The 144,179-nt window shown below is 41.9% G+C and overlaps 4 protein-coding genes across 8 annotated transcripts in view; 3 read left to right on the top strand and 1 right to left on the bottom strand.

The window, feature by feature from the left end:
- slc25a27 (solute carrier family 25 member 27) overlaps positions 1-12,839 on the bottom strand; it is a 20,483-nt gene extending 7,644 nt beyond the window's left edge. The window contains exons 1-6 of one of the 3 annotated variants that reach the window (XM_060930768.1): positions 11,979-12,839; positions 11,802-11,898; positions 11,487-11,678; positions 5,055-5,139; positions 3,079-3,201; positions 2,886-2,998 (exon numbers count right to left, since the gene is read on the bottom strand). In XM_060930768.1, the coding sequence (XP_060786751.1) occupies positions 2,886-2,998; positions 3,079-3,201; positions 5,055-5,139; positions 11,487-11,678; positions 11,802-11,886 (598 nt within the window). In that variant the 5' untranslated portion in view covers positions 11,887-11,898; positions 11,979-12,839. Of the gene's footprint in view, positions 1-2,885; positions 2,999-3,078; positions 3,202-5,054; positions 5,140-8,015; positions 9,260-11,486; positions 11,679-11,801 lie in introns of those variants that run through there. The other 2 variants (XM_060930769.1, XM_060930770.1) reach the window with 2 other exon arrangements.
- A 15,522-nt stretch (positions 12,840-28,361) lies between these two features.
- On the top strand, positions 28,362-43,880 carry LOC132892479 (costars family protein ABRACL-like). Of its 2 annotated transcripts, none has more exons than XM_060930766.1 (3): positions 28,362-28,561; positions 38,448-38,518; positions 43,640-43,880. In XM_060930766.1, exons 2-3 carry the CDS (start codon positions 38,458-38,460, stop codon positions 43,822-43,824), a joined length of 246 nt encoding a protein of 81 aa, XP_060786749.1. In that variant the 5' UTR covers positions 28,362-28,561; positions 38,448-38,457; the 3' UTR covers positions 43,825-43,880. The 2 variants fall into 2 exon arrangements, with proteins under 2 accessions (XP_060786749.1, XP_060786748.1); XM_060930765.1 differs by having other exon boundaries at positions 28,371-28,503.
- Positions 43,881-50,365: 6,485 nt separating this feature from the next.
- apeh (acylaminoacyl-peptide hydrolase) lies at positions 50,366-133,451 on the top strand. Of its 2 annotated transcripts, XM_060931693.1 has the most exons (23): positions 50,366-50,595; positions 68,650-68,779; positions 72,164-72,290; positions 72,384-72,471; positions 72,747-72,822; positions 73,164-73,255; positions 73,366-73,437; positions 80,746-80,883; positions 80,984-81,075; positions 93,952-93,992; positions 96,541-96,659; positions 96,745-96,805; positions 96,941-97,038; positions 99,910-99,961; positions 100,056-100,144; positions 103,502-103,640; positions 113,588-113,671; positions 114,011-114,091; positions 115,990-116,078; positions 117,513-117,703; positions 118,184-118,286; positions 122,862-122,968; positions 132,916-133,451. In XM_060931693.1, exons 1-23 carry the CDS (start codon positions 50,584-50,586, stop codon positions 133,019-133,021), a joined length of 2,187 nt encoding a protein of 728 aa, XP_060787676.1. In that variant the 5' UTR covers positions 50,366-50,583; the 3' UTR covers positions 133,022-133,451. The 2 variants fall into 2 exon arrangements, with proteins under 2 accessions (XP_060787676.1, XP_060787677.1); XM_060931694.1 differs by lacking the exons at positions 122,862-122,968; positions 132,916-133,451 and adding an exon at positions 122,361-122,631.
- Positions 133,452-133,539: 88 nt separating this feature from the next.
- On the top strand, positions 133,540-142,633 carry tlr9 (toll-like receptor 9). The gene is made up of 2 exons (XM_060931680.1): positions 133,540-133,960; positions 138,246-142,633. The coding sequence occupies exons 1-2, from the start codon at positions 133,946-133,948 to the stop codon at positions 141,426-141,428; spliced, it is 3,198 nt and encodes a 1,065-aa protein (XP_060787663.1). The 5' UTR covers positions 133,540-133,945; the 3' UTR covers positions 141,429-142,633.
- Positions 142,634-144,179: the final 1,546 nt, after the last annotated feature.

Raw genomic sequence — 144,179 nt, 5'->3', positions numbered from 1 at the left:
GGACAGTGGCAACAAAAGACTGGAAAAGTTGTATAATGCTTTAAAAAAAACACACACACACACACACACACCTGGTGGAACATCTCACAACTAATTAGGTTAATTGTCAATGGGTCAGTAAAATGACTGGTATAAAAAGAGCATCCCACAAAGGCTGAATCTCTCAGAAATAAAGATGGGGAAGGTTCACCACTCTGTGAAAGACAAGAATAAAATTACTCAATGTAAAATTGCAAAGGATTTGAGAATAACATCATCTACAGTATACAATATCATTAAAAGATTCAGAGAATCCAGAAAAATCTCTGTACACAAGGGACAAGGCCAAAAACCAATTTTGGATTCCCGTGATCTTTGGACCCTCATGTGATACTGCACTAAAAACAGACACAATTATGTAGTAGAAATCACTGCCTAGTCTTAGGAACATTTGACTGTGAACATAATTCGTCGCTGCATCCACAAATGCAAGTTAAAATTCTACCATGCAAAGAACAAACCATATGATGTGACAACCCATGGCTGCAGTGAGTGAACACAGACACAGAACCCAAGAATAAGGAAAACAAAGTGCTATTTTATTTAGAGTTCCTTGAGCTGCCGCAAGGGATAAGGCTTTGTCTGGTATATCCAGCAATGAAACTCAGCAGCAGTCTGACAGGAGTTGAACCTGCACTGGGCCAGGATCTGCCCTTCTAGAAGTGGATACTCCTCTGCAGAAGCTGGTGGGAGTGCAAAGTATACAAGCTGCACCTCTCAAGAGAGAAGTGGGGTGAGGGCTTGGGCCCACTCTTTTTCAGGTCAGCCCACCCATATGGCCATCTGCTTAAAGGTATACAGGAAGGCACTGATGCTGTCTGCTGGTGTAAGTTTGGGGAGTACACAGAGAGCCTCCTGTCGAGTGTCTGGAAGTCAGCTGGGGAAAGGAGGAGCTCTGGTCCTCTGTTCCAGCAGTCATTGTGTTGCAGCTTGTAGTCCCTGCGCCAGCTCCTGGGTTACTTGCTGCTGCTGGAGGCTGGACTCAAGGAGGTGCTGCAATTGGAGTTTCATGTGGAGGGTGGGTGTGGGTCCTGTGTTCATGCCTGCATTCTCCACCACTGTGGCAACTCACAGCTGTGGCGGGTGAACACAGACAAGGATAAGGAAAACAAAGTGCCCTTTTATTTAGGGTTTGTTGAGAGTGTGGGAAAAGGGGGGAGTGAAGGAATCTTGAGGTACAGTCGGTGAGGGGCAGAAGTCCCAAGCTTGGAGCTTGTGCCAGGAGTTGAATGCTGAGGGGAGACGGCTGAATGCTGGATCGCAGGCAGAGTCTGATATGAGTACGTAATTTTTCCAGGGATTCATAGGCTGTAACTGGAGCAGGGGAGTCAAGCCACAAGAGCTCTCGCAGGCAGCAGAATTCCCTCTTTGTTGTACTCATTGTCAACACTGTTACCTGGGGAAAGAGGAATCAGCCAGCATGCCTTGCTCAGTGTGAACTGACCTGTATTGTTGGTGGTGTCCATTACTGTAATACTCCCTTAGCTGCTTGAGGAAGGCAAAGAGCAGCACCACTTCAGTGGTGACAGGTGTGTTTATTTGGCTGGCTCTGCCCTGTGGCCATGCTTGTTATTGCAGTCCAAAACAGAGGTGCTGAAGTGGCACTGTCCCATCAGCACCTTCGGAACAGTGGCGTGAGGAGCAATACACAGATATGGCAAGGGTTTTCATGAACCTCTGCCACAATATAAACAATATCCAGGAACAGTACCACCTTCTCTGGGCCGGAGTTCATTTATGATGGACTGAGGCAAAATAGAAAACTGTCCTGTGGTCTGACAGGATTACTTACGGAGATACATACAAAAATGCCAGTTAAAACTTTACTGTGCAAAAAGTAAGCCCTATGTTATCTGTATCCAGAAGTGCTGTCTACTTGTCTGGGCTTGGAGGCATCTGGGATGAACCATCATACAACAGAAACATGTATTGTGGTCAAATGAATCAGTGTTCCTGGTCTTTTTGGTAAGATATGGACACCATGTGCTCTGGACCAAAGATGAAAAGGACCATCCAGATTGTTACCAGTCCAAAAGCCAGGGTCTGTCATGGTATGGGGGTGTGTCAATGCCCTTGGCAAAGGTAACTTACACTTCTGTAATGGCACCATTAATTCAGAAAAATACACTGAGATCTTGAAGCAACAAAAACTGCCTTCAAGAAGACATTTTTCCAGGGATATTTCAATAAGACAATGCAAAACCACATTCTACACACATTACAAAGGCATGGCTGTGGAATAAGAGGGTGCCTGTCCCCTCTATCCCCAGTAGAGCACATGTGGCAAATTTTGAAAACAAAAAATATGACAATGGCGACCCCATTTTGTTGTACACCTGAAGACTTGTTTGCAGGAAGAACAGGACAAAACAACACCTGAAATCCTTTATCAATTGGTGTCTTCAGTCCCTAAACATCCTTTAAGTGTTGTGAGAAGAAATGGCAACATTATAAAGTGGTAAATGCTTTACCGGCCCAACTTTTTTGAATGTGTGTTGCAAGAATCAAAACTGAAATAATATTTATCTTGAAAAAGCAATAAAATTCATGAGGTAAAACATCAAATGTACTGTTGTATAGTTTTGAGTGCAATACAGGTCAAAGATTATTTACAAATCATTGTTTTCAGTTTTAACTTCAATTTCAACATACTGTCTGAACTTTCTGATTTAAGGTTGTACTATTTTCAATGAAATATAGGGTTTCTATGATTTGCAAATCATTACATTGTGTTTTTAGTTATATTTTACACTGTGTCCCAACTTTTTTGGAAATGGGGCTGTATATCATATCAAGTCACTTTACTTTGGTTGCTGAAATAATATGAACTATTTGCACTGCACTACCTCCAAGATTGACCAAAGCGGCTCTCTGTACATTGGGCACCCAACCAGCCCAGAGGCCCCGGGTCCCTCCTTCCTTTGCGATCTTCACAAAGGCATGAATAACCCCATGTACTCTGGTCAACAAAATAGACCTCATAAGGCACATATATCCCTAGAATGAATTTTGACCATAACCACAACTAGGATTGCCTACCGTGGTGGCTTGCCTTCCAGCCTTCTTTTCCCTTCCATTTGCATCTGTACCTTAACTAAATCAGTGGGGCTGGCCAAGAATTGGCCCAGAGCACCAGATACCATGCCACCAACTGCAGCCTTCCTGTACCCGATAAGAGTATCATGTCACAAAGTAACATACAGTTAGGTCCATAAATATTTGGACAGAGGCAACATTTTTCTAATTTTGGTTCTGTACATTACCACAATTAATTTTGAACAAAACAATTCAGATGCAGTTGAAGTTCAGACTTTCAGCTTTAATTCAGTGGGTTGAACAAAATGATTGCATAAAAATGTGAGGAACTAAAGCATTTTTTTAAACACAATCCCTTCATTTCAGGGGCTCAAAAGTAATTGGACAAATTAAATAATTGTAAATAAAATGTTCATTTCTAATACTTGGTTGAAAACCCTTTGTTGGAAATGACTGCCTGAAGTCTTGAACTCATGGACATCACCAGACGCTGTGTTTCCTCCTTTTTAATGCTCTGCCAGGCCTTTACTGCAGCGGTTTTCAGTTGCTGTTTGTTTGTGGGCCTTTCTGTCTGAAGTTAAGTCTTTAACAAGTGAAATGCATGCTCAATTGGGTTGAGATCAGGTGACTGACTTGGCCATTCAAGAATATTCCACTTCTTTGCTTTAATAAACTCCTGGGTTGCTTTGGCTTTATGTTTTGGGTCATTGTCCATCTGTATTATGAAACACCGACCAATCAGTTTGGCTGGATTTGAGCACACAGTATGTCTCTGAATACCTCAGAATTCATCCGGCTGCTTCTGTCCTGTGTCACATCATCAATAAACACTAGTGACCCAGTGCCACTGGCAGCCATGCATGCCCAAGCCATCACACTGCCTCCACTGTGTTTTACAGATGATGTGGTATGCTTTGGATCATGAGCTGTACCACGCCTTCGCCATACTTTTTTCTTTCCATCATTCTGGTAGAAGTTGATCTTGGTTTCATCTGTCCACAGAATGTTCTTCCAGAACTGTACTGGCTTTTTTAGATGCTTTTTAGCAAAGTCCAATCTAGCCTTTTTATTCTTGAGGCTTATGAGTGGCTTGCACCGTGCAGTGAACCCTCTGTATTTACTTTCATGCAGTCTTCTCTTTATGGTAGATTTGGATATTGATACGCCTACCTCCTGGAGAGTGTTGTTCACTTGGATGGCTGTTGTGAATGGGGTTTCTCTTCACCATGGAAATTATTCTGCGATCATCCACTACTGTTGTCTTCTGTGAGTGTCCAGGTCTTTTTGCATTGATGAGTTCACCAGTGCTTTCTTTCTTTCTCAGGATGTACCAAACTGTAGATTTTGCCACTCCTAATATTGTAGCAATTTCTCGGATGTTTTTTTTGTGTTTTCGCAGCTTAAGGATGGCTTATTTCACCTGCATGGAGAGCTCCTTTGACCGCATGTTTTCTTCACAGCAAAATCTTCCAAATGCAAGCACCACACCTCAAATCAACTCCAGGCCTTTTATCTGCTTAATTGAGAATGACATAACGAAGGAATTGCCCACACCTGCCCATGAAATAGCCTTTGAGTCAATTGTTCAATTACTTTTGGTCCCTTTAAAAACAGGGCGGCACATGTTAAGGAGCTGAAACTCCTAAATCCTTCATCCAATTTTAATGCGGATACCCTCAAATGAAAGCTGAAAGTCTGGACTTTATGTCCATTATATAACTTGAATATGTTTCAGTAAACAGGTAAAAAAAAAAACAAAATTTGTGTCAGTGTCCAAATATATATGGACCTAACTGTATTTGATTTGGTAATCAGTTTTGACCATGGCCATAACCAGCTATGCAGCAATAGAGGACTGACCTCAGTAGTTTTGGAAGGTTTTGTGTTTTTTACCTCCTATGTAGCATGAAATTTTTGATCCTGGTTTTTGTTAAGACTTTATGACAACAGACAAAATTAAACAGTAAGTCTCAACTTACCAAAGGGGAAAGCTTCCATCTTCTGATTTTCCCAACACAAAATCCCGGAGTTGTTCATAGGCTAGCATCCTGCCCCCTGAATAAACTAATTTTAAAAAAAATAAAAAGGGGTTGATGACATGGATGCATTTCTTTCGCTTTTAGAAAATAACAAAAATATTTTACAACCATGCATGGTGTTCATCACTTTATGTGACCACTTACCATGTGACGTAACCACTAATACAGTAGCAATGACTATATTCAAATTAAAATAAAAACAAATAACTTCTGTGGCTGAAATATGAGTCACTGATAAACTATGATAAATTAAATTATGTGGATATTAGTCTTGTACATTTTATAAGTGTATGTTATAAAAACAAACCTGCAATGTGTAAGAAAAGGGAGGCAGTGTAGTTCCAGGATATAAATGCACACTGGATATAAAAAGTCTACACACCCCTGCTAAAATGGCAAGTTTTTGTGATGTAGAGGAAAAAAAAGAAACCAAGTTAAACCATGTTAGAACCTTTTCCACCTTTATTGTGAAATTGCAACACAGAAAAATGAAGTGACAAACAACCATAAATGTTTTAGGGGAGAGAGAAGGGGAAATTTATTTTTAAAAAAGAAAGAAGGAAAGAAAAAGAGTTTGTCTTTGCGTCAGCCCTGCGATAACCTGGCGACTTGTCCAGGGTGTACCCCACCTCTCGCCCATAGTCAGCTGGGATAGGCTCCAGCTTGCCTGCGACCCTGTAGAACAGGATAAGCAGCTACAGAGAATGGATGGATGGATGGATGGATGGATGGATGGATGGACAGAAAAGGAATCCCACCTTACATGTTCATACCCTTCTAAAATTGGGAAAGTGGCATTGTTCAGAATCAACCAATCACATTCAAACTCATGCTAAATACAAATTAGCATACACCTGCCATCAATTAAAGTGACTGACCCCCCCAAAAAATAAAAAATAAAAATAAATAAATAAATAAAAGTGCAGCTGTTCTGATAGTACTTTCCTGACATCTTCTTGGTAACATCCAACTGGAAACATCCATGAGCCAAAAACAGCTTTCAAAGTAGGTATGGGATCTCACTGTTGAAAAACATCAATCAGGAGACGGTCACAAAACCATTTCCATGGCATCAGATATACAATGGAACCATGACAACAACCAGAAGCACACTTCCAAATCAACAAAGGAATGGCTTCACTAAAACAAAACCAAGGTTTTGAAATGGTTCAGCCAGAGTCCAGATCTAAAGCCAACTGAAAATCTGTTGGGTGCCCAGAAGATGCCCATGCACACAAGATGCCCAGCCAATTTGACAGAGTTAGAATGCTTTTACAAGGAAGAATGGCAAAATATTGCGAAGTCAGAATGTGCCAAACTGATTGACTTTTACCCAAAAAGAGACTGAATGCCAAGAAAAAATTTAAATGTGCTTCAACTAAGTATTAATTTACATGTGTGCGCACTTATACAACCAAGCTATGGTACACTCCCCCCCCCCCCCTTTCTCTTTGTTTCCTTTTTTACCTTAAAATGATTGTTTTTCTCTTTAGTTTATAGGTTGCAATTTCGCCAACTGTAGAAAAGGTTCTGGCATGATTTATCTTGGTTTCAAGATAGTGAAAAGTGCTAAACTGACATAACTGCATGTTTTCTATACAATTAGGTCCATAAACATTTCATTATCTCTCTAGCTGCTTTATCCTTCTACAGGGTTGCAGGCAAGCTGGAGCCTATCCCAGCTGACTACGGGCGAAAGACGGGGTACACCCTGGACAAGTCGCCAGGTCATCACAGGGCCGACACATAGACACAGACAACCATTCACACTCACATTCACACCTACGGTCAATTTAGAGTCACCAGTTAACCTAACCTGCATGTCTTTGGACTGTGGGGGAAACCGGAGCACCCGGAGGAAACCCACGCGGACACGGGGAGAACATGCAAACTCCACACAGAAAGGCCCTCGCCGGCCCCGGGGCTCGAACCCAGGACCTTCTTGCTGTGAGGCGACAGCGCCTTCTTGCAGGGGGCGCCACTACACCACCGTGCCGCCCCCATAAACATTTGGACATTAGCAATAACTGTTATTTTAGTTGTCTACCACAGGACATTGGAGGTGAAAACAAAGAATGAATATGAGCTCAAAGTGCATACTTTCAGCTTTAGTTTGAGTGCATTTACATCCAAACTGAGTAGAGTGCAAATTAAAAATTACAGCATTTTTAATTTGCTTACATTTAATTAGGAACCTAGAAATAATGCAGAATCATGAATAAATAAAATTAAACAAGATCAACTGTGAGCTACTGCTCACTTACGTATACCCCAGCTCTTGCTTATATCAGAATGCAAGCAATCGAAGGAATTGGACACTTATTATGAATGTTGACTTCAACAAATAATTAACCCTGAAACAAGTAAGTAAAGAGCAGTGTTCTCCCCAGGGATTTCAAATAGCATCCTGGTAAACTTTCATTTTGAAATAGCATTTTGCTTCTTGAAATAGCATCAAAATCCACCCTATATGTTTCGTAAATACATTCAGTCGGTAAACAGGAAGTCAATGTGCGACAGACCTGAAAACGGTATACACGGTATAGAACCCCAAGCTGAAGCTCAGTACCAAATGTCAAGCAGTTGTGATTTATAGTTGCTGAGAAAAATGTTATGAAAATTTTGTAAATCCATGCGATATGTTTTGTTAATACATTCAGTAAGTAAACAGGAAGTTGATGTGAGACAGACCTGAAAACACGGTATAGAACCCCAAGCTGAAGTTTGGTACCAAGTGACTATGGTTTGTGGCTGCTGAGAAAAAGGGTGTTGTGGACAGATGGACGGACAGACAGAAGTAAAAAAATAAATAAATAAATAAAACAGTATCCCCCCCCCCCGCAGAGCAGGGGTATAATAAAAATTGTTAAAAATAAATATAAAATTAAAAAATGAACATACACACGGAGCAGCATGGTGGTGTAGTGGTTAGCACTGTTGCCTCACAGCAAGAAGGTCCTGGGTTCGAGCCCAGTGGCTGGCAAGGGCCTTTCTGTGTGGAGTTTGCATGCTCTCCCCATGTCTGCGTGGGTTTCCTCTGGGTGCTCCGGTTTGCCCCACAGTCCAAAGGCATGCAGGTTAGGCTACTTGATGGCTCTAAATTGACCGTAGGTGTGAATGTGAATGGTTGTTTGTCTATGTGTCAGCCCTGTGATGGCCTGGCAACTTGTCCAGAGTGTACCCCGCCTCTCACTCACAGTCAGCTGGAACAGGCTCCAGCTTGCCTGCGACCCTGTAGAACAGGATAAAGCGGCTACAGATAATGGATGGATGGAATATACACACATACATTTATCACCGGCGGCATGGTAGTGTAGTGGTTAGCGCTGTCGCCTCACAGCAAGGAGGTCCGGGTTCGAGCCCTGTGCCGAGCGAGGGCCTTTCTGTGCGGAGTTTGCATGTTCTCCCCGTGTCCACGTGGGTTTCCTCCGGGTGCTCCGGTTTCCCCCACAGTCCAAAGACATGCAGGTTAGGTTAACTGGTGACTCTAAATTGACCGTAGGTGTGAATGTGAGTGTGAATGGTTGTCTGTGTCTATGGCTACGTTTACATTAGACCGTATCTGTCTCGTTTTCTTCGCGGATGCACTGTCTGTTTACATTAAACCACCTGGAAAAGCCGGGAAACGGGAACCCGCCAGCGTCCATGTATTCAATCTAGATCGTATCTGGTCCGGTGCTGTGTAAACATTGAGATACGCGAATACGCTGTGCTGAGCTCGAGCTGGCGTCGTCATTGGACAACGTCCCTGTGACATCCACCTTCCTGATTCGCTGGCGTTGGTCATGTGACGCGACTGCTGAAAAACGGCGCGGACTTCCGCCTTGTATCACCTTTCATTAAAGAGTATAAAAGTATGAAAATACTGCAAATACTGATGCAAATACTGCCCACTGTGTAGTTATGACTGTCTTTAGGCTTGCCATCCTTCCACTTGCAAGTGGTAAGTGATATGCGCTGGGATCACACACACAGCGGCTCAGTCCCGAATCGTGGCTTGTGCACTTCACTCGCGCACTGTGTGAGCTGCGCAGGGCCGGAGTGCGCACCCTCCAGAGGGCACTCGCTGTTCAGGGCGGAGTGATTTGGAGCGCAGGATGCCTGCGGAGCCGAGCGTATCCGTGTATTGGTGTTGCTGTGTGCACGGCTAACGGTTTTAGTGTAAACGCGAATCGTTTTAAGAACGTTAATCTGATGATCCGCTGATTCGACATAATGTAAACGTAGCCTATGTGTCAGCCCTGTGATGACCTGGCGACTTGTCCAGGGTGTACCCCGCCTTTCGCCTGTAGTCAGCTGGGATAGACTCCAGCTTGCCTGCAACCCTGTAAAACAGGATAAAGCGGCTAGAGATAATGAGATGAGACACTTATCACCAAGAAGGAAAAGAACAGTTGATCCAATGGTAAACAATATAAAACTCCTCATGTGTGCATCTGGTAAGCAGATTTTGCTAAGTCTATGTGACGGTTCGTTCACATACAACCCCGATTCCAAAAAAGTTGGGACAAAGTACAAATTGTAAATAAAAATGGAATGCAATAATTTACAAATCTCAAAAACTGATACTGTATTCACAATAGAACATAGACAACATATCAAATGTCGAAAGTGAGACACTTTGAAATTTCATGCCAAATATTGGCTCATTTGAAATTTCATGACAGCAACACATCTCAAAAAAAGTTGGGACAGGGGCAATAAGAGGCTGGAAAAGTTAAAGGTACAAAAAAGGAACAGCTGAAGGACCAAATTGCAACTCATTAGGTCAATTGGCAATAGGTCATTAACATGACTGGGTATAAAAAGAGCATCTTGGAGTGGCAGCGGCTCTCAGAAGTAAAGATGGGAAGAGGATCACCAATCCCCCTAATTCTGCGCCGACAAATAGTGGAGCAATATCAGAAAGGAGTTCGATAGTGTAAAATTGCAAAGAGTTTGAACATATCATCATCTACAGTGCATAATATCATCAAAAGATTCAGAGAATCTGGAAGAATCTCTGTGCGTAAGGGTCAAGGCTGGAAAACCATACTGGGTGCCCGTGATCTTCGGGCCCTTAGATGGCACTGCATCACATACAGGCATGCTTCTGTATTGGAAATCACAAAATGGGCTCAGGAATATTTCCAGAGAACATTATCTGTGAACACAATTCACCGTGCCATCTGCCGTTGCCAGCTAAAACTCTATAGTTCAAAGAAGAAGCCGTATCTAAACATGATCCAGAAGCGCAGACGTCTTCTCTGGGCCAAGGCTCATTTAAAATGGACTGTGGCAAAGTGGAAAACTGTTCTGTGGTCAGACGAATCAAAATTTGAAGTTCTTTATGGAAATCAGGGACGCCGTGTCATTCGGACTAAAGAAGAGAAGGACGACCCAAGTTGTTATCAGCGCTCAGTTCAGAAGCCTGCATCTCTGATGGTATGGGGTTGCATTAGTGCGTGTGGCATGGGCAGCTTATACATCTGGAAAGACACCATCAATGCTGAAAGGTATATCCAGGTTCTAGAGCAACATATGCTCCCATCCAGACGATGTCTCTTTCAGGGAAGACCTTGCATTTTCCAACATGACAATGCCAAACGACATACTGCATCAATTACAGCATCATGGCTGCGTAGAAGAAGGGTCCGGGTACTGAACTGGCCAGCCTGCAGTCCAGATCTTTCACCCGTAGAAAACATTTGGCGCATCATAAAACGGAAGATACGACAAAAAAGAACTAAGATGGTTGAGCAACTAGAATCCTACATTAGACAAGAATGGGTTAACATTCCTATCCCTAAACTTGAGCAACTTGTCTCCTCAGTCCCCAGATGCTTACAGACTGTTGTAAAGAGAAAAGGGGATGTCTCACAGTGGTAAACATGGCCTTGTCCCAACTTTTTTGAGATGTGTTGTTGTCATGAAATTTAAAATCACCTAATTTTTCTCTTTAAATGGTACATTTTCTCAGTTTAAACATTTGATATGTCATCTATGTTCTATTCTGAATAAAATATGGAATTTTGAAACTTCCACATCATTGCATTCCGTTTTTATTTACAATTTGTACTTTGTCCCAACTTTTTTGGAATCGGGGTTGTATTTTAGTTCATTCCAACCAATTTATGCACACTCAAATGCTCTAAAAAAATCCTCATTACATACAGCATCCATCATCGCTTACAAACAACCATTCACACTTACATTCACACCTACGGTCAATTTAGTGCCACCAATTAGCCTTACCTGTTTTTATTTACAATTTGTACTTTGTCCCAACTTTTTTGGAATTGGGGTTGTAGCTTTTAGATTAAATTCAAGTGACAGTAAACGTCTAACGTTCACTGGTCAACCAATTCCCAGTTATAAGGTGCTGAAGGTTACCAATATGTCTGTAGATTGCAGGTGTTGCCCCTTGCCATAATTTTAGTGGTCCTTCTTCTCGCACTATTCCCACAGCTGTGCTCAGCATTCCCCTGTACACAGTGTTGACAGTTCCTCTCTTGCTGAGTTTCTCAGGAGCATGTTCACCTTGGATTTGAAGCCTTGTTTTTGTCAGATCAAGGGGGAATGTGACTATATTGGGGTTGACAACAAAATAGAAACAGAGTGAATAATCAGAAATGAATCAACAACTATGTGCAGAGCAACATAAAAAAAGAAAAAGACATTATTTTCCATTGTGAGGAATTTTGTTACCCAGTTCTGCAACAGTGGCAGCGCATGCAGACACCGTGAACTTTGATACTTTGGGCCACTTCGAAATTTCTTGCACTGGGTCCATAGTATGTGTGAGCTGTTAAACGGCATATTATGGCTAGAATGAAATATACTGAGCATTAAACAGGTCTACACGGGAGTAACGTTCACACAAACCTGTAAACGTTGTTCCAATATCTCCGCGGCTCACATGAGAACAGAGGATTTGATTAAACACCGGAAGACTGCAGTTCAAAGACCTTTTACGGACGATTTTCTGAACGTAATCATGAACTATAGTAAACTACATTTCCCAGTTTGCAGCGCGGCAGAAACAACGACGCCGGGTATCTGACTGGATGGTCCGTTTTATCGTGTGGAATCAATTTTGTGCTAAAATGTTCATACAATACTTTTGAAATATCAAACAAAAACGATAAATCAAAATTAAAAAAAAACTTTAAAAAAGTATTTTTTTTTTGGACTGGCAAACAAATTATTCGTGTAATCGTGCAAAATATCAGTCTATTACTCTTCAGAAACCTTTTATTTTTACTCCGCGTCTTTCTCAGTTTTGTTTGACGTAATTTATTTTGGTTGCGATTCCAGTTTTCTCGTTTGCGCTCCCTGACTTTTTGCTTGCAGTTTTGGCACAAACTTCACGTGTGGGTGGGCTGTCCAGGAATGCATTCCCATTGGCTAACTTGTGTTTGACTGACAGCTACGCTCAGCGATTCCCCCGGAAGCTGTTGCAGCCATTTCCTACTCGGAGTTTGGCGGACTGTTTGACGAGTGACTGATCCATTGACGGTAAACAAGGATCGAGTGGACTTCAGTGGCGACTATGATACTGAATTAATTCAACAAAGTGTAAGTACGGGACAAATGTGTTGTAGTAGTACACATTATGCAGGTGTGTTTAACGTTAGCAAGACAGCTATTATATTGGGTAGTGGAGCTAAGTCTAACATTTGACTTGCCACGAAACACCTGCATAATGTGTACTACTGCAACACATACAACACATTTGTCCCGTACTTACACTTTGTTGAATTAATTCAGTATCATAGTCGCCACTGAAGTCCACTCGATCCTTGTTTACCGTCAATGGATCAGTCACTCGTCAAACAGTCCGCCAGAATCCGAGTAGGGAATGGTTGAGCGTAGCTGTCAGTCAAACACAAGTTAGCCAATGGGAATGCATTCCTGGACAGCCCACCCACACGTGAAGTTTGTGCCAAAACTGCAAGCAAAAAGTCAGGGAGCGCAAACGAGAAAACTGGAATCGCAACCAAAATAAATTACGTCAAATAAAACTGAGAAAGACGCGGAGCAAAAAAAAAGGTTTCTGAAGAGCAATAGACTGATATTTTGCACGATTACACGAATAATTTGTTTGCCAGTCTAAAAAAATTGACTTAAAATTTTTTTTTTTAAATTTTGATTTATCGTTTTTGTTTGATATTTCAAAAGTATTGTATGAACATTTTGGCACCGTTTCAAATATAATGTGTTTAAACAAATATCATTATACAGGTACGACCACAGAAATGTGCTTATGTATGTAATGTACCTGTGTAAAGTTGGCACAGTGTTTATTATTTCTGAGAACATTGCGGATGTAAATACATGACTGTTTTACAGCACAAGCCCGTAAGCGGTTCTGCGGCTTAAAGACATTTCAAAATAAAAGTCACCTACGTCGAAACGGCACGACACTAGAATCGAGAGTTTATTGATTGTCGTTGTAATTGAATTACACCTTCCTTGTTGGATGCTGTTGTACCACGGGCGATTGCTCTAAGACAACGAGGGAGGCTCAGCCTCCTCTAAAAATGACGAACATCGTGTAGGATGAATTGCGCTAGGCTTATGTTATAGCCGACCTTATAACATTGCTATTTCAGATCCAGAATCATAGAAATATATGTGCTCAACCCAACTACAGTGCGAAATCATTCCGTTATAACTTTCCCCAGTTCACCTAATGTGTGCGTGAGTTTTTCCCCCTCGTGACATGCAGCCCAGCCTCAGTGCACTTCAATGGCATTTGGGAGCTATGCGCTTTTCAATATCAAAATGCAAGACGATTATTGGACAAATACTGCGAAAACACCCGCCTATGGACTCCCAGCCTCACAGTGGGAGGGACATGGCAAAGCTTTCCGCGAGGAGACTGGTGATTGGTGAAAACGGACGGATATTTTCTTTGATTGACAGCTCATTTCAAATATAGACAGGCAGCGGTGAATTTCAGTTCAGTCCCATGCTAGTCCGGGAGCCAAAGGCCCAAATTTGGCTGAACCTGGCTTCGTCGGTTAAAGTTTTTTTTTTTTTTTTGCTGTTTGTTGTTGTCCAAGGTCTACTCATTAAGATAAGAGAGGGTGCCCGGTGATATCCCTTGGGCAATTCCGGATATTGGCCCTTTATTGTTGGATGTGCTGCAGTCATAGCCTAAATTCTGACATTTTGACATTCTTCACTTTATGTTCACCAAAGTCTATATATCATACTTATTTTTGTGTTTGTTAACATAGTAGGATGAGTTTAAGGCCTGGGGGTGGGGTTCCAGCCATGGTTGGGGGTGTGGCCATGCAATTGGGGGCGGGGCTTATACCAAAAAGCCCTTTATTACTCTATTACTTTGGTTGTTAATGCGAGCCTTAAATTATTAGGCATACACTCCATTGTCATCCTTGTGTTTACTTCTGCAGGGGCATATGAGGGACACAGTTAGCTAATTCAAGCCAACTTGTGTAGCTATCTTGCTAACTCTGTCAATCACACTGCCCCCAAAAGATCACAGCACGCATAAGCTAAGCAGAGAAACTATTTGACTGTAATCATGAAAGAGCAGTGACATGTACTCACTGCTCACCAGTAAACTAGACCCATAGTTTCACAACACTGGCTAGCACACCCAACTCTCACCTAGTAAATGCTAGTCACTGATTTTTTAAGCTAATACATTAAGCTAATAGATTGCTTATTTTAACGATATTGACTGTTGAAATAGTAATGTCCCTGGTTCCCTAGTAAAATTCAGGGCATTGTCCCCGATTATCATCTCAAAAGTCTGTTAACCTTACCCTCACCCCCACTCCAAACCACACTGCTTGTGGACTGAGAGTCATGTGCACTAGCCAGTCCACTGACTAGCACGACTTTTAAAACGTTGGGCAGTAAGGTTTCCTTAAGCTAATACATTAAGCTAATAGATTGCTTATTTTTACGATATTGACTGTTGAAATAGTAATGTTCCTGGTTCCCTAGTAAAATTCAGGGCATTGTCCCCGATTCACCCCCACTCCAAACCACACTGCTCTTCCACTGACTAGCACGACTTTTAAAACGTTGGGGAGTAAGGTTTACTTAACATTCTCCTCTGTACTAGCTGGCATCCAGTACATAAGCATATTTTTACAGGCATAAGCAATGGCAAAGGGTTTAGAGGGTTTTTTTTTTCATCTGAACTCTTAGTTCTTTCCTTAAATAGTTTTTGTGTTTTGTGTGTGTGTTTGCATACTGTATGTAATTATTTTACATAATTATTGCTCATTAGTGTGTGTGCATGTGTATGTGTGTGCGTATGCATGCACGTACATGCTTTATGTACTGTAGTTCTTGTATCAAAATTGTTAATTTTGCAAATTTATGAAAGGGTCAATTACACGTTTGACTAATTTGAATGACAGTAAAGCGTGAATACTGTACAGCCAATTTGGTTAATTGAAAATCAGTATCTTTTGCTATTCTTGTGTGTGTGTGTGTGCGCATGCTGTATATGCCATTTTGCATGCTTGATATATTGCATACTGTAGTTTTACATAGTGGATCACTGGTGTGAGTGTATATGCATGCTGTATATAGTTATATTGCATGCTGTATATAGTTCTTTTACATAGTGGATCACTGGTGTGAATGTATATGCATGCTGTATATATTTCTATTTCATGCTGTATATACAGTAGTTCTTTTACATAGTGGATCACTGGTGTGAGTGTATGCATGCTGTATATAGTTCTATTGCATGCTGTAGTTCTTTTACATAGTGGATCACTGGTGTGAGTGTATACATGCTGTATATAGTTCATTTACATAGTGGATCATTGGTGTGTGTATGCATGCTGTATATAGTTCTTTTACATAGTTATTGGTCATTAGTGTGTGTGTGTGTGCATGCTGTATATAGTTCTTTTGCATGCTGTATAGTTCTTACATAGATATTGATCATTATTTTGTATTAACTGTAGAGTTTATGTAATACTTGTATAAAAATCGCTAATTTGGAAAAGTTATGAAAGGGTTAATTAATCCACATTTGATGTATTTGAATGACAAATATAGAGAAAAATGTGAATACCTATCAGATACAGCCAACTTGGTGCATTTAATATCAGTATTTACACTGATATTATTTTTTTTGTATTTTCTTCCATTATTTGGGCATATAGGGCATTAAAGGGTTAATATATTAAATTGCCCAAGGGATATCACCGGGCACCCTCTTAAATCTTGAAGAGCTACCTCAAATCTATAAGATAAAGCAAAAAAAAAAACTTTAACCAAAAGTTCCGGGTCCGACCCCATGGCTCCCGGACTATGCGGATTCGCAAGTGGTGTGGTATATTGTACCTGCCCGTGTCATGGTACGGGGTTGCATTAGTGCATGTGGCATGGGCAGCTTACACATCTGGAAAGACACCATCAATGCTGAAAGGTATATCCAGGTTCTAGAGCAACATATGCTCCCATCCAGCTGTTGAGATTTTAACATTTAAAGATGCTATAGAACACATATTTTTACATAGATTTAACATAGAAAAGCAACAGAATTTAACAATAATGTGTATCTATTTGATGCCATATTTTGTAATCTATGACATAAGTGGCAAAAAAAAATCATTTATAAAAATTAGACGAAAATGTAGCTTTGAAGAATATACTTGCCTAAATATTCCACTGATTTTGTTATACCAATAGTATCCATAGTTCATCTCATTTGTTTATTTTTTTTGTTTTGAGTTAATGTCAATACTAGTCTAGTATAAGCCACATTCATTTTTCAAAAATCATGAATATGAGCAGAAATCAATGATTCAGTAATATTAGATATATACATATGTACAGCAAATATTGGAGATATTTGATTTAAATCTTTCTCTTTTTGAAAGGTTTCACTGCAGAGGAATTTAATGCTCTTTTCTGGGGTGCATTCTGCGATCTTTCCTCCAGTTTTCTCTGCTTTTGTTTCTCTGATCTTTCCTTCTGCTTTTTCTGATGTTCCTGCAGTGCTCTTTTGGATAGTTTCTTGGCTACTCTGTTCGCATGAGCTTTTGTTTCAAGTTCTGTATTCACCACATTCATTAATCTCTTCTTGGGTTCAACTTCCTCTCTGGCTAAGTGCAACTACGCTTTCCATGACATATTGAATTAAGTTCAACGCATTAGAAACAAAAGCACGAACAGAGTTAAAACACGTTTTCTAGCAAATGGGTACAGCCATATTGTTTTCTCGTTCTATTGCATACAGTCTCGCGGTATTTACATCAATTTAACTTCCGAGTGTTCCCGAATGTCAACGAGAACAAACGAAGCCGACGAAAACATCGCTAAACAAGCAAACCAAATCAGAACGTATTCTGCTGGTCATTTTACTTAAACAAACATTTTTAACGGATATACAAGAGATTTAAAAAAAAAACAACACTTTGGCTAGAAAAATAGCAGAATTCCACTAAATAGCAGATGTCTGGGATCCATGTTAAGCATGAGCTGAGCGGAGGCTGCGTTAGCCGCTGCCACGAAGTATAAAAAAGAGGGGGGTCCGGGGGTCGTCCCCCGGAAAATTTTGAAAATGTAGATGTTAAATGGTGAATTCTGAGTGATCCTGAATACAAAATTTTATTTTTATGAAGTATAAATTATGAAGTAAAAACTTATGAATTTCAATTCTTTGAAAAACCACTGTTAGTAGGCGGCAATGGAGCGTTTGTCTCGTCTCGTCTTCTTCCGCTTTATCCGGGACCGGGTCGCGGAGGCAGCAGTCTAAGCAGGGAAGCCCAAACTTCCCTTTCCCCAGACACCTCGGCCAGCTCCTCGGGAAGAACACCGAGGCGTTCCCAGGCCAGCCGAGAGACATAGTCCCTCCAGCGTGTCCTGGGTCTTCCCCGGGGCCTCCTCCCGGGGGGACATGCCTGGAACACCTCCCCAGGGAGGCGTCCAGGAGGCATCCGAAAAAGATGCCCGAGCCACCTCAGCTGATTCCTCTCGATGTGGAGCAGCAGCGGCTCTACTCCGAGCTCCTCCCGAGTGACTGTGCTTCTCACCCTATCTCTAAGGGAGCGCCCAGCCACCCTGCGAAGGAAACTCATTTCGGCCGCTTGTATCCGCGATCTTGTCCTTTCGGTCATTACCCAAAGCTCATGACCATAGGTGAGAGTCGGAACGTAGATCGACCGGTAAATTGAGAGCTTCGCCTTTTGGCTCAGCTCCTTCTTCACCACAACGGACCGGTAAAGCGACCGCATCACTGCGGAGGCTGCACCGATCCGCCTGTCGATCTCACGCTCCATCCTTCCCTCACTCATGAACAAGATCCCGAGATACTTAAACTCCTCCACTTGAGGCAGAACTTCTCCACCAACCTGGAGAGGGCAAGCCACCCTTTTCCGGTCGAGAACCATGGCCTCGGACTTGGAGGTGCTGATTCTCATCCCAGCCGCTTCACACTCGACTGCAAACCGCCCCAGTGCATGCTGAAGGTCCTGGTTTGAAGAAGCCAACAGGACAACATCATCCGCAAAAAGCAGAGATGAAATCCTGTGGTTCCCAAACAGGATTCCTTCTGGCCCCTGGCTGCGCCTAGAAATTCTGTCCATAAAAATTATGAACAGAACCGCTGACAAAGGGCAGCCCTGCCGGAGTCCAACATGCACTGGGAACAGGTCTGACTTACTGCCGGCAATGCGAACCAGACTCCTGCTCCGTTCGTACAGGGACCGGACAGCCCTTAGCAAAGAGCCCCGAACCCCATACTCCCGAAGCACCCCCCACAGAATACTACGGGGGACACGGTCGAATGCCTTCTCCAGATCCACAAAGCACATGTGGACTGGTTGGGCAAACTCCCATGAACCCTCGAGCACCCTATGAAGGGTATAGAGCTGGTCCAGTGTTCCGCGACCAGGACGAAAACCGCATTGTTCCTCCTGGATCCGAGGTTCGACTATTGGTCGAATTCTCCTCTCCAGTACCCTGGAGTAAACCTTCCCTGGGAGGCTGAGATGTGTGATTCCCCTATAATTGGGGCACGCTCTCCGGTCCCCTTTCTTAAAAAGAGGGACCACCACCCCAGTCTGCCACTCCAGAGGCACTGTCCCTGACCGCCACGCGATGTTGCAGAGGCGTGTCAACCAAGACAGCCCCACAACATCCAGAGACTTGAGATACTCAGGGCGGATCTCATCCACCCCCGGTGCCTTGCCACCGAGGAGCTTGCAAACCACCTCAGTGACTTCGGCTTGGGTAATGGACGAGTCCACCTCTGAGTCATCAGCCTCAGTCTCCTCAGTGGAAGACATGACGGTGGGATTGAGGAGATCCTCAAAGTATTCCTTCCACCGCCCGACAATGTCCCCAGTCGAGGTCAACAGCTCCCCACCCGCACTGTAAACAGTGTTGGCAGAGTACTGCTTCCCCCTCCTGAGGCGCCGGACGGTTTGCCAGAATTTCTTCGAGGCCGACCGATAGTCCTTCTCCATGGCCTCCCCGAACTCCTCCCAGTTCCGAGTTTTTGCCTCCGCAACTGCCCGAGCTGCAGCACGCCTGGCCTGCCGATACCCGTCAGCTGCCTCGGGAGTCCTGGAGGTTAACATGGCCCGATAGGACTCCTTCTTCAGCTTGACGGCATCCCTTACTTCTGGTGTCCACCACCGGGTTCGGGGATTGCCGCCACGACAGGCACCGGAGACCTTGCGGCCACAGCTCTGAACAGCTGCGTCCACAATGGAGGTAGAGAACATGGTCCACTCAGACTCAATGTCCCCCGCCTCCCTCGGAAGCTGGGAAAAGCTCTCCCGGAGGTGGGAGTTGAAGACCTCCCCGACAGAGTGCTCGGCCAGACGTTCCCAGCAGACCCTCACCATACGTTTGGGCCTGCCAGGTCTGTCCAGCTTCCTCCTCCGCCAGCGGATCCAACTCACCACCAGGTGGTGATCAGTTGACAGCTCAGCCCCTCTCTTCACCCGAGTGTCCAAGACATAGGGCCGGAGATCAGATGAAACGACTACAAAGTCGATCATCGACCTCCGACCTAAGGTGTCCTGGTGCCACGTGCACTTATGGACACCCCTATGCTCGAACATGGTGTTCGTTATGGACAAACCGTGACTAGCACAGAAGTCCAATAACAAAACACCACTCGGGTTCAGATCGGGGAGGCCGTTCCTCCCAACCACGCCCCTCCAGGTGTCACTGTCATCTCCCACGTGAGCATTGAAGTCCCCCAGTAACACAATGGAGTCCCCAGTCTGAGCACTCCTCAGTACCTCTCCCAGGGACTCCAAGAAGGCCGGATACTCTATACTGCTATTTGGGCCATAGGCACAAACAACAGCAAGAGCCCTCTCCCCAATCCGAAGGTGCAGCGAGGCGACCCTCTCGTTCACTGGGGTAAACTCCAACACATGGCGGCTGAGCTGTGGAGCTATAAGCAAGCCCACACCAGCCCGCCGCCGCTCACCACGGGCGACTCCAGAGAAGTGGAGAGTCCAGCCCCTCTCGAGGAGCTGGGTTCCAGAGCCCAAGCTGTGCGTGGAGGTGAGCCCGACTATCTCTAGCCGGTACCTCTCAACCTCCCGCACAAGCTCAGGCTCTTTCCCCCCCAGCGAAGTGACATTCCATGTCCCAACAGCCAGCCGCTGTGTCCGGGGATCAGGTCGTCGAGGCCCCTGCCTTCGACTGCCACCCAATCCACATTGCACCAGTCCCCTACTGCTACCTCTGTGGGTGGTGAACCCACAGGAGGTCGGGCCCACGTCAGCTCTTCGGGCTGAGCCCGGCCGGGCCCCTGGAGCGTTTGTAGGTGGCAAAATCGCTGGTTGCCGGCAGTTATTGAGAGGACTGTTATATACCAGATGAGACATTTAAATTTCAATTTTTCTCATGTGAGAAGACAATAACTGAACTCTGATAGACATTTTAAAAATCAGAAAGTAATGTACATACAGTGGTGCTTGAAAGTTTGTGAACCCTTTAGAATTTTCTATATTTCTGCATAAATATGACCCAAAACATCATCAGATTTTCAAGTCCTAAAAGTAGATAAAGAGAACCCAGTTAAACAAATGAGACAAAATATTATACTTGGTCATTTATTTATTTAGGAAAATGATCCAATATTACATATCTGTGCATGGCAAAAGTATGTGAACCTTTGCTTTCAGTATCTGGTGTGACCCCCTTGTGCAGCAATTACTGCAATTAAATGTTTCTGGTAACTGTTGATCAGTCCTGCACACTGGCTTGGAGAAATTTTAGCCCATTCCTCCATACAGAACAGCTTAAACTCTGGGATGTTGGTGGGTTTCCTCACATGAACTGCTCACTTCAGGCCCTTCCACAACATTTCGATTGGATTAAGGTCAGGACTTTGACTTGGCCATTCCAAAACATTAACTTTATTCTTCTTTAACCATTCTTTGGTAGAACGACTTGTGTGCTTAGGGTCGTTGTCTTGCTGCATGACCCACCTTCTCTTGAGATTCAGTTCATGGACAGATGTCCTGACATTTTCCTTTAGAATTTGCTGGTATAATTCAGAATTCATTGTTCCATCAATGATGGCAAGCCATCCTGGCCCAAATGCAGCAAAACAGGCCCAAAACATGATACTACCACCAACATGTTTCACAGATGGGATAAGGTTCTTATTCTGGAATGCAATGTTTTCCTTTCTCCAAACATAACACTTCTCATTTAAACCAAAAAGTTCTACTTGGTCTCATCCATCCACAAAACATTTTTCCAATAGCTTTCTGGCTTGTGCACTTGATCTTTAGCAAACTGTAAATGAGCAGCAATGTTCTTTTTGGAGAGCAGTGGCTTTCTCCTTGCAACCCTGCCATGCACACCATTGTTGTTCAATGTTCTCCTGATGGTGGACTCATGAACATTAACATTAGCCAGTGTGAGAGAGGCCTTCAGTTGCTTAGAAGTTACCCTGGGGTCCTTTGTGACCTCGCCGACTATTACACGCCTTGCTCTTGGAGTGATCTTTGTTGGTCGACCACTCCTGGGGAGGGTAACAATGGTCTTGAATTTCCTCCATTTGTACACAATCTGTCTAACTGTGGATTGGTGGAGTCCAAACTCTTTAGAGATGTTTTTGTAACCTTTTCCAGCCTGATGAGCATCAACAATGCTTTTTCTGAGATCCTCAGAAATTTCCTTTGTTCGTGCCATGATACACTTCTACAAACATCTCATCTCATCTCATTATCTGTAGCCGCTTTATCCTTCTACAGGGTCGCAGGCAAGCTGGAGCCTATCCCAGCTGACTACGGGCGAAAGGCGGGGTACACCCTGGACAAGTCGCCAGGTCATCACAGGGCTGACACATAGACACAGACAACCATTCACACTCACATTCACACCTACGGTCAATTTAGAGTCACCATTTAACCTAACCTGCATGTCTTTGGACTGTGGGGGAAACCGGAGCACCCGGAGGAAACCCACGCGGACACGGGGAGAACATGCAAACTCCACACAGAAAGGCCCTCGCCGGCCCCGGGGCTCGAACCCAGGACCTTCTTGCTGTGAGGCGACAGCGCTAACCACTACACCACCGTGCCGCCTTCTACAAACATGTGTTGTGAAGATCAGAATTTGATAGATCCCTGTTCTTTAAATAAAACAGGGTGCCCACTCACACCTGATTGTCATCCCATTGATTGAAAACACCTGACTCTAATTTCACCTTCAAATTAACTGCTAATCCTAGAGGTTCACATACTTTTGCCACTCACAGATATGTAATATTGGATCATTTTCCTCAAAAAATAAATGACCAAGTATAATATTTTTGTCTCATTTGTTTAACTGGGTTTGCTTTATCTACTTTTAGGACTTGTGTGAAAATCTGATGATGTTTTTGGTCATATTTATGCAGAAATGTAGAAAAAGGATTTACAAACTTTCAAGCACCACTGTATCAAGTGTACAATAGGAAAAGAGACAAATTTGTAGCTGAGGGGTCATTACTGTAAACTTTTGTGTCATAAGCATTGTGACTGCATTAAACCCTGTTACCCTTATAACAGTCCTGTTATTTGGTAATAATAAAACACAAATTAGGCTGAAATTAAGATTATAATTGAGCTCCCATTTCTGTACAACCATACTGTAAAACAGTAAAGAAACACATGGATAATGTATCCCACGTGTGTGTGCGTGCGCACTAAAATGTCCTTCGCATGTGGAACTCAACTAAGCATATAAAATCCACAAATTAACCATAACATTAAAACTACTGACAGGTGAAGCGGATTACATTGATTATCTCATTACAGTGACACCTGTCAAGGAGTGGAATATATTAGGCAGCAAGAGAACAGTCAGTTCTCGAAGTTGATATGTTGGAAGCAAGAAAAATGGCCCAAACTGTGATGACTACATGACTGGATCAGCGCACCTCCAAAACAGCAGGTGTTGTGGGGTGTTCGCAGTATGCAATGTTTATTACCTACCAAAAATGGTTGAAAGAACAACCAAAACAGTATTCAGCATAATGACCCAACAGTAAATGTGTACTTTGGGATACATTACCCATGTGGGGAAGCCAACCCTTGAAAATCAATTGTGCATGTTTTTTATTCGATTTGTTTTATTAGATTATTTTTTAAATTAATATCAGACTCAGCCAAAATGTATTTGTAGATATAGAATAATACAGGGTGTTTCAAAAAATTTGATATTATTTGAGATGTAAATATCCCAGAAACTACATAGTCTAGGGAAATGAAACTGAACAGGCTTAATGTTGAGCAATATAAGCTTTCTTCCTCCGAATCTGAATGAGAAATTCAAAAGGTATGTGGATTCCATGAACGAGTTCACAAATTTTCAATATGCGCACCACCTGAGACACGGCACACGTCAAGTCGGTAGTCCAGCTCCTGCCAACCACGCTACAGCATGTCTTTGGTAACAGTCTTTTCTGGTAACAGTGCATTTTTAGAGAATTCTCTCATAAATGCACGCTGCACAGTCTTGTTCAACAGTGTTTGAACATACTCTAACACACAAAACACCTTTTCTTTTCCAGTGAATGGCATTTCTATTCCTAAAAAGATAAAAACAAAAAAACATTAAAGGAAAACGGAAGGCAAATTTTTTTAATCAAAATTCTATATCTCATTTTATTAAATATAGGAATGCATTTTTGATAGCTATTTTGTCACTGCTATAGCAAGTTATGAGTGTTTGAAATATGTCATGTAATATATCAGTCCATACGTCAAAGCAATGGTCGTAAACGAGATTTGTTGAGACCTGTGCGAGACATCGTAGGATGGAAGGAAAACATACAGCGGAAATCAAAGTGACCAACATCTGCCAACGTTGTCAAAAGACGTGCATGCCCTCTTTCAAATGCTGATGTAATCAAGCCTGGTTTTGTTTGTTTTGATAGCAATCAGGAAAGTTTGAAAAAAGTAGGCAGTAATCATCATTTAAAATTGTTTTTGTGCAATATTTCATTTGGAAAACAGTTTTCAAAATGGTGGCACTGACACCACTTCACGTTTCAAAGTCTCGCACAAGTCTCATGAAGATCCTGCAGATAAGTTACGTCTGCCATGGACCAAATGAACTAAATTCAACATTTCTAAAAAACAAATAGGCTGATAAGTATAATATTTAATTGCAATTAGTTGCCAATATGGGTGGCACGGTGGTGCAGTGGTTAGCACTGTCACCTCACAGCAAGAAGGTCCTGGGTTCGAGCCCAGCAGCCAGCAAGGGCCTTTCTGTGTGTAGTTTGCATGTTCTCCCCGTGTCTGCGTGGGTTTCCTTCAGGTGCTCTGGTTTCTCCCACAGTCCAAAGACATGCAGGTTAGGCTAATTGGTGGCTCTAAATTGACTGTAGGTGTGAATGTGAGTGTGAATGGTTGTTTGTCTCTGTGTCAGCCCTGCGATGACCTGGCGACTTGTCCAGGGTGTACCCCGCCTCTCCCCCATAGTCAGCTGGGATAGGCTCCAGCTTGCCTGCGACCCTGTAGAACAGGATAAGCGGCTACAGATAATGGATGGATGGATGGAGTTGCCAATACGAGTCATGATATAAGGTTACTGAAACTGAAAACGTAATTGAATAACACGTTAATTAAGAAATAAAGCAAGTTTAAAAATGAGTTCAGTTCTCCTTTAGGCCCCGTTACACTTATTCGGAATTAGTAGGAATCAAGCAGAACCAGCCAGAATGAAAAATTTTTCTAAATTCGTGCCATATTCGGGTGGGAATTTCAAACTGACCAACGTTCTTACAGCTTTGTAAAAATACCTTTCGAATACTTAGAATGCGCTTCAAACCCGCCTCTTCTTGCACATTCTGGGTGTATTAGCTTTCGAATGCAGTTCAGATGTAGTTGGAACACAATAGGAATACCTAGAATGCTGTTAGAATGCAGTAAGAATATTAAGAATGCACTTCGAATGCCGTACGAGTGCAGTTTAACTGCTGCCCAAATACCACCCAAAGTCTGGTCGGAAGGTGCCTCGAATGCTGTACGAATTCACCTCAAACGCAGTCAGAACGCTCCCGGAATAGCCACCGAATATGTTTCGAACGTCTAAGAATTCAAAGAGAATGCAGCTCGAATACTTCGAATACCCCGGAATATACAAAGAATTTTCATTCTGACGGCATTCCAGCTCATTCGAGGCACATTCGGGACATTCTGGCAGGATTTGAAGTGGCTTGCCATTTTGATTTTTCCCTCAAATGCGATCAGAATGTTTCGAATGCTGTTGGAATGCCGTAAGAATATTTAGAATGCAGTCAGAATGCAGTTAGAATACACTTCGAATGCCGTTCAATATTTCTCCTCTTCGAACGCACTTCGAATGTTTTGAGCATGAGCAAAACATTCGGGCCGGCCACAAGAATGGGCCCGAATGTTTGAAATGCACTCAGTATGCAGTCAGAATTTTTAGAATGCACTTCGAATATCCCGGAATATATGAAGAATTTTCATTCCGACGACATTCCGGTTCATTCTGCCTCTAGTGTGACTACCCTATTAAACATAAAATTTTTACCTGTTTCCACACATGCTGTTAAAATTTGAAGCCAATTGAATGAGAATTGACAAAATTATTAGATTGTGAAATGATATCAGTTGTTGTTTTTTTGGAAACACCCTGTATATACATAATTGTAATCTACACACTGTGTATTCGGAGTGTAGTGGGTTGAGGAATATTTTACTCTTTACATTGTAAAGTGGGGCAGCACGGCAGTGTAGTGGTTAGCGCTGTCGCCTCACAGCAAGAAGGTCCGGGTTCGAGCCCCATGGCCGACGAGGGCCTTTCTGTGCGGAGTTTGCATGTTCTCCCCGTGTCCGCATGGGTTTCCTCCGGGTGCTCCGGTTTCCCCCACAGTCCAAAGACATGCACAGTGGCGTGCACAGATAGACACGAGGTGGTGCTCAAGCACCTGCCCCTCTGTCCAAAAAAGTGCCCTTTTGAATTTTTTTTTTTTACAGTTTACTGAGGCCAATGTCGACATGATCTTTTAGAAAAGCCGTGGCATTAAAAGCGTGTGTGAAAATAATGTCCTGATGTGTGCCCCCTCCGCACACACACCGGACCTCTGTCTCTCTTGCTCTGTCACGTGAACAAGCGTGCAGTGCATTCAATGTGAGGTTGCAGCAGCATAGCGTCCTGGAAGCCACGGCCTTGTCGTAGCGCAGACAACACATCGGGCAGTTAGTCAGCTCTTCCCCTGCCCCACCAGCCAGGTAACACATGAATCAAGTGAAAATGTATTGTTTGCCCTCTAAGCCCAAGCTGTAATTATTTTGTCGTGAAGTAGCCCGTCGCATACAGAAACAACTGCACATAAGTATTATATTTTTTGCTAGACCATTTTCAGATTTAGGAAAGCAAAAATTTATTTTTCTATTTTGTTCAACTAGAGGTTCCTGGCAAAGTCAAAAAGCCTTGATGTAATAAATTAACATTAAGTGGTTGTTTTACACCTTTAAAAACTAAAACGGGTCAGTGGCGACCCGAACACAAGAGGAGGGTTAAATCCCAGACTTTTATAATAAGGTGTTCCACATGCGCAAAAAAGTGCCCTCTTTTCCCCCCAGAGCACTTGCCCCCCAAAATGTCTGTGCACGCCACTGGACATGCAGGTTAGGTTAACTGGTGACTCTAAATTGACCGTAGGTGTAAGAGTGTGAATGGTTGTCTGTGTCTAATGCCGCTTTTCCACTACCAACGCGGCTGAGTTGGGCTGAGCCGTGCCGTGCTGAGTCGGGCTGAGTTGAGCTGAGTGGGGCTGTTGGAGTTGCATTTCGACTACAACCGCGCTGAACCGTGCTGGCTGGAAGTGGGTGGACACATTGGGTGGAGTCAGCAAAAGTGGGTGGACGTCACGTGATGTCGTTAGGCGGCGCAAACAGTGACATCAGTGGCCTTTTAAGTGGTAGTCTCACAACCCGGATAGTAAACAATAAACATGGAGGACATGGAGTCGTTAGTGTTGCTGGTCTTGGTGCTGTGGCTTGTTGTCACCGACAACGCCAACAGATACTGGCAAGAGCGTATAGATGAGGCGAGGTGCATAAGGCTTCAGAAATTCTCGTAATTTGTAATTCTCCTTCTTCCGGGTTTACGGTGTTTACAGATCCCAGCGTGCTCGCGGGGTGTGTGTGGGCATGTGAGGACATGCCTCCTCACCAATCAGTGCACAGGGGAGTGTCTCCTCACGCCCCTAGCCTCACTCGGCTCGGTTTGGCTCGCTTCAGCCCCACTCCAAAACCGTGCGAGTTTTGGGTGCTAAGCAGGGCTGAAGCGAGCTGAGTCGTGCTGCTCTGAGGTAGTCGAAACGCGAGCCGTGTCGGGCTGAAGTGAGCTGAAGCGAGCTGAAGTGATCTGAAAAAGGGTAGTGGAAAAGGGCCATATGTGTCAGCCCTGTGATGACCTGGCGACTTGTCCAGGGTGTACCCCGCCTTTCGCCCGTAGTCGGCTGGGATAGGCTCCAGCTTGCCTGTGACCCTGTAGGACAGGATAAAGCGGCTAGAGATAATGAGATGAGATGAGATGAGATGAGATGAGACATTGTAAAGTTTACACTTTGGACTCAAAAATGCCAATCTGGCAACCCTTGATAACAAGCTACACAGAATTGTACTATCGAGTGTAAAGTCAGACACAGCTTCCATCCACTGTACAGTATGGGGGAAGCTACAGACATGATGTGAAATAAACTGACAATACGTTGTTGTTTCACACACGATATCATGTCCGTCATTCACTGTCAGTCATTGCTATACAGTGTCTCAGCTGCCCTCAGCAGTATAGTAGCTGTATGATTAGGTTTATGCGTGACGTCACACAAGCTCCATTTATGGTATTTTTCACTTCAGAGTCACCGCTTCAGTTCCAGGCATTAAAAATCTCTATCTTGGAGGTAAGACAGTGGGTTACAAACTTCCCTGATTACACCAGTTTCATTGTGTGTAACAACTGTAAGTACACAACGAATTTTACACATTTGATGTCGGTAAACTCCACCCGGCATTTGCTTGGTGAGAGCTGTCGATAAACAGTGTGTTTGGATAGCGTGAATAAGCTCTTGGCAAAATATACGCAATATGACTGTGTTTATTCGTGAGATATAGTTTTGTTTGTTTGTTTGTTTTAAAATAATGTTTCTTTCTAATTCTGTAGGGTTTTTTTTTTTTCCTTTTCTAACCGGTGCAACTTCCGCGTTTGGGCTCAGAGCAGCTCAGTGAACATGTGCATCTGAACCTGGCACAATGGAGCAGCTGTGGCTTATAGCATTTACAACCAACTGAAAAATACACACACACACACATATGCTATTTCCATAAAGGACCCTGCAAATCGAATTTCATGTATTATATGTTTGTTCTTGATAGAGTCGCTACAGTTTTTTTAGGCTTGGGCGCCTCCCTGAAGAGAGAGAGAGAGAGAGAGAAATTGGAACACTGCAGAGTAGATTAGATCAGATTAACGCCTGTAGTTGGGTTGTTTTACAATCAGGGTACGCAAGCTAAAAATCACATTTAACACTTATTATCTTCAATATCAAAAGACTTGACTAAATAAACTTGGTTGTTTATTGTAGCCCTGTGATAGCTCTATTTACCATGCAAAAAAAAAAAAAAATAATTGGTGATAACGTTATTTTTGGTGAATGTATGGCAATATATGTCATATTTAGCAAAATTACTCGTGTCATTTAGAAAAAGTGCTTTTTTGACCACAGGTAGCTCCAAAAGGGATGCACTTACATCATTCTTTATACCATAAAACAAATATTTGGTTCCATATCATTGGGAACGTAGTTAAGTTTTGATGTTGAATGCTAGTAAGTTTTCAGACTATTTTGATCAAATTAGTATGTAATGGTGTCAAAAAATGTCCTCTCCGAGACAGCTAATTTTTCAATATAAAATAACATATCTAAAATGATTATTTTCATCCTAAAATGTGGTCAAGATATTGGGACATAAATATTAGAGACAACTAGCACAAAGCTTACAGCCTTATATTTAAAAGCACTATGGAAGTAGTGGATTCTGAATTGTCAAAAAAAAAAAATGTCCTCTCCGAGAATCACTTCATTTGTTTCTCCCATCTTATAGCAGATTACACAAAACTACACTACCGTTCAAAGGTTTGGGGTCACCCAGACAATTTTGTGTTTTCCATGAAAAGTCACACTTTTATTTACCACCATAAGTTGTAAAATGAATAGAAAATATAGTCAAGACATTTTTCTGGCCATTTTGAGCATTGATGCTGCGTTCATGTGCTATGGGAAGATGATATTTTCCAGTTGGGAAGTGGTATTTACCAGTGTGTTGTGTTCACATGCTTTTGTTGTTGTTGACAAATTAAAGATGGTGGACCAGATTCAGAATCAGGCCTGTTATTTGGCTAAAACAATTATAGATTGCCTTATTCATCAGCTGCAGCAGGAATATGAGTTATCAAAAGTCAAAAGGTAAATAATGCTGAATATTTCCTGATCATGACAAGTAGAGATTTTCTTAACACATTGAATGCCACGCAGTTTTTGGAAATTTGGCTGTAGCCACAATGAGAGTAGCCAGTATCTAGATCATTGTTGGCGTTCTTTGGACAGCCACAGAATATTTTGTATTAGGCTATAATATACATATTATAATATAATATCCATAACATGACTCATTTAAAAGGTGAGAGTCAGCTTTCCGTAGGTGAAAACCACTTCTTTCTTGGTTCATAAGCTAGTCTTGTACCGCTCGCCGCCATGTTGAAAAGGTTAAAGTTCATCTCATCTCGGCAACTCGTGTATCAAAATTTTCTACGAGTTGCCCAGTGGAAAATACCACAAGAGGGGGCGTTCATGTGTGCTTTCCATGTCGGTGTTTGGTATTTACCATAATTCCCATAGCACATGAACGCACCATGAATCGACCCCACAAATGTGATGCTCCAGAAACTCAATCTGCTCAAAGGAAGGTCAGTTTTATAGCTTCTCTAAAGAGCTCAACTGTTTTCAGCTGTGCTAACATGATTGTACAAGGGTTTTCTAATCATCCATTAGCCTTCTGAGGCAATGAGCAAACACATTGTACCATTAGAACACTGGAGTGATAGTTGCTGGAAATGGGCCTCTATACACCTATGGAGATATTGCACCAAAAACCAGACATTTAGTAGAATTTAGCTAGAATAGTCATTTACCACATTAGCAATGTATAGAGTGTATTTCTGATTGGTTTAAAGTGATCTTCATTGAAAAGAACAGTGCTTTTCTTTCAAAAATAAGGAAATTTCAAAGTGACCCCAAACTTTTGAACGGTAGTGTACCATACGCATATGTCAAAAAATTACCTGAAATCTGTTCTTTAACTTGTCCTTCACTTAAAAACTGGTACAAGAACCAGTTTGAATCAATTTGAATTTTGGACCCCTGTGACACAAACTTTGTACCCTGATTGTAAATCAACCCAGTTCAAAGAGAAAAGCAGTGCTTGAACTGCTTTTGCACGTGGTCTTTTCTGTAGGGGAGAGCGGGGCCGCTTGGGACATCCATCCATCCATCATCTGTAGCCGCTTTATCCTGTTCTTCAGGGTCGCAAGCAAGCTGGAGCCTATCCCAGCTGACTATGGGCGAGAGGCGGGGTACACCCTGGACAAGTCGCCAGGTTATTGCAGGGCTGACAAATAGAGACAAACAACCATTCACACTCACATTCACACCTACGGTCAATTTAGAGCCACTGATTAGCCTAAAGCCCAGCGCACACCTTCCCGATTTCATCAGGGGTTCGTGTGTCGGGCGATTGGGTTACGAGTATACAGGCCCAGTTTGATCGGTTCAAAATTCCCTGCACACATTTGCAAGACATCGTACTGTACCATGGGTGTCGCCACCATTGAATGTGAAGGGGACGTGTCCCCCTCACATTTCATAATTCTTCGTTTGGACCCCCGACACACACATTTAACATAAAATATTAGTTCACCCAGCGCTGTTTCTATTGCTTCATGAAATAATACATTCCACTTGATCGATAAGAGAATACACAGACTACTGAAAATCCACTCCGGGTTTTCCGGGCGTTACCTACAACAGCTCACCGCGCGCGAGTGAATCTCAGTGCGAGCAGAGACCATTTTGGTGCAGCTGCTCGAAAGTGGAGAACGTGCCGTCAGCCCCGTTTCCACCTCATAATAGCTAGCTTTTGCTAAAACTTTATTCTTTTGTTATATGCCCTCAAAATTAACCCTAGGCCACGTTAAATTAATGTTCAACTAAACAATGAAATAAGCTTAGCCTAATGGGGTATTCTTGGTTGATGAATTGTTTGCAGTATTTGCTCCCTCCCCAGACACAGTGGACATAAGGAAATTCTTTACAAAGAAGCGGAAAGTAAGACAAAATTTCCGCACAGGGCAGGGTTTTTTTTTGTCCCAATGGAAATGTTAGTGCAGTTAGCTGGCTAGTCAATGTTAGGAGATGTATCAGCTAGCTTAATGTTAGCTATCATTTACAGGGTTCCCGCGGGTCCTTAAAAAGTCTTAAATACAACTTTCGGTTTTCAAGGCCTAAAAATGTCTTAAATTGTTTGGAATGACTGGAATTTTCGAAAGGGAGGTATTAAATTTAATATTGGACTGAACGAGTGAAATGTCTCCTTCCGGTTTGGGGTATTTTTTTAACTGTAATTTTAAAAGTGACCAGCGCACCTTTTGGGGGCAGCATTGGTTCTGTGCGTCTTCTATGCATTCTGTAGATCAAGAACTAACGTTAGGAGGCTACTGGAGGCGGTGTGGTGTGGTGGTTGTGAAGCGTGAGAGATGCGCAGGTAGCTTACGTGGGCGCTAGAAAGCGTTGATAATTATGGGAAGATGTCTGTTTAACGACAAGTGGTTGGGGGATGACAAATACCCCCCAAATAAGGAGAAGAATCGTTTGCGATAAAAGCGCTGGATCACACAAATGTGTTTAAAGATGATAACGCAGCGCTGGGGACGCGGCGGACTGGGAAACTGTTTTGTCACAGACACGAGGCGCGCGCGCGTGTGTGTTAGAGGTCAAGCGCTCCGGAATGAAACGCAGGGGGGTTCGCGCATGCGCACAAGAGTCAGGTGGAAAATGGGACTTATAGGACATAATACTACTAATAATAATTAGCATCATTTTTTTACATGATTAACATTGTTTATTGTACTAAGTTAAATATAAATATATAAACAACCTTTATTTCAAAACTCAATTAAAAAGAACTCCAGAAAATACAATGATTCTAAATATAGTACAATTTAAATAATTTGTACAAAAAGTTTTTTAGTTGTATTACTTATCGTCTACAACAGTGTTTTTAATATAATAAGAATAATATTAACAACCACTAATAATAATTAGTAGTAATAGTAATTATTATTGATTATTAATCATTACTACTTATGAATTAGTGATGAATAAGTACTAGGGATTATTAAATGTTATAAAATTAAGTTATTAAAATTATTACAAATAATTATTAAAAAGTAGTAATTGGTAGAATACAAACAAATACTCATAGATTATAGATAATTTGTTTTTAAATAGTGAACATTGATATAAAATAACTGTACTACTAATAATAGTAAACAATAATACTACTAGTAATACTTCTTAATGTTATTATTATCAGTTCAATTGTTATATCAATGTTCACTATTAAAAACAAATTATCTATAATCCATGAATAATTGTTTGTATCACTACTACTACTACTACTACTACTAATAATAATAATAATAATTACTACTTTTTAATAATAATTTTAACTAATCTTATAACTCAATTTTATAGCATTTTAATAATCACTACTTATTATTTATTAGTATAATTTAGTAGTTGATAATAATAATTACTCCTTATTATTAAATTACATTTTGATAATCACTGCTTAAGTAGTAATTAATAATACTGAATTATAATAATTGCTACTCTATTAATTATTAATTAATATAGCTAATAAGTAGTGATTATTAAAATGTTATAAAATTGAGTTAATTTTTTAAAATTATTATTAAAAAAGTAGTTGTTTATTATTATTATTATTATTATTATTATTAATACAAACAATTATTCATGGATTATAGATAATAATTAATGATTATTTTTGAATAATGAACATTGATATAGCAATTGCACTGATGATAATTAGTTTACAGTTATTACAACACATTTATTAATATTGATAATGGTTATGAAAGGTGACAGTTGTTTTTCTGTGTTTAATGTAACGCTCTGATGATTGTATGACTGCATAAACAGGTTCATGCTGTTACCTGCTATAATGCAGAAGATACTCGAGAACTTCCTCAGCCAGCTGTATACTGTACGACACTCAGACTGATTTTGCTGTCAGACACAAAATCACACATCATCAAAGATAATCTTTGGGGATTGAAATAATGCCAGCTAAGATTGTTCAGCTGGTTCTACTTGCTGTTTATTGTTTTTGTTTTTGAAATGATTCATGGTGTTTTCTCCAGTAAACACCAGTCTTCTCCTTGCTGCTACAGTAGTTCTGCAGGCCCAAAACATACGACTTTGCTTCAGCTGTTTGCATGTCTAACAGTTGCCATTGATGCACTTTGTTGTTCACCACTTGTGTACATTCTTCTTAAAGTTAGTAAAAAAAAACTATTGCAGAAAACAGTTTTAAGTTGTCGTATTTATCACTTTCTTTGCCATGGTACAGTCTTAATTTTTCCATTTAGAGGTCTTGAAAAGGTCTTAAAAGTCTTTAAATTTGTACTTGAAAAATGTGTAGATACCCTGATTAATTCAAACCCAGTAGGCCTGCCTTATTGTAATGCCAAGAATGAGGTCAAGTCTGCTCTGATATTTATTTATTCCCTGTTGTGATTTGAAGAACTTGTTTTGTCTGGTCTTTGCCAGTTTTCTGGAAAGTAACATGGGAAATCAGTGTATGGGGAAGGAATAGTAGAAAGGAAAGCAATGGAGAGAGATGGATGTTATTCCAGGTGGATTGTGAAGGAAAGGGGGGTGAAAGTTATGAAGTGGTAGAAATTGCAGTGGCACCAGTGTAAGGAGTTCTCATCTCATCATCTATAGCCGCTTTATCCTGTTCTACAGGGTCGCAGGCAAGCTGGGGCCTATCCCAGCTGACTATGGGCGAAAGGCGAGGTACACCCTGGACAAGTCGCCAGGTCATCGCAGGGCTGACACATAGACACAGACAACCATTCACACTCACGGTCAATTTAGAGTCACCAGTTAACCTAACCTGCATGTCTTTGGACTGTGGGGGGAAACCGGAGCACCCGGAGGAAACCCACGCGGACACGGGGAGAACATGCAAACTCCGCACAGAAAGGCCCTCGCCGGCCACGGGGCTTGAACCCGGACCTTCTTGCTGTGAGGCGACAGCGCTAACCATTACACCACCGTGCCGCCGTAAGAAGGCGTTATATCTATAAATCTATTTGTTATACTAATCTGTAAATGTTACTGTGGTACCACCATTGCATGTAGGTTGACAAAACTGCACTTGTCCAGTGTGTCCCCCCCACATTAAAAATGCTTCTGACACCCCTGCATCGTACATGTTCAGCCCGAATAGATGGTCACGTGTTCAAGATATCACATGATAGTACAAAAAAATATAAAAAGTATACATACATACGAGAAGTATTAAATTTTGAATATTAGAATCAAAAAGGGATAATAATCCCAACTAGACAAATCAATAATCAGAATTGATTCTAATTTGTTCAGTCTTTCTTAAAATTCAACTTGTTCTGGGATTCTGGACAAGCGATTTCTGTACCACTGATAATGCTATAATACTTTACCAGGCATTTTCAAAGCTGACATGATTACAGTCATAGCCTCGTTCCTCTTTTCCCCTTTGCTGTAATCAGATGAATTAACGTCATAAAGACAGGTGGACACTTCCCAAAGTGACACAAGTTGTGCTTCCTGGTCTGCAGTCCACATGTGATCAATCCTGGCACTCCAGTTGGCTGTTTTAAAATTATCGTAACCAATGAGATCGTAGTAACAACGCACACACTACCGATTGTATTGCGTACGAGGAGATTGCGTCCGAAAATATCAAGACCAGTTTGATCTAAACCGAGCAACCGAGAACCGATGAAATTGGCTACGAGGTGCCCCCGCACACATTTACGATTCACAAGCGATTTAATTGGCCCGACAAAATCGTAAGCGAATTGGGAAGGTGTGCGGTGGGCTTAACCTGCATGCCTTTGGACTGTGGGGGAAACCGGAGCACCCGGAGGAAACCCACGCGGACACGGGGAGAGCATGCAAACTCCACACAGAAAGGCCCTTGTCGGCCACTGGGCTTGAACCCAGGACCTTCTTGCTGTGAGGCGACAGTGCTAATCACTACACCACTGTGCACTTGGGACACGGTTTCAGCTTTTGTAGCGTGCGTGAAATTCTTTGCAGGTAGTGTCACATTCATATTGCATTTGAGAGTATTTACCATACCCTGTGTCCACAATATTAGTTTCTCAGCTTGTCACATATACTGGCCTTCAGGCTTCACTGTTTCTGTCATTATTTTCTGTGGGGAGACATGATACATTGAGGGAACTATGAGACGTTGTGTTGGGAGACTTGGGATATAGTGAGGAGATCTCTTCTTCTTTAGTGTTCTGCCTGATGCCTCAGCCATCAAAGTTTCTAGGGAAGAATTACAGTAGTGGTTTCCTGTTGGATTATTACTACTGGATTATTATAGAGGTTTTCTCATCTCAACCACTCAGACACAGATTCACACCTATGGACAATTTAGAGTAGCTAGTTAACCTAACGGGGCAGCACAGTGGTGTAGTGGTTAGCACTGTTGCCTCACAGTAAGAAGGTCCTGGGTTTGAGCCCAGCGGCTGGCAAGGGCCTTTGTGTGGAGTTTGCGTGTTCTCCCCGTGTCTGCGTAGGTTTCCTCCAGGTGCACCGGTTTCTCCCACAGTCCAAAGACACGCAGGTTAGGCTAATTGGTGGCTTTAAATTGACCATAGGTGTGAATGTGAATGGTTGTTTGTCTCTGTGTCAGCCCTGCGATGACCTGGCGACTTGTCCAGGGTGTACCCCGCCTCTCGCCCATAGTCAGCTGGGATAGGCTCCAGCTTGCCTGCGACCCTGTAGAACAGGATAAGCGGCTACAGATGATGGATGGATAGTTAACCTAACCTGCATGTCTTTGGACTGTGGGGGAAACCGGAGCACCCGGAGGAAACCCATGCAGACACGGGGAGAACATGCAAACTCCACACAGAAAGGCCCCGTTGGCCACTGGGCTCGAGGCCAGAACCTTCTTGCTGTGAGGCAACAGTGTTAACCACTACACCACCGTGCCGCCAGTGGCGTGACATGGAACAAAAATGAAATACCTAGGCCTACATAATTAATTTTTATTTATTATCAAAACTTGTACCATATGAACTGTATGAACACACAATGCTGGTACAACTATAAAAAAAATGTCCGTTTACCCAAAACCTGATTAGACAAAATGGTTCCATTCTCAGGAAGGAATGAAATAAACTTCATACTCATGCAGGTACACGCCCACATTTTAACAAACATTTTTAAACAATTTTATATTTGTAAACCACAAGAAAAAACCTGTAACATGACCTGTCCCAACTCTCCCCATCTGGCCATTTTGAAAAAACCCCTTCTGAATTTAAGCTTGATAAATAATACTATAAATGGTAACTCTAGGCTACACACTTTAATTTCTAACAAATCACAAATTCACTAGCATAATACATTGCATCATAGAATGGAGGTGGATTGTGAAGTAGAAAATGTAAGTTTTGGTTGATAAAAATATTGATCTGCATAGACCTTATTGCAGTGTCCAGCTTCGTGGCTCTAAAGGAAGTAGGTTACTCTCAGGGGCAACACCATCTAACTTCTGATGTAATCTGAAATCTGATTGGTTGAAATTAATTTATGGGAATACAAACTGTCCCAGGTGTCCCCTATAGCTCCTCATGGGTCTGCAATGTTTTTCTCCTTCTCACCTGCACACTTTTATATCCATCCATCCGTTATCCATAACCACTTATCCTGTGCAGGGTCACGGGCAAGCTGGAATCTATCCCAGCTGACTATGGGCAAGAGGCAACTGGACAAGTTGCCAGGTCATTCACATAGAGACAAGCAACCATTCACACCTACAGTCAATTTAGAGCTACCAATTAGCCTAACCTGTATGTCTTTGGACTGCGGGGGAAACTGGAGCACCCAGAGGAAACCCACTCAGACACGGGGAGAACATGGAAACTCCACACAGAAAAGCCCCCACTGGCCGCTGGGCTCGAACCCAGAACCTTCTTGCTGTGAGGCAACAGTGCTAACCATTACACCACCGTGCTGCTACACCTTTATATGAGATTTTCAAATTGAAATTTGGTTCTGGTATTTTCTGTTATATTTCTATCTGCCAGTGGATATGGTAGGCTCTAAACTAGATATACTTTTTTACACACACACACACACACACACACACACACACACACGCACACACCGTCTGGTTGTCTGATCTTTTTCCAATCTACCCAGTTTTGGTGTCCTTCTGCCCACTGTAACTTTTGTGATTATAGTGAGAAGATGGCTGATATGCGGTCATGCTTTTCTGTTCAGTCCAGATGTAAAGAGTGGTTATCTGAGTTACCATAGACTTCCTGTCTGTTCAAATCAGTCTGGCCATTCTTTCCTGACCTCTCTCATTAACAAGGCATTTCCGCCTTAGCACTTTGTAAATGTGTGTACTAAATCATCTTTTAAAGAAATTCTGTGATTCTGACAAATCTACTAAAATGCATTTGTTCTTTCAGTGAAAAAAAAATGAATGTGGATCATGAAGTCACACTCCTTGTGAATGAGATTCATCGACTTGGCAGCAAAAGTAAGTAAATCCAGCTCCTTGATTATTATTATTAATCCTTGTTTTATCTGTGTGCATACTTCATTGTTTCAATTTTAGAGTTTTCCTTTTGGGGAAACCTGCAATTAAAGATGGAGTCTGTGAATCTGGAGAAAGATGATGTTTGAACAACCACCAAACACCCTTCAGTGTTCCTTCAGAAGCTGTGCCCCCAAATTTATGGACACACATTGCTAAGACAACAACACTAACAACTGGGCGAGTTGACCAAAAGAGAAATATGGTGGAATCCAGAGAGTCTGCAGATAGTGAGATTAAAGGAGTTACAAAAAGAGGAATCAAAAGGCAAATATCTATTCGGAACAGTTTTCAAGTCAAGTCAAGTCAACTTTATTGTCAAATATGCTATACATGCTCGACATACAGCACAGATGAAATTTCAGTCCTCTCTGACCCATGGTGCAAACAGGCAATGCAATAAATAAAAATAGAATAATTGAAAAAAAACAAACAACAATATAAACAGTATAAACACTCTAGATAGGAACTAGACATAGACTAAACACTCAGACAAACAATATAAACAGTATAAATAAACAGTATAAACACTAGATAAAAACAAGACATAGACTAAACACTCAGACAATATAAACAGTGTAAACACTAGATAAGAACTATACACAGACTAAACACTCAGACAATATAAACAGTATAAACACTCTAGATATGAACTAGACGTAGACTAGACACACACACACACACACACACATAAATTGGTTCAAATAACCAAACAGTCAAGGGCACTTGAGGTATAGCAGGTAAACATGAAACATGAAATAAGCAGTATAAACAAACTAGCAGCTGTTAAGATGAGGTAGTGCGGAATAGTGCAAATGAGCGAGGTAAAGTGAGATATGCGGTCCCTGAGTTCAGTGTGTTAATGAACGATGAGATGTATGTGTGTGTGTGTGTGTGTGTGTGTTGGGGGGGAACTGTGAGGATGACATGTCAGATGCTGAAGGGGGGTGTGCGAGCAGAATCTGTGGCAGGGGGCAGAGGGGGGAGGAGGGGCAGAACAGGGAGGGAGTTGAGCCTCCTGACTGCCTGGTGAAAGAAACTGTTCTTGAGCCTGCTGGTTTTGGCCTGGAGACTTTGCAGTCTCCTCCCCGACGGCAGCAGACTGAAGAGGCTGTGAGATGGGTGGGTGGGGTCACCTGCAATCCTGATGGCTTTGCGGGTGAGGCGGGAGTTATAAATATCCATTGGAGAAGGGAGAGAGACACCAATGATCCTCTCAGCTGCTCTCACGATGCGCTGCAGAGTCTTGCAGCAGGACACGGTGCAGGCGCCATACCACACGGTGATGCAGCTGGTCAGAATGTTCTCGATGGTGCCTCTGTAGAAAGTGTGCATGATGGGGGCCGGGGCTCTTGCTCTCCTCAGTTTGCGGAGGAAGTACAGACTCTGTTGGGCTTTTTGGCCAGTGATGCGATGTTGTTGCTCCAGGACAAGTCTTCAGAGATGTGCACACCCAGAAACTTGGTGCTGCTCACCCTCTCCACTGCAGCACCGTCGATAGATAGTGGAGCATGCTGGGTGTGCTCTCTCCTGAAGTCCACAACAATCTCCTTCGTCTTCTCCACGTTCAGACGGAGATTGTTGTCCTTGCACCACATGGTCAAGTGGCTCACCTCACTCCTGTAGATTGTCTCATCGCCATTGTTGATGAGACCCACCACAGTCGTGTCATCCGCAAACTTAATGAAGAGATTTGAGCTGGATGTTGGTGTGCAGTCATGGGTCAGCAGAGTGAAGAGGAGGGGGCTTAGCACACATCCTTGCTGGGCCCCCATGTTCAATGTGATGGTGCTGGAGGAGTTGCTGCTGACCCGTACAGTCTGTGGTCTCCCCGTCAGGAAGTCCAGCAGCCAGTTGCACAGGGAGGTGTTGAGTCCCAGCTGGTCCAGTTTATGAATGAGCTGCTGAGGAATGATTGTGTTGAATGCTGAGCTAAAGTCTATGAACAGTATTCTGACATACGAGTCTTTTGTCTCCAGGTGGGTGAGGGCTGAGTGGAGGGCAGTGGAGATGGCGTCATCGGTCGAACGGTTGGACTGATATGCAAACTGGAAAGGATCCAGGGCGGGGGGGGGGGGGGGGGGGAGGGCAGACTTGATATGCCTCATGACTAGTCGCTCGAAGCACTTCATGAGGATGGGAGTGAGTGCGACAGGGCGGTAGTCATTGAAGCAGGAGGGAGACGGCTTCTTCGGGACCGGGATGATGGTGGTGGTTTTGAGGCACGTGGGGACAACAGCCTGGCTCAACGAGATGTTGAATATGTCTGTAAAGACATCTGTGAGCTCCTCAGCACAGTCTCTCAGGACACGACCAGGAATGTTATCAGGACCCGGAGCTTTTCGTGCATTTGTCGTCCTGAGAGCTCTCCTCACACTGTCTGGGGACAGCGTCAACACCTGGTCGCCGGGAGGTGGTGGGGTCTTCTGTGCCGTGGTGCTGTTGTCTGCCTCAAAGCGAGCGAAGAAGTCGTTCAACTGATTCAACAGAGACGTGGAGTTGTCACAGGTCTGTGGCGAGGGCTTGTAGTCTGCGATGGTCTGAATCCCCCGCCACAGGTTCCTGGTGTCTCTGCTGTCATTGAAATGGTCAGCAATGTGCCTGGAATACTGTCTCTTGGCCACCCTGATGCCTCGTGACAGATTGGCCCTAGCTGTCCTCAGGCCCACCTTGTCCCCAGCTCTGAAGGCGGCGTTCCGAGCCCACAGGAGCCTATAGACTTCCTCTGTCAGCCATGGCTTCTTATTGGCCCAAATGGAGATGGTTCTGGTGACCGTAACGTCGTCCACGCACTTCCTCATGTAGGCAGTGACGGTCTCCGTGTACTCCTGGAGATCTGTGTTGTTGTTGTTGTAGGTGGCCGCCTGTCTGAACATGCTCCAGTCAGTGGTGGAAAAACAGTCCTGGAGTGCCTCTGAGGACCCCTCTGGCCACACACATATCTGTTTTGTAGCTGGTTTGGTGACTTTAACCAGCGGCCTGTATGCTGGCATTAGCATAACAGTGGAGTGATCTGAGGCCCCAACGTGGGGGAGGGGAAGGGCTTTGTAGGCATCTTTATGCATGGTGTAAACATTGTCCAGAGTATTGTTTCCACGTGTAGGAAAGTTGATATGTCCATAGAGTTTTGGAAACACACTTTTGGGGTTTGCATGGTTGAAATCCCCAGCCAGGATGAGGAAAGCATCTGGGTGGGCTGTCAGCTGCTCACTGATGTGCTGATAGAGTTCATTCAGTGCTTCACTCCTGTTGTTATTGGAGCCGGGAGGGATGTATAATGCTACCAGCAATATGGCTGTAAATTCCCTCGGCAGGTAGAATGGCCGGCACTTAATAATCATAAACTCCACCAGAGGTGAGCAGTGTTTGCAGACCACAACAGCATCACGGCACCAGGCATCACTGATGTAAACACAGAGTCCTCTGCCGCGAGTCTTCCCCCCCCTCGACTAGCGCTCTGTCTGACCGGTAGCATGTTAGCCGGGCTAGCTGAATGGCACAGTCCGGGACACTGTCATTAAGCCATGTTTCCACAAACACAAGGACACAGCACTCACTCACAGACTTAAAAGATGAGCGGAGCAGGCGGACATAATCCAGCTTGTTGTCCAGCGAGCGTACGTTGGCCAGAGTGATGGTAGGGATAGCCGGCCGGTGAGGGCTAGCCGCTAGCCTAGCTCGGATACCTCCACGTTTGCCTCTCTTCTGCTTCCGCATGTTCCGCCTGTGGCGCTTTACTTCACCTTTTGGACAAAGACTGAAAGGCAGTGCTTGACATGGGTGGTGGAGATGGTCTAGATGTTCCAGCCTTATACAGTGTGGAACGGAACTGGATGTCTGTGTCATAGCTGAAGCAAAACAGACATGATAATATAAAAGTCATCAAATAAACAATATGTAAGCACAAATAAACAACATGTAAGTCACTGAAGAGTGGACCATAGGTTTGTAGCTAAGGTAACAAGGAAGGTAACATTACATAGCATTTCAAATTATGCATCAATCCAGATAATCCCGCTGTACTAGCAAACTGATGTTTTTAGGTCTTTGTGGCTATAAAACCCTTCACAAAGTTTGTCCATGATATCAAGTGAACACCAACAAAGCAAGTAATGTAACTAACGTTAACTAGGTTGTGGGTTAGCAAACTGTCATTACAATTGCTGCTGTGAAGCTAACATGCAGAGAGGACGAGACAGTTTCCCAGAGCCAGGACACCAGCTCCAAACAGCGGTAGTCACAACTCTACTGCTATTATAGCTAACATCACAATAACTGCATACCTTGGCAAACTAGAAAGTAAGTTGAATGTCCGTGGGCAAGCAATTTAACGTTACTTGACACACAAATGTGACACGGGTACCTGCTTGCTAGCTAACCAGTTGAAATTAGTTATCACAAAACTAATGTTGCCCACCTGTCAAGAAGAGACAGAGCAACCTCCACATCCGTCATCATGCCTTTAAACTCTCAGAGAGCTCTCCAGTTGTAGTTAGTTGACATGGATCTTTGCCTTTGCCTGATCATAGCATTTCTTTTTCAATTTTTCTTTATCTCCACAAAGAAAACTAGAAGGGCATTCGGTAGAGGGCAATACCTCCGCCAAGCCACAGATTTGGATTTGCCTCAAAATCTAATCAATTGTTCCTTGGACCATGGCTCACCTTTCCTCAGAATTTCATCAAAATCTGTTCACTACTTTTTGAGTTATGTTGGAAACAGGCAAACAAACAAATGGAGGTGAAAACATAACCTCCTCCAACAAAGTTGGTGGAGGCAATTACTCTAAAGTGTTCCATTTAACAGAGTTTAATTACTCTAAAGTATTCCATTTAACAAAGTTGACCAGTTCTTGGTCAGAATCCACAACATACCAATACTGATTATTCCAAAATGAATTTGGACATTTATTAAGCTTTTAAGAATTTGTTTACTGCAGATTTTTCTGCTCCTGGAGCTTCTGATAAACACACAGTGGCTGGTTCAAAGTGATTATGATGAAAGCTTTGGTAAATTTAGCTTTATATCATTCTAAATACAATAACCACTCCTCCTCTTTTACAGATGCAGATGGTAAAATCAGTGTCAAATTCGGTGTCCTGTTCAATGATGACAAGTGTGCCAACCTCTTCGAGGCACTTGTTGGAACACTGAAAGCAGCCAAGCGAAAGAAGGTCATCACGTTTCAGGGCGAGCTCTTACTGCAAGGAGTTCATGACAATGTTGATGTTATACTACTGGAGGAATGAACTGATAAACTGTCCTGTATCTTCTTTGCATACTTTTATAAATGTGGTTTTGTTGAGGGGAATGAGTGTTTTTTGACCAGCGTCTTGGTTTTTAATGAGCAACACCACTGTCATATCACAAGTTATTTTTCAAATAGTCTAAGATAACCCTTTAGATGTGTGACTGCAAAACAAAATGCATATTGCTTTTTTTTTTTTTACATATCAATCTTGTATAGAATTTTGTTAACAGGGTTTGGCTTTTGGGACATCAATATAAATTCTTTCCTGACATTGTTTTGTAATGGGTAGTTTCAAAACACATAGCCAAAGATTTCCCAGTGCAATACTATTACTGTGAAACTGGCTATCAGATTTATTTATGCCAGATGATAAGTAGATTATTTGTGTTTTGGAGGTAACCTAGACAAAAATGTCAAATTGAATAATATTTGAGAAATTGATTTTTCAACAAAGAAATTTTTCTGAAGATACTTAAATGATTTATGACAAGATTAAGAGCACTTTTTAAAAAAAATATTACTATACTTGATAATCACAAGTATCTCAGGCATAACATTATTGTGGTGCGAGTTTAATTCATAATAAACTGTTTCGCTTGGCCGAATAGTTTGTGTTTTGTCTTAACAAATTGACTACACAGATGTTTCAAAAGAAGAAGTCCAAGTATTTACTCTGTTTGCATCAAACATTGCAGTTACTGCTCTTCATGTGCCAGTTATCAGACATTTGCAGCTATAAATTAGCTATTAAGCCATACTGTTTCTGTGTATGAATCTGGGGTAATGGAGTCTATAACGATTAATTTAGGTGTCCTTTCTTATAGCTCCACCACAGCCTTGTAGTACTCGAGTCCAACTCGTGCCCTAATTTTAAGGACTTGTGACTTGACTTGGACTTGAGCACTGTTGACTCATACTTGGACTCGGACTTGTGCATTAACTGCATTTGGACTCATAAATTGGAGACGAGGACTCAGATTTTTTCTTTATTTTTGTAACATGACAATAATTTGGCATAAGATATTTATATCTACATTAATTTTTATACTAATTTTGTGCAAGAGAATGCACATTCACCTGTTCATATGTCATGTTCAAGAACAAACTAATATTAATAGCACTAAAATGCCTGGAGAGATTGTCTGCTTTGCTTGTACAGACTTCTTGTGCAGTGGGAAAAAATGCACTGCTATATGTTCCATATGTAGAAGAACTATTGAGGAAACAACGGGGACAACCTTGAACTTCAAATCGTCATTTGGCAAGACTCCACCCAAAGAAGTAAGTGACACACTATGTTCATTGCCCTGATGATAGCAGGGCTTGTTTGCTGACTGATGAACTAGCTAGTGTTAACCCTCTCTCATGTTGTTTGCCCTGTTGATAGCAGGGCTTGTGTTGGACTCAACTTGGATCAATAGTGGACTTGAAATGTTCTTGAATGACTGGGATTTGACTTGGACTTGAACACTGGGGACTCAAGACTGGACTCGGACTTGAGGTTTAGTGACTCAACTACAACACTGCTCTACTGTATAACTGTAATATCCTTGTGTAACACTTTGAGCGGGTGGGTGGAGCACAGAAGTGCGGCAGGCCAGAACTGAGTTTTCAAAAACTCTTTATTAGCAGCTTTTCAGCATTCACACTCTCCCAGTTCACACAGACATGCACACACATCATCTGTCTGGCTGGGGAGAGAGCTCCCTTCCTCGGCTCTCTGTCTCCTTATACAGGGCGCAGTCACTGGGGAAGACACACAAACACAGATTAACAGACATCAGGTGCAGTGATTCTGCCACTTACCTTCCCTGACTCCGCCCTCCGGTCACAGACCGCCGCTTGACCACGCCCCCGCTGCCACATACCCCCACCGCCTGACTCAGGCTGGGCAGCCGTCTGGCCTGCAGCCGACTCCCCCCCCCGACGGGAGAGGAAGTCCGCCACGACCATCTGCGCCCCCGGCCTGTGGACCACCTTGAAATTAAAGGGCTGGAGTGCTAGATACCAACAGGTGATCTGCGCGTTGGCATCCTTCATACGGTGGAGCCACTGGAGGGGCGCGTGGTCTGAACAGAGGGTGAAAGGGTGCCCCAGGAGGTAGTAGCGGAGGGCGAGGACTGCCCGCTTGATGGCTAGGCACTCCTTCTCTATGGTGCTGTAGCGCCCCTCACGCATCGACAACTTTCTGCTGATGTACAGCACGGGGCGATCCTTCCCCTCCACCTCCTGGGACAAAACAGCCCCCAGCCCTCTGTCTGACGCGTCCGTCTGCAACATAAAGGGGAGAGAAAAAAGTCAGGGGAGTGTAACAGTGGCCCCCCACACAGTGCAGCCTTCACCTCAGAGAAAGCCCGCTGGCATTGCTTCGTCCACTGGACTGGATCTGGTGCCCCCTTTTTAGTGAGATCAGTCAGTGGGCTGGTGATGTCCGAATAATTAGGTATAAACCTACGATAGTAGCCAGCCAGCCCCAGGAACATGCCGTACACCACCTATGGACATTGCCGTGAATCCCTGGCCAATAGAACCGGGCCATTATTCAGGCTAGTGTCTTATCCTGCCCCAAGTGTCCAGCCATGGGATTAAAGTGAGCCGCCTGGAATACCAATTCCCGGCGGCTCTTTGGAATCAAAAGTTGTGAGATCATTTCCTTAGTCTGAGTGTCCTGCGTTACTCGGTATAATCTATCCCTCACAATGGAGAAATAGGGGAAGGACGGGGTGGCGTTTGGCTGGAGCGTTTGACCATCGATTACTCTCACTTGGTCAAACGCATGCCGCAGAGTCTCATCTCGTGACTGTTCTAATGGGAAATCCGCGAGGGATTCCCCGAGAAAAGGAGGAGGAGCCTGCGGCTCCTCACTCTGACGCGGTGATGATGTAGACGGCTCTGTGACAGCTGCTCCCACCAATGCCACACCGGGACCTCCCCCTGCTGAACTATGGCAGGACCCACTGAGTCATTAATTCCCGAAATCCTGTCCAATGCCTCGTCTTGCACCAGGCTTTGGTGGATTGAGGTCTGATTACAGCCGGAGTCCACCAAAGCCTGATACGTATCCCCTTGGACACTCACCGATATGCGATACGCTCTGGCCCGATCGAGGGCAGTTCCTGGCGCGTCGGGGATCCGGATCACTGCGCCCACCTCCATTGCCGAGCACTGATGCTGGAGGTGCCCCGGCTCCCTGCAGCACCAGCAAACTGGCCCGGGCTCTCTCTCTGCACCGGCGCTCTGGGGCTCACTCACCTGAGGGGGGTGGGGGGGGAGAGACAGACATGGAAGCGGGAACGGTAGGGCACCGCGGGTGCAGCGGGCTGGCTGGGGTGGAGCCAGCCCCCGCCTCTGCGGTGGGGGAATGGGGTGAGGACGAGACACAGAAGGGGACGGGGAGAGAGAGAGAGAGGAGAAGAGGAGATCTGCGATCCTGCCGCGGGAACAGCTGCCAAATGATCCTCTGCCAACTTGTTGGCCTGATCCAGCGACGCCGGGTGATGGCACTGGACCCACTCCGCGGTCCCTTCGGGAAGTTGTGTGATAAACTGCTCCAGTGCAACCAGATCGACGATTCCATCGGCGTCGCGGTTGTCAGCCCTCAGCCACTGCCAGCAGGCGTCCCGGAGTTGCTGGCCAAACGCGAACGGCCGGCCGACTTCCTCTAGGCGTAGAGCGCAGATGCGCCGATGTTGTTGTTCTGGGGTGCGCCCCACACACTGGAGGACGGCCCGACGCAGGTCCGCGAAGACTAGCCGGCTGTCGGTGGGGAGCTGTAGCGCGGCCAGCTGCGCCTCGCCCGTTAGCAGGGGGAGGAGGCGCGCCGCGCGGTGTTCCACCAGCCAGCCCCAGGCCTCGGCTGCTTGCTCGAAGAGCGCTAGGAAGGCCTCGGGGTCGTCGTGCGGGCCCATCTTCGTTAGGGTGAGGTGGGGAGGGCCCGCGGCAGTGGAGGTGGTGGACCCCGCCAACGCAAGGAGGTGCCGGAATGCCTGACGATCTCCTGTTTCGCCAGCATCAGGGCCTCGAACCTTTGCACTTGCTCCTTTCGGAGGGCGACCAGCGCCTGGTGCTGGCTCTGTTTGGCCGTGGCGAGGATCAGGTCCGTGAAGGGGGAGGACTCCATGGGGCTGTTCTCCTCTGTGCTCCGTCCTGGGTTTCGGCACCACTGTAACACTTTGAGCGGGTGGGTGGAGCACAGAAGTGCAGCAGGCCAGAACTGAGTTTTCAAAAACTCTTTATTAGCAGCTTTTCAGCATTCACACTCTCCCAGATTCACACAGAAACACACATACACACATATCATCCATCTGGCTGGGGAGAGAGCTCCCTTCCTCGGCTCTCTCTCTCCTTATATAGGGCGCAGTCACTGGGGAAGACACACAAACACAGATTAACAGACATCAGGTGCAGTGATTCTGCCAGTTACATTCCCTGACTCTGCCCTCCGGTCACAGACTGACGCTTGACCACACCCCAGCTGCCACACCCTGTAATATACAGCAGTGAGTTTCCCAAAATCTTCTTAACGCTAAGAGCATCTTAACCAGGTGAGAGGGTGTTCATTGTGATGCTTGCTCGACCATTTAACAATGATCTTTGTGCTACAATGCTTTTGGGAAACTCAGGCCTTATCAGTTAAATCAGTAGATAAGTCAGATGATATATACAATACATAAACACTAAGGCTGTAAATAAGCCTTTATTTGGTATAATGGAATAAATAACACTTTTGGCAACTATTTACAATCTTTGATTCTGACTGTAACCTGCCCAGGGGTATGCGAGATATACATCACATGTTACCAGGATGTACCATGGGTAAAAGGTGATCCAAAACATGAAACAGAAGATCAGGATTAGATTAGACTACAGATAACTAGATAATCAATAAAACCTGGTTTAAAAGCAAGGCCCTGGGGCCCATTCTTGGATTATTGTGATCATTTGACCAGATTCTGGATCTGTCTGTTCTTTGAAGCTATTGTCAGCACAAACTCCTTACTCAAGTGGAGGCTTATTCAATGTAAACAAGATTAGATAAACATTATATGTCAATAATAATAATAATATCCATTCATTGTCTATACCGCTTATCCATCAGAGTCACAGGTGAGCTGGAGCTAATCCTAGCTGACTTTGAGCAAGAGGTGGGATACACCCTGGGCAGGTCACAGGGCTAGCACAGAGACAAACAACCATTCACACCGATGGGCAATTTAAAGTAGCCAGTTGACCTAATCCGCATGTCTTTGGACTGTGGGAGGAAACCGGAGCGCCCAGCAGAAACCCACACAGGCACAAGGAAAACATGCAAACTCCAAACACAAAGGCGCCAGTTGATTGCAAGGTTCGAACCCAGGACCTTCTTGCTGAGAGGTGACAGTGCTAACAGCTGTACCACCATGCCACCCAATAATACTAACCCCATTTCCAGAAAAGTTGGGATATTTTCCGAAATACAATAAAAACAAAAATCTGTGATTTTTTAATTCACGTGAAACATGTTTTAACTGACCAAAGAACAAAGAAAATATTTTCAATCATTTTACTGACCAACTTAATTGCATTTTGTAAATATAAATAAAGTAATAAATACTGTTAAGACATGACTGTGAGAATGAAGTGAAAATGACAAATAGCATGAGAAAATAATCCTGTTTCAACAACTGTCCGAAACAGAAAGGAAGTATTGTACAGCCTGTGTGTTGGTATAATAAATAAATAAATAAATAAATAGCAAGCGAGAAAGGAAGGAAGGACTATACAAAAGAGAAAGATACACTGTATAAGAGAAAAAACTGAAATACTCTCCCTAAAAATAATTATAGCAGACAGTAAAAGAGCCATTCAAAAATTGATCAGACACTGGACTGGAAAAGAAAAAAAACAATAACAGTGAAAGGGAGCGCGATAAAGACATGTAGGGGTAATAGGGTAAATGTTGAGAAAATAAGAGGAGGTAATGAAAGGGGGAAAAGCCAGGAGATACTTTTCTTGGGGGCGGTGCGGTGGTGTAGTGGTTAGTGCTGTCGCCTCACAGCAAGAAGGTCGGGGTTCAAGCCCCATGGCCGACGAGGGCCTTTCTGTGTGGAGTTTGCATGTTCTCCCCGTGTCCGCGTGGGTTTCCTCCGGGTGCTCTGGTTTCCCCCACAGTCCAAAGACATGCAGGTTAGGTTAACTGGTGACTCTAAATTGACTGTAGGTGTGAATGTGAGTGTGAATGGTTGTCTGTGTCTATGTGTCAGCCCTGTGATGACCTGGCGACTTGTCCAGGGTGTACCCCGCCTTTCGCCCGTAGTCAGCTGGGATAGGCTCCAGCTTGCCTGCGACCCTGTAGAACAGGATAAAGCGGCTAGAGATAATGAGATGATGATGAGAACTTTGATTCGGATACGACGGTTTAACACATAAGCCAAATACACGCGATGCGAGTGGTAAGATGGCGGCCGGATGGCTTCATTCTAACGAGCTCTCCAGATTTTATATCGAGCTCAGTGGCCAAAACGCACAGCTTTATCCCTGGTTTCCGTACGTGACTTTTATTTTGACAGAATCGAAATTTACTCGGAAGTAACATCAGCTAATGTGGATATTGTTGCTGTTCAACCAAAGTGTTCTTTCAATCTGTTTGCTTAAATCATCGAGTCGACCAAAGATCTCTAATCTATTGTTTAGTACCAAGCACTGTCAAGAAATAAGATAAGTGTGTTAACAGAGGAAGCAGACATCGGTGAGAACAGAAACGAGTCTCAGCAGTGACATGGATTTGAAGGTACAGTAAATCAGGTCGGAGTGTGTGTCCAAAGTTCAGGTTGGCTTGATGGGTAACACTATTTTGTACACATGACCTTAATCTGCTAATTAAGCAGGAAAATAATTAAACATACCGGTCCTGTATTAAACAAACCAGATATTACTATGACTAATTACTGAATTAAAGTGCATTTTGTTTGATACCGAGATTGTACATCGCTAAAGTTCATCGTATACAATCAAAAATATCCTTATTAATATCTTCTGAAAGGCGGAAATCATGTCCTGCTGTGTTGCTACTTGCTGCTAAGTAGCTGTGGTTAATGCTAGGATATGGGATCAGTTCAGATAAGGGACATTCCACCTAATGGGTGCTATTTGCTTGTTGTACCACTTCCAAATTAAACTTAATTTGTTATATCTTTTCAACACTGGCTATAATAACACACACATTTAACTATTCAAAATGTGTATTGGTCAACCTCAGGCTACGTTACAAGGTTTGGAAGTCAAAGATGGCTGCATTTTTTTTTCAGTCCTATTACCAAAACTCTGAAAGTAACAGGACTGAGTTTTTAGCCTAGGATTAGCTAATACATGGAATTAAGCCACATGGTGTTATCGCTAATAGCATGACTACACTTAGCATATTCTAGTGATTTACCAAAAATCTGTATTTTTAAAATAAACAAATATCATCTAAGAAATAACTTAAGCAACAGGACAGTATGTTGACATTGACCTTATCAGTCAAAGTTAAAAAAAATCATCAAATATACAGAAAAGTAAATGAGAGAACTAACTTTTGGTCTTCCCATGGCCTTCAGAAGACACAACTCATGTTTCCTGTTGAGCATATGATTTATGGAATGTTCCAAATTTGTCAGATGGAGTAATATGTTTGGGTAACAGGACTGAGTGAAAACCCAGGGACACGACTAAAATGTGTGTTTTAACTAAGATATTGTGGATTTCTTATGAAAAAATATTTTTAAACCATGGATAGGATATGGAGTCACACAACAGTGCAAAAGAAATACTGTTTCTGAAGGATTTTAATCATATTTCATAGTTAAGTATAACGTTAGAGTTCGGGGACAGGTAACACGTGCTATTTTTCAGTGTTTTAGGTAGTTTTTATTAATCCTTACAATTATATATCTTAAATTTGAAATCAGATCAATGTGCAGGACATTCTGCATAATAAGGAAATGTATTTTAAAGTACATTTTTATGTGCATTTATACATATAATTTTCTAGGGACGGAAATGGCACCGATTTGGTGGAATGGCTCATATATTGATTAGATAGAACTTTATTGATCCCTTTGGGCGGGTTCCCTCAGGGAAATTAAAATTTCAGTAGCATCATTACAGGATAAACAGAGAATAGAAATAGAGAAAAACTTGTAGATAAATTAAATTAGGTATTTGCATATATATTGGTACAGTTTGTTTTTTTTAATTCCACATTGTCTTAAGTTTGCTTGCCATAAATAAAAACATGTAACCCAATACTGTCTGAAATCCTCAAGGTGATGACTATCTGTATCTGCACGGGAAGGAAAATGTTTATGTAATATTCTGAACAAACATGGCGAATTTTTATGTCAAACATGAATAAAAGCCATTTCTCATGACCTGTCTGGTCATTTGGGGGACACCATGACGTGTTTAAAACTTGATTTATTAGACTAGTTGCATGCTTATTCGTGGCGTCAGTAAATCAGATTTCGACAGCAGGACCTCTTCTCCAAATCAGTGTTGTTGTCGAGTCACTGAACCTCGACTCTGAGTCCAGTGTCGAGTCCCTCATGGTCAAGTCCAAGCCATTCAAGAAAATTTCGAGTCCAGTCCGACGTAAATTACACAGCTGTCACACCCGCACACTCTCTAAAACGGGTTCTCAACCTTTTATACTTTAAGGCCCACCTATTAAAAAAGATCCCGAATTATTTTGGCTCACTCCCTGTTCCAGTTGGGAGCCCAGGAATTAAATAAATACAATAAAAACAAATTGTTTTTAATTGTAGGTATTGTATTTAAAACTATGGATGTGCCAGAAGCCAAAGCATGCATGCAGGCCATTCTCAGTCAGAAGGGATTAATGATCCAAAAGTGGAGTCTGGTCGATTAACACAAGAACTTATTGCTGTGTTTGTGTCCAGCAAACAAGCAAGTTATTAAAACCCAGAAGTGGATATAGGAACCAGGGCTGAACAATATGGACAAAATTTCATATCTCGATATTCATGCCAGATATCTCGATATCGATACGATATGACTATGGGTTCGGTGAAAACCAAGCATTTTTCAGAAAAATAAAAACATCATAATACAAAAAAATGTGGGAAGTGCAGTTTTATTTTTAAGAACTCACTGCCAGTCATCAGCATTAACATAAATTACAAATAAATAAATTACAAATCAAACATTTCACTGCAGCTCTGCTTTAACAATAAATAACAAATGCAGCAGCTGATGGAACATTGAAAGTGCATTGAAGTGCAACATCTTAGGTGGGGTTTACATTAGACCGTATCAGCGGATCATCAGATTAACGTTTTTAAAACGATTAGTGTGCACACAGCAACACCAATACACGATTCGCGTGCACACAGCAATGCCAATACACGGATACGCTCGGCTCCGCAGGCATCCTGCGCTCCAAATCACTCCGCCCTGAACAGCGAGTGCCCTCTGGAGGGTGCGCACTCCGGCCCTGCGCAGCTCACAGAGCGCGCGAGTGAAGTGCAAAAGCAATGATTCGGGACTGAGCCACTGTGTGTGTGATCCCAGCGCATATCACTTACCACTTGCAAGTGGAAGGATGGCAAGCCTAAAGACAATCATAACTACACAATGGGCAGTATTTGCATCAGTATTTGCAGTATTTTCATACTTTTATACTCTTTAATGAAAGGTGATACAAGGCGGAAGTCCGCGCCGTTTTTCAGCAGTCGCGTCACATGACCAACGCCAGCGAATCAGGAAGGTGGATGTCACAGTGACGTTGTCCAATGACGACGCCAGCTAGAGCTCAGCACAGCGTATCCGCGTATTCTCAATGTTTACACAGCACCGGACCAGACACGATCTAGATTGAATACGTGGACCCTGGCGGATTCCCGTTTCCCGGCGTTTCCAGGCGTTTTAATGTAAACGGACAGTGCATCCGCGAAGAAAACGAGACCGATACGGTCTAATGTAAACTTGGCCTTATATTCTTCAAAAGATCACATAACTGTATGCAGAAAATGCATTTGTTACTAACAGAACAGAGGTAGTTACAGGCAGCACAACTTCTATGGTGAAACATGTTTGTTGTGCTACCTTGCTTCGTCGCAATTTTTGTTAAGCACGACTTGCACAACACCTCACTCTGGTTAACATCGTCCTTTTTGAATCCAAAATACCTCCAAATAATGGAGGATGATTTATGTTTTGGCACCAAGTCAGATTCTGCACCGCCACCGGCCGCATTATCTTCCGCACTCATTTTCTTTCTTTCTTTCTTTCTTTCTTTCTTTCTTTCTTTCTTTCTTTCTTTCTTTCTTTCTTTCTTTCTTTCTTTCTTTCTTTCTTTCTTTCTTTCTTTCTTTCTTTCTTTCTTTCTTTCTTTCTTTCTTTCTTTCTTTTTAATTTCCCCGCTGTGTGTGTAATGTGTACGCGCGTCGGTCTCCGTCTCCCTCACTCCTGCCCTCATATGTTTGTCATTGGTTGGCTTCAGCTGTCGATCCACAGCAAGCATGAAATAAGGTTTGTGGTTGGCTGGCCTTAGCGGTGCATTCAAGGGCAATCGTAAAAATGATGTTTGTTGTGACTGCCAGAGCTGTACATGCACGGCGAGCGCGGGGAGGGGAAATCTATATCATCTATATCGTTGCTTTTTCGATATTAATATCTTGAATGTTCATATCTAGATATAGATACGATAACGATATATCGTTCAGCCCTAATAGGAACTACTCAATGGGATGGATCCTCATACCCTAACAAAGAAGGATTTTTCCTATGAAACAAAATTTACTAGCTACAGTGGTGCTTGAAAGTTTGTGAACCCTTTAGAATTTTCTACATTTCTGCATAAATATGACCGAAAACAACGACACAAGTCCTAAAAGTAGATAAAGAGAACCCAGTTAAACAAATGAGACAAAAATATTATACTTGATCATTTATTTATTGAGGAAAATGATCCAATATTACATATCTGTGAGTGGCAAAAGTATGTGAACCTCTAGGATTAGCAGTTAATTTGAAGGTGAAATTAGAGTCAGGTGTTTTCAATCAATGGGATGACAGTCAGGTGTGAGTGGGCACCCTGTTTTATTTAAAGAACAGGGATCTATCAAAGTCTGATCTTCACAACACACGTTTGTGGAAGTGCATCATGGCACAAACAAAGGAGATTTCTGAGGATCTCAGAAAAAGTGTTGTTGATGCTCATCAGGCTAGAAGAGGTTACAAAAACATCTCCAAAGCATTTGGACTCCACCAATCCACAGTCAGACAGATTGTGTACAAATGGAGGAAATTCAAGACCATTGTTACCCTCCCCAGGAGTGGTCAACCAGCAAACATCACTCCAAGAGCAAGGCGTGTAATAGTTGGCGAGGTCACAAAGGACCCCAGGGTAACTTCTAAGCAACTGAAGGCCTCTCTCACATTGTTGTTCGATGTTCTCGCTCTCCAAAAAGAACATTGCTGCTCGTTTGCAGTTTGCTAACGATCACGCGGACAAGCTACAGTGGCATGCAAAAGTTTGGGCACCCTTACTGAAAATGTTTGTTACTGTGAATGGTTCAGTGAGCAGAAGATGAACTGATCATCAAAAGGCATAAAAGTAAAGACGACACATTTCTTTTCAGCGTTTTCTGCAAGATTTGTGTATTATTTTTGTTTTGTACAATTGGAGAGTGAAAAGAGAAAAGGAACACCATGCGAAAGTTTGGGCACCCTAATACATTTGAGTTCTCAGGTAACTTTTACCAAGGTTCCAGACCTTAATTAGCTTATTGAGCTGTGGCTTGTTCAAGTTCTTCGTTAGGAAAGGTCAGATGATGCAGATTTCAAAGCTGTATAAATTCTCTGACTCCTCAAACTTGTCCCTAAAATCAACAGCCATGGGCTCCTCTAAGCAACTTTCTCGCATTCTGAATAATAAAATAACTGATGCTCTCAAAGCAGGAGAAGGCTACTAGAACATAGCAAAGTGTTTTTCAGGTAGCTGTTTCCTCAGATTGTAATGTTATTAAGAAATGGCAGTTAATAGAAACAGTGGAGATCAAGGTGAGGTCTGGAAGATGAAGAAAACTTTCTGAAAGAACTGCTCATCGGATTGCAAGAAAGGCAAATAAAACCCGTTTGACTGCAAAAGACATTCAGAAAGATTTAGCAGACCCTGGAGTGGTGGTGCACTGTTCTACTATGCAGTGACACCTGAACAAATATGACCTTCATGGAAGAGTCATCAGAAGAAAACCTTTCCTACGTCCTAGCCACAAAATTCAGCGTCTGAAGTTTGCAAATGAACATCTAAACAAGCCTGATGCATTTTGGAAACAAGTCCTGTGGACTGATGAAATCAAAATTTTGGCCAAAAAGTTCAATATGCAAAGGTATGTTTGGAGAAAAAAGGGTACCAAATTCCAGGAAAAGAACACCTCTCCAACTCTGAAGCATGGGTGTGGATCGATCATGCTTTGGGGTTGTGTTGCAGCCAGTAGCACAGGGCACATTTCATTAGTCGAGGGAAGCATGGATTCAAATAAATACCAGCAAATTCTGGAAGCAAACATCACACCATCTGTAAAAAAGTTGAAGTTAAAAAGGGGATGGGTCCTACAATAAGACGATGATCCAAAACACACTTCAGAATCTACAATGAAATACCTCAAGAGGCACAAGCTGAAGGTTTTGCCCTGGCCCTCACAGTCCCCTGACCTAAACATTGAAAATCTATGGATAGATCTCAAAAGAGCAGTGCATGCAAGACAGCCCAAAAAACTTGTAGAACTGGAAGCCTTTTGCAAGGACGAATGTGTGAAAATCCCCCAGGTAAGAACTGAAAGATTATTAGCTGGCTACAAAAAGTGTTTACAAGCTGTGATACTTGCCAAAGGGGGTGTTACTAGGTACTAACCATGCAGGGTGCCCAAACCTTTGCATACCACTGTAGAAGGCTATTGGAAAAATGTTCTGTGGATGGATGAGACCAAAATAGAACTTTCTGGTTTAAGTGAGAAGTGTTATGTTTGGAGAAAGGAAAACACTGCATTGCAGCATAAGAACCTTATCCCATCTGTGAAACATGGTGGTGGTAGTATCATGGTTTGGGCCTGTTTTACTGCATCTGGGCTAGGACAGCTTGCCATCATTGATGGAACAATGAATTCTGAATTATACCAGCAAATTCTCAAGGAAAATGTTAGGACATTTGTACATGGACTGAATCTCAAGAGAAGGTGGGTCATGCAGCAAGACAATGACCCTAAGCACACAAGTCGTTCTACCAAAGAATGGTTAAAGAAGAATAAAGTTAATGTTTTGGAATGGCCAAGTCAAAGTCCTGACCTTAATCCAATCCAAATGTTGTGGAAGGACCTGAAGCGAGCAGTTCATGTGAGGAAACCCACCAACATCCCAGAGTTGAAGCTGTTCTGTACGGAGGAATGGGCTAAAATTCCTCCAAGCCAGTGTGCAGAACTGATCAACAGTTAACAGAAATGTTTAATTGCAGTTATTGCTGCATAAGGGGGTCACACCAGATACTGAAAGCAAAGGTTCATATACTTTTGCCACTCACAGATATGTAATATTGGATCATTTTCCTCAATAAATAAATGACCAAGTATAATATTTTGTCTCATTTGTTTAACTGGGTTCTCTTTATCTACTTTTAGGACTTGTGTGAAAATCTGATGATATTTTAGGTCATATTTATGCAGAAATATAGAAGATTCTAAAGGGTTCACAAACTTTCAATCACCACTGTCCAACTGAAAATAATAGATACCTTTAACAAGTTTTGATTTTACGAAATATACATAATGCAAATGTTACATCACAAAATGTTAGGAATCATTTTGATTGTTTAAAAAGTGCAATAAACAGGAGTTAAAAATAAGTGAAATTAATTTCCTTTCATTTGTAACTTTTCCTGTAGTTACTAGTTACTTGAAGTGTAAATACTGTAAACAATACAAAAAATTCAATAATAATGGTAGTTTATGAAGGTACTATTTAAGATAATGTAAGTCTTGGTGAAGGAGAAACCAATCGAAACAGTGAAAGTGATTATCATACTGTTACCATGTGAACAGTCTTTTATGAATGTGGCAGTGGGCTCTTAGCGCACCGAGTCCGGTGTGACTGAGGAAGGTGACAAGTTTTATGTTTCATCTAATTTAGATCATTTAAAAACTATATTATTTGGCATTGGGCACATAGGAAAGTGTGAAGTATAACCTTTCTGTCAATATGTTTGTCATGCTTGTATGATGAAAAAAACTCGCTAAGATATTTATCTAAATACATGACCTACTCATTCTAAACCTGCCGAGCTTCCCCAGCGAAGCTCTCAAAACTCATATTTTGCTTCCATTCAAGCTTCATTTTGAAGTCTGACCAATAAGAACACTACATTTTTGGTGTTAAATTTTGATTTTCTCGATTTAACTTCCATATATGGAAAGCACGCGCCCCGGAAAACCACTGACCGTGGACAGAAATGTCCACAGAAATGCACAAAATTACTTCACAAAACAACAAAATTTCACAAAATTTTGGTTAGCATGGGTTGGTATAAAATTTATAGGCTGTGTTTTTTGAGAATTGGCTGTGTAAAACACAGCTGCATGGCTCGCTAGCTAAGCCTATGACCAAAAGCAACCCTAAGGAGAGTCATTGAGGTCACCTGGGTCCATACATGAAAATCCCTCACCTTTCGGCAAAATTCGCCATTTTGAAACCAAAATGGGTGACCTACGTGAATCGTGTAGATCCGATGAGAAAAAAAAATGGGGGGGGTTTGATATTGACCCAAAGGGCAAGGAGGTCGCTTCGCACCCATAGACAGCTCGTGCCGGTTTGCGCCTCCACCTGCTTTGATATTGACGCCATAGCGACGAGTACATCTCGCTGCGAAGGGCAAGCAGCATCATTTCTCGCCTCTTCTCCTGCTGGCCAGAGTGTGCACACATCAGTCAGAGTGCAGACCAGACCACCAGAAGCTGGAAGCTGGATTGAGTCATCGGACTGAATTTCCTACTTTTTTCAAACTTTCCTGATTGCTATCAAAACAAACACAACTTCCGGCTTGATTACGTCAGCATTCGAAAGAGGGCGCGCGCATCTTTTGACAATCCCTGTGTCCGAAATTGCTCGCTACTCACTATATAGGGCACTGTATAGTGGAGACGCCATTTTGTAGTGCTGTCCGTGCTGAAAGAAATCAAATTAAAAGTCTCAAATTTGATTTAATAAAAGACAGCAGCAAAGAAGAAAGTATTCAGCCTTGATTTAAAAAGAACTGAAAGCTGCAGGTACTTCCATATCTCGGCAGGCTGAGTGGTATGCTGGGGCACCTCTTGCCAGCAGACCAGGATATCCAGAGGGAACTTGTGCGGTTCAGTGTTGACCTGACCATCCCCAGCTTCAAGGAGGGAGAGAGCATCATGGAGTGGTGGGGTCATGTCTTCGACAAACCAGACAAGTACCCCTCCCTGGGTGCACTGGTTAAGTGTTGCCTCTCCATCTTTCATGGACCTAGAGTCGAGTCCTCATTTAGTCTGATGAATGATGTAATTGATCAAAGGAGTGGCAACATGAACGTGGAAACATTTAATGCAATACAGACGGTCAAGTACACGCTGATATCCAGGGGGAAGACAGCTATGCAGCTCTTTAGAAGGGAGGACGTGAAGTTTGGGGAAGTGGACAGAACATTGTGCAAGAACATTAACTCTGCAGCAGCCACATACAAACACCAGCAGAGGGTGAACAAGGAGGAAAAGCAGCAGAGCAAGTATGGCTCTCAAGCAACTAGCAGTGCTCAGCAGGCCAAGAAACAGACTGCTGAAGGAGAGAAGCAGGCAAGGCTGAAACACGTGGCAACTCAGCGAAAGCGGGCCATGGAGACGCTGGTGGTCCAGGCAAATAAAAGGAAAAAATGATCACTATTCCTTGTGTGTTCTCCACTTTCTTCGTTCTATTATTCACATTTTTTTCCAGGGCATAATTTCACTATAACTACATGTATTTGTACTGTATGTCCTTGTGCAAATGTCAATACAGTATACTTAGTAAGGAGGCTATAATATTTATTCTGAGGGAGGACCCCCCAAACAAAATAAAAACAATACCAGAGGCCACGTCACCACTGTGGGTCACTCAGTACGTTTACATCTCATCTCATCATCTCTAGCCGCTTTATCCTTCTACAGGGTCGCAGGCAAGCTGGAGCCTATCCCAGCTGACTACGGGCGAAAGGCGGGGTACACCCTGGACAAGTCGCCAGGTCATCGCAGGGCTGACACATAGACACAGACAACCATTCACACCTACGGTCAATTTAGAGTCACCGGTTGACCTAACCTGCATGTCTTTGGACTGTGGGGGAAACCGGAGCACCCGGAGGAAACCCACGCGGACACGGGGAGAACATGCAAACTCCACACAGAAAGGCCCTCGCCGGCCCCGGGGCTCGAACCCAGGACCTTCTTGCTGTGAGGCGACAGCGCTAACCACTACACCACCGTGCCGCCCGAGTACGTTTACATGCACGTCCAAATCGAGCTGCTGTCGGTAATCGAGCAAAGGGTCCCAGCAGGGGTGCCAGAGAAATCCAATCCTAAATGCACAAGTGAAATCGGGCTATTGTGCAAGGTGCATTGTGCACCCGAGCCACACGTAGCGCTACACGCCCCATCGTGTTGGTACACTTCCGGTTGTCGTCATGAAGAAGAGCTATAGTGTTGCCAGATAATGCTGACGTATTCCAGCCGAAAACATGTTCAAATCCGCTAAAATGCACTTAAAACCCCCAATCTGGCAACACTGGCAGTTCCGTGTTCAAGCTGTTAGGCTTGCTCTAACAGACTGTATGGCTACAAACTGTCCGGCGCAGACCACTGTTTTGTAAGACAACTTATTTTGCACAATAATATTTTTCTAAAGTCCATTTTTTGCTTACAAAAAAATATTTTTTTTTTGCTTACAATTTAACTTATGTCTTAATAAACACACAAAAAGTTCAATTGTTTTGCTTTTATTGACATTCTTCAGATGTTGGACATATATATATATATATATATACACACACACACAAATACAGTGACTTTATGTACACAATTCACAGCTATGCAACAGCTATACAGATGTATTTGGTGATACAGTAAGTGAGCTAAATTTTAACAGTGCAAACAATGCCACAAAAAGAAAAGATTCATGCCGTTGTCATGATTCGTTGTCATGCCGACCGAGGCTGTTGTGTTTCCCTTGTGGTCTCGTCACTTCCGGAAGGGGCAGTGCTGAAGTAAGTAGCTCGAATACGTAGCTCAATAGGGTATACATGCACTAAGTAGCTCGGCAGAAATCGCATAATCTAGGTCGTGTAGCTCGATTCCGAGAAATCAAGTTCGGTTCAATTTCAGCCGAATTAAGGTGTATACATGGCATTTTGAACTTCGATTTCAGTCGAGCAACGGCAGAAATTCGATTCTCTCTATGTGCATGTAAACACACTGACTGAGTCATCCTGTAGGTGTTAGGGTCCCTGGAGGCCGGGTGTGAACTGTGTTAGCAGCCTAGAGAATCGTTAGGGTGATCTGTGGGTCGTTAGCTCTGTCTGCCATCATGTGAGTCACTGAAGTCAGCTGTGTCTTGGTGTGGATGTATGTTTAGTTTTCTGGGAAGTGTGCCAAGGACTGCATTGTATGTGGCTGATAAATGGTGTCTCAGACCACCTCCTCTGTTCAGTAATGGTTGTTCCAGGTTGATGAAGATGGTTTCTTTTACTCCTCTTTAAACTACCGGTCTTCTCTGGCTAAAATGCATACATTGCAGTCCTGAAACAAGTGTCCTTTGTTATTGAGATGAAGATAGACTGCAGAGTCCTGGCCTGAGGAACTGGACTATCTGAGAAACTCAGGAGGATCTTCTACAAACACAATATTCCTGTACATTTCAGACCCAGTAACACTGAGGCAGAAATTGGTTCACCCTAACGACAGAATACCCAGACACAAACAGGACAATGTCATGTACACAATTCAGTGCAGTGAGGAATGCACAGACTTGTACAGTGGGGAAACGAAACAACCACTTCACAGGTGCATGGCTCAACACAGGAGAGCCAGTTCCTCAGGCCAGAACCCTGCAGTCTATCTTCGTCCCTGTCCACACGGCAACGGATTCAGGTGAATCTGATAAAATTGTTTATCGTTTTGGCCTGGCGTCCACACGGCACCGGCGTTTTGGGTGCCCCAAAACGAAATCTTTTGAGAACGGGTTCCAGAGTGGAAAGATCTGGCAACGGCGCCGTTGTGAAGTCGTCTGGATGAGTAGAATGGATTTGTTTATGATGTCACAACCACATGTGCTTCACGCCGGGTAGAAGTGTAACGAACTCGATGCGAGTTGTCAACAAATCCTATAACTTGGTTCATGAAATGCGCTTACAAAATATTTTCACTGTGAATATTTGTGTAATGGTGCAGAGAGAGAGAGCGAGAGAGAGAGAGAGAATAGCCCTTAGTGCAGAGTCAATCCCGCCAGCAAAAATAGGGGAAAAAAAAGGAGCGATCTCACCTCTTCAGATGTTGGTTTAAGTCCTACAATACATTCCTCAAAAAGGGCGTAGAAGAACAAATTAATCCATCAACGTGTAGCATTCAATTTATTCCGGACCATTAAAGACGCCGCCTTCTGCATAGAATCATACGTCATCCTCGCCGCCATATTGGATGGGTCAAAGCGGAGAATAAAGATGCCTCATTCATGTGCTGCGTTTAACTGTACCAACAGGTTTGCCGTCCAAACGAGATCACATGGGATTACCTTTCACAGGTGAGACTGGAAAAATACTTTTCTTTGTATTTGGTTATTATAACGTAATTTTACGAACAGATTTTTCTGACTGTGGCTAATATGAAGTCTCGCGCATAATAGTTTATGCGCATGCATCCTTACTACTTCTATTATTCTGGTGTCTCTGATGGGACCGTCTTACAGCGCACCTAGAGGTGTAGCATGTGTATTGCATCGTTTTCAGCAAGCGTTGCGTTGCCATATGTACCTGATATTTTACTGATCCGTTGCCCATGTGGACGCGAGATATATATTTTTAAATCTCGTTGCCGTTGTCGTGTGGATGTAGCCTTAATCTCAATAGCAAAGGACACTTGTAAAAGAAGTCATCTTCGTCAACCTGGAATGACCATTACTGAACAGAGGAGGTGGTCTGAGACACCACTTATCAGCCACATACAATGCAGTCTTTGGCACACTTCCCAGAAAACTGAATATACATCCACACCAAGACTCAGCTGACTTCAATCACTCACATGATGGCAGAGCGAGCCAACGACCCTCTAGGGTACTAACACCGTTCACACCTGGCCTCCAGGGACCCTAACAACCTACAGGATGGCTGAGAGTCTCAATGACCCATGTGACCTCAATGACTCCTCCTTAGGGTTGCTTTTGATCCACTAGAGGAAATGTAGCGTTCTTATTGGTCAGACTTCGAAATGAAGCTTGAATGGAAGCAAAAATACCTGGAACTCTTCACTCGTCAGTCAGAACTGAAGAAGCCTTTTGGTTGAGAGGTGAAACCTCTTCAAGAATTTGCATGTTCCTTTTGCCTGCATGGGGTTTCTCCCACAGTCCTAAGACATGCGTTTTAGGTCAACTGGCTACTCTAAATTGCCCGTTGGTGTACATGATTGTTATTGTGTTAGCCCTGTGATAGGCTACATCCACACGACAACGGCAACAAGATGTTATTAAAAAAAATATCGCGTCCACATGGGCAACGGATCAGTAAAATATCAGGTACATATGGCAACGCAACGCTTGCTGAAAACGATGCAATACACATGCCACACCTCTAGGGGCGCTGTAAGACGGTCCCTTCGGAGACACCAGAACAATAGAAGTAGTAAGGACGCATGCGCATAAACTATTATGCGCGAGACTTCATATTAGCCACAAAGTCAGAAAAATCTGTTCGTAAAATTACATTATAATGACCAAATACAATGAAAAATATTTTTCCAGTCTCACCTGTGAAAGGTAATCCCATGTGATCTCGTTTGGACGGCAAACCTGTTGGTACAGTTAAATGCAGCACACGAATGAGGCATCTTTATTCTCCGCTTTGACCCATCCAATATGGCGGCGAGGATGACGTATGATTCTACGCGGAAGGCGGTGTCTTTAATGGTCCGGAATAAATTGAATGCTACATGTTGATGGATTAATTTGTTCTTCTACGCCCTTTTTGAGGAATGTGTTGTAGGACTTAAACCAACAAGAGGTGAGATCGCTCCTTTTTTCCCCTATTTTTGCTGGCGGGATTGACTCTGCCCTAAGAGCTGCTCTCACTCTCTCTCTCTCTCACTCACTTTGCACCATTACACAATAAATATTCACAGTGAAAATATTTTGTAAGTGCGTTTCATGAACCAAGTTATAGGATTTGTTGACAACTCGCATCGAGTTCGTTACACTTCTACCCGGCGTGAAGCACATGTGGTTGTGACGTCATCGTAAACAAATCCGTTCTACTCATCCAGACGACTTCGCAACGGCGCCGTTGCCAGATCTTTCCACTCTGGAACCCGTTCTCAAAAGATTTCATTTTGGGGCACCCAAAACGCCGGTGCCGTGTGGACGCCAGGCCGAAACGATAAACAATTTTATCAGATTCACCTGAATCCGTTGCCGTGTGGACAGGGCCATAGACTGATGACTTGACCAGGGTGCATCCTGCCACTTGCTCAAAGTGCTTAGTGTCCAAGTGTCGCTTTAATTTGCAGGGTTAATTAGCAAGTACTTCTGCACACATTACACACTGTGGATGTGGTTCTGATGTGCCATTTACTGAAAAACTGACCTCTTATCATATTTGCGGAATTTAGGTTCACCCCCCCAAGAAATGGCAAGGCATCTGTCAGAGCAGCTCTTTTCTCTTGAATTAAAAATGTATCCCTAGTGTGCTGCCCTATGCTTCCCAAATTGATTGTGATATTGGTTGATCTGGTAAAAGTGATTGTGTCAGTGTTGTGCTTTTGACATGAATTAAATGAACATGTACAGCTCTGGAAAAAAATCAGAGACCAGTGCAAAATGATCGGTTTTTGTTTTATTCCATAAACTACTGACATTTCCTCCAAATTCCGCATAAAAATATTGTTACTTGGAGAATTTAATTGCAGAAAATGACAACTGGTCAAAATAATTAAAAAAAAATTGTTTTCAGACTCTGAATAATGCAGAGAAGTCAAGATCGTGTTCAGTTTTGAACACCACAATACTAATATTTGAACTTGGCATGAGTTCAGAAATCAATATTTGGTGGAATAACCCTGACATTTAATCGCAGCTTTCATGTGTCTTGGCATGCTCTCCACCAGTCTTTCACATTGCTCTTGGATGACTTTATGTTACTCCTGGCGCAAAAATTCAATCAGCTCTTTAATTTTTTTCCCAAAGCTGTATATAGTAAGGGGCTATTTCTCAGTATGGTATTCGACAATTGATTGCAGTGCTAAGATCGTGTTCCGTATCTTCACACAATACAAACTTGGTGCTGGTTATCTCAAGGCTAAGCTCAGTAGGAAGAGAAAATAGATGGCATATGAAAGATTAATATGTACTGCAGTGGAGATTGCAGGACAGAAACGAGACAATCTGAAAATTGCCTTTAAAAAGGCTGTTGTGAACTGCAAGCACTGTTGGATGGCTAAGATTACCTTTTGAAACCAAAGCCTTTAAAAAGGCTGTTGTTTACGCTGCTGATCAAATCGGAGTATGAAACTGTTGATGCGCAAGTGGTATGTTTCAGATGTCTGAACTGTGTTCTGTACTTGTGGATGTCTGCTACGGTTCCTTGTTGAGATTTCAATTGATAACATTCAGCTTTCATAGGGAAGGCATGACAGTAACACATCTCAAAAAGTTGGGACGGGGCAATAAGAGGCTGGAAAAGTTAAAGGTACAAAAAAGGAACAACTGGAGGACCACATTGTAACTCATTAAGGCTACATCCACACGACAACGGCAACGAGATGTTATTTAAAAAAATATCGCGTCCACATGGGCAACGATCAGTAAAATATCAGGTCCATATGGCAACGCAACGCTTGCTGAAAACGATGCAATACACATGCCACACCTCTAGGGGCGCTGTAAGACGGTCCCTTGGGAGACACCAGAACAATAGAAGAAGTAAGGACGCATGCGCATAAACTATTATGCGCGAGACTTCATATTAGCCACAAAGTCAGAAAAATCTGTTCGTAAAATTACATTATAATGACCAAATACAATGAAAAATATTTTTCCAGTCTCACCTGTGAAAGGTAATCCCATGTGATCTCGTTTGGACGGTAAACCTGTTGGTACAGTTAAACGCAGCACATGAATGAGGCATCTTTATTCTCCGCTTTGACCCATCCAATATGGCGGCGAGGATGACGTATGATTCTACGCAGAAGGCGGCGTCTTTAATGGTCCGGAATAAATTGAATGCTACACGTTGATGGATTAATTTGTTCTTCTACGCCCTTTTTGAGGAATGTATTGTAGGACTTAAACCAACATCTGAAGAGGTGAGATCGCTCCTTTTTTCCCCTATTTTTGCTGGCGGGATTGACTCTGCCCTAAGGGCTATTCTCTCTCTCTTTCTCACTTTGCACCATTACACAATAAATATTCACAGTGAAAATATTTTGTAAGCGCGTTTCATGAACCAAGTTATAGGATTTGTTGACAACTCGCATCAAGTTCATTACACTTCTACCCGGCGTGAAGCACTGATGGTCATGTGGTTGTGACGTCATCGTAAACAAATCCGTTCTACTCATCCAGACGACTTTGCAACGGCAACGTTGCCAGATCTTTCCACTCTGGAACCCGTTCTCAAAAGATTGCGTTTTGGGGCACCCAAAACGCCGGTGCCGTGTGGACGCCAGGCCGAAACGATAAACAATTGTATCGGATTCACCTGAATCCATTGCCGTGTGGACAGGGCCTAAGTCAATTGGCAATAGGTCACTAACATGACTGGGTATAAAAAGAGCATCTTGGAGTGGCAGCGGCTCTCAGAAGTAAAGATGGGAAGAGGATCACCAATCCCCCTAATTCTGCGCTGACAAATAGTGGCGCAATATCAGAAAGGAGTTCGACAGTGTAAAATTGCAGAGTTTGAACATATCATCATCTACAGTGCATAATATCATCAAAAGATTCAGAGAATCTGGAAGAATCTCTGTGCGTAAGGGTCAAGGCCGGAAAACCATACTGGGTGCCCGTGATCTTCGGGCCCTTAGACAGCACTGCATCACATACAGGCATGCTTCTGTATTGGAAATCACAAAATGGGCTCAGGAATATTTCCAGAAAACATTATCTGTGAACACAATTCACCGTGCCATCCGCCGTTGCCAGCTAAAACTCTATAGTTCAAAGAAGAAGCCGTATCTAAACATGATCCAGAAGCGCAGACGTCTTCTCTGGGCCAAGGCTCATTTAAAATGGACTGTGGCAAAGTGGAAAACTGTTCTGTGGTCAGACGAATCAAAATCTGAAATTCTTTATGGAAATCAGGGACGCCGTGTCATTCGGACTAAAGAGGAGAAGGATGACCCGAGTTGTTATCAGCGCTCAGTTCAGAAGTCTGCATCTCTGATGGTATGGGGTTGCATTAGTGCGTGTGGCATGGGCAGCTTATACATATGGAAAGACACCATCAATGCTGAAAGGTATATCCAGGTTCTAGAGCAAGATATGCTTCCATCCAGACGACGTCTCTTTCAGGGAAGACCTTGCATTTTCTAACATGATAATGCCAAGCCACATACTGCATCAATTACAGTATCATGGCTGCGTAGAAGAAGGGTCCGGGTACTGAACTGGCCAGCCTGCAGTCCAGATCTTTCACCCATAGAAAACATTTGGTGCATCATAAAACGGAAGATACAACAAAAAAGACCTAAGACAGTTGAGCAACTAGAATCCTACATTAGACAAGAATGGGTTAACATTCCTGTCCCTAAACTTGAGCAACTTGTCTCCTCAGTCCCCAGACGTTTACAGACTGTTGGAAAGAGAAAAGGGGATGTCTCACAGTGGTAAACATGGCCTTGTCCCAACTTTTTTGAGATGTGGTGTTGTCATGAAATTTTAAAATCACCTAAGTTTTCTCTTTAAATGATACATTTTCTCAGTTTAAACATTTGATATGTCATCCATGTTCTATTCTGAATAAAATATGGAATTTTGAAACTTCCACATCATTGCATTCTGTTTTTATTTACAATTTGTACTTTGTCCCAACTTTTTTGAAATCGGAGTTGTAGAAATTGCTATATTTATTAAATTATTTGATTGAATATGATACAATAATACCACATGTGGTTAGCATGCAAGTAAATGCTGAATAATTTGCGAAGAATGGAAGGACTTTATAATTGAAATGTGCGTCAATGAAAAGAGCCAGCCATCCATATGTGGTGCATCCAAAATTATTTTCTTCAACCAGAAATTACTAAGTCGTTTCTTATAGTGTTGCTGAGGATTTGATTGATAATTGATTAATTGTATAACAAAAGGATAAAATATTTGAGCTCTGCATCTTCAATCAGTTGCAAAAAGTGTGGAAATTAGGGCAGGTTTTTTCTGTCTTTTTTCCCTACCCCTCCTAAAGCCCTCCTAAATACAGTAGTCACCCATTTAAGAGTACTCTTAAGGAGATATAATTTTTGTATCTTGCTCGCATTTTTGGTTCCAAGAATTACCTGCATACTTGTCACTGAATTGCCATATTTATTTTCCTGTGTGTTCCAAGGTAATGACCAACCTTGAGGAGATTGCCAAGCTCTACCGGGAGCAGAGTCACTTTCCATCCCTGAGCCGTGCCGATGTGGGACCGGTGATCACGTCTCAGTATGGAGGAAAGTACAACAACATCTCTACAGGTGGGCTTCTCACAATGCTCTGCTGTAACCTGACACATTCAGTTGACCGTGGTCTTTACGATATACAGTTTATAATTAAGTTATTCGCTGAAGGTAAAGTGAATGAATTTCAGTGAATAATAACTGAGATGAGGTCGAGGTTATTATTTAAATAATATTGGCTGGCTTTGAGTGGTATATCAGATATATTCCATTCAGCTAGCATGATATTGAACAAGTCAAAGACGAGTAGCTGGATGGAAATTTGAATTTTATAAAAACTCTCATGGAGCTTTCAAACCTACCAAAAGACGGGTGATAGCGTTCCGGCGCGCTGCGCCGGATTTCCAGCGCGCCGTGGCTGGGGAAAAAAAAATAAAAAATCTAGTTCGCCCATTGTCCTGTGTCATTCTGAGATGCGCAGATAGACAGTAAAGGGAATTCCGAATTCCCTTTACTGTCTATCTGCGCATCTCGGAATGACACAGGACAATGGGCGAACTAGATTTTTTTTTTTTTTCCCCCCAGCCATGGTGTGCCGGAAATCCGGCGCAGCGCGCTGGAAAGCTATCACCCCTGAAAAGATCTGTTTTGTAATGTGCCATCTAGTGAATGTTGCTTTTTAAATCTTTTGGATGTACACGGTCATCTCACAGCACCCCATTGTGGATTAGTCTCCTCTAACAACGCAACCCTTCCGTTTAGTTTGGTATGTCCATGCAAGGATCATGTCACTTATGTTACATGTATGTAATACTACATTTGCACAGAAAACCATTTAGTTATTGTTATTATGCTGTAATGGTATTGTGTGGGAATGTGGCAAAATGATAGTCAAAACGTTAATCTGTCTCCTGGCAACCTAGGAACATTAACAGTAATCTTTTACCACAGCTCCAGTGGGAACTGGAACCACAGTGTTGGAGTCGTCACTAAACCTTGAGTCAGAGTCCAGTTTCGAGTCCCCAGTGTTCTAGTCCAAGTCATTTAAGAAAATTTCGAGTTGAGACCAAGAACAAGACTCCAACTGCACCATTTGACGGTGGCTGTTGCTGCCTTTATGTGAAAGTGTCTCTGCTACTGTGAGTGCGTTTACATGCACATAGAGAAAATCGAATTTCTGCCGTTGCTCGACTGAAATCGAAGTTCTAAATGCCATGGATACACCTTAGCTAGGCTGAAATTGAACCGAACTTGATTTCTCGTAATAGAGCTACACGACCTAGATTATGCGATTTTTGCCGAGCTACTTAGTGCATGTATACCCTATCGAGCTACGTAGTGGAGCTACTTACTTCAGCAGTGCCCCTTCCGGAAGTGATGAGTGACGAGACCACAAGCGGGAAACACGACAGCCTCGGTCGGCATGACAACAGTAGTAGCGAGCAGCAGAAGAGGTCAGGAGGAACAAACGAAGAAGAGAAAATGGCGAGCAGAAACGTGCACTTCTGGAGCAATGAGGAGACAGAGTTCATGCTCATTCAGCTTAAGGAGTTGAATATATTAAAATTCATGGACGGGAGAAAAACGCGCAATGGAGAACACGGAACTGATAACTTTGTTTACACTCTTGAATAGCTCTTCATGACAACAACCGGAAGTGTACCAACACGATGGGGCGTGTAGCGCCACCTGTGGCTCGGGTGCACAATGTACCTCACACAATAGCTCGATTTCCTTGTGTGCATGTAGGATTGGATTTCTCTGGCACCCCTGCTGGGACCCTTTGCTCGATTACCGACAGCAGCTCGATTTGGATGTGCATGTAAACGTACTGTGTGTTGGACTAACGTTACTGCTTGACTGCCCCATTTTAGTTAATAGGCTAGAGATAAAAAGCTTATTCATTGCTCAGCAAGCCCCATCCACCATCAACAGGGCAAATAACATGAGAGAGGGTTAAAGTGCATATCCTGGACCAATTTCTTTTTTTTTTATATGAAAGTATGTCCTTTTACACACTCATCCAGAAGGGTAATTTTGCACAAGGCCATCTGTCTACAGCAGAAAAAAATAAAATAACAAAACGCGTCTGGAAAAATCACAAGGGAGTCTGGAGCCAGATTCGTGACATCACTTGCGAAACCGCCAGCAGGCTGTGAGAACTTGCACGGTTTCAGTGCACAGCCTGTGTAGACCAAGTTTAGCAGCTAGCGATTTTGCATTGAAATATGGAATTGTCACCTGAGCGCAATGTTACTTCACCTTTGGATGAAGAATATAATGAGATGTCGGGCATTGGGGCTTCATCTGTTTGGATTTGATGATGATTCAAGTAGTGAAGACGACGGAGACAACACCGGGGATGTAAATAATATGGTCGTTTTCTCATAAACAAACCAGCGCTGATGTAGAATTCAGAAGGAGGCGTCCTGCACGTGACGTCACGAAAATCAATGTTTGCCGGGAAAACCACATGCCAAGTTTTTTCAGAGGCGGTTGAATTCATCTCAAATGGCTTGATTTCAAATGAATTTTTCTGGTATTGCACAAGGTAAAAAAAAAAAAATGCACAAAATGTGGCAGATATTTGACCAAAGTTTAATATAAAATAGGAGAATTACATTGATCTGGCTCCTGAATTTACCCTTGATATGCACTTTAACACTAGCTAGTTCATCGCTCAGCAAGCAAACCCCGCTATCAACAGAGCAATGAACATAGCATGTCACTTCCTTCTCTGGATGGAGTCTTGCCAAATGATGAGTGAAGTTCGAGGTTGTCCCCGTCGTCTCCTCGATAGTTCTTCTACATATGGAACACACAGCAGTGCGTTTTTTTCCCACTGCACGAGAAGACTGTATAAGCAAAGCGGACAATCCCAGGGGCTTCTCTCCAGGCATTTTAATGCCATGAACGTTAGTTTGTTCCTGAACATGATACATGAACAGGTGAATGTGCATTCTCTTGCATGAAATTGATATAAAAATTAATGTAACTATAAATATCTTCTGCCAAATTATTATGGCATATTGCAAAAAATAAAGAACAAAATCCGAGTCCTCGTCTCCCATTTATGAGTCAGAATGCAGTTAACGTACGAGTCCAAGTCAAGTCACGAGTCCTTAAAATTAGGGCCTGAGTCCTGGACTCGAGTACTACAAGGCTGCAATGCGTTTCCCGAAGGTCTGAAATATACTTGTTGTGGTCGTCAGCAGAAGGGGATTGCATTGGAATCCCTTTAATTAAATGACAGTTTAATTTTTTGACTTAGAAACACAACTTCCTTTTAAATGTTGAGTCTGCGATTTCTGATGATGAAGAAAAATTTATAACACCTTGGCAGTTCGTACTGGTGGGGTAATATTACTTTTGGTATGATGTAATAAGACAAAATTGTAATCCATGTTTTTTTGTTTTGTTTTTTTTTTTTACTTTTTCATCATTTACATTTTTTTAAAATAGTGTGGACTCAGCGGGATCTGGAAAGGAATGAGATTGTTAAATTTTGCCGGCAGTACATCGTGTTTCATGACGACAAATTGATAGTCTACTCCGGGCCCTCTGGGAACTGCACAGAGATCAAGGGAGAGTAGGTTTTAAACGTTTATTGGCTTTATTCCCACACTATGTACATTTTGCACATCAGAGTTTCACATGACCTGTGCACTGTGCTTGTATCCAGGCTGCTGAGCCAGGACTCTCCTTCTGGAGAGATGAAGGCTGTATTGAGGGAGTGTTCAATTAAAGGAGAGGAGAAACAGTTTCTTGAGGTGAGCCACCGTAAATATGTCACTGGTTTTGCAGCTGAAAGACTCATTTATTCTGCTCACTCAACTGTGAAATGTCTACACAGTTTGCGGTAGACATTTCTGACACGTTGCTTCTGTGTAGTTGTTCGAATACCTTGCCATTATATATCTGGCTTCCTTTTTTTTAGAATTTTTGTGTAGAAATAGACTTATTTTTGAATTTTTTTTTGCCTACAGTCTGATTTAGTGCTTTGCGCTTTCTCTTACCTTTTTCTACATACGCTGGGTGATTTCAGATCTGGCATAAGAACAGCAAGATAAAAAGTCTCAACCTGACTGCACTGAAAAAGCATGGAAAGGTGTATGAGGATGGTAAGAGCTCGAGAGTTTTGCTCAGTAGTTCTCTGAGTTTTGTGATAAAACTATGTCCTGTTTCGTAAATGTTATGTCACTCTTTTGGGAGCCTCCAAGAATATTTTAAAATACTTTTATCCAATATTTTAACTGGTGGTTAAACTGTAACCTTTGTCACATGCAAAAAGTGCATAAAAGATTTTTCACCACTTAATCCAGGAATAAAGTTTAAAGTCTCAGTTGATGATCTCAATACTTGACTGTGTTTTGATTCTTCATTTAAAATGTAGATATTTCTAAGTATATCAGAGCCATATTGTTCATATACAGTTTTGCTTTGTTCTCTTCCCTTTTTGTAGAACAATTTGGCTGCTTAGTCTGGTCTCACTCTGAAACTCATCTCCTCTATGTGGCTGAGAAAAAGCGTCCCAAGGCCGAGTCCTACTTCCAGGTCTCAAACTTAACATGAACCCACTAAATTGATTTATGGATTACTTATTGAGAAAAATGATTTGGTGATAACCCCATTTTGTCTTTCGTTGCTCACGTTCACTTTAACAGTCAGAGTCTGAATCCAGTTTGCTTGGTGATGATGAAGTAATAAAGGCTGAGAAGAAGGAGGATACTGTCAAGGTAAAAGCAATCAAATGGCTAGAGTCATAATGGTGTTTTTATCTCCTCTTGTTTTTTGTAGTCAATCTGACAATATTGGGGAATATACAGTTGTGGTCAGAAGTTTACATACAGTGACATGAATGGCATCTTGGATATGAATGTCATGGCAATATTTGGGCTTTCAATAATTTCTTTGAACTGTTCTTTTTCAGTGGCAGAACGTACAGCATACATCTTAAAAAAAAACTAGAATTTGGTGTACAAGTTTTAATTTTCTTTGGGTTTTCTGAAATCAACACAGGGTCAAAATTATACATACAGCACACCTAATATTTGGGTAAAGTCTCTTCTCAATATTCACCTTGACCAAGCATGTTTGTTTACCATGAACAAGCTTCTGGCAGAATTCTGGTTGGATATTTCATGACTCTTCGTGGTAGAGTTCAATTAAATTTATTTATTTTTTCTTGACATGGACTCGGCTTATAAGCACGGTCCATTTGTTTTCAACAGGGTTGAAGTCAGGGCTTGTTTTAAGCTTAATTTTAGCCTGCTTTATCCTCCACAACCAGCTCTGATGCGTGTTTGAGTTCATTGTCCTGTTGTAACTCCCAAGTTGTGTTCAAGTTTCTGATGAGTTACGCTGAAGAATTCTGGGGTAGTCCTCCTTCATTATTCCATCCACTTTGTGCAATGAACCATTTCCACTGGCAGCAAAACAGCCCCAGAACATGATGATCCTGCCACCACCACCACCAGCTGGTACAGTGTTCCTCTGTACATGATGGCCAATGTGGCCAAGCAACTCAATCTTTGTCTCATCTGACCATACAGCTTTCCTCCAGAAGGCTTTCTTTTTGTCCGTGTGGTCAGCTTCAAACTTTAGTTAAGCTTGAAGGTGTCAATTTTGGAGCAGGGGGTTATTTCTTGGATAGCAGCCTCTTAGTCCATGGTGATCTGAACTGTAGACAGTGATCCATCAGCTTCCAGTTCATGGCAGGGCTGTGCCATGGTGGTTCCCAGGTTGTTTCTGACCATCCAAACCAACTTCCTTTCAGCCGAGGGTGACCGTTTGGGTTTTCTTGAAGCAGAGTGGCTTGGTAAAGTGACTACACCTCACAATAACTTGGATACAATTGTTTGAACTGATCTTGGAATTTGCAGTTGTTTAGAAATGGCTCCAAGAGACATTCTGGAGTTGTGTATATCTGCAATCCTCTTTCTCAGATCTGCACTGAGCTTTTTGGACTTTCCCATTGTATTGTGTGTTGGTCAATCCAATGAGTGCTGTAAACAAACCCTTTTTATGAAGGCACAGAGAAGCTACCAGCTGTAGTCAATCATGATCACTAACAGGAAGTTAAGAGACCTCGGCCTTGGCAAGATAAGAGACATTTTGGAAGTTTCATCACCTCTGAATTAATAATCTAAGTGAGCGTATGTAAATTTTTGACCCTGTGTTGATTTCAGAGAACCCAAAGAAAATTAAAGCTTGTGCACCAAATTCTTTTTTTTTTTTTTATAATTAAAGATGTATGCTATACAGTCTTTCTGCCACAGGAAAAAGAACAGTTCAGAGAAATTACTGAAAGCCCAAATGTTGCCATGACATTCATATCCAAGATGACATTCATGTCACTGTATGTAAAGTTCTGACTACAGCTGTATAAAGGATATTAGGCCCTGTTCACGCTACAGCTCAAAATGGGTTTGCGAATACTTGATGAAAAATTGGTAGCATCACCACCAATCATGCGATGCATGGCGAATGTTCTCCAAGCTTCATAAGTTGTTTTTTGGTGTGTCTTCACCTCGTGAGTGACCAAAAATGTTGCAGAATATTTCAGCGTTTGCAGTGACATTCGGTGGCCATGTTTTTGTCGGTAAACTAAGTGGCAAATACTGGCAGATGGTTTGGGAATACTTCCCGAAGTTTGGGGAACCTTTGTCGGGCCTCTTGAGATGTAATGGTCTCAAATCCATGTCCCCTGATGCTCACGGGAGCCTCATCAACACAGCAGCTCAGCATAGCCTAACCTTCACCGAGACTTGAAAAGTGCATTTACATTTGGGGATCCTTCAGAGCATGATGTGTGCACTCTTGGGGCCCAGTCATTATGGGAAACACCTCATGCTGATTTGAGTACAGTCAGTATGCACATATAAGGATGCTCTTCTGCGCCAGGCTCAAATGTACGAAGGTGTGATAGTCAAGTGTTTTTCACCTGCTGTGTGACCACAACTTTTAGCTCACCAGTATGTCGCCTGCATCGCAACCAAAACACCTCATTTTCATCGATAATCCATCACAAGCTGTAGTGTGACTGTAGCTTTACACAGTTGTGCAAAAAAATATGAAGTTTATCTTCGAGTGGTGAACGTATATTTCATGAGTGAGCAAAGCGAACAAAGTGATATATTTTTTTAACATGAGAAGATGAACTTCACATCTTCGCGCAACTGTGTAATGTTCTTTATATGGACACAGCCACAAAAAATACACAAGTTAATCAAAAGAATTTTAATTTTGAACCAGTTCGCCATTTTGACAACGCACATCTAGTCAGCGGGAAACCACTGGGAGTGAAGATATTGGAAAATATGTCGCTCAGATCTGGGACGTATTTCGTATGGAAAAATGCGACTTTTTCAACATGAGAAGATAAACTTAATATCTTCAAGCCCCTTTTTTATCATATAGACACATTCACAAAAAAAAATCTATCAAAACAGTTCCTTGATTTCCTCACGAGTGACACATAGAGATTTATGTCACAGTTTTGGTTCTCTATGTTCCGCATGTAGTTCGTATGAAAAATAAGAGTGGCTTATTTCCCAGTAAAACACTCATGTCCATATAATATGCATTTATATCTCATATACTTGTATTAGAGATTATTGTCTGGTGTAGATGTTATATTATTCTATCCACATTCACTGGATATGAGCAGTTGTGCACTCTGATTGGCTGCTCTACTACTAGGCTATTAGCTCATATACCGTGAGTAAAGAAAAACAAAAATGGTGGAGCGTGTTGCTGAACCAACCGAGGATGAAATAAAAAAAAAACTCTACTTGAAAACAAAATCCCTCAAAATACAAAAAGAAAAAAAGCAATAAAATGTGGAATAAAAGTATCTGATGGTAAGAATGTATCTTTTTTTCAAGAATTATTGTTATAGCATTTTTCACAAATTCCTACCGTCATTTCGCCGGTTTGTTTACATTCTAAGCAGAAATGATTTTGTCGGACATTTTCTGTAAAGTATTTATTTATCGAATTTGCTAAAAATAAAAATGCTCTGTTTCTCAAAATGCAGTGAATATGGATAGAATAAAACAGTTATTCAGCTCAGTCTTGTTGTGCATAACATAGCCAACTCGGAGCTACACGCCTCGTCAGCTGTCAGTTCATGTACGATTCGATTTCATGAAATAACTGTTAAATATTTAATTACATATGCAGCATTCCCCCTGGGTTTTGAAAAATATTCTCCACTTTTTTCCTTTAAAAATCAAGCCGAAGTATTCTTCACTTTTTTTTTTGGTCACTTAGTCTGTATTTTTTCTTAGTTACTGACATATCAAAGTGGACTTAATACAGGTTTATACCAACCAAACTGGCACAATTCAAATACTTGCACAGATACAGCTAAGCCTCTCCATTACATATAAAATTTGGGCTCCATTCCAGTCTGTAATAAGAGAGACTTGATTTTGGGCCCCCTGTGCACCATCAAACTAAAATAAACCTCTAGTTTGAGCTGACTGAAGGTTATTTTAGCATGGAATTATTCACAAGAGGTATTAGGACTCCGTTTAGCCTTTACTTCAACACAAAACTTGATTTACAATTAAACAGAGTCTAGAGGAATCTTGGAGCAACCAACAGTGAAAGAATTCGATTTTCTCGTCAATTTACAAACCGAACACAGAATGACAGTGTTTTTATCCCCTGCTGGCCGAAAGGCCCAAAGGGGGATTATGTTGTGGCAATGTCCGTCCGTCCCAGGAAGGGTACTAACTTTCTGAAATCAACTCCCCTCACAATTTTTGGAGAAATTTCATGAAACTTGACTGGATTCTTTGTTATATGTCGGTAATACGCATATTGCAATTTCGTTCCATTCAGTCACGTTTCACCAGAGTTATGGCCCTTGATTACAAAACTTGTACTTTGACAACTTCATGAGGGTGTATTAAGCACTTATAGCATAGATATAGTTACCAGTGGGGGATATTGTGTTCTCAGAGCACTTTTGTTCATCATATGTTCACCACAGGAACGCAACATGTCATGCCGCCTGAAACGTACCTCCCTTCAGTCACTTGCCTGGCTGATGGCACTTTGGCGTTATTTTACTGACCCCTGTATTACTGATACTGTCCAATCTGCTAAGGGACGGTAGGGGCTCGGAGTGTGCCTCCCCTGTGGCTATTTTAGCCCTTAAATCATCTTCAGTGCTTGAAGAAGCCCACTCAAAAAACTGTCACTTTAGACTGCGCCGTTGTTTGGTTCATGCAGAGCTTACACCACCACACCAGGCCGATTGGTTTGTGACCAAACGCGCTGCGATTGGTCAAATGTTTGGCGCTCATTTGATCGTGTAGTCGATTTTTATTGGTCACAAGCACGTACTCATTGTTTACACCCTGACTTCCTGCAGTCTCTTCACTGCGGTTGGATTTCGAGAAACGGAGGGATTTGTGGAGAGGTATCTATAAAAGATGACTTATGATAAAGATGACAAATACATTCGTCACTATGACGACTGCTAATAATTTTCTCTTCGTCGCTGATGAATTATGTTCGTCAAAGACAAGCGCTAGCGGGAACCCTGCATGAGTACACGGTTGTGTGGCAAACAAAACACAATTTTTATTTTATTTATAAATAATTTTGTTGACGTTGTTTGTGTCCACTTGCCCTGTAAAAGGAACTGTACTTTTTCTAACTGATTGCCTTTATCTCATGATGAAGGCACTCATCATGCCTTTATCTCATGAGTTCACACTCAAGTGTGAAAATTCTGAAAATCATATGCTATGGCCTTCTTAATCCCCAAATCTTAGCTCTGTTGTAAACCTATGGGAGAATTTTCAGTGATATGTCAGAGAGCGCTCTCTACCATGATCATCAAAACACCGACTGAGGGAATATCATCTCGAACAGTGGGATCCAGGAGACCCCCATGAGTCTGTGAAACAAACCAGGGGGTTTGTACTTTTGTTACAGTGGTGGAAACCACAGACCACCAAAGTCGTATGTTTAATCCAAACCTCAGTAACAGAAAAACATGTAGGGCTATAAAAATGTTAAATTGGACCTGTTCTTGTAGTGGAAAGTTCAGGAATTAAAAAAAGCACCCACAAAAATGTTATCGAAGACATTGAGTAATGAGCCTAATAATTTGAATATTTTCTAAAAAAAAACCTTGAGCTTTAGGGGTCCATGAGATTTGTATTTTAAAGCAAAAGGGGTTCCTGGCTGCAGAAAAAAAAGAGAACACCTGTTTTAGAAGAATGGTGTTATTGGTGTCTTTTCCTTTAATTTATCAACCACTTTTATACATGTTGCAGGTTAAATCCGGTCTTAGGTTAAACCTGTATTCAACCTAGGTAGAATTGGTGAACCACATTTTACCTAGGTAAAATGTGTATTCAACCTAGGTTCAACTGTCTGAAAAGGGATTTATTTATTTAAATGGGGCGTCATAAAAAAAATAGGAGCGTGTTTTTTTGGGGGGGGGTTGAAATATTTAAAAAAATAAAGAAGAAAATGAAGTTTTGTCATCTTCTCTCACTCACTCACTCACTCACTCTCACACACACACACACACACACACACACTCTCCTGTCTACCCACTAACCTCCTCTCTCTGGTCCTCAAGGCCCTTGATGTCGTACTTTCTCAACTACTTCTCTATAGACACTCTACAAATCACAATTAAATAAAGAATTTTTATTGTACTCACCAGGATTTGAACTTGCACCCTCCAGATCTGTAGTCCACAGTGTTTATCACTACACTGTGCAGTTTATCATCGCAAATTCTCCCATACCGTAACAAAAAGCTAATCCAAACCCTAACAAAAAGCTAACAGTCTCAAAGCATACAAAAATTATAAATTTAACCTAGATTGAATGTTGTCTATATATATGTTGTCTTTAACCTAGGTAAAATGTAGTTCACCAATTCAACCTAGGTTGAATACAGGTTTAACCTGAGAATGGATTTTACCTGCAACATATATACATATTTAAGTTATTCCATGAAATCAAGTCGTACATGAGCTGATAGCTGATGAGGCACGTAGCGCCAAGTTGGGTACAAGCCATGTATGATGAGATTGAGTGGAATAACTGTTTTATTCTATCTACATTCACTGGATTTTGAGAAACGGAGAGTTTTTGCAAATTCGATAAATAAATCTTCATACAAAATGTCCGACAAAATCATTTCCGCTTAGGTGGACTTCTTAAAAACCTATCAATGGCTGCATGAATTGACTTTAATGTTTTTTTTTTTTGTAGAAGGTGCAGTCTTGCTGTGGTGCCGAGGTATAGAATAGCTTTAGACATTTATTTAATTCTTCATTGGACATTTCAGTTATGTAATTATCAAACTTCTTTGAGCTTTTGAACCAGTCTAAAAAAAAATTCAGCAAATTTTAATGCCTAAACAGGAATGTAAACCAACCGGTGAAATGACAGTAGCAATTTGTGAAAAATGCTATGATGATGATGATGATGATAATAATAATAATAATAATAATAACAACAACAATAATTCTTGAAAAAAATACATTCTTACCATCAAATACTTTTCCATATTTTGTTGCTTTTTTTTGGGGGGGTTTTGTTTTTGAGTAGTTTTTATTTCATCCTCGGTTGGTTCAGTAACACGCGCCACCATTTTGTTTTTCTCTACTCACGGTATTTGATCTGATATCCTCAGTAGAGTTGCCAATCAGAGCACACGATTGCTCATATCCAGTGAATGTGGATAGAATAATATGCATTATGTATCCATATCTCATATAATATGAGCGGGGAAGCCATGGCCTAATGGTTAGAGAAGCAGCATTGGGGCCAATAGGCTGCTGGTTCAATTCCCTGGACCAGCAGGAACGGCTGAAGTACATTTGAGCAAGGCACCTAACCCCCAACTGCTCCCCAAGCTGCTCTGAGCATGTTGTATGTCGCTCTGGATAAGAGCATCAGCTAAATGCCTGTAATATATGTTTAAACACAGTTCTCCCAACTCCAGTAATACGTATTGTGTTTTTTTTTTTTTTTTTTTTTTTTTACTGGTTTTGTTTTCAGGGTAACCAGTTTGTTTATTATGAGGACTGGGGCGAGAATTTGGTCAGTAAGAGCACACCTGTACTTTGTATTTTGGATATTGAGGGCAACAATGTTTCTGTCTTGGAGGGAGTACCAGATGATATTTCGCCTGGACAGGTGAGTGTGTGTACTCAAGTAAGTCATTAAACATGTACATCCCCATCTGAACTATTCGGGGTTTTGTCTGTTGTCATTTGTATAAACCTTTAACTCACAGGCATTCTGGGCACCTAATGACACTGGTGTGGTGTTTGTTGGATGGCCGCATGAGCCATTCAGACTGGGCCTGAAAAGCTGCCCCAACAGACGGTGAGTGAGAATGAGGGTGTTGATTGTGTCATGTGTGGTAGCTCTATGCACAGTGAAACACTATTTCAAAATTTTTCAAATATTATTAAAATTCAAATAGAGTGCTCCTGTTTGACCACCACAAACCAGTACAGTGACTATAGCCCTGTTGCTGATCCCATCCATTTGTCAATCTCACACTCCCCCCCCCCCCCCCCATCACCTTGTGAACGAGATCCTAAGATACTCAAACTCTTCCACCAGATGCTAAGTCTCTCACCTCACCCGAAGGGAGCATCCCATTCATTTATTGCCTGAAAAAGACACCAGACCAAAACATTTCAGCAAAAAATACTATTAAGCAAAGAATTCCAATGCACCACGTTATCACTGAAGATAAACAGGACATCAGCTGCAGAAGCCTGGGCATCAGTGGATTTAGTGCTGATGAGCATGCTTTTTGTGGAAGTACTGGAATGATATTGCATTTATTTTTGAATGAATACAGGTATGGTGGAAGAACATGAAGCTAGATCGGTCAAAGAAACTACTATCCAAAGGGAGAGATTAAAGGCCCCTGAAATATACAAGTAAAGTCATTGATCAGTTCGATGACCTCCTGTCAGGAATAGTGGAGTCTTTGGATAAAATACCAGATGATAGCCATGAAATCCTCTTTCAAAATGATCGTACAGAGAATAGTTTAGAAATTCATGAGTTGCACTGTTCCTGTATGTTTTAAAACTGTAACTCTGAGGTGCGATTTAAAGAAAAAAAAAAAGTTCCAGGACTGTTCCTGTTGCGAACCAACGGAGAGCAGCAAAGTCATGTGCATGCAGTAGGAGCAAGCAATAACTTTTGTGAGTCAGTATGCCATGTGATGTCACATTGGGACCTGTGTTGCACACGTTTTTGTGACAATGCACACATGCGCATTTGTGATGGGAAACAGAGACCCATAAAATGCTTCATCAAGCCTGCAGAATTGAAGCGTCAAGTGGGGCAGGACATCACTAAAAGACAACATTCTGCCACTCTTGAAGCACGAATGCCACTCAAAACACCTCAACCTTGCTTCATTGCCGTAGGCTTGCTGAAGCATTTCCATGCCACCCAGCAACCGTGGATGGGCGGCACGGTGGTGTAAGTGGTTGGCACTGTCGCCTCACAGCAAGAGGGTTCTGGGTTCAGGCCCGGCGGCCAACGGGGGCCTTTCTCTGTGGAGTTTGCGTGTTCTCCCCGTGTCTGCGTGGGTTTCCTCCGGGTGCTCTGGTTTCTCCCATGGTTTAAGAACATGCAGTTAGGTTGACATGGGATGGCCTTGGGCTGGGGTGACTAAGAGTGGCGGCATGTACGTATGCAGTGGCTTTGCTCTCCTGTGACGAACTAAATTTCGTTGTACATTTGTGCAGTGACAATAAAGGCATTCTATTCTATTCCCACAGTCTCTGTTGCTGATTTCCTGAGCTTGGAATAAAATTTGATGTTTGCTCTTTGGTCTGTAGTAAAATCACAAACGCGCATGTACGTTGTTACAAAAATGTGTATAACGTTGGTTTCGATGTTGACTGCAGGACTCGCGAGTTATTGCTCTCTCCTACTGCATGCACACTACTTTGCAGCTCTACATTGGTTTGGAACAAGAATAGTCTTGGAACCTTTTGATCGCACCTCGTACACCTTCAGTGGTCATGAATACAGGAAATGGGTTTTCCATCACACTATGCTGTGGAGCAGGATTCTGCAATCTTATTGATGCAGGGTTGGTGTGGCTGCAGGTTTATATTCAGGGGTGAAAGTAACTTTTATTTCTTGCCAGTACTATTATTTTGAGTAATAGTGCGCGTGCACAGCGCGCGCCGAAAAATACACCTAATTATTTATTATTGTCTACTTATCAAGCATTCACTAGGACTTCTTATCACTCAGTAGTACTAGTATAGTACTTTTTTTTATCACACTGTCACTTTTTCATCCACCTGTATCAGTTTTTGATTATAAATAAATTGCAAACACATCATTTCAACAACATAATCGTTTTAATAACATTTTTTTAGCTGAACAGTTGAAAACTTACTTTTCATTTTGGACATTGGACACAGAACAGTGTAACAGAACAGAAAAGTGAAAGTTTTTAGATAAAACAGCTAAAATAAATTCCAAAGAGGCTTGAAGTAGCTGTCCTCATCTGTTTGACAGCGAGCCATGCCTTTTGTTGAGTGAGCCGCTCTCCTTCCTTTGCCCAGCCAAGTCTTTACATAAGGAAGGGGATCCCACTGCTTGCATGGTGGTCCCACTGTGTTGATGAAGAGGAGGTTTGCTGCATTTATTGTTGTCAGTTTGTTTCTATACAAACACTGCACACATAATAGAATATTGAAACATCAGCATATGTTTCTGTATATGTTGTTTTTATTTGGGAGACTTTGCAACAAATGTCTGTCTACTAAAACAAACACTTTGGATACCAGCTGTGCACGTCGGCGCAAGATGGTTAAGCAGTGGGCTACGCGCACTATCTCGCATGTTGTCTGTCGAGTAAAACACAGAAGGAATTCACTTCAGACATAATTCAGAGACAGGTCAGAACGAGTTATATGCAATGTATTGTGGGTGCAATTGGTCTTAAGTGATCAGTCTCATTAAATCAGTCTCATTAATAATACCATTAATTTTGGTGTTTAATAATAAATTACCTAACAGCTAAATTATGGTATATTCCAAATTATTATGATCACCACTGATGCAGCAATAATGTATTACTTACCGTATTACATAGACACTACAGCCAATAGCATTCATATACACTTGGGTGAAGGCAATTTGGAGTTCTTTGAGATTGTGTGACTTCAAGGATACAGTAGCAACAGACAAGCACAGTTTAACAGAATAATTGAATTTATTATAACAATGATAGTAAATGGGTAATAGCAGTTGAATACATTCAATATGGTCAGCAGCAATATACTGTATATACAAGGCACAAACAATGAGGTAGTACTCGATGAGCGTGTGTGTGTGAGAGGGAGGATGCACTGTAAAGTTTGGAATGTTATCTAAGGTGTTGGGGGGGGAAGGGAAAATCACCTCGTGGTCTTCTTGAGACAAAGGAATTCGTCATGGTTGCTAATCCACTCCCTATAACATTACCAAATCCACTGAAATCTTGATGAGGTCAAAATGTGTGTAATAATGAAATTAAGGGATGTTAGTGAGGATAGAGAAGAGCATGCAATAACCTATCTATTAAAATGACCAGAGAGAACAATGTAGAACCACAATGATCAACTCGACACTCTAAGTGTCTACAGTGTGCACAATTAAACAGTTTCTGAGTTTAAATTCACATTATTTCATAAAGCTAATTCCTAAGACTAGTTTGCCCAAATGCCAGCCTTACTTCCAGTATCAATGTCTCTATGCAGGATATGCAGAGATGTCCCGAAGTTTCGCGTTCGTGAGGAAAAGTCTCTGACGATAATGTGCACAGCGATTAAGTCAGAAGGAATCCGGTCGCTTCTAACTTTTAATTAACTGCTTGGGCTGCAATCGTAACGTTACTTATAATAAACAAATAAACCGGTTGTAACTCAATTGAATGAGACGGCGCAACTTGGGTACTCTTTACCGTGGCCAGTGGTATATACGAAAGCGCGCGGAGTCCTTTTTCTTGCAAGGCAGACGTCTTGATTTTGGATGTTCTGATGAAAGTGGGTATCTCTTTATGTCTGTATGACGCGACGGTCCACAGAGAGAGAGAGCGAGTTGAGTGTGACGGGGTCACTTATAGAGTCGGTCATGTGACGTGACGTAGGTGATCATGGCCGCCGTGACGTAGGTCATTGCGGGAGTTAGTTGATGGGATTTGTAGTTCTAGACAGGGACTGTGGCTGTCCCTACAGTATATTGAGGAAAACGTGTTGCTTTTGGTAAATTGACGTTAGCAGGTGTGGTGTTATGCTGAAATTTTTTTTCCCCCTCAGAGACAGTATATTTTTCTTTCTGGTACAGCCAAATCTTTTAGTGGTATGCCGGACCGGCCAGGACCGGCTTACTTTCACCCCTGTTTATATTACAGCCAAACAGAAGCCACTACTACTACTTAATAGTAGTAGTAGTAACTTCTGTTTGGCTAGTTCTATCAGTTTTCGTTTAAATCTTGTTTGTTTTCTGAGATATACAGTACTGTGCAAAAGTCTTAGGCACCCTATTTTTTTCATACAAACTTTGTTACAGATTTCTATTTTATGACTTCTATATTGAGTCAGTACAAAAACATTTTAGAATTCCAAACGTTCATTTTCCAGCACAAAATTAAATGTTACAGGAAAAAAAAAAGTTGTATCTGAGCAGCATATTACATAAGAGACCACTTTTCAGATTAAAAAAGAAAACTTCATGAAGGCTACTGGGTTTTGGTGCAAAATTAAGAAGCAAGTGTGACAAAGTGTCCAGAAGAACTGTGGCTGGTTTGTAAGATGCTCAGTAAAACCTACAACTCATTTCCTTATAGAACTGCACTAATTGTACCTGAGACTACTGGTTTATAAATTAATTAAATGATTGATTGATTTGATTGATCAATCAATCTACCTATTTATTTATTTATTTATTTATTTATTTATTTTAAGCGAAGGGTCATTTCATACCAAATATTGACTTTGTTTCATTTGTTATGGCTTACTGCTGTTTATAGTATTTTTGAAATGTTGAAACATTTCATTTGATTTTTTTTTTTAAAGCCATTTTTGGTCGACAGCATTTCTTTACACGTCTAAGACTTTTGCACAGCCCTGTATATAGTTTCGGCATTTAATTGTAGAGGTGTGCATTAGGACTGGCATCAAGCAGAACCCAAGAAAAAAGTTGGGGGAGCAGTATTTTTCTTTCTTCTTTTTCATTCCTTTTCTTTATTTTTCTTTTACTTTCTTGAAAGCAGAGGTGGGTGGTTACAGATGAATGTTTGTGCTCCAAAAGTAATATGACCTCCACTTTATTTACCTTAGGTATTCAAAGGCATTTTAAAAAATACTTGAAATGAATGAATGGCATCTAAATCATGTGAAGGGTCACATTCCTGCCAGTGAGCATGTCTCAGTTGATCTTCACTGATGTAGCCCTAATAATTGCAGTTTCACTGTGACGGCTTTAAACTGAACTCTTCCTCGGAGAGTAAAAACCCTCATTTATTCCCGGAGTAACATTAAAGCGAGACGGCTTTTTGAGTTCATAAAATCGATGAAATGTAGTTCCCTCTGAAATTTGGTCATTGTGATACATGTTTATTTTTGTAATATCTCACAAAATATCAGGCTGTTCTGTGGCTGGGAAGTTATTTAAAGGTAGACTGCCTTTCAGATTTTTCAAGTGTAGGTCATAAAAAGAATTTTCCCCGACACCCAATTATTTTTGTTTAGTGGACCGAAAGCTACTGAATTCAAATCGCAGACTTCCAATTTTATTAGTTTTTTTTTTTTAAACACAAGAATTAATGAATTTGGGATGAGATGGCCCTAAATTCTCCGCCATTTTTTCCTGCTTCACCATGACCCAATTCAAGATACTACGTCATGCATCACGTGGTGGGCTTTCCCCATTCGTGCAAGGCATTGTGGGATACAAATTTGAAACAGGAGAGAACAATGGAGGATGAAAGTGTGCGAATGAAACTTGAAAGACCGACTACAGTAACGGAAAGTGAGGAAGAAAAGATGTTATGTTGCAAAGGAAAGGAAACGCAGGACCAAACTAATAAATATCGGTGGTCAGCGAGCACCTCGGTGTGATCAGCTGTTCGTTTCGCGACAGAATGATGGAACTGTCAGTGCACAGTCAAGGTAAACCTGTAGATGGCAGTAATGCAACACTGGATGCCAGCTGCCATAAAGCCCAAAAGATGATGATGGTAAACCTGTGCATGTGCAAACGGACTTCCTCTGTCTGCTTGACTGTGCGAAGCAAACGATTTCATGCATATTATTTGCGAGGGAATCCCTTCAAATTAAATAACTTCCCAGCCACAGAATGGCTTGATATTTTGACATATTACAGAAATAAACATCTATCACAATGACCAAATTTCAGAGGGAACTAAATTTTACCAATTTTATGAAATCAAAAGGCCATCTAGCTTTAATTTGCAGGTATTCCCTAGCAAATAATGTGCATGAAATCGCTTGCTTTGCGCAGTCAAGCAGACAGAGGAAGTCCATGTGCAGGTTTTTTCTTCTCCTGCCGCTTCTTCTTCTTTTAGGTTTTACGGCAGCTGACATCCAATGTTGCATTACTGCCATGTACAGGTTTACCTTTGACCGTGCACTGACAGTTACATCATTCTAGTCAAGTCAAGTTTATTTGTATAGCGCTTTTAACAATAAACAGTGTCGCAAAGCAGCTTTACAGAATTTGAACGACTTAAAATATGAGCTAATTTTATCCCTAATCTATCCCCAATGAGCACGCCTGTGGCAACGGTGGCAAGGAAAAACTCCCTCAGAGGACATGAGGAAGAAACCTCGAGAGGAACCAGACTCAAAAGGGAACCCATCCTCATCCGGGCAAAAACAGACAACATGACTATAACATTAACAGTCCTAACATAGTCAGCTTCATTGATGCTATAAACCCCCCACTGACGGAAACCCGAGCGCAAAACCATTCACGACAACGACAACCATAGTCCCAAAGTCAGCAAGGCAACTGCAGTCCCCAGCCACAAAAGCACCACTGCAAGAGTCCAGAGTGTCCTCCAGGCATGACCTCCAACTGTCCACATGGGGCCGCCCTCCACAGGAGCGATGCGATGAGACTCCAACCAGACACAGGGCACCAGGATGGATCAGGCAGGTCCGAGGAGCCGAAGAGGTCAGCATCTCGATCCCAGGACCAACATGTAACTCAGAGGGACAGATTTTTTTTGGGGGGGGGGGAGAGAAAACACAGGTTGTTGGGTATGCCCAATGTCACCTGAATAATTAGGAACAGTATACGGTACATATTGCATTGAGTACAAGCAGGGACTCCGGCAACTAACTATGACAGCATAACTAAAAGGGGAGAGCCAGAAGGTAACACAGGCATGAGGGAGCCCCGGGACATAAAGCAGCCAGCCAATACACCGTCAACAAACTCGAGTGAGCAAGCGAGTGGGGACTGACAGCATCCATACATCCCAGTTTGCTAAAACACTCTATGTCTGAGGACCCTCCAGATCTACACCTTTACCTCATAAACACCATTAACAAAAGGCTTGACTAAACAGATATGTTTTCAGCCTAGACTTAAACGCTGAGGTTGTGTCTGATTCCCGAACACTACTTGGAAGGCTGTTCCATAACTGTGGGGCTTTATAAGAAAAGGCTCTGCCCCCTGATGTAGCCTTCACTATATGAGGTACCAGCAGATAGCCTGCACCTTTTGATCCAAGTGGGCGTGGCGGGTCATAGAGGAGCAGAAGTTCACTCAGGTACTGTGGTGCAAGACCATTCAGTGCTTTAAAAGGTCAATAGTAGTACTTTATAATCAATACGAAATTTGATTGGGAGCCAATGTAGTGTGGATAAGACAGGGGTGATGCGGTCATATTTTCTAGTTCTAGTAAGGACTCTTGCTGCTGCATTTTGAACTAACTGGAGCTTGTTTATGCACTTATTGGAACATCCAGACAGTAAGGCATTACAATAATCCAACCTGGAGGTAACGAAAGCATGAACTAGTTTTTCCACGTCACGTAGTAACATTAAATTTCTTATCTTAGCAATATTTCTGAGATAAAAGAAAGCTATCCAGGTAATGTTATCAATGTGAGTTTCAAGTGAAAGACTGGGGTCAATAATCACTCCGAGGTCTTTTACTGCTGCACGTGAAGAAACAGAAAGGCCATCCAGAGTTACTATGTAATCAGAAAACTTTACTTCTAGCTGCATGTGGTCCTAGTACAAGTACTTCAGTCTTGTCAGAGTTAAGCAGAAGGAAATTAATAAGCATCCAGTGTCTAATGTCCTTTACACATTCCTCAATTCTATTAAGCTGGTGTCTCTCATCTGGTTTTGCAGAAACATACAACTGTGTGTCATCAGCATAACAGTGGAAACTAATACAATGTTTACGAATAATATCACCCAGAGGTAACATATATAAAGAAAAAAGCAGTGGACCCAAGACAGAACCTTGTGGATCACCAGTCTTTACCTCAGTACGTCTAGAAATATCACCATTTATATCAACATACTGATAGCGATCAGTTAAATAAGACCTGAGCCAAGAGAGGGCCATTCCCTTAACTCCCACAACATTTTCTAGTCTATCCAGAAGAATGGAATGATCAGTGGTATCAAATGCTGCACTAAGGTCAAGCAGCACAAGCAGCGAGATGAGACAGCCCTGATGAGACGCCAACAGTAGGTCATTTACTACTTTAACCAGAGCTGTCTCTGTGCTATGATGAGGTCTAAATCCTGACTGATACATTTCATGGATGTTATTCCGATTTAAATATAAGCATAACTGCTGTGCCACAGCTTTTTCAAGGATCTTGGAGATAAAGGGGAGGTTTGATATTGGCCGATAATTGGACAGCTGACAGGGATCAAGGTCAGGTTTTTTAATCAGGGGTTTGATAACTGCTAGTTTAAAGGATTTGGGTACATAGCCAATCATAAGAGAAGAATTTATTATTTTTAGAAGCGGTTCAATTACTTCAGGTATTATCTGTTTGAATAGACGTGTAGGTAAGGGATCTAGTACACAAGTTAAGGCTTTTGATGCCGAGATTAATGAAAGTAATTCAGTTTCTTTTAGGGGAGTAAAACATTCTAATTGCTGATCTGATACAGTTATATTGTTAACTACAGGGTCACTTACATTGTCTGACCTTAAATTAGTAGTTTGAATTTTTTGTCGGATGTTCTCAATTTTGTAATTAAAAAAATTCATGAAATCGTTGCTACTACATACTACAGGTGTGCATATGTCTATAGTGGACTTATTCCTGGTTAATTTTGCGACAGTATTAAATAGGAATCTAGGATTATTTTTGTTATCTTCTATTAGGGAGGAGAGATATGTTGATCTAGCAGCACTAAGAGCTTTTCTATACTTCAGGAAGCTCTCCTTCCATGCTAATTTGAACACTACCAATTTTGTTTGACGCCATTTACATTCCAATTTTCGAGTGGTCTGTTTTAATGTGCGAGTGTCATCATTATACCAGAGTGTTAATTTTTTGTCTCTGATCATTTTCCTTTTAAGAGGAGCTACATTATCTAAAGTATGGCGGAATGTTGACTCTAAGCATTCAGTTGCCTGATCAAGTTCTGCAGGGGCTGACAGTGACCCAATCAAAGTTGATAACTCTGGGAGATCATTTATAAAGCTCTGTGCAGTAGTTGAAGTGAATGTACATTTAATACAGTAGCGTGGTGAGGTGCATACATTATTACTCAGACATAGTTTGAATGAGATGAGATAATGATCTGAGAGAACTTCAGACTGTGGAAGTATGACCTATATTTTCTACGTTTAACCCGAATGTTAGTATTAAATCGAGGGTGTGACCACAATTATGGGTCGGTCCTATGACATTCTGATTAATCCCTACTAAATCTAAAATGGACACAAATGCTATTTTCAAAGGGTCTTCTGGGTTATCAAAGTGAATATTAAAATCTCCAACAACTAAAGCTTTGTCTAAGGAAATAACCAGATCTGAGATAAAATCTGTAAATTCAGAAAAATACTCAGAATATGGCCCCGGGGGCCTGTAAATAATAAGTAATGGAATTAACTGGGTAGACTTATTTTTTGAGGCTACATACATATGAGTATGAAGAACTTCAAATGTATTAAATTTATAACCAGGTTTTTGTGTTACACCTAGATAATCATTATAAATAACTGCAACGCCTCCTCCTCTGCCAGTTAGACGAGGCTGGTATCCAGGAGGACTAGCTTCATTTAATACTATATATTCATTTGGCTTAATCCATGTTTCAGTTAAACAAAGTACATTAAACTCCTGATCAGTAATGAGTTCATTAACCATTAGCATTTTAGATGTAAGAGATCTAATATTTAATAGCCCCACCTTTAGATCAAAGGTGCTGGCAGCAGCTGGCAGTCAGTATGATCTAATTTTATATTGATTAGGTTACTGGAACAAACTCTATGAAATATTTCTACCTTTTTATTGAGCTCGGGGAACAGACACAGTCTCGATGTAGTGGACCCTGAGTGACGAGACTGTGCAGCTAGCAGACAGTCGGTTTAGCCTGTTCGTCTGCTCCCTGGCCTTGGCTCTGGATTGTCAGAAATTAACTAGGCCTGTTCTGAGACTATGACCTATGCTGCAAGAAATGAGAGCAGCACCTTCCCGAGTGGGATGGATACCATCCTGCCCTAACAGGCCAGCAGTGCCCTCAAAATTAGCCCAATTATCTATCAAGCCCACACTGTTTTCAGAGCACCACCTGGACAACCAGCAGTTCAGCGACCATAACCTGCTGTAAGCTACATCGCCACGCCGCATTGGGATGGGGCCAAAGCATACTACAGCATCGGACATCGCCTTTACTAATTTAAACACCTCTACAAAGGTTACTCTTAGTAACCTCAGACTGACAAAGGCGTATATCATTAGCTCCTGCATGGATAACTATCTTTGAGAACCTGTGCTTGCCTAGGACCCCAAGATTACCGGTACCTGCTATGTCCGGCGCCTTGGTTCCCGGTATACACCTGACTAAAGCTGCTGGTGCCCCTAAAGGCTGAGCTAATTTCACGTGCCGTATGATAGTCCCCTATAACCAGAGCTCTTTCAGGTTTCTCAGTGGGTGCATCACTAAGGAGAGCAAACCTGTTCGACACGTGACGCGGAGAGGAGTGGTACTCCCGTGGGCGAGCCTCAGCGGTAGCTTTGGCTCTACGCTTATGCCGCTGAGTCGTCACCCATTCGCCCCGCTGTAAAGGCTTTAATGCCGGAGTTGGGGGATTACTAACTCCACCTAGGGCATCCAGACTTTCCCTTACAGAAACTACACTGTTCTCATTCTCACTAGCCTTCTCTAAAGCCTGGACACGGGCTTCTAACACTGTAATCTTCTCTGTCAGAGAGCTAACTAATCTGCACTTATCACAAATAAAGCTATTGCTAGCGACGGAGGAAGAATGACTAAACATCCTGCACTCAGCACACTGAACAGGCTGAAGATGTGCCATGATGAAAAGATTCACGTACCTTAATCAAAGATCTGTTGATATTAAAGCAGATCCGATGTGGATGGCCTCCGCTTATGGTCTTTACACAGGAGGAGAAGGAAAAAGAAAGCTTCCGGTCTCGGTGTTCTACCGAAAAAAGAGAGAGGAAAAAAAAGCAGAAAAAGGAAAGCGAAAGTGGAAAGTACAAAAAGGAAAGAGACCGTACAATAAAAATGAAGAGGATACTGGAAAATTATCTGTAGAAAATTTTTTTTAAATGATTAGTAATTAATGCCAACACTCGCGGAAAAAAAGACTCGTCGTAAACAACTCAGGAACCAGGAAGTGCATAGCACTTCTATCGCTAAACAAACAGCTGACCACACCGAAGTGCTTGCTGACCACCAATATTTATTAGTTTGGTCCTACATTTCCTTTCCTTCGCAACATAATATCCTTTTTTTCTCACTTTCAATTACTGTAGTCGGTCTTTCATGTTTCATTTGTACACTCATGTCCTCGATTTTTCTCTTCTGTTTCAAATTTGTATCCCACAACGCCTTGCGTGAATGGAGAAAGCCCACCATGTGATGCATGATGTTGTATCTTGAATTGGGTCATGGTGAAGCAGGAAAAATGATGGAGAATTTTGGGCCACATAGCCCTAAATTCATTAATTGTTTTATTTTTAAAAAATAATAATAAAATTTGGAAGTCTGTGATTCGAATTCAGTAGCTTTCGGTCCACTAAACAAAAATAATTGGGTGTCGGAGAAAATTCTTTTTATGACCTACACTTGAAAAATCTGAAAGGCAGTCAACCTTTAAATAACTGCAAATAATTTAAGACTTTAATCTTGAACTGTTTCTATCTCTGACTAAAGTACTTAGTGTTAGTCCAGTTTATAAAGGTGTTTCAATCTGTGACTTTATTTAAACACTGAGAATCCTGTCCCTAGTGTTGAATACATTGGGCCTCATTTATCAAACTGAATATGAACAAATTGATCTGTAAATTGCGTAGAAACATTTGTGCAAGAAATTTGGTGTTCTTGAAAATCCTGTGATTTGGGAAGAACGTTGTGCTTGCCAGCTGAAGCACTAGCATTTCCCTGTGTGATGTATTTGATGTCCATGATGACCTTGGTACAGTTTTGATCCCCTCCCCCTTCCATTCTCATGTCAAATCCTTTCCTTTTTGCCTTATACCCAAATTCGTACCTAAATCACATTTTCTGTCATTTGTCTCAAAATTGTGACCTTTTCAGGTGTGATGCTGTTGCATATTTTTATTGGCCTAGACATGAGTCAAGATAACTTCCACTTCTGCCTTTCTGCTGCTGTTTAGTGGTCATTTTGTGTTTCCAGCCCTCTGTACGCGTTACCTTTCGTGGAGCTTTGTGCACATCACTAAACATAAATGAGCTGTGTTGGGAACCCTGTTTACCCTATACAGCAGATCGGCATTCATTAATACATGCACGAGCACAAAGAAAATCAGCGTTTCCTAAATTTTTTGTTTAGTGTAGTTTAGGCAAGCATTTACACACAACTTTATACAAAGATTGATAAATGAGGCCTATTTTTAGTGTAATAATTAAAATGTTTTCTAAATGTCCTGAGACACATTCTGGCTTGTATTTTGACTGCAATTTCAAAATGCACCTCATTAATGATGTAATTTATTTATTCTCTGTGTATTAGGTCTTCTCTATTTTATGTGGATCTCACCGGTGGAAAATGTGGTATGCAATACTACTTTACTTAAAGTTTGACAGCCTTTTGAGTTCATAAAATCGGTGAAATTTAGTTCCCTCTGAAATTGGGTCATTGTGATGTGTTTATTTCTGTAATACCTTAAAATACCAAGCCATTCTGTGGCTGTGAAGTTATTTAATTTGAGGGGATTCCCTCCCAAATAATATGCATGAAATCGCTTGCTTCGCACAGTCAAGCAGACAGTGGAAGTCCATGTACGCATGCGCAGGTTTACCATCTTCTTTTGGGTTTTACGGCAGCTGGCATCCAGTGTTGCATTACTGCCATCTACAGGTTTACCTTTGACCGTGCACTGACAGTTCCATCATTCTGTCGCTAAACAAACAGCTGATCACACTGAGGTGCTCGCTGACCGCTGATATTTATTAGTTTGGTCCTGCGTTTCCTTTCCTTCGCAACATAACGTCTTTTCTTCTTGCTTTCCGTTACTGTAGTCGGTCTTTCACGTTTCATTCACACTCTCATCCTCCATTTTTCTCTCCTGTTTCAAATTTGTATCCCACAATGCCTTGCATGAACGGGGAAAGCCCACCACGTGATGCATGACGTAGTATCTTGAATTGGGTCATGGTGAAGCAGGAAAAAAATGGCAGAGAATTTAGTCACGTGGCCCTAAATTCATTAATTGTTGTTTTTTTATATATACAGTGGTGGGCAAAAGTTTACATACCCCAACAAAATGTTTCGTTTCTTGCCTATTTCTAAGAGAAATTGAATGGTAATACACAAAAACCTTTATTTCACTTGTGGTTAATGGTTGGCTGAAGCCATTTATTGTCAAGAAAATGTTAACTCTTTTTAAACCATTATGACAACAAAAAAACTACACAAATGACCCTGATCAAAAGTTTACATACCCCAATTCTTAATACTGTGTATTTCCCCCTTTAACATCAATAACAGCTTGAAGTCTTTTGTGATAGTTGTCAATGAATCTCTTTATCTTTTCAGATGGTAAAGCTGCCCATTCTTCTTGGCAAAAAGCCTCCAGTTCCTGTAAAGTCTGGGGCTGTCTTGCATGGACTGCACGTTTGAGGTCTCCCCAGAGTGGCTCAATAATGTTGCGGTCAGGAGACTGAGATGGCCACTCTAAGACCTTCACTTTATGCTGTTGTAGCCACTGACAAGTTGATTTGGCCTTGTGTTTTGGATCATTGTCGTGCTGGAATGTCCAAGTTCGTCCTATGCGCAGCTTCCGGGCTGAGGCGTGTAGATTTTCCTCCAGTATTTTTTGATAAGTGACTGCATTCATCCTGCCATCAACTCTTACCAAATTTCCAGTGCCTTTGTAGTTCACACATCCCCAAAACATCAGAGATCCACCACCATGTTTCACTGTGGGAATAGTGTACTTTTCATCATAGGCCTTGTTGATTCCTCGCCAGATGTAGCGTTTAGTGTTGTGCCCAAAAAGTTCAATTTTGGTCTCATCACTCCACACAACTTTTTGCCAGAAGGTTTGGGGTGTGTCTCTGTGCAGTCTGGCATATCGTAGACGGGCTTCTTTGTGGCATTTGCGTAGAAGGGGCTTTCTTCTGGCAACTCTCCCATGCAGCCCATTTCTTCTCAAGAGTCTCCTAATTGTACTCTTTGAAACATCCACATCAACTTGTTTCAGAGAATCTCGAAGTTCACCAGATGTTATTTGGGGCTTCTTCTTTATATCACGCACAATTCTTCTAGCAGTGGTTGGTGAAATTTTTCTTGGTCTACCTGAACGGGCTTTGGTGTCTACAGAGCCCCTGACTTTCCACTTCTTGATTATTGTTTGAACAGTGCTGACTGACATTTTTAATTGCTTTGATATTTTCTTATATCCCTTCCCTGATTTATAAAGTTCAACTACCTTTTCATGCAGGTCCTTTGACAATTCCTTTGATTTTCCCATGGCTCAATCTCAAAGATGATGCGCAGCACTGGATGAGGGATAAAAGGTTCTCTCAAAAGTCCAGCAATTTACTGACTTTTATTTTCACCCACTAATTAGAAGAAAACAGATCACAGGTGAAGGTAGTTGCCTTTAATTGCCATTCAGTCCTGTTTATGTCAAATTGTGTACAGGTTTTCAGGCCAATTCACAGGGGTATGTAAACTTTTGATCAGGGTCATTTAGGTAGTTTTTGTTGTTTTCATGGTTTTCAAAGAGTAAACGCAGTAATTAATGCAATAAATAACTTCAGCCAACCATTAACCACAAGTGAAATAAAGGTTTTTGTGTATTATCATTCAATTTCTCTTAGAAATAGGCAAGAAACGAAACATTCTGTTGGGGTATGTAAACTTTTGCCCACCACTGTATAATATATAAACCAATAAAATTGGAAGTCTGTGATTCGAATTCCGTAGCTTTCAGTCCACTAAACAAAAATAATTGGGTGTCGGGGAAAATTCTTTTTATGACTTACACTTGAAAAATCTGAAAGGCATTCTATGTTTTAAATAATTTAATGTTTAAAAAGTTCTCTTTGTGTCATGTGTATCTACATACTCCTTTCTCTTTTTCTCTTCTTTTAGAACAGTTGTCTGGCTCCGGCGCAATCTTCTCTCCTCGTCTAAGTCCAGATCACTGCCGCATTGTCTATTTTGAGTGTGATGTGTATGGCCCACATCAGCAATGCAGCAAGCTGTGTATGGTGTGTTTGTGTCCCTGTGTATTGTGTTTTCTATCTGGAGACATTGTATCATTACTGACTTTGTTGTACTTGTGGATTATTGTAGTATGACTGGTATACAAAGAAGACGTCACTGGTAGTCGATGTGGTCAAGAGAGTCAGAGAAGGTATACTGTGTGTGTTTGTCTGTCTTTACCATAACAAATAATTATATAAACATATGGCTTTTTTGTATAATTTACAATATTATGAAATATTTTATTTATTTAAGTTTTTTCTTCCATGTATAATTTTGTATACAGATGGCTTTACTGGTATCTACAGCTCCATGCTGCCTCATCAGTGCTGGTCAGCTGACAGCCAAAGAGTTCTCCTATCATCTCCTCAGAGAAGCCGTGAGGTACAAGTGATTACCAAGGGACTCTCCCCATCTTTTCTTGTTTACACAGCAGGGCAAATCTGATCAATTTCTGAAATCTGATTTTTAAACACGAGTTCTCCATGTGCACATTACAAGTGATCAAATCCAACATCTTTTTGTATTGTATGCAGTCTGTATATGTACAGGTACACATCATATGCACCTCTGTGGCAGCGTTGTAGTCAAGTCACTAAACCTCAAATTCAAGTCCAGTCTCGAGTTCCCAGTGTTCAAGTCCAAGTCATTCAAAAAAATTTAGAGTCGAGTCCACTGCTGATCCGAGTCGAATCCGAGAACAAGACTCCAACTGCACCATTTGACAGTGGCTGTTTTAGCGCCATTAACATTAGTTTGTTCCTGAACATGGCGTATGAACAGGTGAATGTGCATCCTCTTTGTCAGGGAGTGCGAAGTATTCTGTCAGAGATGGTTGGGAGACGGATGCAAGTGCAGAAGGTGCGTTTCTTAAGACAAGTGAAGACAGGTTACCAATCCAGAACGGCAGGCAGAATTGTGAAACGGGCAATAGGTCGAGCGAGGCACAAACAGGCTATCGTAGACTCTGCAGAATCAAACACAAGAAACAGGAAATCAGGGATCAGGAAACCAAGCAAGGAAATAAGGCTCAGTAATATGTCAGCAGTGCAACTCAATACTTCGCAAAGTAAGTGCATTTTCACAGTTTTTATATAGGCTCGTTGATTGCGCCTTAATCCTGTGCAGGTGCGAGTCATTTACAAAGCGCATGCGAGAGTCCGCTTGGCGCGTGCACTGTCCAGAGCATGCCCAGGAGTCTATCTGATGCACACGTCAAGGCGTGCAGGTGTGACACTCTTGCATGAAATTAGTACAAAATTAGTGTAGATATAAATATCTTGTGCCAAATTATCGTGGCATGTTACAAAAAATAAAGAAAAAAAATCTGAGTCCTCGTCTCCAATTTACGAGTCCTAGTCAGACCCTCCAGGATTTTGCGATGTTGCGATTTGCAACTTCAGTGCAAATTCAACCAATCCCCGCAAATTCAGGGCGGTGTTGCAATTATATCCAATCACAGCAACTTTCCCGCAAATTTGACCAATCGTTGGCGTCGTCTTGAGGTGACGTCGACAAACTACCTTCCGCCTTAATTCCGTGTATACATTCAAGAGAAGCAGCATGTGCGAGTCAGTGTTTATATAGGCTTAAATTCTGTTACTGAAAGTGTGTTATGTTTACAGTGAAGGACTGTGTGCACATTACATTATTTTTTTACTTAATACAAGAAATTAATGGATGCCAACATTTTTGCCAAAATGGTATTTTATTTTCCATTGTTTAGGCAGCTTCAGCATCATACTGTGAGATTCTGTTCAAATTGTTTTTATTTTCTTCTATGAAGCCTGAGCCATTTATTTTATTAGTTTATAATTATTGTTTAATTTAGTCTTCAGGAGAGACTGCCTGCACACAGTACTAGTATTAATAGTTTTTTTTTTTTTCTTACATGAAGGCTGAGGCATTTATATTATATTTTAAGGTAACTTCATGTTGTGCTGTGAGGTTCTCTGCACTTTAACTTTTGAACCAACAGGTGCATTTAGATAAGTAAAGCCTATTTTTCTGCATTTTTGTAGTCCTGGTAATCTTTTATATTGGTAACATTGTTTATAGGACCATTTCTCAGTGTCTTTTTGTTTTTTTTTTAATCAATAATTTTTCAGTAATAACTTAATATTTAACATATCACTCAATTTTAATCACAAAAAGAGAAAATCGCAACAATTTCTCGCAACTTTCACTTCCTCCCGCAATGTAATTGCAACAAAAACCTAAAAAACACTGCAACTTTCATCTCAATTTTTTGGAAACCCCCCACAACATCAGACATTTTAGCCCGCAACAATCACAAAAAAGGCCCGCGAAATCTTGGGGGGACTGCCTAATGCAGTTAATGCACGAGTCCAAGTTCGAGTCATCAGTGCTCAAGTCCAAGTCAAGTCATGAGTCCTTAAAATTAGGGCATGAGTCGGACTTAAGTCCGAGTCCTGGAGTCGAGTACTACAAGCCTGGTCTGTGGTCTTTCCTTGACTGCTTTTTATGCTGGTTTCCGTCTGTGTAGTTTTTCCTCACAAATCTGTGATGAGGAGAATTGCATGAGTGTGGCTTGAATCTGATAAGAAAAAATGTCCAACTGCAGAAAATCTTTCCTGGTCCTGTCGGCTGTGCCAGAAAAATTTTATTTGAGCTGCCTGCGTGAACCAATAAAATCATCCCAATTTTATATTCACTCAAAGCCCAAGAATCTCTCTAACTCTTATTTGTATAAGATTATAAATACGGTAGGTAGTGCTTTCCTTTTAGCTTCAATTTTAATTCTAATTAATTATTCGCTGAAGGTGAAGTGAAGATCAGTGAATAATAACCGAGTTGAAGACAAGATTGTTATTCACTGAGCCTGAGGTGGATAATTGTTTTTGTATAAATGCACAGGTGATTTATTTAAAAAAAATTTTTTTCAAACTTCAAAAGCGGCATGCAAATGTAGTAAAGGCATGCACAGACTTGTTGCTTATCTATGCTGACTCACATAAAATACTTTTGTTTTGAAATAAATCACAATTCCACCTTACCTTTGAATAGTTTCAGCCCAAACTTTGTAGCATCTTTAGTATTTTCAGGAACAGCATTTCCTTTCATAATTTTTAATTTTTTCTCCCTTACGGTGACAAAACGATTGGCTGCCATTTTGCTAAGTTGCTCAAGGTGATTATCGAGAAATGGTCTGAATTTCACTACCAGTGAGCACGTGCAATTTCCTATAATCACCTCCATATTTATACTAACTTGTGGTATTCATGTGTTTTTCAGGACATTCTAGTGGTTGATATTTCCACAGGCCAAGTTACATCTCTCACCTCTAGTGAGTGCATCATTTGTTATTATTTTATCCTTACTTTACCCCATGATTGTGTCATTGTTGTCGTTGCTGTCTTTTTTTTTTTTTTTTGTCTTAGAGTCAGACATGGGAAGTTGGCGCCTGCTGACTATCCAGAAGAATATGATGGTGGTTAGCTGCTCATCTCCAAACTGTCCTCCAAGTCTGGTAAGGGGGGGGGAAGAAGCAGAAGAAAAATTTAGGGGGTAAAACTCTGTCAACTAGGTTGCAGGAAGCAAGCAGTAAATTTAAAACAGCACAGACTTTTTCTATTTGTAGACTATGAATACGTGCAGTGTGGGAAATAAGGCCGGACTGGCGGACGTTTACTGGTAATTTTCACATCTGTCCATCTGTATTTCAAAAGCATCAAACCAGATGGCCCATGAAAAATTGTAAAGATATGGGTCTAATCTACTACTAATTTTATTCCAGATGTTACACTGGATGAATGCATTGTCGTAACACGGCTTGTGAAACAGGGGCATCTGCACGCACGACTTTTAAAAATTAATAATTCATGGTCCTAGCCCGGGCAAAATTTACAGGCATGTCCCTCTCCCTGAGCCCTTTTGAACCAGCCCAGGTGTGGCTTGGCCCGTTATTTGCCCCGGAGCCCCCAAAAAACTTTGGCTCAAGCCAGGGCTCGTGTTATCCTTTTAAAAATTCATAACTCGGCCACTAAACGGTCCCAGCCCCACCAAACTTTACAGGCACCTCCGTCTCCCCAAGACATTTCAAACCAGCCCAGCCATGGCTCAGTACCACCGTGGCTCAACCTGCTATTTGCCTTGAAGCCCCTGACAAACTTTTACACGAGCCCTGGCTCCAGCCAGCCTTTAAAATTTCATAACTCGAAGGTGGGGAGTCCAGTGAGCAGCAGGTCTGCATGCAGAAACTGCCATGTTGATGAGGGAGAGATCAGAAGTGGCACGGTGGTGGTGTTGATTTAGCACTGTTGCCTCACAGCAAGAAGGTTCTGGGTTCGAGTCCAGTGGCCGACGTGGGCCTTTCTGTGTGGAGTTTCCATGTTCTCCCCATGTCTGCGTGTGTTTCCTTCGGGTGTTCCGGTTTCCCCCACAGTTCAAAGAGATGCGGTTAGTTTAACATGGGGTGGCCTTGGGCTGAAGTACCCTTGAGTAAGGCACCTAACCCCCAACTGCTCCCACTGTAGTAGCTGCGCACTGCTCCGAGTATGTGTGTGTGCTCATTGCTCACATGTGTGTGCGCTTTCATGTGTTCACTACTTCAGATGGGTTAAATGCAGAGAGTGAATTTCACTGTGTTTGAGTGTGCATGTGACAAATAAAGGCTTCTTCAAGAGAATGTCCGGACTTGTTCAGGCTGACAAGAAAGCTATGGTAACTTAAATAACCACTCTTTAGTGGTAAGAAAAGCATCTCAGAATATACAACACAGAACCTTGTGCCATTCTCTGGAATAACTGAAATTCTGTATTTAAGAATAAAATATACATTTACCTATAACAGCTGTACCCAAATGCAATATTTTTCAACCTTTTACTTGGTATTACCTTTACTAAAGATACATGCTGTGTTTTAAATATGGCTAAAATAAGGAACCGAAGAAAACTCTCTCATGCTGTCTTTCAATTAGGATAACTTTTATCACTCAAATGCTACCCAAAGATCATGCCTTCATAGGCTTTTGAATGGAGCGGAGTGTTAATGTGGCTGCAGTAACAAGATAATAAATTTATACACATTGAATATTTGGTTGTACAATATATGCTCTATACAGTGGTGCTTGAAAGTTAGTGAACCCTTTAGAATTGTCTATATTTCTGCATAAATATGACCTGAAACATCAGATTTTCACACAAGTCCTAAAAGTAGATAAAGAGAATCCAGTTAAACAAATGAGACAAAAATATTATACTTGGTCATTTATTTATTGAGGAAAATGATCCAATATTACATATCCGTGAGTGGCAAAAGTATGTGAACCTCCGGGATTAGCAGTTAATTTGAAGGTGAAATTAGAGTCAGGTGTTTTCAATCAATGGGATGACAATCAGGTGCGAGTGGGCACCCTGTTTTTTATTTAAAGAACAGGAATCTATCGAAGTCTGATCTTCACAACACGTTTACATGTTTTCATGTACACATGAACAAAGGAGATTTCTGAGGATCTCAGAAAAAGCATTGTTGATGCTCATCAGGCTGGAAAAGGTTACAAAACCATCTCTAAAGAATTTGGACTCCACCAATCCACAGTCAGACTGACTGTGTACAAATGGAGGAAATTCAAGACCATTGTTACCCTCCCCAGGAGTGGTCGACCAACAAAGATCACTCCAAGCGCAAGGCGTGTAATAGTCAGCGAGGTCACAAAGGACCCCAGGGTAACTTCTAAGCAACTGAAGGCCTCTCTCACATTGGCTAATGTTCATGAGTCCACCATCAGGAGAACACTGAACAACAATGGTGTGCATGGCAGGGTTGCAAGGAGAAAGCCACTGCTCTCCAAAAAGAACATTGCTGCTTGTCTGCAGTTTGCTAAAGATCACGTGGACAAGCCAGAAGGCTATTGGAAAAATGTTTTGTGGATGGATGAGACCAAAATAGAACTTTTTTTTGGTTTAAATGAGAAGCGTTATGTTTGGAGAAAGGAAAACACTGCATTCCAGCATAAGAACCTTATCCCATCTGTGAAACATGGTGGTGGCAGTATCATGGTTTGGGCCTGTTTTGCTGCATCTGGGCCAGGACGGCTTGCCATCATTGATGGAACAATGAATTCTGAATTATACCAGCAAATTCTAAAGGAAAATGTCAGGACGTCTGTCCATGAACTGAATCTTAAGAGAAGGTGGGTCATGCAACAAGACAATGACCCTAAGCACACAAGTCATTCTACCAAAGAATGGTTAAAGAAGAGTAAAGTTAATGTTTTGGAATGGCCAAGTCAAAGTCCTGACCTTAATCCAATCGAAATGTGGAAGGACCTGAAGCGAGCAGTTCATGTGAGGAAACCCACCAACATCCCAGAGTTTAAGCTGTTCTGTACGGAGGAATGGGCTAAAATTCCTCCAAGCCGGTGTGCAGGACTGATCAACAGTTACCAGAAACGTTTAGCTGCAGTTCTTGCTGCACAAGGGGGTCACACCAGATACTGAAAGCAAAGGTTCACATACTTTTGCCATTCACAGATATGTAATATTGAATCATTTTCCTCAATAAATAAATGACCAAGTATAATATTTTTGTCTCATTTGTTTAACTGGGTTCTCTTTATCTACCTTTAGGACTTGTGTGAAAATCTGATGTTGTTTTAGGTCATATTTATGCAGAAATATAGAAAATTCTAAAGGGTTCACAAACTTTCAAGCAACACTGTAGCTGTTCAGCACTAATTTCATATTTGAATTAGGACACGATTGTTATATTTCTGTTTTGTGTGTGTGTGTGTGTGTGTGTGTGTGTGTGTGTGTGTGTGTGTGGTTCTTTTCCAAACCAAAAAAAAAAAAAAAGACATACTGATGGAATGGTTTCCTATCTCTAGAGGGTGGGCTTTCTACCAGCAAGTGGTTCAGAAGAAGAAGTGTCGTGGGTGACGCTAGAGGATGCTCAAATGCAGCAGGAAATTGACTGGCAGGTTGTTAATTTCAGCCCACCTCCAGAGGAGGACAACAAACAATACCGTGAGTCTCCATTAACTTTTTAAACATACTTATGAATACAGGCTGCTTTACAGAGGCTTGCATGTGGACAGCAACCCACATAACAGCATCCAATGAAACACTGGTTACATATGCATGTGTGACTTCTGTGAACAAAGATTAGCCACTAGGATAGTGACTCTAACCTGAATAACCTTTTGTGGATTTCCTCCTTCTTCTGAAATGGTGCTTAAAAATGAGCGACACACACATGCCACTGGGATCAATGTTAAACCTGTAGAACCGGGGAATGGACATGGTGACACCCAGGTAGCAGGAGAAGGGTTCCTGGAGAGGCAAGCCTTATAGTGTCGCCCCCTGTAAAAGTTTCATGTCACAGTAGGAGCCTGGAAGCCTAGACCATATAGAGGCCATGGTGATGGATGAAGCAATTAGAGGTGTAAAATGTCTTTCACACTATTTTACATCATGAGTTAATATTTTATTACTCCTGGCAGCTGGTTCACATAAAGGAAGAAAATAATCTTACAAAATACAGTAACTAAAATCGAAACAAAAGTAACGACTTCACAATTTTGAAATAATTACATGATTTGAAGATATTGGGGTCCATGTACATTTTGGTAATTCTATTTTCATTTCAGAAACAGAAGTGAGAAAAAGAAAAACAAATGGTGTTTTGATTTGATTTTCAGTTCAAAATCCAAAAATGAATCGCAAAAAACAAGTCATATTTTGTCGTCCTGTTCAGCCACTGCATATACAAATTTTAAAAAAAGACTTTCCTTTTCTCCTTGGTAAAACGGAAAATAAAGTCATAAGAAAGCAAAACCCCAAAATAGCCGCCACCCCCATTTTTTGAAACTGGCAGCTGTGGTCAGCCCATGTGCACAGCCATCAACGTTCCTATTATTCAAACACCTGGCTGGCTGAACTGCTAGCTGAAAAAGCTTGGAGCAGTTTGTCATTTCCTGAAACAAAAAAAAATGTCCCTCAGGGAGGAGGACATGAGTGCAGAAAAACTTGGTCGCGTATTTCAGATGAAACTTGCTTAACAGTTTTTTATTAATTAATGCAGCTGTTGCAGTTCCTGTTATCTCATAGAATATTCAGTCATCACTAATGAGCAGAAAGTTAATTTCTCCCAAGGCTATGTGAGCTACAGCCATAACCTCTGGGCAATTTAGTTGTAGATGGGACATGTCCATGTGGACAGTTCTGGCTTCAGAAAATGAAAAAAAGGCTATTTTTATTATTATTATACCCCTGCTCTGAGGGGGGGGTTATACTGGTTTACCTCTGTCCATCTGTCTGAAACACCCTTTTTCTCAGCAACCACAAATCATAGCCATTTGGTACCAAACTTCAACTTGGGGTTCTATACCGTGTATACTGTTTTCAGGTCTGTCGCACATCGACTTCTTGTTTACTGACTGAATGTATTTATGAAACATACAAATAGGGTGGATTTTGACACTATTTCAAGAAGCAAAATGCTATTTCAAAATGACAGTTTACCAGGATGCTATTTGAAATTCCTGGGGAGAACACTGCTCTTTACTTACTTGTTTCAGGGTTAATTATTTGTTGAAGTCAACATTCATAATAAGTGTCCTATTCTTTCAAGTTCAAGTTCAGGTTTATTATAAAGCCCTTTAAAAACAACAACAGTTGACCAAAGTGCTGTACAGTCCATCTAAGATAAGAGTAATTAAATAGATAAATAAAAAAATAAGTAAGAATGAAGTGAATATACATAATCATATATAAGACCTAAAAGCAGATAAAGGACAGAGACATAAGATCACACATAGACCCTAAAAGCAAATCATGGACAACAGACATGGATCTTCACTATACCAAGTCACATAACATCACACCACTCATAGAGAGTCAAACGCCAGGGAGAAAAAGTGTGTTTTCAGGCAGGACTTGAAGATGGGCACTGAGGGGGCAAGCCTTACATGCAGTGGGAGTTCATTCCATAGTTTGGGGCCTATAACTGCAAAAGCACAATCCCCCCTACTCTTTAGTCTAGAGGGTGGGACAGTTAGCAGTAGTTGGTCAGAAGACCTCAGTGATCTCAAGGGTGTATGATGATGAAGGAGGTCTGCTATGTAGGATGGGGCTAAATGTTTCAGAGACTTAAAAACAAACAACAGAATTTTAAAATGTATCCTGAAACGCACAGGGAGCCACTGGAGAGCCTTCAGAACAGGTGTGATGTGCTCACGCTTGCGTGTTCTGGTCAGGAACCGTGCCGCAGCGTTCTGAACTAGTTGGAGCCTTGACAAGGAAGAGCAGCTAAGACCAGCATACAAAGCATTACAGTAATCAAGGCGGGACGTAATAAAAGCATGTATAGCAGTCTCCAGATTACTAGGAGATAGAAAAAGGTTTGACCTTTGATAGGAGTCTTAAATGGAAGAAATTAGATTTGACAACAGTATTTATTTGTTTCTCCATTTTGAAGTCTGAGTCAAAAATTACACCTAGATTTCTTACTGAATCTTTGACAAAAAGACTCAGAGGGCCAAGGTCCAAGTTATTTTTGCAGGCGTTGCTGGGTTTGCAGAGTAAAACCTCAGTTTTGTTTTCATTTAAACTTAAAAAATTCAAGGACATCCAGGCTTTAATGTCCTCAAGACAATCAATGAGCTTAGAAACTGACTGAGAGTTAGTGGGCTTCAGTGGCATATAAATCTGGGTATCGTCAGCATAACAATGAAAGATGATGTTATATTTCTTTAAAATGGAACCTAATGGCAAAAGGTAGAGGGAGAAGAGGATAGGGCCAAGAATTGACCCCTGGGGGACCCCATAGGGGAGGGGTGCAAAGGAAGAGGTGTGTTCTCCAATGCTGACAGAAAAACTTCTGTCAACAAGATACGACTTGAACCATTCCAGGGCTGTTCCCTTTAAGCCAACCCACTGTTCTAAGCGATCAATAAGGATGCTATGATCTACTGTGTCAAATGCAGCTGTAAGGTCAAGGAGTACCAGAATCACAAAATCACCACTATCAGTAATTTGCAGCAAATCATTAAAGACTTTAAGAAGTGCTGACTCTGTGCTATGCCGAACTTTAAAACCAGATTGAAAAGGCTCTAGAAGATTATTTGCATCTAAATGAGATTGAAGCTGTTTAAATACAATTTTTTCCAACAGTTTAGATAGAAATGGGAGCTTAGATATAGGCCTGTAATTAGAGAAGACTGAGGTATCCAGGTTTGGCTTCTTAATTAAAGGCTGCACAACAGCATGCTTAAAGTGCATGGGCACAATGCCTGATGTAAGACTGGAGTTTATTATGGCTAAAATACTGGCTCCAGTAGTGTCAATAGTTTCTTTAATGAGACGGGGAGGAATAGTGTCTGTGGGCCCAGGTGTGGATTTCAGCTGCCCAATGGTTTCCAGGAGGAGAGAGAGAGAGAGACACAGGTTCAAATTCACTAAACACCTTGTGGCATGTAACAGAGGAGGACGGATCAGCCAAGGGAGGAGATATAATAGATCTGATATTAGAGATTTTTTTCCACAAAATAATGTAAAAATCCTTCACATCTTAAGGGAGTAGCATCACTCCCGGTAGGTTGAGGTGCAGTTAAGGCACTGTCAATAGTTTTGAATAACGTGCGTGGATTGTTGCTGTTCTGTTGGATGACATTAGAGAAATATTTTGTTTTCTCACTTTTGACAACTCTTTTTGATATTTGACCCAGCTGCTTTGTAAAATATCAAAAGAAATTTGCAGCTTATCTTTTTTCCACTTGCGTTCAGCTATTCTGCATTCCCGTCTGCACGCGCGAGTAACATCATTTAACCAGGGCTCTATTTTATTTCTTGGCCGCAGTTTTTTGACTGGAGCTATTGCATCAAGAATGTTGAAACAAGCGGAGTTAAATGAGTGGATTAGGTTATCTGGACTTGAGTGTTCTGTAAGATTATCAGCGGCAGGAGAAAAAGCCGCCGAGAACCAAGCAGCAGTGGTGGAATTTAAAATGCGGCGGTAGCGCATGGGGGCACAACGCTCAGCTTCACAAGAGAGGGAGACATCAAATAATACAGGCCTATGGTCAGAAAAGACAGCATCGCACATATTAACGTTGCACACCGATAACCCACAGGAGAGTACCAAATCTAATGTGTGACCGTGCACTTGAGTGTATTCAGTCACAGACTGTATAAGACCAAACGAATCAATAACGTTCAGAAAGCCATTAACCATTTGCTTTGATGGACAGCATACATGTATGTTAAAGTCACCCACTATTAGAACTTGATCATACTTTGGCAAAATTTCTGACAGGAAATTGGAAAAGTCACTGATAAAGTCCTTATTGTAGTTCGGTGGCCGATAGATCACAGCACAAAAAACTGGCTGAGAGTGCTTGAGTTCAAATGCCGTTAGCTCAAAACTAGAGAAATTCTGGACTGATGTTTGTGTACATTTCAGGCTGTTTTTAAACACAGAGGCTACGCCTCCACCTCTTCCTGTAGTCCTAGGTGAACTAAAATACGTGCAATCAGGCGGCAGTAGTTCAGTGAAAGGGCCAGACTCACCCACATTCAGCCACGTCTCCGTTACGCAAAGCAGATCCAGTCCATGAGTTCTAAAAAAGTCGTTCAATATGAAAGTCTTGTTGACAATCGATCTTGCATTGACCAAGGCAATCTTGGCTGAAATCGAGCCACATGCCTTCCGGGGTGCCCGACCAAGGGGCCGAATGTTACCGAGGTTAATCCCTCCTTTCCGGGGTCGGAGTGAGCGCAGGAGCCGGGGATGGTAGTCCACTGGTCCAACAACGGGCCGCAGCCATGACCGCACAGGTTCCAAGCAACAGCGGGTTTGGAAACAGCAGTAATCCGGTCTGGGTGCGGACAGAGCCTGATGAGGTGTTCTCGATGATCGTGACCAGCCATAGATCTTGAGTTTTACCAGGAGACCGCTGCGCTTTCCCTGACGGCGTTTGCGCTTATGGCTTGGCAGTGCAGGAGCGCGCAGGAGGTATGCAGGTATATCCGAGAGGAATGGAGGGGAATGAAAGGTCTTTCTGCCCAATTCATGAAAGGCCAACCTCTCGGTAGACCATCGGATGTCAAGCAGAGTTTGGCGATCGTATATCCGTAGAGCAAATGCATTGTCAGCGATAACAAATAGCAGGAGCATGAGCAGGTGAAGAGACGCACAAACAGAGGCCAACGCTGACAGCAGCGGACAGCAAGCCGGAAACACTGGCGCCATCACAGGTATCACTGATCAGACCTCATTCTTTCGATTGTTTGCATTCTGATACAAGTGAGAGTGGAGGCGATACGTACCGTAAGTGAGCAGTAGTTCACAGCTGATCTTGTATTTTCTGTTTTACAAAGGATAAAACTGTCATTTTCAAATTTGTTATATGCTGTTTCTGGGCAGGAAAACAAAACTTGTTTTTCCATTATTCATTTTTGGATTTTGAAATGAAAATCAAAACACCATTCGTTTTTCATTTTCTCATTTCTGTCCCTGAAATGAAAACGGAATGACCAAAATGTACACGGACCGACCCATCGCTTACCTGCCCTTTATGTGCACAGGTGATGCAGGTTAATAAATCTAAATTTGCCGGAGACAAATTTATTTTTTTTATTTTTTGTCCTTGCTCATGAGCATATAAACCAAACCATATTAACATTTATGCATAGTAAAGAAACCATAAGTATATAAATCAGTGCATGATCAGATTCTTTGAACAGAAAACATACGATGAAATTCAAGTGCACTCAAGTACTGGACTCAAATATTAACGAGTCATCAGTAGATGACACATCGCCCTGGCCCCCACATGAAACCCCACTCCAAATGTTCCTAAGTTGAATTGGTTGCCATGGAAATACGGAAAAAAATACAAATCACAGAATCCCCAAAATGTCAAAAGGCACACCTTTTCTAGTCACTTACAGTCAAGCCAGAAAGTCTGCACACCCCTTTCACCTTCTCCGCTTTTTATTACGTTACAGACTTATTCCACAATAGATTGAGTTCATTTTTTGTCACAAAATTCTACACAAAATAGCCCATAATGACAAAGTGAAAGCAGGTTTTTAGAAAATATGCAATTTTATTTTACTGACAAAAATAGGTTATTTAGGGGTTACGTATCTGTACACACTCTTAGCCTAATACTTGGTTGACGCACCTTTGGCAGCAATTACAGCTTCAAGGTGTCTTGGGAAAGATGCTACGAGCTTGGCGCACTTGTTTCTGGACATTTTTCCCCATTCCTCTTGGCATATCCTTGCAAGCTCCGTCACGTTGGATGGGGAGCGTCGGTACACAGCCATTTTCAGCTCCTTCCACAGATGTTCAGTTGGATTCAGGTCTGGGCTCAGAAGCTTCTCTGAAGTCACTCCCTTTGTTCTCTTGGCTGTGTGCTTGGGGTGATTGTCACGTTGGAAGGTAAACCTTCGCCCCAGTCTGAGGTCCAGAGCGCTCTGGAGCAGGTTTTCTTCAAAGATTTCGGTGTACTTGACTACATTCATCTTTCCCTCTATCAGGACTAGTCTCCCCGTTCCCGCTGCTGAAAAACATCCCCACATCATGATGCTGCCACCGCCATGCTTCACTGTAGGGATGGCATTAGCCAGGTGATGAGCGGTGCCTGGTTTCCTCCAGACATGACGCTTGGTAAAAAGTTCAATTTTGGTTTCATCAGACCAGAGAATCTTGTTTCTCATGGTTTGAGAGTCCTCTAGGTGCCTTTGGGCAAACTCCAAGCAGGCGATCGTGTGCCTTTTACTAAGGAGTGGCTTCCATCTGGCCACTCTACCATAAAGGCCTGATTTGTGGAGTGCTGCCTGGATGGTTGATCTGAAAGGTTCTCCCATCTCCACAAGGATACGCTGGAGCTCTGTCAGAGTAACCCTCGGATTCCTGCTCACCTCCCTGGCCAAGGCCCGTCTTCCCCGATTGCTCAGTTTGGCCGGGCGGCCAGGTCTAGGAAGGTTCTTGGTGCTTCCAAACTTCTTCCATTTATGAATGACGGTGGCCACTGTGCTCTTTGGGACCTGTAAAGCTGCAGCAATTTTTCTGTACCCTTCTCCAGATCTATGCCTTGACACAATCCTGTTTCTGAGGTCTGCAGATAATTCCTTTGACCCCATGGTTTGGAGTTTGCTCTGGCATGCACTGTCAACTGTGGGACCTTATATAGGCAGGTGTTGGCAATCCCCAATCATGTCCAATCAATTGATTTTACCACAGGTGGACTCCAATTAAGTTGTAGAAACATCTCAAGTAGTGTCCGTGGAAACAAAATGCACCTCAGCTCACTTTTGGGTGTCATATCAAAGGGTGTGCACACTTGTGTACATATGATATTTTACATTTTGATTTTTAATAAATTAACACATGTCTAAAGACCTGCTTTCACTTTGTCATTATGGGCTATTTTGTGACAAAAAATGAACTCAATCTTTTGTAGAACAAGTCTGTAACGTAATAAAACGTGGAGAAGGTGAAAGGGGTGTGCAGACTTTCTGGCTTGACTGTAACTGTGAGGTTTCATGAAAGAAAAAATTCCTAATGGTTTTTGAGTTATTCTCCGGAAATTAAAATGTTTACAGACGGACAGACAGACGGACAGAGCGATAGCTATATCCCCCCACATTATATGCCAGGGGGATAAAAAAGGATAATAAAATAAATAAGTATAAGTAAATGTTTCCATTCATTCAGTTTGTACCATACACACACACACACACACACACACACACACACATGCGCGCGCACACACTGCTACCATATGCAGTTAAAAAAAAAGTGCTCAGTTATTATTGCAAATAATAATAGATTATTGCACATTAAAATTGTGATGTGTTTGAGGGTTTACTTTCAGTTCAGAGTTCATTTCGGTCATGGCTTTTGGATAGAAACTGTTCATGAGTCTTGTGCATGATTTGACGGACCTGTAATGTTTTCTGGAGGGCAGCATTTCAAACAGGTGATGGACAGGGTGAAATGAATCTTTTAGTATGTTGTGTGATTTCTGCAGGCAACGGGAGGTTAAGATGTCGTCTAGGGCAGGTAGCTGTTGGTTTATGATATTCTGTGCAGGGTTTATAATTCTCTGCAGGGACTTTTTATCTGCTGCAGAGCTGCTACCATACCACACCAGGATGCAATGTGTGAGGACACTCTCAATGGAGCAGTGGTAAAATGACCTCAAGAGCTGTTGCAACAGTTTTACCTTCCTGCGTATTCTCAGGAAGTACAGCTGGTTTTGTGCCTTCTTAACCAGTGCCTTGGTGTTTGTCGTCCATGAGAGGTCCTCTGTAATGTGCGCGCCCAAGAATTTGAAGCTGAACACCCTCTCCCCGTTGATGTACAGTGGTGAATGTATGTCCCACTTCTTCCTGTAGTCAATTATGAGTTCTTTTGTTATCCCCTGCTGGCCGAAAGGCCTGAAGGAGGATTATGTCGTGGTGATTTCCGTCCGTCCATCCTGGGAAGGGTACTAACCTTCTGAAATCAACTCCTCTCACAATTTTTGGATGAATTTCTCGAAGCTTGGCAAAAAGCCTTGTTATATGATGGTAATACACATTGCGATTTAATTTTGTTTGTGAAAATTTTTACCAGAGTTTTGACCCTTAATTAAATAACTTGTACTTTGACAATTTCATGAGGGTGTACGTTCTTCTGAAATCAACTCCTCTTACAGTTTGTGGAGGAATTTCACCAAACTTGGCAAAAAGGCTTTGTTATATGACAGTTATACGCATGTTGAAATTTCGTTTAATTTGGGCAAATTTTACCATAGTTATGCCCTTGATTATTAACAAACTTGTACTTTTGGCAATTTCATCAAGGTATCCTTGCTTTCTGAAATGAACTTCCCTCACAATTTTTATTATCCCCCGCTGGCCGAAAGGCCCAAAGGGGGATTATGTCGTGGCGTTATCTGTCCGTTCGTTCCGGGAAGGGTACTCACCTTCTGAAATCAACTCCTCTCACAATTTTTGGAGGAATTTCATGAAACTTGACATGATTCTTTGTTATATGTTGGCAATACGCATATTGTAATTTCGTTCAATTCAGTCGCATTTTACCAGAGTTATGGCACAGTTGCCAGCAGGGGATATTGTGCTCTCAGAGCACTCTTGTTTTCTTGATGTAAAGAGTCAGATTATTTTCTGTGCACCACTCGGTCAGCCTCTGTACCTCCTCTCTGTAGGCAGACTCGTTGCCTTTGGTGATCAGGCCCACCACGGTCGTATCATCTGCAAATTTAACTATGATGATGTTATAAGATGGAACACAGTCATGAGTATACAGAGAATAGAGGAATAGGCTCAGCACACAGCCTCGTGGGGCTCCTGTGCCAAGTACCAGAGTGGAGGAGCAGTAGGGGCCCATCCTCACTGACTGTGGCTGGTTTGTCAAGAAACCCTTTATCCACAGGTGTATGTTGTGCTGTACACCCAGGTCAGACACCTTGGCAAACAGTATGCTGGGTAAGGTGGTATTAAACGTGGAGCTGCAACCCACAAACAGCAGCCATGTATATGTTCCTTGTTGTTCCAAGTGGCATAGTACAGTGTGGAGGGCATGTGACCTGTTCTATATCTGAAGTGGTGGGGTTCCAAAGTGGGTGGCAGGGAACCCTTGATGTGTTGCAGGACCAGTCTCTATATTGTAAATCTGCACACACCCACTGGCAGTATATTTTAAAACGGTACATTAATCTGAATCTGCAGTGTTCTGATTGCAATGAAACCTAAATAAGAAACAAGTAAACCAGAGCATGTTCTATAAGAACATTATGGATTTTTTTTCCCCAGTCCCAGAAGTTGCTTTCTGGGGCTTTTTAAATTATACAAAAAAAAAATATATTATTGTCAGTGTGTTTTTCCAAATAAGTAAACTGATGCATCTGAGAGTTGTGATTTTTTTTTTTTCTTTGATTATTTCTTATCCAATATAGCCGGTCTGGACTTTGATGCCATTCTACTGAAACCAAAAGACGCAAACGAGGGAGCAAAAGTCCCACTTGTCGTCAAGCCACATGGTCAGTTCTTTCTAAAAAATATTTCTGTAATCTGGAAATGAGTACGATTTGTCATTATATGCTTTATTACTAATTATAATATTAACAAAACCTTAAAATTCTAAATGCCTGAGGTAGAAAAACAGCAACGATAATAACATCCAAATGAGATCTCCAAATGAGAATCTCCTATGAGATGTTGATGTCCAAATCAACATCTCATAGGAGTCTGATTGGGTTTGGGACATCATTTCTGTTTTTGTTGTTCAGATAACTTCTTCTTTTTCTCTCTCTCTCTCTCTCTCTCTCTCTCTCTCTCTCTCTTCCCCCTGTCTTCCCCCTGTCTGTCCTGTCCTCCAGGTGGACCTCACTCTGTAATAGTGACAGAGTGGTTCTTAAGCTCAGCAGTTCTCTGTCAAATGGGTTTTGGTGTCTTACATGGTAAGTTACTGAGCAACCCTTTTTTTTTTTTTTTTTAAACTTCTGTTCTTTTTAATCTTCACCCCTATTCATTGCATTCTGTCTGCGGATGCTAATTGTACCTTAAGGTGAATCACTGAGTTTTGAATGATGCAATGTATAAGCTGTGAACTTTACATAATGAGCATGATGAGAGTCTGCAGCCAGTGATTTTCCCGGCTGTCCTGATAGTGCTTTGTAACAGTTTCTGGTTTGGAAGCTGCTCCAAAGCCAATAGTAATGGATGATGTGAGGATACTTTCTATTGTAGTTGTGCAGAAGTTTACCCATGTAGTCTATGGTAGATGAAACTTGTCTGGTTGTCTTACTTGGACAAGCCATCTTGTTGATTGAGGAAGTCTGCATCTCCCACTTGAGATCCTGTGAAAGATGATTCCCAGGAACCAGCTATGTATTTCTTTGGTTTTAAGGGCATTGTGGTCAAGACCATTCCAGCTGCACCATCATGGCCTGAACCTGCCTTGATCTAAACCAAAATCATTGTTAGTTTACAAGGCAATATTCATAGTAGGGCTTCTGTTTGCTAAACCGCAATGGTTTATTTTTTTATCCCCCACTGGCCGAAAGGCCCAAAGGGGGATTATGTCGTGGCAATTTCCGTCTGTCCATCCGTCCCAGGAAGGATACTCACTTTCTGAAATCAACTCCTCTCATAGTTTTTGGAGGAATTTCACGAAACTTGGCAGGATTTTTTGTTATATGTCCGTAATATGCATATTGTAATTTTCGTTAAATTTGGTCACATTTTACCAGAGTTACAGCCCTTAATTAACAAAATTATAATTTAACAATTTCATGAGTATGTTTTCCTTCTGAAATCACCTCCTCTCACAACTTGTGGAGGAATTTCACCAAACTTGGCAAAAAGCATTGTTGTGTGTCATTAGTACGCATATTGTTATTTTGTTCAATTTGGTCACATTTTACCAGAGTTGTAGCCCTTGATTAACAACTGTGTACTTTCACAATTTCATGAAGGTGTGCTTGCCTTCTGACATCAACTCCTCTCACAATTTGTGGAGGAATTTCACCAAACTTGGCAAAACGCTTTGTTATGTGATGGTAATACACACATTGTGATTTAATTTTGTGAGAATTTTACCAGAGTTTTGACCCTTGATTAAATAACTTGTACTTTGACAATTTCATAAAGGTGTATGTTCTTCTGAAATCAACTCCTCTTACAATTTGTGGAGCAATTTCACCAAACTTGGCAAAAGGCTTTGTTATATGACAGTTATACGCATATTGAAATTTTGTTTAATTTGGGCAAATTTTACCAGAGTTATGCCGTTGATAATTAACAAACTTGTACTTTGGCAATTTCATCAAGGTGTGCTTGTGTTCTGAAATCAACTTCCCTCACAATTTTTGGAGGAATTTCATGTAATTTGGCAAAAAGTTTCCCCCTGGCCAAAAGGTCTGAAGGGGGATTGTCATGGCGATGTCCGTCTGTCCCGGGAAGGGTGCTCACCTTCTGAAATCAACTCCTCTCACAATTTTTGGAGGAATTTGACAAAACTTGGCAAAAGGCATTGTGTATGTCAGTAATACGTATGTTGTAATTTCGTTCAGTTCGGTCACATTTTACCAGAGTTATGGCATAGTTGTCAGCGGGGGATATTGTGCTCTCAGAGCACTCTTGTTCACTAGACTCAGGTGGAATGACACTAATGTTACTTTGTGATCAAGCATCAATTCAGATTTTTTGTTTTAGCCAAAAGTTTTCTAATCTAGTAACATTTTAAGTGAACTTTTACTCAAATAAACCCAGAAAGGCAACAAAATCTTCTTTAATGTAGTTTATAAAATACTGGCTCATGCACAGTGTGAGTGTGCCTAATTGAAGTTGCTTTCAGTTAATTACAGAGGTTCTCTTGGCTACGGTCAGGACAGTGTCTTCTCCCTGCCTGGAAATATCGGCACCCAAGATGTCAAAGATGTACAGGTGAAGACCGCAATGTATACTTTGAGCAGTGATGCTAAGAATTATTATTATTTTTTATGTAATTAATATACACCACTCACATTGCACAGTGGACAATAATGCACTATTGCCTTACAATGTTTAATGTCTCTCGTGCACAAAGTTTACATTTATTTATTTCCTTTCATATACCATACTACCTCAATATGCACATTCAACTCTGCACTTTATATTGTTTGGGTCGTTTATTGCCCATTTATTTATTTTTATTGTCTATTGTGTCATTTACTGCCTGCAGTGTTGCACTCTTGCACTTTATATTGTTATATGTAGACTTGTGGTCCTTTGATGTTTAATGTAGCACCATGGTCCTGGAGAAATGTGGTTTCATTTTAACTGTGTATTGTACCAACTGTATATGGTTGAAATGACAAATAAAAAGACCTTGACCTAATAATAATAATAATAATAATAATAGTAGTAGTAGTAATAATAATAATAATTATTATTATTATTTTATTATTATTAGCAGCTCACCGACCGTAGAACAGTGAGCTATTGCCATCATGCGGAGTCTGGCGTCTGTCTGTCCATCCCTCCACAATTCACAAAAATTGCTGCTCCTCCCTCAGTTTTCAATGGGTTTTGATTCTGATTGTTTTGTTTGGAAGATTTAATCAGTCTGCACACAACTTTTACTCCTTGGTTTTGTGGTTTCCCATTAACAAGTTGCTAATTAGGCCGATTAACAACCTTTCAGGAAAATCACTACTTTTCCCTGAGTTTTCAGTGGATTTTAATTTGGATTGTTTTGTTTTGAAGATCAAATTGTTCTTATTGTTCTCATGAAGAGCAACCTACCTAATTAAAAGCAAGTTTGGTTTCTCATGCTACGGCCTGTGAGCTACTGCGTTGCTGATGCTCTGGTTGTTGTTGCTTGTTGTTGTTATTATTACCTCCACCAAGGAGGTTATGTTTTCGGTAGTGTTGGTTTGTTTGTTGGTTTGTCTGTTAGCAACATTACGGAAAAAGTTATGAACGGATTGCTCTGAAATTTTTTCCAGAGGTGTGACTGGGCACAAGTAACAAACCATTAAATTTTGGCGGTGATCCGAATCGCCTTCTGGATCCCGGATTTTTTTAAAGGATTCTTGGCGGAGGTCTGCGCTCTCAGAATGCTTTTCTAGTTGTTGTTGTTGGAGCAAATAATAATGATTATAATAATGGTACTGTGTGGAATTCTGAGCAGACCCTATGGAATTTATTATTATTTATCAGCATGTTTATCAGTATTTATTAATATGTTTAACATTTTAATGTTTTATTTTATTTATTTATTTATTTATTTATTTATTTTTTAATGGCACTGTGATTCTAGAGGTATGTATTAGTAAGCCATCATGTGATCTAAAAAGTGCCACTAAACTCACAATTTTTGTTCTTGTTTCATTCTAGTTTGTTGTTGAGAGCATTTTAAAGCGAAACGAGTTCGACAGAGAGAGGGTTGTTGTTATCGGGGGCTCCCACGGAGGATTCTTGGCTTGTCACCTAATTGGTCAATACCCTGACTTTTACAAAGCATGTGTTGCTCTGAATCCAGTCATCAACTTGGCATCCATGATTGGCAGTACTGACATTCCTGACTGGTAATAGAAGAACAGCAGCTGGCCTTTCTCTCATTTTCTCTTTGCATTTTTCTGTCTTTTAGGGGTTTGTAATAAAATAAGTGCATATGGTGTTGATTATAATAGCAAACTCTCATCTGTTCCATGAGTACTGACCAGTACTGTCATTATAGTTTACAATTATTAACTTGCAATTTAAACTCTTAAGGCTAAAAATAAAGGCAAAAAAAATCTTAAATGTATTTGCTGATGAAAAGGTGATCTGTCTAATACTGCAAAAAAGTTAGTGTACTTTCAGTGAGAAACAGTAATCTGTTTATTCATTGCATCTCAGTGCTGCTTTCAGAAAGGAAAAATCTGTGTGTAGTGTGATCACTAGTGTGTAACGTCTGGGTTTTTTTTATATATATATATATATATATATATATATATATATATATATATATATATATATAAAGCAGTTTTTCACTTCTTCTTCTGAAGTTTTGTGTCTGTTTGCAGGTGCATGGTGGAAGCCGGATTTGATTACAACACTAACACCATGCTGAGCTCTACTCTACTAGAGCAAATGTTAAACAAGTCACCCATCAAATATGTCCCACAGGTCAGTTTGGGTTTTGTTCTGAGATTTTGTATCCGTTTCATTCTTCACTGGCTGAGTACAGGTAATATCAGCCATATTAACTTGCCTAGGCACATACTGCTGTGGAAACCACTTTTAATGGCCGTCACCATTAAAAGTGGTCTCTTAATTTTTTTCTGGGCGAGAAAATGTGTCCTCTCAGTTTCTGGAGCTCAGACAGAAAAGTGTTGTGTTGTAATGTTTGCCAGAGCCAGAGGAAGTTATCAGCTTATTTGTATAAAACATGATCATAAGTTTAAACAAACAAATCACATGCTTCAGGAAATATCATGTTTGTTAACAAAAACGCAGCTGTCCAAGCAGAAATCTCAAATTGTAGCCCAACTAACATTTCTGACATGTTTGAAAAATATGCAGACACTACAGATGTGGACTGATACAGTATCTTTCTGCAGAGATATGCTGAGCGTTGCTGAACTGAACTAGATGATCATTCTTACGTTCTTAGTTATGTTCAATGTTTAACCCCATTTTGCAAACTGAAATTTTTAAATTTCAGTGGCAGTTAAACCTTTATTTTAACCCTGAGGGTATTTGCTGGCACTCTAATGATTTTGGCATGCTCTGATTTTGTTCAGTTTCAACAAATCTAAGCAGTATTTGTTCCAAAGTCATATGACCTTTTTTGTCTTCAGCACAAGTTCAGCTCCAATAATATCTGTGTGCATCCCCGATTCCAAAAAAGTTGGGAAAAAGTACAAATTGTAAATAAAAATGGAATGCAATGATGTGGAAGTTTCAAAATTCCATATTTTATTCAGAATAGAACATAGATGACATATCAAATGTTTAAACTGAGAAAATGTATCATTTAAAGAGAAAAATTAGGTGATTTTAAATTTCATGACAGCAACACATCTCAAAAAAGTTGGCACAAGGCCATGTTTCCCATTGTGAGACATCCCCTTTTCTCTTTACAACAGTCTGTAAACGTCTGGGGACTGAGGAGACAAGTTGCTCAAGTTTAGGGATAGGAATGTTAACCCATTCTTGTCTAATGTAGGATTCTAGTTGCTCAACTGTCTTAGGTCTTTTTTGTCGTATCTTCCGTTTTATGATGCGCCAAATGTTTTCTATGGGTGAAAGATCTGGACTGCAGGCTGGCCAGTTCAGTACCCGGACCCTTCTTCTATGCAGCCATGATGCTGTAATTGATGCAGTATGTGGTTTGGCATTGTCATGTTGGAAAATGCAAGGTCTTCCCTGAAAGAGGCGTCGTCTGGTTGGGAGCATATGTTGCTCTAGAACCTGGATATACCTTTCAGCATTGATGGTGTCTTTCCAGATGTGTAAGCTGCCCATGCCACACGCACTAATGCAACCCCATACCATCAGAGATGCAGGCTTCTGAACTGAGCGCTGATAACAACTTGGGTCGTCCTTCTCCTCTTTAGTCCGAATAACACGGTGTCCCTGATTTCCATAAAGAACTTCAAATTTTGATTCGTCTGACCACAGAACAGTTTTCCACTTTGTCACAGTCCATTTTAAATGAGCCTTGGCCCGGAGAAGACGTCTGCGCTTCTGGATCATGTTTAGATACGGCTTCTTCTTTGAACTATAGAGTTTTAGCTGGCAACGGCGGATGGCATGGTGAATTGTGTTCACAGATAATGTTCTCTGGAAATATTCCTGAGCCCATTTTGTGATTTCCAATACAGAAGCATGCCTGTATGTGATGCAGTGCCATCTAAGGGCCCGAAGATCACGGGCACCCAGTATGGTTTTCCGGCCTTGACCCTTACGCACAGAGATTCTTCCAGATTCTCTGAATCTTTTGATGATATTATGCACTGTAGATGATGATATGTTCAAACTCTTTGCAATTTTACACTGTCGAACTCCTTTCTGATATTGCTCCACTATTTGTCGGCGCAGAATTAGGGGGATTGGTGATCCTCTTCCCATCTTTACTTCTGAGAGCCGCTGCCACTCCAAGATGCTCTTTTTATACCCAGTCATGTTAATGACCTATTGCCAATTGACCTAATGAGTTGCAATTTGGTCCTCCAGCTGTTCCTTTTTTGTACCTTTAACTTTTCCAGCCTCTTATTGCCCTTGTCCCAACTTTTTTGAGATGTGTTGCTGTCATGAAATTTCAAATGAGCCAATATTTGGCATGAAATTTCAAAATGTCTCACTTTCGACATTTGATATGTTGTCTGTGTTGTATTGTGAATACAATATCAGTTTTTGAGATTTGTAAATTATTGCATTCCGTTTTTATTTACAATTTGTACTTTGTCCCAACTTTTTTGGAATTGGGGTTGTAGTATGTATGTCACTATTGTACTTTTAAAAAAAAAAAGAACAGATGTTGTAAAAAGCAGTTTTAGAACTGTGTTGGAATGTGTGGAAAAACATGACCTTACCTATTGTGGTGAACTGTTTTGGTCACTTGAGGTGATTCTGTTCAGTCTTAGGAATTTATCAAGCACAAAAACTTAAATCTGCTCCATTGCTGGGTTTCACATGACGTCACAGCCGCCTCATTATTTATTCAGAACTTTAGCTGGTGGTCTACCAAAGCTCAGCTGACAGTGTTTGTATGGAGAAGGTGCATTGCTCGCATAAAAAATTCCTTACACTTAGGTTGTTTTAGGTTGTTTGAATCGATCAAACCGTGAAACTGATGATAATTTCTTCAGGGTTTCCTGTGAACTAATAAAGGGTGAACGAACACGGGATTTCACAAAAAGACGTTGAGAAAGGTGGCTTTTGAACCTCTCACTGAAATCGAAGAGAGCAGAGTCGAAGCATGCTCGAGTTTGCAGTGATCATGTTATGAAAAGTTTGTATATCTCTCTCTCAGCTATGTCCTTAATGTTTTCCACGTACTTTTCTTGCATTGTGTCATTATTTTACGGTACTTTTTTTAGTCAGAAAGTGCTAAAGTCCCCAGCTGTTTGTTTACTCCTCACAAAGTCCATATGCATGAAGGTCACAACAAAATTCTTACCCAGCCATACAGTTACAATGCACCATGATCACTTCACAGTCTTGTTTAACTAAGATCCAGGTCTTTAAAGGGGTTTCTGATGATCTTTGTGAATAACTTGGCTGAGAGATAAGAGCCAACACAAGTGAGAATCAAGCGAACTGTTTGTTTACACTTCAGCTTGCCGCGCTTCGTTGTAAAGATGTGAACGAAAAGCTTAAGACATACTTACACGGGCAAAAACAATACAGGATTCATTCGGCAGCGACTTGATAGCGAGGTCCTTTACCCAGCCACTTACAAAAAAGTTGTAAGCCTCCATACTCTTCCACGCTTTCATCTGTTTTGTGGTGTAGAAGGACGTCTGCAACACCAGATAGTTTGAGATGTTGGGGAACTCGACTGAAGGGTAGTTTTCGAGATCATATGGCAAATCCTTCTTTCCCAGACTGTAGGGGTCGATTCCATTGCACATAGCAATCTTCTGAATATATCTAAAGCGAGCGGTGGCTTCTAGATAACGAGCATACCGTCATCGCTAGTTGTTTGCACTACGGCAGCCGTTTAGACCACCAGCTATTTCACTTCCAGTAAAACCACTAAGAAAAGTCACCATGACTGAAACCCAGCAATTGATTTGGACAATTAATTGGCCATCAAAAATTTTTGTCCTATTGTTTTGGGATAAAGGGTTGGCAGTGGGAGGGGTATTCAATGAGAAGAGTAAAAAATTTAAGTGTGAATGGTTGTTTTTCTATGTGTCAGCCCTGTGATGATCTGGCAACTTGTCCAGGGTGTACCCCACCTCTTGCCCATAGTCAGCTGGGATAGGCTCCAGCTTGCCTGTAATCCTGCACAGGATTACAGGATAAGCGGTTACAGATAATGGATGGATTGATAAAACGGTCTGCTCTTAGGCTGAGTTTGCTGGACAAATTGGCGGTTATTTGAAATCTATGCCACTTATCGATGATTTTCCTTACAGTGGAATGATTTATTTCTAATAATTTAGAGATCTTTTTAAATCCCTTGCCAGATTCATAGGCATCCACAACTTTTTATTTATTTATTTTTTCCCTTTTCTGAGGTCCTTACAGAGCTCTTTAGATCTTATGATCACACTGCACACTTCAATAGCAAAGAGAGCACCAGACCTTCACCTCCAGCTTCAGGAGATTCTAATCAATGACATCTGATCTGGAAAACCTGAGTCTAATTTTATGGACATGAAAGTGTGATGGTCATAAGGGTGTCCTTTGTTTTTTTTGATGGATTTTTTTTTTTTTAATTATGAATGACTGACTACAAAATGTCAATTTTGTGTCATTTGTTAGATTATATCACCTTTATCTGTAGGCATTGTATCAAAGAGAATGAAATGTTTGGTTGTTTTAATATGTTAAGAAAATTCTACAATTTCTATGGGATGTACTCATTTTTCACATAATGAATGTAAAATTAAAAATGGTACGTTAATGTAACGTATACAATGAAGGGATGTACAATTTTTCTTCAATTATACCAAATTTAGGATCGTAGCAATTGATACAAAATCTAAAATGTTATGCATTTAGACTAGTTTTTGTGTCTCTCCTTAGGTAAAGACTCCTGTGCTGCTTACCTTAGGAGCGGAAGATAAGCGTGTGCCTAATAAGCAGGGCATTGAGTACTACAAAGCTCTGAAGGCTTTGCAAGTACCTGTCAGGTAAAATGGCCTTCTTGAGAATGATCATTTAAAAGTGACACATTATAAACCTTTCCCACAAGTTGACACAGTTTTCTGAGGTTTTAATGAAATGTCTTGACATGCTTTGTTCAAAATACCACAAGGATAAAACACCACAGGTCCCTTCTCACCCTTTCTAAACAGTCTTGTTCAAAACAGCCAATTTGAGTGCCTGCTCCTTTAAAGTGTATGTAATGCCTTTTTATGATGCTTTAAAATGAATATACATTATTAGTAATGACCAAAATGAATTAATAAAGTAGGGGGGAAAAATAATATAAATTATTTATTTTATTATCAAGTACAAAACTATCGATAAATCGTGGCTTCTGGACCCCGGAAAAAGGCAGCCTTACCTCAGGGCTAATCTCGCATGACGTTACGCGTGAAACCTCAGTTATCTGGGTCATTTCCGTTCATCTGATTCTGTGCTCATTGGATATTGTTGTAGGAATCTTACAAAAATAACAAAGGGAAAGTGCTGCGTTGTTTGGATGTTCAAATTCCTATACAACAGAACATTCAGTTCATGAATTTCCAAGAAAAAAACAACTCTAAAGCGACAGTGCTGATTCCGTGCTTGTTACAAAATGTAACATCAGACAACCTAATAACTGGGTGTTGATATTCCTCTGACTTCTCTTATCAACAAAGCGTTTCCTTGTCGGACTGGTGCAGGGTTGTGGGAAACGCCTGATGTTGTTGCTAAACACGTACAATAATTTTTTTTTAATTTTTGTGTTTTATTTTCTTTGTCTTTTAGATTTATTGGTTGTTGATGTGAAGGCGTTGTTTAATGGTATGAGGCACTGCGTGGTAATAATTAGTTTCTCTTTAGTGTTAAATATTAGCTCAGGGTTTTAGTTTGGTGGGAGTGTTGTGGATTTTTGTTTGTTGTTTTAAGTCGGCGGCTGATTTCTGCCTACAAATCTTGAGCAGTATGTAAAATCGGTTTCATATCCGTTAACGCGAATTTATTTGTTATGTGAAATAAAGTTTGGTATTGGAACTGTAGTGTACTAGTCATTAGCACTTAGCATAGTTAGGGGAGCTAAAGGTAGATAATATAATATAATACAATAAGAGCGCTTATATTCGTGATCTCATAAACGTCTTTTCTAAGTATGTTAGGAAAGAAAGGTTGTACTGTGAAATTAGAAATGAGTTGTTTGTTGTCTGTGACCTGTAACAGAAGATAAACATAGGAACGCAGTTTGTTAGCTGGTTGCTAAATATCTAAAGTCCAGTTTGAGTTGTTTTGGTGACCTGCGTTTTCCTGTTTTTGTTTTGGGTTTTTTTGGTTAACTTTGTAAGTGCCGTTATGGCTGCATGAACAGTCTACTGTTCAGCTTTTTTCTTATTTTTCATTGCAGCTATATATATATTTTTTAAGCTGATTTGAGGTTATATTTTTAAAACTTTATTTAATTTTCCTTTCTTGGACGGTGGAGCGTTTTAATTTTGGACACTTTTGGAAGAAATGACTATTTTTTTTTTGGTCTGGTCATCTAATTATGCCTGATATGTCTATAGTTTTAATTATTCAAGCTTTATCCAAGAGTCACTACAGCCCCATTCTGGTCTCTATTCGACATCTACATTAAGTGTGTCCTGGTTTAAGCTGTTGGCTAGTAATCGTAGAGGGAAAAGAGCTGGTTTGAAGGTGAAGGAAAGAGAAATTGCTAGTAGAAACAATATTCATCCGATTGTTACACTTCGTGAGCAGAGGCCATTTCAACATCAAAGAGATGTGAATCAAAATAATTTAGTGCAGATTCAACTGAATCCACTGCCGGCTAAATCGACGCTAAACGAGGAAACTCTACTTGTAGCATTAGTGAATAGTCGTTCGCTGAACAAAAATGGTATCAGGGTAAAAGATCATGTTGTAGAACATGGTTGTGATCTTGTAGCGATAACTGAAACCTGGCTGCCCCGTAATGAAACGTTAACTAACCAAATCGTTGGTGACTTATGTCCAAGAGGATATAAAATGTCACACATTCCTCGTGATAATGGTCAACGAGATGGTGGAGTTGACATTGTATATAAGAATTGCCTTGATGTTCGCAGTGTCTCTAGAGATTGCAACTTTGCTTCATTTGAATACACTTCTTTAAAATCTTTTAAAACATCTTTGTGGACCAGAATAATTGTCATCTATCGTCCTCCACCCTCTACAGCCAACGGTCTGACTGTTGCGCAGTTTCTCAACGAGTTCTCTGTTTCTTGAGTGTTTAGTTCTACTACCTGCTGAAATGCTTATCCGAGGTGACTTTAACTTTCACGTTGACGATACGGCTGATCGCGATGCTTGTGATTTTATTCATCTTCTGGACACTTTCAATTTGGTACAACACGTGTCAGGCTCAACACACAGATCAAACCATACTCTGGATCTCCTGATAAGACAAAATTCCTTCCTTGTTAGAGATATTGATGTTTTTCCTGCTTGGATATCAGATCATTGTTTGATACAAGCTTCAATCAACACAGCGAAAGCAAAGTCTACTGTGAAAAGTGTTAGTTACAGGAAGTGGAAGGACGTTGATGCAGACGAGTTTGGGCAGGATTTGACTGAAATTGCTGCTAAGTTGGACTTGTACAGCTCTGTTAATGACCTAATCACTGGCTACAACGAGTTGTTCCAAGATCTTGCTGTTAAACATGCCCCCGTCAAGCAACGGAAAATATCACATCCCCATGCAGAATGGTTTACATCTGACTTGCAGTTGCAAAAATGGGAGAAAAGGAAGCTTGAAAGGATCTACAGACGTACGAAATCAGCTGAGGATACCAAGCGGTTTAAAGAACATTCTGATTACTACGGTCAATTGCTGATTACACCTCGGCAGTTTACAACTCGGAGTTTTACAACGACAAAATTCAGTCATGTGCTGGCCGTCTTTAACGTGCTTTAATAAGTTGCTTCATCGTAATCCTGAAACTCAGCTTCCAGTGCATGATTCTTCAGCCGAGTTTGCAAATCTATTTTGCATGGTTTCCTAAAAACCATGCAAATGTATCATATGTATTATTATATAATACATATGATACATTTGCATGGTTTTTAGGAAATTTTATTATTTTTTTCTTTCCTTCTTTCAATTTTATTTGAAAGTGCCTTAGAGTACTGTATATAAGTGCGCTCTAGAAATAGTCTTATTATTGACAGTGGGTGAGGTTCGTGCAAATGAAGTTGGCAGATTTTATGTCACCTACTAATAATAAATCTGATTCATCAAGTGTTCATCACCATCAGAACGACTACATGGCAATTATTGGAGCAAAAAAGCACAAACTGGGCGGCACGGTGGTGTAGTGGTTAGCACTGTTGCCTCACAGCAAGAAGGGTCTGGGTTCGAGCCCAGTGGCTGACGAGGGGCCTTTCTGTGTGGAGTTTGCCTGTTCTCCCCATGTTTGCGTGGGTTTCCTCCAGGTGCTCCAGTTTACCCCACAGTCCAAAGACATGCAGTTAGTTTAACATGGGGCAGCCTCAGGCTGAAGTGTTCTGTTGTTTTTTTTTTTTTTTTTTTGTAATTCAACTTATTGTTCAAACCTTAAACACACACAGAAAGGTCCACACAGTACATCACAATGTCCTATTATACATAGTTTCCCTATACGCCACCTTGACATCTCCAACAGAAAATATGTTGAAGAAAATAACAGTAACAATACATGGGAATACAACAGCTGTCATTAGATGCATCTTATATCCTTTTCATGTGTACCCAGAAATCGTCCCAAATCATTCGTTTATCATCATTCAGCCTTTCCAGCATACTCTCATAAGAAGCTGCTTCAATTACTCCATTGACCCAGTCTTTTAAATCTAAAGTTCTAACACACTTCCAATTACGTAGAATAATTCTTGCAGCCGTAATACAGCAGAGTTTTACAACAGTGAACAAGAAGATCGAGAGGCGTTCCGGCACCTCCTCGCGTCGGCGGGGTCCACCAGCGCTCCTACCTCGGGCCCGTCTCCCCTCACCATCACTAAGATGGGCCCGCAGGATGACCCCGAGGCGTTCATCACGCTCTTCGAGCAAGTCGCAGAAGCCTCGGGGTGGCCGATAGAGCAGCGCAAAGCGCGCCTCCTCCCCCTGCTAACGGGAGAGGCACAGCTGGCCGCGCTACAGCTCCCCGCCGGCTGGCCTACGCGGACCTCCGCCGGGCCATCCTCCAGCGCGTGGGGCGCACCCCAGAACAGCAGCGCCAGCGCTTCCGCGCGTTGCACTTGGAGGAAGTCGGCCGGCCGTTCTCGTTTGGCCAGCAGCTCCGGGACGCCTGCTGGCGGTGGTTGAGGGCCGACAACCGTGATGCCGAGGGAATCATCGACCAGGTGGTGCTGGAACAATTCGTCGCTCGCTTGCCAGCAGGAACCGCGGAGTGGGTCCAGTGCCACCGCCCGGCGTCGCTGGATCAGGCAGTCGAGCTGGCGGAGGACCATTTGGCGGCTGTCCCGGCGGCAGGACGGCAGACGGCATCTTCTCTTCTCTCCTCTTCTCTCTCTCTCTCTCTCTCTCTCTCTCTCCCCCCCGTCCTCGCCCCATTCCCCCACCGCGGAGGCGGGGGCCGGCACCACCCCAGCCGGCCCGCCGCACCCACGGTGCCCTCCCGTTTCTCCTTTCTGTGTCTGTCTCTCCCCCCCCTCAGGTGAGTGAGCCCCAGGACACCGCTGCAGAGGGAAAGCCCGGGCCGGTTTGCTGGCGCTGCGGGGAGCCGGGCCACCTTCAACAGCAGTGCACGGCAATGGAAGTGGGCGCGGTGGTTCGGATCCCCGACGCGCCAGAGGCTGCCCTCGATCAGGCCGGAGCGTATCGCATACCGGTGAGTGTCCAAGGGGATACATATCAGGCGTTGGTGGATTCTGGCTGTAATCAGACCTCAATTCACCAAAGCCTGGTGCAAAACGAGGCATTGGGGGGAGCACAGGGGGTGAAGGTGTTGTGTGTGCACGGGGACGTTCACAGCTACCCTTTGGTGTCGGTCCACATTTTTTTTTAGAGGGGAAAAAGTTATAGTAAAGGCAGCGGTTAATCCTCGCCGTACCCACTCTTTAATTTTGGGGACTGATTGGCCGGGATTTCGGGATTTAATGACACTTAGTCAAGAGTGGGTCCTGCCATTTAAGGGGGGGAGGTCCCAGTGTCGCTTTGGCGGGAGCAGCTGTCACAGAGCCGTCTACGTCATCTCCGCGTCAGAGTGAGGAGCCGCCGGCCCCTCCTCTCTCTCTTGGGAAATTTGCGAGGGATTCCCCATTAGAGCAATCGCAAGACGAGACTCTGCGACATGCGTTTGACCAAGTGAGAGTAATCGATGGTCAAACGCTCCAGCCGAACGCCACCCCGTCCTTCCCCTACTTCGCGATTATGAAGGATAGGTTATACCGAGTGACGCAGGACACTCAAACTAAAGAGCGAGTCACGCAGCTTTTGATTCCGAAGAGCCGCTGGGAATTGGTATTCCAGGCAGCTCACTTTAATCCCATGGCTGGACACTTAGGGCAGGATAAGACACTAGCCTGAAAAATGGCCAGATTCTATTGGCCGGGGATTCGTGGCGATGTTCGTAGGTGGTGTACGGCATGCCGCGAATGCCAGTTAGTAAATCCAGCGGCCATTCCAAAAGCACCTTTGCGCCCTCTTCCATTGATCGAGACCCCATTTGAGAGAATTGGGATGGATCTCGTCAGGCCATTAGATCGGTCAGCACGGGGGTACCACTTTATATTAGTTCTGGTGGACTATGCAACGCGATACCTGGAAGCAGTGCCTCTGCGCAATATCTCAGCACGCAGTATTGCAGAGGCACTCTTCCGCGTCATCTCCCGAGTCAGAATCCCGAAAGAGATTCTGACTGATCAAGGCACTACATTTATGTCATGGACACTGCGCGAACTGTATGGGTTATTGGGGATTAAGCCGATCCGCATCAGTGTGTATCACCCACAAACGGACGGTTTAGTGGAACGGTTCAATCGCACCCTCAAAAATATCATTAAAAAAATTCGTAAGTGAGGACGCACGTAATTGGGATAAGTGGCTCGAGCCCTTGTTCTCAGTGCGAGAGGTTCCCCAAGCCTCCACGGGGTTCTCCCCATTCGAATTATTATATGGGCGTAAGCCGCGCGGCATCCTAGACGTGCTGCGGGAAAATTGGGAGGAGGGACCTTCACAAAGCAAGAATGAAATTCAATACGTTATGGACCTGCGCGCAAAACTCCACACGCTCACCCACCTAGCCCAGGAGAATTTGCGGCAGGCCCAGGAACGGCAAGCCCGCCTGTACAACAAGGGTACGCGCCTTAGGGAGTTCACACAGGGAGATAAGGTACTCGTACTGTTGCCCACTTTGAGCTCCAAATTGATTGCCAAGTGGCAAGGACCCTTTGAGGTCACACGGCGAGTCGGGGACGTCGACTATGAGGTGAGGCGAACGGACGGGTGGGGCGCTACAAATTTACCACCTCAATCTGCTTAAACTCTGGAAGGAGGAGGTCCCCGTGGCGTTGGTGTCGGTGGTTCCGGAGAAGGCGGAGCTGGGGCCGGAGGTTCAAAAAGGGGCATTGACATCACGTACCCCTCTGGTCCCCTGTGGAGACCACCTGTCCCCGACCCAGCTCACGGTGGTCGCCCAGTTGCAGACCGAGTTTTCGGATGTGTTCTCGCTCCTGCCCGGTCGCACTAACCTCATAGAGCACCACATAGAGATGCCCCCGGGGGTAGTAGTGCGTAGCCGCCCTTACAGACTACCCGAACACAAAAAAAAGGTGGTTCGGGAAGAACTTGAGACCATGCTCGAAATGGGCATCGTCGAGGAGTCCCATGGTGACTGGAGCAGCCTGGTGGTCTTGGTACCCAAGGCCGACGGGTCAGTCCGGTTCTGTGTGGAGTACAGAAAAGTCAACGCGGTGTCTAAATTCGATGCGTACCCAATGCCTCGTATTGATGAGTTGCTCGATCGACTCGGCACTGCTCGCTTTTATTCAACACTGGATTTGACGAAGGGATATTGGCAGATCCCCTTGACTCCCCTATCCTGAGAAAAAACGTCCTTTTCCACACCGTTTGGTTTACACCAATTCGTCACCCTGCTGTTTGGGGTGCCCGCTACGTTTCAGCGGCTGATGGACAGAGTCCTCCGCCCCCACGCCACTTATGCAGCCACGTATCTAGACGATATCATCATCTATAGTAATGACTGGCTGAGGCACCTTGAACATCTGAGGGCCGTCCTTAGGTCGCTGAGGCGAGCGGGGCTCACAGCCAGCCCAAAGAAGTGTGCGATTGGGCGGGTGGAAGTACGGTATCTGGGCTTCCACTTGGGCAACGGGCAGGTGCGTCCCCAAATTAATAAGACGGCAGCGATTGCGGCCTGCCCGAGGCCCAAGACCAAAAAGGGGGTGAGACAGTTCCTGGGGCTGGCTGGTTATTACCGTAGGTTTGTACCTAATTATTCGGACGTCACCAGCCCGCTGACTGATCTCACTAAAAAGTGGGCCCCAGATCCGGTCCAGTGGACAGAGCAATGCCAGCGGGCTTTTTCCGAGGTAAAGGCTGCACTGTGTGGGGGGCCACTTTTACACTCCCCTGACTTTTCTCTCCCCTTTGTGTTGCAGACCGATGCGTCGGACAGAGGGCTGGGGGCAGTTTTGTCCCAGGAGGTGGAGGGGGAGGACCGCCCCGTCCTCTACATCAGTAGGAAGCTGTCAGTGCGTGAGGGGCGCTACAGCACCATTGAAAAGGAGTGTCTGGCGATCAAGTGGGCGGTCCTCGCCCTCCGTTACTACCTGCTGGGGCGCCCTTTCACCCTCTGTTCGGACCACGCACCCCTCCAGTGGCTCCACCGCATGAAAGATGCCAATGCGCGGATCACCCGTTGGTATCTGGCACTCCAACCCTTCAATTTTAAGGTGGTCCACAGGCCGGGGGCGCAGATGGTCGTGGCGGACTTCCTCTCCCATCGGGGGGGGGGGGGGAGTCGGCTGCAGGCCGGACAGCCGCCCGGCCTGAGTCGGGCGGTGGGGGTATGTGGCAGCGGGGGTGTGGTCAAGCGCCGGTCTGCGACAGGAGGGCGGAGTCGGGGAAGGTAAGTGGCAGAATCACTACACCTGACGGCAATTAACCTGTGTTTGTGTGTGTCTTCCCAGTGACCGCGCCCTATTTAAGGAGGGAGAGCGAGAGCAGAGGGGCTGATCCCGAAACCAGATGCCGGTTGTGTGTGTGCGCGTCTGTGTTATCCATATTGTTTCCACTGAAAAGTGTGGCAATAAAAGCTGTAGTTTACGAACCTGATCTCTGTCCTACCATCCTCTGTGCTCCACCCTTAGTTGGAACCGTTACAATATGTAATTGAACTGAGGAGCTACAACCATTTTGATCACATTCACCTTTTCCCATAGAGTTAGTTTGAGGTGCTTCCATTTTTCTACATTATGTTGTATTTTTGTCAGCAAGGGATCATAGTTTAGTGTCGTAATCCCCTCCAAATTCTGAGTCAAACGCACGCCAAGATACTTCATACCTGTAGGAACCTATTTGAAACCAAAACCAGTCACCATGTGAGAATAACATGTCTTTGTTATTGGCATAGCCTCTGATTTTCCCCAGTTTATTTTGTAGCCAGACACAATTGAGTATGATTCTATTACCTCCATCAGTAGTGGTAAGGAAGTGGATGGGTCACTCATTAATAACAAAATGTCATCTGCATACAGCATTAGTTTCTGTTCCTTCTCTTTGTCTACCCCTTTCAACCCTACAATATTTGGGTCCTTCCTAATCTTAATAGCCAAAGGTTCCAGTACCATCGTAAAAAGCAAAGGGGATAGTGGACACCCCTGGCGGGTGCCCCAGGCTGAAGTGTTCTTGAGCAAGGTACCTAACCCCTAACTGCTCCCCGGGTGCTGTAGTATGGCTGCCCACAGGAAGAAAAATGCACGTGTTCAGTCATCATTAATTATTAACTGAAACATGTTAAATGCTCTCAGGTTGCAATATTGCAAGACTTGATTTGTTTTTAGTTTTGTTCAGGAAAACATGATGAAAGGTAACCACTGTGTTCTGCACATCTCTCTCTCTCTTTCTTTCTTTCTTTCTCCCTCCCTCCCCATCTTGTGTGCGCTACAGAGGAAGACGGTCGTGAACTGGCAGTTTCTTGTCTTGGGGGCTCAAAAAGATAACCATTTACTCCGGAATATCCTTGATAATCATTTGCCCCTTCATCCAACATATAAGAATCCCAATTGCTGTCAGAATTCTCTCCAAAATGTGATTCCATATCGAGACTGCTCTAACCACTGCTGCACACAGGAACGAAATTGATACCTGGATTGTTACACGTGTGACGTCGCACACCCCTTCGGGATCTTCCAGATGAGTCTTGGCAGGTTCTGTGAAAATTGACTAATCATCTTGATTTTCCATTAATTTACAGCCTTTTGGATCAGCGATGGTTCGAAAACACATGGTCAGTCAATCAGTATGATTGTTGCTTTGTACAAGGAAAAAAGTGGGGTTTAGAGGCATTACATACACTTTAAACAATGATGAGCCACTGCTCACCCTTCTTCCCTTTTCTGCCAGCTGAGCTCCACTTGTGACATAGGAAGGGGAGCCAAATCTGAACGGCTTGTTGAAGCATGTGTTTTCTGAAAGAGGCAGCCCAAAAGAAGCTAACTGGGTTGTCTTATTTCAGAGTTTGTGGGTTGGTAGACACCCCAGATACCTGAATGTATGTGCACAAGCACTGAAAAAGTGGGTTTTTCATATGTCCCCTCTAATGACAAAAAGTGTCTCCTCTAATGGTACTAAAAGGAAGATATGTAAAACCTGATTTTTTAATAAAATGTAAATAGTAAAAAAAAAATTATACATACACACACACAGATATATATCTATATATATTTTTTTTATCTATAGGTTGTTATGGTATCCAGAGAACAACCACTCTTTGTCCAAAGTTGATGCGGAGTCAGATGGATTTATGAACATTGCACTGTGGATCATTCAGCATCTCAACCTATAATCACCAGATACTATGTAATATACTTATAATGGCCTTACATATTTAAATTGAAATATAGGCATTGAAGGTCTTGTTCAGTCATTGAGGTGTGTATATGATAACTATGATGAGTGATCTAAGAGTGTTTCTTTTCAATTTGTTAGTTATGCAAACCTTACCAAAAACTGTATTAGTACACTAATGTTTTACTTGAGGTTTAAAACAGACTGATCTGAATAAAAAACTTGAAACTGTACTAAACACTGGCTTATTCAAGAAATTATTTTGTGACTTCTCTCACAACTGATCTTTGACACTATCTGGTACTATACTGATGTTCTTTGTATTTTCATTCTCTTATTGAAACCCTTAATGGTTCTTTCTTCTGCCACTGTTTGATACACTCTGGGTATTTCCTGTTCCTTTTTAAAATAAATGTGCTTAAAATGTGTATTTTATTCTCCATTGTGTATTTTCTTTTTAAGACCGTGATACTGTCACAAGACTGTCAGGACACCTGTTCCCAAAGAGCAGATGAGGTTTGAGAAAAAACTGCTTCAGTTTCCAAACCCATAGTTATCATTCATTCTTTTCTTCTGAGACATTTTTACAAGTAGAATTCTATTTATCCAGTGTAATAAAGCATTTTACTCTTTCATGCCACCATATGACCTGCACAAAGATAGATGTTTGATAGAATCTGTAAGATCCAAAAACAAAACAGATTAATGCCCTTTTAATCATTTGTCTCAAAAGGTAAGATTATGTGCCTTTTTTTCTAAGGTCTAGCACATGGCTTGACCACATGTGCTTGTAATTTGCCTACACTTCATAGTGTTATTCTGGGTTGAATGTTTTCACTTCTGTAAATGCCTGAATGCTGTGTGAAGCTGTCTTTTTATTAGATTACTTCCTCATCTGTAAAGTGCAAATTTTCAGGTAAAGATGAAGATGCTCTTGGTAAGTATATAATACATTATAAACGTGTGTGTGTGAGATTTACGTAATGAAAAAAAACTAACATACAAAATATATCATAAATTCACTAATTATAATATGATTCCTTAGCTTCTATTCTATAGCTTCATAAGAACCAATAAAAAGCCAACCTAAAAAATAGATTTTCAGTAAATTCTTGAATCTAAAACGAGATTTTTGACTTTCTAAAGGTAATATTGTTATGTAACTTTATAATTTCATAATAGCCTCTCGTATCACACATTTGACTTTTTCTTGAGGATCATACAAATTGGGAAGTTCTCACGGGCACATTTTTACTGGCACTATTATCGTGTGTGTGTGTGAATATATATATATATATATACACACACACACACTGTTCTTGTAAAATAGATTAAGCCTGTTTAGTTATAGTAAACAGGCAAGTGTGTATGTGTTTCTTATTTTCTGATGATATTTGAAAGATGCATGCATTAGTTGTTAATGAAATGAAATTATTATAACATATAAGGGATATTGTCAAATAGAATTTCACATTCATTCAGTGTATATTAGATTCAGATTAGATTAGATTCAACTTTGTCATTGCACATCACAGGTACAAGGCAACAAAATGCAGATTGCATCTAACCAGAAGTGCATAGCAATAAATAACAAGTGTAATGTACAGGAATTACAGGGTATGGAATGGTATAATGATATGATAGATATTTACAGTATGTACAAATGTGCAATATGAATGAACTATAGTGCAATGATATGATATACAGTGGGGCAAAAAAGTATTTAGTCAGTCACCAATTGTGCAAGTTCTCCCACTTAAAAAGATGAGAGAGGCCTGTAATTTTCATCATAGGTATACCTCAACTATGAGAGACAAAATGAGAAAAAAAAAATCCAGAAAATCACAGTCTGATTTTTAAAGAATTTATTTGCAAATTATGATGGAAAATAAGTATTTGGTCAATAACAAAAGTTCATCTCAATACTTTGTTATATACCCTTTGTTGGCAATGACAGAGGTCAAACATTTTCTGTAAGTCTTCACAAGGTTTTCACACACTGTTGCTGGTATTTTGGCCTATTCCTCCATGCAGATCTCCTTTAGAGCAGTGATGTTTTGGGGCTGTTGCTGGGCAACACGGACTTTCAACTCCCTCCAAAGATTTTCTATGGGGTTGAGATCTGGAGACTGGCTAGGCCATTCCAGGACCTTGAAATGCTTCTTACGAAGCCACTCCTTCGTTGCCCGGGCGATGTGTTTGGGATCACTGTCATGCTGAAAGACCCATCCACCTTTCATCTTCAATGCCCTTGCTGATGGAAGGAGGTTTTCACTCAAAATCTCACGATACATGGCCCCATTCATTCGTTCCTTTACACGGATCAGTCATCCTGGTCCCTTTGCAGAAAAACAGCCCCAAAGTATGATGTTTCCACCCCTATGCTTCACAGTAGGTATGGTGTTCTTTGGATGCAACTCAGCATTCTTTCTCCTCCAAACATGACAAGTTGAGTTTTTACCAAAAAGTTCTATTTTGGTTTCATCTGACATTCTCCCAATCCTCTTCTGGATCATCCAAATGCTCTCTAGCAAACTTCAGACGGGCCTGGACATGTACTGGCTTAAGCAGGGGGACACGTCTGGCAATGCAGGATTTGAGTCCCTGGCGGCGTAGTGTGTTACTGATGGTAGCCTTTGTTAATTTGGTCCCAGCTCTCTGCAGGTCATTCACTAGGTCCCCCCATGTGGTTCTGGGATTTTTGCTCACCATTCTTGCGATCATTTTGACCCCACGGGGTGAGATCTTGCATGGAGCACCAGATCGAGGGAGATTATCCAGTGGTCTTGCATGTCTTCCATTTTCTAATAATTGCTCCCACAGTTGATTTCTTCACACCAAGCTGCTTACCTATTGCAGATTCAGTCTTCCCAGCCTGGTGCAGCTAGGTCTACAATCTTGTTTCTGGTGTCCTTTGACAGCTCTTTGGTCTTGGCCATAGTGGAGTTTGGAGTGTGACTGTTTGAGGTTGTGGACAGGTGTCTTTTATACTGATAACGAGTTCAAACAGGTGCCATTAATACAGGTAATGAGTGGAGGACAGAGGAGCCTCTTAAAGAAGTTGTTAAAGGTCTGTGAGAGCCAGAAATCTTGCTTGTTTGTAGGTGACCAAATACTTATTTTACTGAGGAATTTACCAATTAATTCATTAAAAATCCTACAATGTGATTTCCTGGATTATTTCCCCCCATTCTGTCTCTCATAGTTGAAGTGTACCTATGATGAAAATTACAGGCCTCTCTCATCTTTTTAAGTGGGAGAACTTGCACAATTGGTGGCTGACTGAATGCTTTTTTTGCCCCACTGTAGATATTTGCAGTATATACAAAACATGGTATGAATAAACAGTAGTGCAAATGGTGATAGTGCAGTGAAGTCAGTTCAAGTCAATTCAGTTTGTTTGGGGGGGGGGGTTGTTGAGTGTGTGTGTGGAGGGGGGGACTGTAAGGAGCGGAGTTCAGCAGTGAGACAGCTGAAGGAAAAAAAACTTCCTGAACCTGGTGGTTTTGGTCTGAAGGCTCCTGTAGCGCCTTCCAGAGGGCAGGAGAGTGAACAGTTTGTGTGCTGGGTGGCAGGAGTCTTTGTTGATGTTTATGGCTCTCCTGAGACATCACTTCCTGCAGATGTCTTCAATAGCAGGAAGTGAGGCTCCCACAACACGCTGGGTGATTTTCACCACCCTCTGCAGTGCCTTCCAGTCTGAGACAGAGCAGTTCCCATACCAGACTGTAATACAGTTGGTTAGGATGCTCTCGATGGTACAGTAGTAGAAGTTCACCAGGATGTCTGAAGAGAGGTGGTTTTTCTTCAGAGTCCTCAAGAAAAAGAGATGCTGGTGAGCCTTCTTGACCAGGTTGGAGCAGTTGGTTGTCTAGGTGAGGTCCTGCGAGTTGTGGATCCCCAGGAATTTGAAGCTGGTCACACGCTCCACTGCTCCACCATTTGATGTGGATGGGTGTGTGTGTGTGTGTCTCAGCATTCCTCCTGAAGTCCATGATGAGCTCCTTGGTCTTATTGGTGTTGAGCAGCAGGTTGTTCTTGCTGCACCACACAGCCAGGCGGTCCACCTCCTCCCTGTAGGCTGACTCATTGTTGTCCTTGATGTGGCTCATCACTGTGGTGTCATCTGCAAACTTGATGATGGTGTTAGTGTAATGTACAGGTCTGCAGTCATGAGTAAAAAGGGAGTAGAGGAACGGGCTCATCACACAGCCTTGTGGTACGCCGGTGTTTAGGATGAGGGTGGAGGAGCAGTGATTGTCTAAATGAACATGTTGGGGCCTGTTGGTTAGAAAATCCAGCAACCAGTTGCAGATGGGAGCACTGATGCCCAGATCTGTGAGTTTGGTGATGAGCTTAGAGGAGATGACGGTGTTAAATGCTGAACTGAAGTCTATGAACAGCATTCTGGCGTATGTGTTGCCATTGTCCAGGTGCGAGAGGACAGAGTGCAGTGCTATGGAGACTGCATCTTCTGTGCTCCTGTTCTTGCGATACGCAAATTGGTGGGGGTCCAGGGTGGGGAGAAGACAGGATTTGAGATGTGCTTGGACCAGCTGCTCTAAACACTTTGTAATGATGGGGGGGAGTGCTACTGGACGGTAGTCGTTGAGACATGCTGGAGTGGAGTGTTTTGGTACTGGCACGATGAAGGTGGTCTTGAAGCAGGTCAGAACAACAGCATGGGCCAAAGACATGTTGAATAAGTCCGTCAGGACCCCCGCCAGCTCCCCAGCACATGCTCTGAGCACACGTCTGGGGATGCCATAAGGGCCTGCAGCTTTGTGTATTAAAGGATAACAAATTAAATATCCTTTAATTTGTTAATGTAATTTTTTTCCTGTACCTTGAATATCTACACACACAAGACCTAATCATTTTTTATAATTAAAATAGCTATTCACTACTCCGCATGCATTAACTCGCAGACAGAGAGAGTATGCCACCCCTCCCTCCCTGAGAGCACAGGCCAATTTTTGCTGTGTTAGGCTCCCAGCCTCCTAGATGACTGTGGCATCATTGGGATTCTAACTTGCGATCTCTGGATGATAGGGCAAACTGTTTGTCTTTGGTTTGGTAAATGTAGCATGACCTTACAAAAATAAATTATACACACAGGACAGAACAATTTCAAAACATAACAGTACAATAAATAGTATTAGTTACTAGCGTGATATACTTCAATGTTTTAACAAATTTCTATCCAATGTGTTTGTCTATAGGTCATGTTTGGACCCGGATTGTACCTGTTTTTTGTACTGGATCAACTCAATTTGGTCAAAACACTGAACCTGGAATTCTACCCTTGTGACAAAACCTTCAGCAATGGAAATATACATTTAGACTGCATGCACAGAAACCTCAAGAGCATCCCCAAATTCAGGTCCCTTTTTATCACCTTATTAAATCTGGATGGAAATCGTATACATCAAGTGAAAAGTGATGATTTCTCAGATATTCCCAATCTTCAGAGTCTAAGTTTAAAGTGGAACTGTTTGCCTGGTCGCCTCAAGGCACTGAAATTGCCTTCATGCCAAGTGATTATTGACCATGATGCTTTTGTTCATCTCAAGAACTTGACCTTCCTTCACTTGGCAGGAAATAGTCTCAAGACTATTCCTCTTCTACCCCAGAACCTTGAAGTCTTAGGCTTAGAATTTAACAATATTTTCCGCATTGAACAACACCTAGGAACACCTTTTCTCAAACAACTGCTTCTTGCCAAAAATTGCTACTATGCCAACCCCTGTAATGAATCATTTTTCATTGATCAAATGGTGTTTCAGGGTTTACCTTTGCTTCAGAACCTCACTCTTGGCTTTAATAATCTGACCTCCATTCCCACACACCTGCCAGCCTCACTGGAAAGTCTAGACCTGAAACAAAACAGGATAACGGAGATCCGGGAAGGCTCTTTTACAAACCTCACTAAACTCCGTTACCTTAATCTGGAGTGGAACTGTCAAAGGTGTGATCATGCAGCTCAACCTTGTTCCCCTTGCCCAAATAATTCATCCTTAGGCCTGCATGAGACAGCCTTTTTTGAGCAGAGAGACTCACTTGTTACCCTTAGTCTACAGGGAAACTCAATTCGTTCCATTCCGAAAAATCTTTTTGCACAACTAAAGAAACTAAAGACGCTTGACCTCTCAAACAATCTCCTTGCCTACAGCATCAGTAATGGCACGTTTTATGAGGAACTGCAGGGTGTTGTGTCCCTGAGCCTTCGCTATAACTACCATCCTCTGAAAATATTTCCATTGTTGGTACTGTCACCCTCTATTAGCAGAATGAAGTCCTTGAGGAAGCTTCATTTAAGTGGGCTTTTTTTTCATCAGTTGTCCATCAATAGCCTTAAGGCTCTTTTCAGCCTACCACAGCTTGTGTATCTTGACCTGAGCCTGAACTTCATTCGTTCTTGTAATTTAACTGCATTTAAGCAACTGAGATCCTTGAGAATGGTTGACCTTTCGCAGAACATGATAACAATCAACCCATACTACACAGCAAGCTCTAGTAAGGCCCTGACCCTGGATAGGTATCAGAGGGATGATCATCTGCAGCTTCAAGATACGCCTGCATTCGAGTCAAAGCTCCAGATGAATTTTATGCACTGCACTGGCAAAGAATGTCCAAAAAGTTATTCGATGCAGAAATTTCAAAAGTGTTTTTGTTATGGAGAACTCTTTTTTGACCTATCGCAAAACAATATCCCATGGATTAATGCAAGTACTTTCAAAGGACTGGAGAAAACTGTGTGCTTGGATCTGTCCTATAACTATATGAGTCAAGCTTTAAATGGCCACCAGTTCAATCTGCTTACCAAACTGGTATACCTCAACATGGCACACAACCGTATTGACCTTTATTTTATTGAAGCATTCCAGGAGCTAGGAAGCACACTTAAGGTTCTTGATCTCAGCAACAATGAATTCCATTTTCTCATGAGGGGAATAGGGCACCGCTTCACATTCATAAAGAACTTGACTTCGCTTGAAGTTCTTAGTTTAGCAAACAATAACATTGGTATGCGAATCTCCAACACACTTTATAGTACATCTCTAAAGTGTCTGTTGTTCTCTGGAAATCGTTTGGACATCATGTGGGACACCCGTGGAGATCAGTACATACGATTCTTTCAGGGGTTGACGAATCTTACATACCTGGACATTTCTGAAAACCAGCTTAGATCATTTTCCCCAGAAGCAATCATTAACCTTCCTCCAAGTATTCGTGTGCTCAGGATGGACTCGAACCTACTGAATTACTTTCCTTGGGAAAATATATCAGTTCTCAGTCAAATGTGCTATCTGAACCTCAGTGGAAACTATCTTTTTGACTTACCAGACCAAGTTATCTACTTTGGCAATAAGCTTAGAAGCCTGGACCTCAGTCATAACCGACTAAGTGTAATTCCAGAGTCTTTCTTTAGTCAGGCAAATGGTCTTAAAGAACTGATGCTCAATCACAACCAGCTGAAGATCTTAGAGCCGCATGCTCTGCCCCCATCATTACAGAAAGGCAATGCCGTTTGTAACACTTCAACCTTCTGCAAGCTAACATTGCATGCTAACCCCTTTATTTGTAGCTGTGCCACTTCCTGGTTTACTGATTTTCTACGAAAAAGTCCTGTGGATATCCCACACCTCACTATAGATGTTCGTTGTGGTTTTCCTCAATCACAGACAGGAGTAAATGTGCTTTCCATTGATCCTCGCTCCTGCCAGGAGATATTTGGCAGTGTTTCCTTCCTCTTTACATTCCTTCTGACTATCACAGCAATTTCAGTCCCTATTTTGAGACATCTATATGGCTGGGACCTGTGGTACTGTTTCCAAATATTGTGGGCAGGACATAAAGGTTACACTCCACTTCAAGGAAACAACATGAACAACCAACATGATGCATTTGTGGTGTTTGATACAAAGAGCAAGGCAGTGAGAGATTGGATCTACAATGAGATGTTGATTAACTTGGAAAGCAGAGGAAGATGGAAATTACGGCTCTGTCTAGAAGAACGGGACTGGGTACCGGGTGTATCATGCATTGAGAATCTACACAACGCAGTGTACAACAGCAGGAAAACGGTGTTTGTGCTGACTAACCAGCGTGGCCATGATTCTGTGAATGGGATAATAAAGCAAGCTTTCCTTCTGGTCCAGCAGAGACTGCTGGACGAGAAAGTGGATGTTGCAATTGTAGTTCTCCTAGATCCTCTCTTCCCCAAGTTCAAGTACCTGCAGATGAGAAAGAGGCTCTGCAGAAAGTCGGTTCTCTCCTGGCCTAAGAATCCTCGAGCCCAGCCTCTCTTCTGGAATGACTTGCATATTGCTCTAGCATCTGACAATGTGAGATCCTATGATAAAAAAGTCACAGAGAGCTTCCTATCTAATGAGTTTCTATAAATCATGGCACCCAGATCTGATGTTTAACCTAAGCATACTAAGTAATTCAGAGGGCCTATTTATTTACAAAAGCTGTTTCATTTATTTACATACATCGAAAAGTATGAAAGCAACACTAACTGCAAAAATTAATATAAGTTTTTGTTCAAGACATTACAGTGATGTATGCATAAAATAAAAGCATGTGACTAAACGTTTGAAGCAATGTCCAGTCTCATCCTGGAGGCAGGAATACACCCTGGACCAAATGCCAGTCCGTTGCAGGCCACCTAAAATACCCGTTCATTTTCACCTATGGGCAATTTATTAGAGCCAGTCCACATTCCAGCTTGTTTTGAGAATTGGAAAGAAACTGCAGTACCTGGAAGAAATCTACATGGAGAGCATTCGAAACACCTCACAGACAGTAACCCAGGAACCCTATACCCAGGAATTGTGAGGTTCCATAACTTCCTGCCATGCCACTGAGCTGCCTGCATATTTTGTGTATTTTACTTACTTGTTAAAATATTCCTGAACAGGAGTTGCTTGCTGCCATACTTTTGGAATATGTATTATTCTATCCACATTCACTGGATATGAGCAATCGAGCACTCTGATTGATTGGCTACTCTACTACTAGGTCATCAGCTCATATACCATGAGTAGAGAAAAACTAAATGGGGGAGCATGTTGCTCAACCAATTGAGGACAAAATGAAAACTCTAATCGAAAACAAAACCCCAACAAATACAAAAAAAGCAACAAAATATGGAATGAAACTATTTAATGGTAAGAATCTTTTTTTCCAATAATTATTACTATAGCATTTTTCACAAATTGCTATTGTCATTTCTCCAGTTTGTTTACATTCTAAGCGGAAATTATTTTGTCGGACGTTTTGTATAAAGTATTTATCGAATTTGGTAAAAATAAAAGTGCTCTGTTTCTCAAAATCCAGTGAATGTGGATAGAATAAAAGTTATTACACTCAATCTCATCATACATAACTTATCGCCAACTCAGCGCGAAGCTCCTCATCGGCTATCAGCTCATGTACGACTCGATTAAGTGGAATAACTTGAATATAGTGCCTCACTGATACCATAATCATTTTTCATATGCCTGAAAATTATTTTCCAGCTTCATAGCAACATCAGATCCTCTAAATTTATTTTTGTTGAATGTACAATAAGACCACGTATAATGACCTGATGTATGAAAAAGTTACAGCATTTTTTCTAAACATTTTATGTATGCTTAGAATTTAAATATGAAAATAAATCTGTCATTTACAAGTCTGTATATTTTGAGACATTTTGATTTTTAAGATCAATTAAAGTGCACTTTGCCACTTGTGTATTTAATTCTTTTTTTGTAACTGGGATGATCCTTCCTATGTTCCTTTCATTGGAAACTTTTTAACAGATGTAAAGTGCCTTATGATCCAGTCTTCATACTTAACTCACACGTACTATTGTCAAGCGGAAGATTCTCCACACAGGGTAGCTATTAATAGTCAAGTAGCCTTGATTTGTGTGCTTAATCATAAAGGCAAGACACAATCTCTCAAATCATTACCTACTGGCTAACTATCTAAGTTGAATTTCGGTTTAATCTAACTCTGGGTTTTCTGAATTTGAACTGTGGGACCACATTTTAGTGAGGAGTCTTGCCATGTTAACTGCATGCCTAATCGAATCTGTCATGTATTCAGTCCAGGGTCACAGATATTAACTTTGGAAAAGTGTAATTTACGAGCTGAAGTACATCCAGTACACACTGTAAATACTCGCAGCTTTTTTTTTTTTTAAACGAACCCAACGTTATACAATTGGTTGGGAAGATAAACTTATTGAAGAAACTGGTGAAGAAATAAATGTGTAAGTTGATACAGAAATACTAATTTGTCCACTTTTATACCGTAGATGTATTTACAGTGTATTTACAAGTGTACCTTGAATGCCTTCATGCTATATGAATAACAATAAATGCAGTGCCATCACAAGCAAAGTATACAAAAGTCATCCTTACAGGACATAAAAATATACAAATGTTTCCTGCAGCAACCCTAATTAGCAATAAAATTTTTACAACAAAGTTCATAGTATGTCTAGTATTGGAGTGGATTACTATGCACTGATCATCCATAACATTAAAACCACCTGCATAATATTGTGTAGGTCCCCCTTGGGCTACCAAAACAGCTCTGACCTGACCCTTGAGGCATGGACTCTACAAAACCTCTGAAGGTGTGCTGTGGTATCTGGCACCAAGACATTTGCAGAAGATCCTTTAAGTCCTGTAAGTTGGTTGCAAGGTGGCACCTCCATGAATCAGACTTATTTGTTCAACACATCCCACAAATGTGGGATTGAATCCTGTTTTACATGAGACTGTTATAATGCATCATCCCAGAGATTCTCACCACCCATGACAGAAGGTTAGTCATGTATGCAATTGTGGTCGTATTTTTCCCATATTACCTCCAGGGTTCCTTGTTATTCAGAACTGGCACCACTTGGTATGTTCCTGGGAGATATTGTATGATGGAGGTATTTATTGCAAATTCTAAAGCATTATTTAATGTGTAATACATGCATGCATGGTCGCAGACCATGCCACCCAGTTCTCTCTTTTCCAGTCCCGATAAGTATTCATGCAAAACCATGCAATGCAAAGAATTTCTGCTCCAATGATCCCTATATTTCTCCAGCCAAGTAACCATCTCCAATCACCAAATAATTGCTCAATTCATTAATTTGCTCACTA

The sequence above is a fragment of the Neoarius graeffei genome, chromosome 10 (assembly GCF_027579695.1).
Source record: "Neoarius graeffei isolate fNeoGra1 chromosome 10, fNeoGra1.pri, whole genome shotgun sequence".
NCBI lineage: Eukaryota > Metazoa > Chordata > Actinopteri > Siluriformes > Ariidae > Neoarius > Neoarius graeffei.
This window is presented reverse-complemented; position numbering and strand designations above follow the sequence as displayed.

Coding starts and splice junctions, on each gene's coding strand:
- LOC132892479 (XM_060930766.1), top strand. CDS start 38,458: ATGAATGTGGATCATGAAGTCACACTCCTTGTGAATGAGATTCATCGA. Junction 38,519..43,639: donor TCATCGACTTGGCAGCAAAA/GTAAGTAAATCC, acceptor CCTCTTTTACAG/ATGCAGATGGTAAAATCAGT.
- apeh (XM_060931693.1), top strand. Junction 80,884..80,983: donor ATGATATTTCGCCTGGACAG/GTGAGTGTGTGT, acceptor TTTAACTCACAG/GCATTCTGGGCACCTAATGA. Junction 96,806..96,940: donor GGTCAAGAGAGTCAGAGAAG/GTATACTGTGTG, acceptor TTTTGTATACAG/ATGGCTTTACTGGTATCTAC.